The following is a 143,386-nucleotide window of genomic DNA, read 5'->3' on the forward strand; positions in this document are numbered from 1 at the left end:
ATCCAACGCGAGGGGTTAGTTTGTAAGCTCGGACTATCTGGACTGGGAGCTGGGGGGCGGGGGTACTCACCTAGGAAACAGCCTACAGTCCATGGTCCAGTTTGTCTGATGGCAAAAGCCAAGATAGTGATTGAAGGTGGCTTTGGGTTCCCTGGGCAGCCTCTGGCGCCAATGCCTGGGGGGCTGTGTTGGCGCCTTGCACCCGGGGCATTCACTAATGGACTGTGGCTGATCCCAGGTCTGATTGGCAGCCGGCCCTGAGGTCCTCAGGGAGATCCTGGAAACTGTGGTCTCCAATCTGGAGACACTGTCCCTTCTCGGAGGCCCCTGTGGGGGATGGGGCGGGGTACTCAATTTGGTCCTAGAAGGGAGTGTTTCTGAGCCCCTGGGTGAGACAAGAGGGGATATGAATTGAATCTCCCTGTCCCCCAAGTGCCTGAATGGAATGCAAACCGAACTTCCAGACAGCAAAATACAGCAAGCTGTCAAGATGCCAGCTCTTAGTCCTCCTCCTCCTCCTGCCTCCCTGCCCTGCTCCCCTGCATTCACTGGCACAATATCCCCTCCCATGCCTGCTGGTAGTCATACCTTGGGATATGGTGACTCCAAAGACAAGCTAGAACCACCTACAGAGGGGAAGAATGAACTCAACTAGAGGACTCCAAGAACTAAAGGCTTTCATATGTCTGAGAAAGATATTCTGGGCCTGGCAGAACATCCCAAACAGAGATGCGGAGGAACGAATACACATGCGGGGAGAGGCTGGAAAGTGAGGCAGGCGGGCAGACCTTGAGAGCAATGCAAGAGTCCCAGCCCTCACCTGGTCGGCAACAGGGGCCTGTTGAAGGTTTTGGAGGAGGGTAGAAAAGAAGTACTTGGGTCCCTGGGGTCCACCCAGAGTCACGACCCACTCTTAAACACTCAAGGCAAGGTGAAAGAGAACCGCAAAGCTGACATGGGTGACCTTGTTCTAGGACATTCAGGAGGCAGTCGCTTTGTGCAAGGGACCCAAATGTTCCTTGCAGTGCCCAAATTTTACTCGTTTACTAAAAGAGTGAGGAAAAAAAAGGCGCGTTAGGAAACTGCTGTAAATCCCGTGCAAATCACCATGGTAACCTGATTAGCAGCTAAATTAAGTCCATGATTAAGAAGAAATAAATAAAAATAACTCTCCTCCTTAGCTGGGGCTACCCACCGGGCCACTGGCGGCTGAGCAGATGCTGAGGCCTGGGGTAGCTTCCTGAAGAAAAGTTGGAGTCCAGAGACTTTAACTTGCTCAACTTGGCACTGGGAAGGGAAGGGTCAACCTTAGCATTGCCTAGGGGTGATGAGGCCCCTGGTGGTCAGGCCCTGGACTGCAGGCTGTGCTTCCACAGGCCAAGACTGTGGTTTTCTCAGCAAGGGTCCCTCACCCTCCAAGGGCGTCCTTTTCTTTTGTCCTGGATCAGCCTTCCCTCTGTGAGCACCCACACTCTGGATCTAAACTTTTTTTTTTGGCTCTAGAAAGGCCAAGTCCAACATTTGACAGAGATGTAATAGGTAAACTGTGCATCAGGGGCTATGGGAGGGCTTCCTGGAGGAGGGAGCGCTTAAGAAAAAGACAGACATGCGGATGTTAGAAAGTGGTTAATTCTGGTGAACATTTTGGGCCTCTTGCTTGGAGCAGACCAGCAGGCCAGCCTGCAAATAGGTGGACACAGACCCTAAGGAGACCAGAGAAGCTTTCACTGGAGACTAAGTAACAGGTGAGGTAGGCGTACAGAGGGAAAAGAGCCTCCCATATTCCCTTTATGGACCTTTTCCTACCCAAAGCCATGTTGAGCAATGGTTAGAGTCCAAGGGCCTTCAAACCTACTCTGCCACTTGGTAGTTTCGGCCTCTAGCAAGTCAGTCAGTTGATGGTAACTTTAGCTCCATGTCTATGAAATGGTGGCAGCCGTGTTAAGAATGCCTATCTAGATGGTTACTGAGGAGAATCGAATGAGATAAGAGATTCCAACTGCATCTTAGCCCTTGTTCTTAGAGAGTCCCCTCCTCCAGCCAGATGCTCACTGAAGGACAATCTGAAGATGGAAGATGGGATGGCCAGGAAGGGTCTGGCTGAGGTTTCCTTCCCGAGTAATGGCTGTAATGGTGTCAAGTTATGTGACACCCTGGCGTGTGTGTGTGTGTGTGTGTGTGTGTGTGTGTGTGTGTTTGGCCCTTGGCTGTACTTCTGGTTGCTTGCAGGCCATAGTTCAGCACCTGAGCTGGCTCACTTCCATAAGATAGGGACTCTCAGCAGCCCCAATGAGCTTGTTAGAACTCTTCCAGGCCAGGCTGCAGCTTCAGCTCCTTCTTTGCCAACCTCTCTCCTTCTTGCTCCTTTCACCAGTGACTATAGCCTCCCTTCTGGTCCTCCTGATCCCTCTACCCTCATCCTCCTTTCCTCCCAGTGAGCCCCCAGTAAATCTTTTGCTTGCTTCTTTGAGAAGATCTAGGCTGACACAAAAGGTCTGTGAGGGAGACCCCTGCAAATGGATGGTCAAAGAGGAGAAATGAAACCCAGTAGTAGCCGTGGATACTGATGGGGGGTTACAGGAAATGCTGGTCTTTACTCGTGTCCTGTCCTCAAGTGTGGGTCTGTGTGTGTTCCAGTATGTGCATGCATCACAGACCCTCTGAGCATGCATCAATCGCTGCTTCTTAAGTTTCCTTCTCCTTGCACTAGCAGAGTGCTAGTTCCTAATGCAAGAACAAGAAGTCCTTCCTTCAGCCTTACACTTAATCTCACAGAAGTCCTTGGGTCCAGGAGAAGTTCCATCAAAGTCACACAAAACCGAGGACTGTTAGAACCCACATTGATTTTGTTTTTGCCTCCTAGTGTTTTGAGTTGCACCGAGCTGGTTTGTTGAGCTCTGGGTCTTTCTGTTTATGCCACTGAGATGTCTCTGTCCATCTTCCCAGACTCCTCAGCTTGGCCCATGTCTTTGTGGAGCTCTCTATGTAGGGTTGAGAGGCTGAGTCTAGGGGGAGTCTGCTCTGCGGGGGTCCTTGGGTTCTGGCCTCCTCCACTCCATCTCCTGTCCTCAGCTCCTTCTTTTCCCTTCCCCCCCTTCCCCACCCCCCTGCTTGTTGAGATCAGGGAAGCTGAAAGCCCAACCCTTACATCAAAAGGGAGCTTGAAAAATACTTGGAGCAAAATCTGCTAACTGTGCATCCTCGCTCTGTGCCGGGACCGATATTAAATCAGGAAATGGCACTGAACAGCCGCTCCAAACGCAGAAACAAGGGTTGTCAACACAGAAACCAAAAGCAATCTCTAACAGGCAGGGGTGAAAGGATCTGGCACAAGGCCTGGATGGGGGCTGAGACCCAGGAGGGGATTCCTAGGCTGGGTTTGTAGGTACTGTCTCTCCAGCATTTAGAAGGGAAGCAACTTCCCAGTTCTGGCACTGAGAGATCGAAGAGAATGAAGTATGCTGTTTAAATACTGTTTAGGCCCTCTTTTGTCTTTCCATAATTAACTATTAAGCACCTACTGTGTGCTTCACATCATAAAGATGCCTGCCTGTGTGGAGATGATTTGCTGGCTTCTGGGACAGAACTGCAGTTCTTTGACACATGGAGAGCTGGCTCTTGCAGAGGTCTGTGGCTCTGTCTCCAGCTTCCTTGGAACAGCTTTCCCCAAGTGCCCAGAAGACAGGGCCCTTGCTCCGACAACTATTCCTGTCAAGTATTCTTGCTTTTGTGTTTTATAAATTTCTACTCAGCCTCCAAAGCCTCAGGCAAGCATCTCCCCGTCTCTGGAGCCCTCTCTGCCTGCCACTACCATGCTTCTTTCCTCCAACCATCATTTGCTGGAGCCCTGATAGCACCAGTGAATGCACCGTCACCATCACCAGGACACCTTCCCAGCTGCACCGGCAAGGTCTGCAATTTCCTGGATGGAGGAGCCCTCATCTCCCAGCAATGCTTACAGAAGTGACATAAAAATGAAAAACCTTGATAAAAATCCATTGCTGATGGATTACCATCCTAGCTTCAGATGGGAAATTAAATAGGTGCAATCTTGTTGGAGGCTAATTTGACAATATTAACATTGATAATACGCCTATCTTTCAATCTGGCTACCCTTTTCTTGCTTTGAAGAGAAATGCTTTGCACGTGTGTTAAAAGGAACATGTACAAAAGCTGTGAGTTGCAGCATCGTTTGCAGCAGAAAAGCTTAGAAATGCCTTAAATGCCCATCAATATGGGACTTGCTTTTTTAAAAAAAGAAAGAAAGAAAAATGGCAGGACACCCAATGGGCAGAATGCTGCACGTACATTAAAAAGAAAGATGCAGATGTGAGTGTATTGACATGGAGGTCACTGGCTCAAGTAAGCTGGCTGAAACTGGAGACACGAATGCTACGAACTCTGTGGCTGCAGATTTTACTTCAGGAAACGGGTCTGTGCGTTTACCTTGTACATTTCATCTTAAAGTGAAGAAATGGAAAAAAGAGCTAGAGTGGCCACTGCAGTTCCTTCCTGACCCCAGGTTAGCTTCGCCACAGCACAGCCTCGGCACCACTCTATCAGCCTTTTGCAACTGAAGGATGCTGTTCACTTCCTCAGCAGCTAGAAACCAGCTCTCCAGCAGGAAGAGAACCCAGGCAAAGGAGGGCAAGTAGGAAGGCCGGTGGATTAGGGGAACCAAATCATCCCCATTCCTTGGGTTAGTCCTTGGATGTTCGGAGGAAGGATTGAGGCTTGATTCAGGAGTGAATGCTAAGAAGGGAAAGGAAGGTACTGGGGCATGCAGGAGAGGTCTGAGGGCTCAGAGACATCTCTCTGAGTTTGCCTACTTTGTTACATCATTCATTCACTCATTCATTCACCTGCTCATTCATTTATTCTATAACTGCGATTGGATCTCTCCTGCTTTAGGCATTATGCTGGTTGCTGGGAACACAGAAGATCAAGGTCCTTCTATGTTGTTTCTCCAAGTGTGTTTCAATAATCTGTGTGGTTCAACAATCTGTGTTTATAGTGCATTTTCTCAAGTGAATAATCATTTGCTCTCTGACGCTATTGTATGTGTCAGAGAATGCTAATGGCCTCTTCTGGCCCCCCACACACAGATGCAACCTAAGTCCTCCTAAGGACGTGGGAAGATTCACATCCTACCTTTTCAGACTCCTTCAGAGGCAAGCAACCAAGTCATTCTGGGTAGAGGGTAGTGTCATGCACAAAGCCCCTGTGGTAGAAAACAGCTTAGTCTGTGGAGGAACTTAAAGGAACTGGCATGCCTGAAGCATTATGGGGGGGGGAGTACAACTGGAGTCAGGCTAGGAGAAAACACATTCAGTTCCTTCAGGGGTAGAGAGGTAGAGCCAGAGCGCTCAGTCCCACAGACTAACTGCCTCTATTGCTCCATGGAAAAGCAAAACTCAACAGTCCATAGCCAAAGCCCGTGTTGTCTTTTAAGCCATGGATCAGAGTGACTTGGATGAGGGGAGGTACCAGATGGAGAGCTAGAGAGTTCTTGGGGTGGAGGGAAACAGCTCCTCTGGTCAGGCTATGAGAGGTGAAAGCCAGGATGTGGTTTCAGACTCTAATGGTGGCTTTGGGTCATGCCATAATCAGGTGTGGTGAGGAGGGAGTGGCGCTGGTTATCCTTCTCTCAGCTGTGGCTTTCAGCAGTTTCAGCTCCTCACAAGACCACAAGCCACATCCCACCTCTTTTCTCCCCCCTCTTTCTCTGTCCCCTCTCTTCCTCTTCCTCTCTTCCCTCTTTCCTCCTATCTTCCGAACCTCTCCCTTCTTATTTTTCATCTCCCCCACCGCCAGTTATTTAAGACAGATTCTAACTCTGAGCACAGGCAAGACCATCATAGTCAGGGCTGAGACTCAGAGCCAACATCAGTGGTCGGTCGAAGGCCAAGGGTAAGGGTCAGGATGGAAAGACTGCAAACCTTTCATCTTTGCTTTGGTTTCTTGCCAGTCCCACACAAACAGGGAAGGGCAGAAACCCAGGGATGCTTGTGACATCCACAAAAAGACAAACACTTCTCTTAGAATCAAGAAGAGGCTCAGCAGCGACAAGAACAGTCAATAGTCTGGAAGGGAGTTGGAAATCCCAATCCAAACAGCAGCTGGAGAAGACCTGTACAGACAGACACCTGGGTCCCCGGGTCACTGCCCACTCAAGGTAGAGGAACCCTTCCTCCAGTGCACAGGATTCTGAAGTCAGAAGTCCTGGTTTATTACCTCTGTGCAAATTGAAATGAATCACTTAACCTCTGAGAGGCTCCCTCTATCTTTGGGTGAGCTGATGATGATCCTGGGCTCCTTTATGTGTGGGATGAGCCAGGAATGTGAAACTCTTAGACAATTGCCTACCAATCTATGCAAAGTAGGAATAATATAGCTGCTGCTACCAGAATCCAATGGCAGAGTGAAGAATAAAAGGCCTTTCAAATTCCTGTGTGGTTGGAAGTGCATGTTATAGAGAAACAGCCCATCTCTTCCAAGCCGCACTGCCCAGTGGTTACGGAATGTGTGCACCTGGGGCGCATCCTAAAATCTTCTCTCCGACTAAAACAAAGCAAAAAGAAGCGGACATTTCTGCGGTAGTACATATCCCTGCTCCTCTGCTGTGCTGGAGAGGTCCTCCATCCTCAATGGGCAGATGGTAGAACTATCGTTGCTACCAGGGCCAGAGGTACAAGGCTCTACAATAGCACAAAACCTTTTGGGAAGTGCTGTTTTGGGTTCTGATGGCGGTTATGCGAGGCGGGGCTGAGTGGAAGTGATGGCAAATGTCGGAAGAGGAAGGGCAGACTGCCCTCAACACCCCTTTAGAAGCCACAGACTTCCGGAGATTTTCAGGGAACGCTGGCAATAGGGCATCTTCCCTTGGGGTGTTGGGAAGGTAGCACGGACCTCAGCGCTATTTGTAAGAGAAATGTAGGTGACACGCTGTCTAAAGGCAGGCTTTTGTAGTTTTTGTTTCCAAACGCTAGGCCCTCCCCAGTAGAACTCAGGCCCTGGGACCCTGGGGTCCAAGGGCTTCTACTTGACGACCTCGGATAGCAGGACCCTGCTATCTAGGAGGCTGCGAAGCTGCGAGTCCCTAACCTCTACAAGCAGAGAGCTGCGGTTCCCCACCCAGCACAAACACACACACACACACACACACACACACACACACACACACACACACACACACACACACACACACACAAACGCACGCACGCACACTCCTCCCGTGTGCCATAAATCTAACTCCTACTCTTGCAGATCCGCCTCCTCCCGCAACTAAGCACCTGCAGCCCTCCGGGAAGCCTGGATGAACCCGGCACCTCAGCGCAGGTGCCAGGCGCCGCCCTAGTCTGAAAGCGCAGGCAGAAAGGCGCGCCACTGGGTATCTCTAAGGTTACCCTGACGGGCATGGCAGAGGTGCCACTAGGGCAGCGCCGAGAAAACTTCAAGCTCCGCCTCTTGTTCTTTAAGGTCCTGGAGAGTAACTTATGATCCTAGAGCGGGAGGGCCTCGAGGCCGGGTGTCTAGGACCCTTCAGGGTCCACCCATCCCTGTTAAAGAGTCCCAAGATGATGCAGCCGGGCTCGCTTGCTTCGGAATTGGAAAAAAATCTCAAATATGAGTTTAGGCGGCAGACAGGAACTATTCGGTACAGGGGCTCTGGCTGCTGGCGATCCCGACTTTCCTTGGTGCCTGGCCTCCTGCCTCCTTCGCCTGGCTTCTCGGCTCTCCTCTTCTTTCAGCATCCCACCAAACTCAGAGGGAGCGTTGGGGCTCCCAGTCAAGAGGCGTCGCGGCAGCGTCGCGATCTCCCTCGTCTTTCAGGGTCGGGGAGCAGTCCTTTGTCCCGTCCTGCTGTAACACCCAGGACCGGGAGAAACCCGCACATGAAAACCGAGACTGCAGTGGCAGTCTGGAGAGGGAAAAGGTCATCAGCCCAGGAGTTCCAAGACTCTGCAGCAGCGCGCACGGGAATTAGAGTGGGGGAGGCTGGGCCGCCAAATGGGATAGGCTGTGGGCAAAGGCCTTTAGTTGGGGCAACCTTCCCTCATTCTCGGGGCCTCCAGGAGTAGTTCTCTCTCTCTCTCTCTCTCTCTCTCTCTCTCTCTCTCTCTCTCTCTCTCTGAAAGGAGGGGCTACCCCAGGAAACGGGTTGGGGGAGGGGAACTGAGCACAGGACCGAGCGCAGGACACGCTGACATAGCTAGGAAAGAGAGTGGCTCTAACAGAGATAGTCACGGGGACAAAGAGAAGCAAAACTGCCAGGACAAAGGCTGAGTCCTTCCGACCCTGAGAGGGCAGCGCAACTTCTGGGGTTTCACAACTCACTGGTCTGGGGCCACCTTCTTAAGAAGTGGGTTCCAGCCCTCTGTGGCGAGCGAGACGCGGGGGAGCGAGCGCAGCTCTGCTGTCCTCCCTGATGCTCCCGGGAGGGGAGGGCGCGTACTCGGGGAAGCGCTAGGTCTCAGGTGACTCGGAGTGGGGCAGGAGGGGGAGCGAACGCTGGACTCCCCCCTCCGACCCCCCGTGGGTGCTCAGTGAGTCCTGCTGCGGTGAGGCTGGAACCCTGGTTTGCAGAAACCCGGGACTCTCAACCCGAAACGGCCCCAAAAAAGCACATCGCTCAGCCCAAGTCCGAGCGTGCGCTCTCCTCGGGCCACCGCAGCTGGGACGCTTGCAAGGCGAGTGGGTGTCCCCTGCGCCCGTCCCCATCTGCGGGAGGTTCAGCCCAACTGCCCAGACTCCCTGCCTCGGGCTGCCGAACCATTTCTGCCCAGAGCGCGCTTCTCCAGGCGTTTGGGGAGATTTTCCTCAGCAGTTCCCGAAGCTCAGCCTCCTGGGTGAAGTTTTAGTTAAAACACACCCATTTTGTTAAAAATGGGCTCCCGAGACCACGCTGTGCCCCATCTTCCTTAAGGACTCGGGAGGAAAAGGGGGGTTTTCTTATTTATCGGAGGCAAATCTTTTTCTTCTAACTGTTAGGGAGAGAGAAAAACAAAACTCCGGTCTTGTTGTCCCGGCTGCCGGCCCCTGGACACCCGTGCGCGACGTCCTGGCCGGCCGGCAGCCGGGACAAACTCACCCAGCGAGCTTTCGGCGCCTTAGCTCTCCGCATCCTGAGCCGGGAGGCTCAAAGCGACGCGGGAGGCGGGTCGGATCTCCGGATCCAACGAATTCCACGTCTATTCGCTCGTAGTTTCGGGGTCGGGGTCTGAGGAAAGCCCCACGTTTCCTGCCCCTCTGGCCCGAGGCAGGGAGGGTCTGTCTGCGCTCTACGGCCCTCTCTGAAAGCCCGGTGCGCCGCGTTCCGCCACCCCGTCTGCGCCCCGGAGAGTGTTCTCACCCGCCAGCCCTGGACCCTCTCCACTCTGCCTTTTCATTTTAGGACACCGATCTCCCCAGCTCAGGACCTTCCCTGGAGGGGAGTAGGCCACAAGCACCCCTCCAAGGCTCGCATGTGAGATTTCAGGGAGGGCAACCAGGGGAGGGCTCGCGGTTGAGTCCGAAGATGGGATCGGAGGACCTGGTGCCTAATTCCAGAGGGGTCTGTCCTGGGTTCCAGGGCGCACACAGCCCGCCTTCAGGACTGACTTGGTCAGGTCTGCTAGTAGGACTTGCAGGGGTCCGAGGCGCCGTCCAAGCCTTCCCGCACCGAACCAAGCAGTCCGGGGCGCCTTTGCGCACCGCGGCCGCTTGGGGTCGCACTTTAGGCCTGTTTGAATCTCCGTGCGGCCGTCAGAAGCTTGGATCAGCTTAATCCTTACAAAACGCTCAGACAAAAACAGGGCCCGGTTCCCCAGCAGCCCAGAGCCACTCCGTGCACGGACCCGTGCTGGTCTCGGCTCCGAGCCTCGGAGTTGTCAGGTTTTCCTACGGCTGGCCAGTGAAAAGGCAGTCAGAGCCTTTGGGCCGACTCTTTTGCTGTTGTTTACGTTCTTTGGAAGTATTTCGGGGGTCAGAGGGTGAATGCAGCGGGGCTCTGCCTCCGAGCTCGGGCACCGAGCCGGCCAGGAGAGGAACGGTGTCTCTTGCCCCGAGGAACCTTCCCAGAGGTTAAGAGTTGGGTCTGGACAGAACTCTTAGAGCTCCAAGCCGGTCCTCCCCCCGCCCCCCACCGCAGACACCAGCGCAGACCTCCAGAAACACAGGCTCGCGCCGCGCACCTTAGCTCGGCCCGCGCAGCCGAGGACACACGGAGCGTCGCCCGCTGGGCGGGGGCCGCTTGGGAACAAAGGGCCGGGGAGGCGTCCTCCCGCCGCCGCTCGCTCGCTCGCGCTAAGCCCTACTTGCGGGCGACAGGGGCCGAGGGTGGGAGTGTAAAGAGTATCTGGGGGGGGGGGGCGAGCGCGGGCGGAGGGATGGGAAGGGCGGCTTGGCCCAGAAATGGGGAGCGCCCCCGAAGCCGAGCTTGCGGGAGGAAGGGGAGTGGGGGAGGGACCTCGACCCGGAGGGGGTGGGGGAGGGTTGGGCCCAGGCCGGCCGTCCCGCTGGGCTCCGGCCCTCCTCCAGGCCTCAGCGGCTTCGGGGCTCCTCCGGTCTCCAGTCAGCTGACGCGGGGGGCGGGGGAGCTGTCAGGCACGCCCCGCCCAGCGTCGCCGGGCCGCGGGGGCCGGGCAGCCATTGGCCGACGCGCCGGGCCGCCGGGGCCCCCGCGCTCCGGTGACATCAGGAAGCGATAAAAAGGCGGCGGCGGCGCCAGCTCCTGCACAGCTGCACCGCCGGGCTGCGAGCGGCTGCGAGCGGGAAAGCCCTAGGGCCGGAGAGCCGGAGGAGGAGAGCGAGCGGCGGGCGCTCTGGCCCGCGCCTCCCCTCGGCCCCGGCGCGCACCCCGTCGGCCTCTCCGCCCCGCCCCGGCTCGACCCTGACTCGGTCCCGGAGCGGCCGCAGCCCGGAGCTCCGGGGCAGCTCAGGCAGCCTCGGGAGGACTCTCCGGCGCGCCGCCGCCGCGTCCCCAGACAAAGGCTTGGCCGGCGGCCCCGGCCCGCTGCGCCCTCGGCTCCCCGCCTCCCTCCCCGGCTTGCCGCTCTTCGCCCCCGCGCTTGGCTCGGCGCGTCCCGGCCGGCCGCAAAGTTTCCTCCTCCCTCCCCCCCTCCGGCGGCAGCGGCGGCCGAGCCTCGCTTCCTAGCGATGGCCGCGGAGCTGAGCATGGGGCCAGAGCTGCCCACCAGCCCGCTGGCCATGGAGTACGTCAACGACTTCGACCTTCTCAAGTTCGACGTGAAGAAGGAGCCGCTGGGGCGCGCGGAGCGTCCCGGCCGGCCCTGCACTCGCCTGCAGCCGGCCGGCTCGGTGTCGTCCACCCCGCTCAGCACGCCGTGCAGCTCGGTGCCTTCGTCGCCCAGCTTCAGCCCGACCGAGCAGAAGACCCACCTCGAGGACCTGTACTGGATGGCGAGCAACTACCAGCAGATGAACCCCGAGGCCCTCAACCTGACCCCCGAGGACGCGGTGGAGGCGCTCATCGGTTCGCACCCGGTGCCCCAGCCGCTGCAGAGCTTCGACGGCTTCCGCGGCGCGCACCACCACCACCACCACCACCACCCTCACCCGCACCACGGCTACCCGGGGGCCGGGGTGGCTCACGACGAGCTGGGCCCGCACGCTCACCCGCACCATCACCACCATCACCAGGCGTCGCCGCCGCCCTCCAGCGCTGCCAGCCCGGCGCAACAGCTGCCCACCAGCCACCCGGGGCCCGGACCGCACGCGGCGGCCGCGGCGACGGCCGCGGGGGGCAGCGGGAGTGTGGAGGACCGCTTCTCCGACGACCAGCTGGTGTCCATGTCGGTGCGCGAGCTGAACCGCCACCTGCGGGGCTTCACCAAGGACGAGGTGATCCGCCTGAAGCAGAAGCGGCGGACCCTGAAGAACCGGGGCTACGCCCAGTCGTGCAGGTATAAACGCGTCCAGCAGAAACATCACCTGGAGAACGAGAAGACGCAGCTCATTCAGCAGGTGGAGCAGCTTAAGCAGGAGGTGTCCCGGCTGGCCCGCGAGAGAGACGCCTACAAGGTCAAGTGCGAGAAACTCGCCAACTCCGGCTTCAGGGAGGCGGGCTCCACCAGCGACAGCCCCTCCTCTCCCGAGTTCTTTCTGTGAGTCGTGGCGGGTCCGGGCCCCCGCCCTTGCCCTGGCCTAGACTCCCTTGTCCCGTGTCCCTAGCCCTGGACTCCCTGTCCCTGTCACGGCCCTGGCCTTGACCTCTTTGACTCGAGCGAGAGGGAGGAAGGACGCGCGGGCGACGGGCGGGGAGCGCGGGTCGGGAGGGAAGCTCGGCTCAGAAGAGGGCAGCGCGGGCCGGCGCAGCCCCCCTAGACTTGGGCAGAGTCAGAGAGACCCGGGCGGGCGGGAGGTCCCGGAGCGATTTCTCTTCAGGTTGGAAGGCCGCGAGGCATATTCCAAGGAGTCGCCGAGGCCCTCTGGACACTTCTGGCTCCGAGAACTTGGAGTGCCAGGGCCGTCGCTTTGCAGCCCACAGCTCAGTTCGCCCCAGGAAGAGCAGAGCAGAGGAGAGGGACTCTGGAGTCCCCGTGGGGCGCGAGGCAAGGCTGAGCTGAGGAAGGAAAAACAGACAGATCTGTCTGTCCAGAGTCCGGAGAACACTGGCTCTCAGCCCGGAGACGCGGGCCTCAGTTAGGACATTGGGCGCGCGAAGGAAAAAAAAAAAAGTCTCATCAGTTTTATTGCCTGCTCGATTATATAGAAAAATACGAAAATCTGCATTAAAAATATTAATCCTGCATGCTGGACATGTATGGTAATAATTTCTATTTTGTACCATTTTCTTGTTTAACTTTAGCATGTTGTTGACCATGGATCATAACCCCCTTGTTTCTTTGGGTGAGAAGGGATGCGGTTCCAAAACTCCTGCGGCTGCGAGCGAGCGAGCGAGTTTCAGTCGCCGGCCGGCTTGTAAATTACCCGCCTGGCCAAGCCGCGTTGAGAACGTAGCAGCAAGCTGAGTCTTTGTTTGGGTTTTTATTATTACGGCATTTCTGTTTGTAAGTAAACATAAAAAGAAAGATAGAGAGAACCCAACTCTGTCCTGGGGAATCCTTGGGAAATTGTATATTCGGTCCCTCTTTTCCTTCCCGCTTTAGTTTTCAGTTTTGTTGGCGTTGAGGGAAAGATTGTAAGGGAGAGACAGCTGCGGAGACCCACACCATGCAGGAGCGAGTTCTCTATCACAGCCTGGTCTTCTGGCCAAAATGACACCCCCTCCCCACGACCTCCTCTCCCCAAGGAGAAAAGAAAGCAGATCGGCTCCCGGGCTTTGCATCCCAAAGAGTCAACCCGGGGCTGGTTTGGAATCCCCCAGGAAGGCGCTAATTACAAGCCTCCTCCCCAGGAGCTTAGGGTGAAAAGATTTTCCCCGCCTCTCGCTACTGGTCCAGGATGACCTGAGCTCCCACTGAATCAAACGCCATTCTCGGAACGTACCAGAAACCCACACATTGGCAAGCAATGCTGCAACTTTCAAGCGCGTTCTTTAGACCGATGCATTATGCGTTTCTCTGCTGTCGGGAGAGCAGGGAGAGTTAGCCGTGGTGTCCCACTCCCTTCGGCTGTACAGTAGTTATTGGGAGGTCTGGGTGTTTTTCTTCATTGTGACTTTCATTTCTGCGGGTCAGTAAAAGGATTCAAGTTGCACTGACAAAAAAAAAATACCAAAATGAAAGCGTACATTTAAAAGTTCCCATCTGAATTTGCTGGCGCTGCTGGCTGGATGCTCTTTTTGTTTGTTTGTTTGTTTTTTTGAGTTTGTATTAGTTGATAAATTTACAGTAATAACAAGATTGTATGAACCGCATGGTGCTTGCAGTTTTAAATATTGTGGATATTCGTCCTGCATTGGAAAATGAGCTTTGGTTTTTACTGATTCAACTGTGTTGAAATCAAACTTGCCGCAACGCAACAGAAATTGTTTTTAATTTCATGTAAAATAAGGGATCAATTTCAACCCCTGCTTATGATATGAAAATATTAAAATCTAGTCTTATTGTAGTTTTCATTCAGACTGGTTTCTGTTTTTTGGTTATTAAAGTGGTTTCCTATTTTGCTTATTAAAACCAGGGAAATGGTGTTTATTTAGAGGGCTCCGTGTTTGCATGACTTCAACTCTCTCGTTTCTTCCAGAGTTGTACATCAAGTTTGGGACAGTGTCTGGCAATGGACCCCAAACCCAGGGTGGGCAGATCACCCTCCAGCGTCTGACTGAGTGTGCTGTGAGTGAGCCTCAAATGTATTCTCTGCTTCTCGCCCTAGGTTCAAAGCCCAGTCAGGAGTCCATCTGCGTACTGAGAGGGTGCATAAAGGGACCCACACTGGTGCTTTCGGGCTTGGTGATCAGTACTGGGCTGCTAGTCTGCCTGCTGCTGGTGTAGAAAATGGCAGAGGCCAGGAAGCCAAGAGTTGCAACCTGGATAGAGGAAGCCAGGTGTTTTTTGTACCTCGGGGCCAGCTAAACTCCAGCTTTTGCCTTCTTGCCTGGGTGTTTGGCTTAGAGCTAGGCTGCTGGCTCTGAACTGAGGGTTGCCTTGCTGTCCCCAAGGTGGATGGAAGCAGGTGACACCTGACGCTAGATCTTAAGATGCAGGACCCTCTTGGTAGGAAGCCCCTCCCTAGATACTTCTTTCCAGGTTAGTATGTTGAGGGTGCAAAAGGTCATCAGCCCTGAAGAAGGACACTGCCTAGGGGAGCTTGGATTTCAGCATCTCCTCAGATTGGAGGCTGGGTGACTTAGCCTAGCAGCCCTAACAGTGGCCTGCAGATTCTGACGTGGAAGTGGCCCTAGCCTAGACCCTTTCCCTGGTCCTTTGAAGGTCAGTACCTCGTGACCCCACACTCCTGGCACCCTCCTTGGAATCCTGCTTGTGATTTAGATTGTCTCTAGACTACCCTCTCTCTGGCAGTGGAATAGAACCCCCAGACCTTCGACTTGCGTTTTTGGCAATGACTAGCTTTCAGTGGAGACTCTGTGAAGCCTTCCAGCTTCCATGCTGCACAGTCTATTTTGTCTTCAGGTTCTTGGTGCTGGAGTTGCTAAGGTGGAATTTCAGGATCCAGGTGGGGAGGAGTTACAGATCCAAACAGCAGAGCCCAGTGGGGAAGCTGAGTAGTCAGAAAAGGAAGGGGAAAGTGAAACTTAGAGGGAACAGATTTTGCCCTGAATTCCCGGAGACACAGCTTGTGATTGGCATCTGAGGAAGAAGTTTGGGAACCCCAAAACAAAACAAACAAAAACAACAAAGCAAAATAACAGTAACCACAATACATTTCAACGGTGCATTGGTGGTGTGATTTCAGCTGCAAGTGAGTTCCCGAACCCAGTCCATTTCCCTACTGGAAACACTGGTGGCCGGGGAGGCTTTGGCTTCCATTTGGGAAGAGGCAGGTGGGTGTAATCCAATTGTAATTTCATTGGCAAGTGCCACCACAGGTACAGATGTGTCTCCTTTAGGGACTGAGGCCTCTGTCAGAGTTAGAGGGTGTATCTGAAGAGACTGGACACTGTGCAGGCCCCTGCAGTAATAAAAGGTGATCAGGGACTTTTGGTGACAGAGATCTTCAATCTGCTGGTCTCATTCTGTCTAGAACCATGCCAAACGGATTAGTGTGGTCCACTTCTGGTATTGCTGGTTTAGGAAAGTTTGCAAATTCTGAAGAATTGTCTTTGCTTGGGGGTACAGAGACACTTAGACATCCCTCCCCCCCCCCCCAGGTCACTATTACTGTGCATCCAGAAAGGACAAGGAATGTCGCCAGTTTAGAGTGACCATTTGAGTTCTGGAGAGGACAGTCTCAAGAAACAGCCCTGGTGACTCTCGGACACACCAAGACAGGGGTCCCCGCACCCCACACTCACACTCACACACCCCCCGTTGAACACTGACTCGCCCCGGGCCACATACAGAGAAAAGCTGGGGAGAGAAAGCAGCTAGCTAGCTCTTTGGTGAAGGCCGGGGCTTGTGCAGTCAGGCTACAGTTCTTCTAGCAGGAAAACCCTCTACCTGCAGCCGACTCTTCAGACCCAGCAGGATGCCACCAGCCCGGGAAAGGGGAGCTGGATACGCTGAAGGACCTCTGCCGGGGCTTCCCGGCAACCTTCATCCTTCTTTTAGGTTTCCATTTCTCCCTACTGCTCGAGCTCCGAATCCTCCACTCCCCCTGGGAAGAAAAACACTCCCTGCTCCTAAATCTAACAGGCTTCCACTGATCCCACGGAGACAAGTTGGTGCCTGCACACAGACAGAAACGCACAGACACCAACACTGGGAAGCACTCAGTGGGCGCTTGTGGGCTCTGAGAATTGGGCTCCATCCCAGGTCACCTTCTTCTCTGGGAGCAACCGAGGCCCTAGAGCTAACTGGGCTTGGACTGCTTTGGCGCTGGATCTCACCGGCCGCTGCTGTCAGTTCGGCAGGGAAGGTGGTCAGGTGCCGGAAGTTCAAGCGACTTTCTCTCTCTCTCTCTCTCTCTCTCTCTCTCTCTCTCTCTCTCTCTCTCTCTCTCTCTGTGTGTGTGTGTGTGTGTGTGTGTGTCACTTCTTCCTCTTTTTCCTCTCCCCTCCTTCTTTCTCTCCCTCCTCTGTCCCCACTTTCCATTTCTTTAGCTTTCCCTTCCTAATCTTCTCTCTTGTTTACTCTCTTGCCCTTTATTCCAGGACAGCGGGAAGCCTACCCAGAGGTGTCAGGCCTTGAGAGTGGGGGGTGGGGTGGGGGTGGGTAAAAAGGCAGGTCTGTAGCCTGGATATCACCGTAGTAGTTCTTCACCTGCTTAGGGTCTGGACTTCGCTCTGCCCACCGTCCAGTTTCATTCCAGTCCAGTGTCCCTCACAGGGGCTGGCTGGAGACTGCAGGCTGTCACACGGGCTGGCCAGGGGCTGTTCAAGTCTTCGTGAAAGTGAGCTCTGGGGAGGCCGAAGCTGGTCACAGATGCAGGTTCCTCTTGCAGTCACAGTATGTCTTCCTCACTTGTCTTTGGGCATTTCTGTGGCAGGTCAGCCCCCTGCCCTTGCCATTCAGAGGTTCCCATTTTCCTTTTATGCTGTTTGGGGACCTTCTGTACCAAAACTCAAAGTGGAAGCTGTCAAGATCCAACCCCCCAACCCTCCCCCCCCCATGTACAACACTAGGCTGACTGCTCGGCTTTCTCTGTGACCTGAGGCCCCTGTTTCTGCCTAGAAGCCAAAGCTTCTGTCGCTCTCCCACACCCAGTCCACAGTTCACCCTCAGTGTAGAAGGAGCCTGGAACCTCTAGGTTAGAGTTTGGAGGTCCCCTTGTATGCTTTCAGATGCAAACTTCCATTGTTTTCTGGGCCCCTTGACTTCCCCAAAGGAAAGCAATGAACTGGGGCTTCTTGAATAATGGCTATATTCACCCCACAACCCCTGCAGTTTGAAGGCCTGGCTTCCCAGCACAAAGGCAGTGGCTCCGGTTAGATTTATAATGTAAGGGACTTTTCTCCCCTGACCAAAATAGAGTACTTCCATCGCATATCCCCGTAGGCAGCATTTCTCCCTCAGAGAGGCTCGGGTTCCATTGGCATAGCTGCTCTGGGCTGTTATCCAGCCCAGCACCCTCGGAAGACAATTCCCTAGAGTGAAGGGAAGGTCCTGTGGCTTGGGGTATACCTGAGTGCCAGGAGCAGCTGCCACCATGGGGCTTGCCCGTGAAAGTTGGGGCTCTCCTGGTTCAGAAGATGGGGGCCTTCCTTTTGTGAGAAAGCTACTGATGGAATTTCCTCTTTCCCACAGTTCCTGGCTAGGAAACACTTCTTTTTGGGGGCTATACATTCACCCAGACTCCCCCCCAAGTTTCTCAGTATCCTATATACATTCTCCCATCCATCTGAATACCTTCATCTGTCCTTACAAATATCCATGCTTCCCAGCTTTGAATTTCTTTTCTCCCATTGTCCTACGCAAGCTGTCTTAACTGGTACATTTTAGATACTATCCGAGCTAACTGTTCTCACTTGGAAGAAATTAAATATGTGAGAAAAGTTGCAGCTCCAACACGAAAAACCACCTAAATTAATAATAAGGATTTGTTCCGAAGCAGCATTCCGTTGTAGCAGCCCTCTTGGCATTCTTTGTGAGTGAAGTTACTTTTAAGTAAAACGGCAGTGATTCATTACATATTCTGTTTTATTTTATTTTTCTTTATCAAAAAAGGGGGGGGATGCTGTCTTTGGGCTGGAGGGGGCAGCTGTAGAGGCAGTGTGTGTGTGTGTGTGTGTGTGTGTGTGTGTGGGAGGCCTGGAACTTTCTGGGAGAAGCAAACTATATTTGGCATGAGAAAGCTGATAAAGTCTGTACATCTGTATTGTGCTTTCATTTTGGAGCGCTGTGCGTTTTACCAGGGCTGAGGCTTTTCCCTCTCTGAAGGGACAGGGATGGGTACATGATGGGGAGGGACTGATGTACAGACTGCCTGAGGGGCGGGCATTGTGTTTTGCTTTAGGGTTCCATCAGACACCGAAAATGAGGCCACACTCTCAAGACCCCTTGTTTCTTCTGATCAGTTACCCTCCCTGCCCTGACTCTGCAAGTTATGGTTCTGCCACCCAGCTCTACCCAGAAGGGACCTGGGAACATGCTGCCCTGGAGTGAGCTCTGCCTGCTTAGAGTGAGCAGAGCAGGGCCCTATTTTTCAACATGGAGCAGCCTCTTCTGGGGCCCCTGCCTTCCTTTGTTTTCTGGGAATTGGAAGAACCTGGTACATGGATTTCTTTCAATGGATGCAGGCCAGGCCAGGCAGGTCACAGAGATGTGGCCCAGCCATTGGGTTAGTCTCCAGGCATTTCACTTGACTTGGCAGTATAAGCTGCTGTTATTTAAGGGTTAGGGGTGCAGGGGACACGGCCCTGTACTTATCTCTTGCTCAGGGTCATCAGATGTGAGTCTAGAACAGAAATCCCTATCTGCCTAGTGCTCGAATTTAATTTTGGTCACGAAACCTTAGAAATTCTTCTATAAATTCCTCATCAAAGACATTCAACCTCGTGTAGGTGAGGGGGTCAGAAATCCCCTCTTTTGGGGGGTGTCAGTTTCCTCTCTAAATCTCTTTACACAAGGTGGTCATTGATTTCTGCTGCTGGACACTTCATTTTCTCCAGTCGCAAGGTTTTCTGCCCAGGTGAAGATGTGAACCATTGACACAGCACGGCGATGTGAAGTCAGCGGAAACTGCAGCTGTCACTCGTTCTGCTCTCTGGTGGAGGAGAACGATGGTGCGCGGGCTGGGAGTGAAGAAGTGGGCATCCTTGTCTTGGAACACCGGTGCTATTTATGATTAACAAGCACTTCACTCACTCTTCGTCTGCCTCTGACTGAAGTTTGCAATAAATGGATCCTAAGGACGGAGCAAGTGTTCCTAGCAGAAGCAGCCTCTAGGTGAGGCAATTTGGATGCAATCATCCACACTTTTAACAAAGGCTGTTTTGGGTGTGATGCTGACGTTCTGGATCTAACACAGATATGTTTCTGCTGTAAGGGCAGGTCCACTAATGAATGCACATGTACACACTCATATTTTCATATGCAGAGACAGAATTTGCATGTATGCATCTGCTATCTATGTTGTCACGTTCACTTACATATACAGCTCATTGCACATGTACCCAAATGCATGTATCCATGCTACATGCATCCATGTTTGAATGCTCTTGTGCATGCATCTATAGTGTTTGCGGTGCTTATAATTATGCCCACAGCTGTAGGCCTCCATACTCACATCAAAGCATGATTGATTACACATGCACACAGGCGCTTGCAAAATGGATAGGGCTCTTGTACATTCTCCTGTGCTCCCGCCCATGTGCCTTCATGTTCACCCACACACAGGCGTCGTGTAACGAGGGAAACACAGCACCAGTAGGGTTAACGGAGGCCCCAGACTCCCATAAATATTTATAGGAAGCACTCAAGCTCTCAAAGTGGGAGACGAAACCTCTCCTCCGGAGCCCCTGTAAATCACACGGGCTGCTGCGTGTTACCTGTCAGATCGGGGCTGTGTTCTGCGAAGGCGCCACATCCTTGCCGGAGCTGCTGTTATTCAAGGGTCAGGGGTGAAGGGGATAAGGCCATGTGGTCATCTCTGGCCTTGCTCAGAGTCACCGGAAGGGAAGAGAGTCTAGGACAGAAATCCATGCTTACTTAGTGCCGAAGTTTAATTTTTGTCACCAAACCTTACAAATTCTTCTATAAATTTTTCAAAGGCATCCAACCCCGTGCAGGTTAGAGGGTCAGAAACACCCCTCTTTTGGGAGTCATTTTCCTGTCTAAGTCTCTTTGCACAAAGTGGTCATCACAGTGCCTTACCAGGCATCCAGCAAACATGCCGGGGTCACTCCTCCCTTCTGGGACACTTCTTCAGGGGTCAAGTGAAGCAGCTCAGTGCTGCTGCTGCTGCTGCTGCTGTCCCTGAGTGCAAGGCTGAAGAACAGGGAGGTATTCTGTGACTATGTGAGACTCTTGCTGCCTAGTGGAGGGAGAGCATCTCAGGCTGGGTGAGTAAGAAGCCGGGTTTGATGCAGTAGGGGTGGGAGGATGGGGGAGTGGGGAGGGTTAGAGGATGTTGCTTCAGATTCAAGAGCTGTTCTCTTCCACCAGCTTTGCGTCCCAAAAGACCCTACTGGATCTCAGGGTCCCAAGCTGCTGTGACCGTGACACAATGCAAATTTTGTGTTTTTGTTTCCTGAAACTGATCATTTGCCTGCTGGACACTATGCTAAGATTAGATAAAGCACTGATTGGAAAGGATCAAGTGTCCCTGCCTATCAGTTTTCAATCTGATAGGAGATAGAGGTGCCCTTCAGGTAACACACGGAATGCCCAAGGGCCAGCAGAAGACAAGTGCCATGCAGGAAAGCAGCCCAGCCCCTGAAGACATTCACACCACAACGAAGGAGCAGAGGAAGGACAGTCAAGGAGGGCTTCCTGGTGCATGAATGCAGAGCTGAAGTCGGAACAGAAGCTATTCAAGTCAAGCGGATAGGACAACACTTTGGATGAACACCATCCCGTGGGTGTTTCTACGGGAACAGAAGTTTTCTATGTTTGTGCCATCTAATAAGGTAGTTACAGAGGAGGTGACTGAGACTTGAATGTGGCTGAGGCAACCGAGGAGCTGAACCTTGTGTGTGTGTGTGTGTGTGTGTGTGTGTGTGTGTAGCGTATGTGTATAAGCATGTGTTTATGTGTGCTGTGCAATTATGTGAATGTGCATATGTGCCATGGTCCAGAGGTCTATGTCAGCTCTCTTCCACAATTGTTCTCCGTCTTGTCATTTAATGCAGAGTCTCTCGGTGAACATGGAGCTCTTTAGTTAGCCTAGACTGGCTGCCCTGGGACGCCATCTGTCTGTCTTCCACTTCCCAGCCCAGGGATCACAGAGGTGTGCCTCACTGTCTGGATTTCTATTCTGCCACGGAGGACCAAACCCAGGTCCTGACACTTTTTTGTTGTTGTTTGAGATAGGGTTTCTCTATGTAGCCTTAGTTGTCCTGTACTTGCTTTGTTAGACAAGGCTGGCCTTGAACTCACAGAGATCTGCCTGCCTCTGCCTCACTGAGTGCTGGGATCAAAGGCCTGTGCCACGTGCAGCTCCTGATACTTTTCTAACAACCGCTTTATCACGTGAGTCTTCCCCAACTTCCCTGTCTATATGTCTGTCTGTCTATCTATTTTCATTATAGTAATTTTTCTCTTATCCATCCATGTTCTTTTTCTGTGTTTTCTGGAATTCTGAAAAAAAATACAAGGCATTAAAATTTCTTAAATAATGTATTTGTGTATCATTCTTCAAAATCTTCTGCACCATCAGAGATTGCATTTTGGGACATTCTTTCTTCTGTGTGGAGAAAGGAGGGGATGACACCTGATATTTGTGGCCACAAGGGTGATCATAGGAGATTTTTTTTTTTTTTGCTTTGTTTTGTTTTAGACAGGGTTTCACTGTGTAGCCTTGGCTGTCTTCAAACCCAGAGATCCTCCCCTCTGGCCTGTGCCTCCGGAGTGATTAAAGGCATTCACCAACACCACCTGGCTATTGAAGGAGCTTTGAACCACATCTTGGGTATCTTCTCACCTTCCCCCTCCAATTTATCTTTTCTCTAATTTAGCTCTAGCCTCTTGGGGAAAAAAAAATCCTCAAACAAACTCTTCCTCATTTCTTTCTGAGCTGAGAAGAAAGCCTCCTCTACTCTAATTCCTCTGACAATTCTTCACAAAAAAGAATAGCATGCCTAGATTCCAGATTTGCACTGGTATTTCTCCTAAAAGAGGGCGGAAGCCGAAGCAGCAAACCTGCTGTTATAAGCAGTTGCTGGGCTGAAGGAGCAGCTCTGGGGTCCACACTCTCTGTAAACACCAGAGAAGAGTCCACAGTGTCCTTGGGAGGAAAGAAGCCTTCCTCAGTCCCAACAGTCAAGGAGATACTCTCAGAAAGCAGAACCCAGGTGCAGGGCTTGGGGCATATGTGCAGAAGGACATTTCCTGTGGAAATCAGTGAGGACAGGTGGATGTGGGTGCCTATGGAAGCCTGAGCACTGCGGCCATGCAGCTCAGAGTTCTGTAAGAATTGGTCCTTTCTCTTTCCCGGGAAGGGATCAGTTGTAATGCTGCATGTCTACTTCACAGCTGGATGAATAGAGTTAGGGAATCTTATCTGAGATTGTCTCTCTAGGACCTGCTAATGCCATCCAACCAGGTAAAGGTATACAGATCCTTGTTCCGCAGATCTTCAGAACAATCCAGTTTCTCTGGGACAAATCTCCTCTCCATCCTGGAAGGCCCTTGTTCTGTTGGTCAGTCCTCAATAGTTTTATAACTCATCTTGAAGGCCTGACCCATGTCCTCTCAAAAACTTATCCCCTGTGTCCATCACTTGCTTGCTCACAACCTCAGCAAGTGATTGGTCTGATCTTGCTCCAGAAGGGACCAGCGCTCCAAATTTTACTCCCTTACTGCATACTGTGCTTTTGTCACTCTGAGATGCTGTGTGCAGATTCTAATGACATTTGGAGATAGTCAAGGGACAGAGATACTTCTAGCACCCCACTACTTGAACTGTCAGGTAGCTCATGAAGGGCACCCATTTCTGCCTTCCTTTTGGCCTGTCCAAAACCTCTGTCTCCTTCAAGGTCTATAGTTTCCTATAGTAAAAAGTCACATGCCATTTGGATTGCAGGTACCACACATGTCAATGTTTTCCTTTGGCTTCAGGTCTCTAAGAAGGCGGGCCTGCTGTGTCTCAGGGGTCACTCTCTCCTCTCTGCAGCATAAGGATGGAGAGGTCACTAGAGTTCCAGCTTTCAAAAAGTAAGGTAGTTCTCCCTGGTGGCCTCCTTCAGCCTTGCCTTCTATCCCATCTCCAGTCCTTTGTGACTATGTTGACTGACAGAAACTCTCTGCCAAGGATCCAGAGCTGCCACACTCTGCTGGGACTCAGGTAGGAGACCTTCTCCCTTCATCTGGTTTCTGCAGAATTACCTTAGCCAAAAAGTAGTAACTCTGGGTCAAGGCTGATACAATTATTGATAAATAGTTTATTCCGTGGGTTATGGGTACATGTATCAAAGGATGGTGTAGGTAGCAAAGACATTGATAACTGTTAATGGGACCTAGAAAAGGATTGTGGGGAACCAACCCATTCCATAAGACTCATCCAGTTTTAGTCTTTGGAAGATGCAGACTGTGAGCTCAAAGATCTGGATCTAACAAGTGCCTTCTACATGCCTGGTTCTGTGAAATGGTTTATAACTCTCCAGTCACTCACATACCCTCCCAGTAACCCTAAGAGCTGGGAAGATTCTATCCCCTTGCTCTGGATGAGGAAATAGAATCACAGAGATATTAAGCAATTTCCCCAAAGATGAACAGCTAGTCAGTGGTAGTGATGGTGTTCAAACCTCGACAGACTGAGTCTGGAGCCTGTGTCTTCAACTACAATTCCTTTGAAGGCCAAGGGTTGGGTGATGGGTGACTTTGTAACCAGCCAGAAAATGTTTCAAACTTATAATCAATGAGGCCTGACTTTGAGAAGAGCGCCCCCTTCAGGCCACTGTGCATCCTCTTCTTAAATTGCATGTACTTTGGGAACACTTTATAAATATTTATTGACATTAGTAATTAGCCATGCTCTGAAACCATCTACAGCTCCCATTGCTTTTAGAATTTTGTATGTTCTGGCCTTCAAGACCCTCCACTCTTCACTCCTCAGCTGATCCTCTGGTTGGAATGACCCCAACCCCTGTCTGAGTTCTTTTGGCTTCTATACTTTCTCCTGATTACCCCCCCCAACATTATCGTCCCTAACATTCACATTTCTTGGTTTTTAAGGTACCGTTCCAAGCAAGCAGTCTAGGAGGAGGAGGAGGACATCTTCCCTTTCTTCTAGTCCTGGGGCATCACAGGACCTTGGCATTACACATCTGGTGGAAACAGGTAAGGCGCACCGCCAGCTTTAATCCGGCCCCTCTTCTTGCTGGCTGTGGGGACCTGCAAGGGTCATGCCACCTCTTTGAACTTCAATTGACTCTTAGGCAAATGGGGAACATCTTGCCCATATCTGGTTTCTGGAGGGATCTTTTGAGCCACTGCTTGTTAGAACTATCTGGCATGGGTACATGTAAGTGCAGAGGTGGGAGGGATTGCTAGTGTAGAGTCCATCGGTAGTGGCTGCTGTGGTCATGGCTGGCACAGCCATGTAAACTCTTGCATCATCTGATCCCTTTTCTGCTCTCTCACAATGTGCAGAGCCAGCCCCGCTAGAGGAGCGGGAGTACAGGAAATGCTGTGAGAAGCAGCCGCAGAGACTGTCAAGCAGGTCTAACTGGTTTTCCTCTGGCCAGGATCTTGGGTTCAAATAGTTCTAAATTTGATGGTGAGGGAAGGCCTGGAAGGCAAAACCCGCATACCCCAGCAGGAGGGCTAGAGAACTGAGCGCAGACAGAACCAAGAGTTCCAGCCCCGAGTGTAAATATGCTCACCCACATGGATAGCTGCTGTCCAGATGTTCAGACCAGGAACCATGGCTAAGAGCGTGCCATAATTTTCTCAAGAGGGACACCCTCTCGGCCTTGATGCAAACTTGCCTTTTGCCTTGGGAATCCTGTTTTAGAGAGAATATCAGTCCTTAGATCTTGGGCGGATGTCCCTAACTTGATGACAACGTAGTTTGTTTTCGGTGTTTGTGTTTATGTGGGTTGCCGTGTCTATGGGTATCTTGGTGCACATGTGTGCATGTGTATCGACTCACAGAGACTGTGCACACGAACTCATGGAGATTGTGCACATTTGTGCAGAGCCACACAAAACAGTGCTCTTCAGTGGTGAAGGTAGCAGGCTGGGAGGTGGGTTGTGAGGGATTAGGGTTCCTGGTAACCTTCTCTGTTCTCAGAAAACAAGAGGGATGTGGGCAGGCTAGTTTTATGTCCATTTAACACAAGCCAGAGTCACTAAAGAAGAGGCAACTTCAATGGAGAAAATGCTTCCATAAGGTCAGGCAGTAGGCTAGCCTATAGGGCATTTTCTTAACTGGCATTTGATGTGCGGGGGGGGGGGGTGTCTAACCCATTGTGGGCAGGGCCAATCCTGGGCAGGTGGTCCTGGGTTCTATAATGAAGCAGGCTGATCAAGCTATGGGAAACAAGCCAGTAAGCCATACTCTTCCAAGCGTCTGCCTCAGTTCCTGCCTCCAGGTTTCTGCCCATTTTGAGCTCCTGCCCTGGCTTCCCACAATGGACTGTGAATCTGGGTATGAAAGCCAAATAAACTCTTTCCACCCCATGTTGCTTTTGGTTGCCGTGTTTCCTCACAGCAATGGAAATCCTAACTGGGTCAGGTGGCAGGATAGTGGGGTGTTGCTGTTACAGACCAGACCATATGTTTTGGGGAGGACTATGGAAAAACTTTGGAATTTTGGGTGAGAATATCCATTGAGTATCCAAAGCTTGTTGAGCTGTTCTGTGGGAGATAAGAATGTTGAGAGCGGTGCAGACAACAGAGGCCTGGCTTGTAAAGTTTCTGAGGGAAGACTGAGAGTCCCTTAATTACTCCATCAGGGCCAGCTGACATTTTGAGTTGAGATTCTGTGGTTCTGGTTAGCTGGGGATGAAGAATCAGCTGTGAGATATTTGTTTTATTGGGTCAGTTGATGCTGGTCAGCTGAGAAAGTATCGGTGGTTAAAAAAAAGAGCAACAGCCCTGAGGTGCAGTCTTCTGGGAGCTGCTTCCTCAGAGCCATCCCGTGCAAGTTGTGTTCCAGAGGCCACTGGGGTGGTACCTCGGGCTGGCGGTGGAACATGGTGCCGTAAGAGTCACCCTGGTGGTGCTGTTTTTGAAGGCATGGAGAGCAGCCAAGGCTTGGCACTATGTGGCAGGGTTGAAGAGGGGCTAGAAGAGGCTATTGGTGAAAGTGCCGCCCAATTGCAGCAAGAGGCCCCAGCCTTTTGGAGATGCTAGTACCATGGGATATCTGCTAAGGACAACAGCAGATGTGGAGTGGAGGTGGCCTGAGCCTAGGAGACAAGTTGTGTGTGCTGCAGAGGGCAGAGCCAGATAAATGACCCAAGCTTCGGAGGAGCCCAGAAGGTGGTGAGTGAGTCCCACATGCTGGACACTGAGTTATTTACACTGTTGCAGTTTGGCTTTGCTTTATTCAGATTGTCACTGTGTCCTGACCTGACTGTTTCCCTCTTGAAGTAAGAAAGTATTCAACTTCATTTTGATTCTTACAGGAGCTCACAGTTGAAAGATTTTGAACTTTTAGAAGAGATTTTAGGTCTTTAAAGAGACTGGATATTTTAAAGAGCTGTATTTTTTAAAATGTGTTTAAATTTGTAAAGACTGTGGGACTTTTAAAATTATTTATGTTTTAATGTGAGATCTTGGGGATAAATAGGAAAGAGTCTAGTGAGGTGGTACATGCCTGTAATCCCAGCACTCAGGGAGGGAGAGTTTGAGGCCAGCCTGGTCTACAAAGTGAGTCCAGGACAGCCAGGGTTACCCAGAGAAATCCTGTCTCAAAAAACTAAAAAAAAAAAAAAAAAAAAAAAAAAAAAAAGGTTGTGGCTTAATAATGATGTTTTGTGTGTCAGGTTGACAAGGGGTCAGTTGTGCTGACTAATTATACCCACTTGACACAAGAGTTACTGGAGAAAAGAGTGCCTCACTTGAGAAAATGCCTTTATAATATCAGGCTGTAGGCCAGCCTGTAGTGCAATTTCTGAATTGGTGATTGATATAAGAGGGTAGAACCCAGGGCCACCCACACCCATTGTGGGTAGGTGGGGCCTCCCCTGTGCAGGTGGTCCTGGGTTCTATAAGAACGCAGGCTGCTCAAGCCTGTAAGCCGTACTCCTCCGTGGCCTCTGCATCAGTTCTTGCCTCTGGGTTCCTGCCCAGTTTGAGTTCCTGCCTTGGCTTTTCTCAGTGAACTGTGACTCCGGATCTGTGAGCCAAATAAACTCTTTCCTTCCCATGTTGCTTTGGTTGTGGTGTCTCCTCGACAGCAATAGAAATCCTATCTAGGACAGCAAGCATATGGTCTATTCACCAGCAGCCCAGTGTGCAGTATACGTGTGAATTAATGAGAATGTGTGAAGGTTCAGGGAAGGCAGCAGCTTTTCTTAGACATGATCTAAGACACAGAGAACGGGAGGAGAGGTGCACAGGGGAGTAATGAGCCTGAGTGAGCCTTCACAGTGTTTCCAGCACAGTGAGCAGGCCAGCCAAGTGTCCAGGGGTACAGGGGGACCACTAGGCTAGAGAGAGGAACCCCGCATGGTTGTCAGGGGCCTTGAATTCAGTGTAGAGTTTAGCATAACCCTGTGCTAATGGAATCTGCTGTCACACTCCTGCTGTGTGACCCAGCACATCACGAGGCTGCTTGGACCGAGTTGATCAGCCATTGACTTCCTGAGAGATTTGGGTTTGGATTCTACAGAGAAGGCAAGAGTGTGGTGGGATGGAGAGCTGGGGGAACTTCACTTAGATGTGGCCAAGTGAGGAGCCACGAGGCGTGGCGTGTGGAAGATGCCGTAGAGGTTTAGGTTGGCTGGATAAAGCCAGACAGAATAGGATGAGTCAGATCATCCCATGAATAAGAACAAGAGACAACAACAACAAAATCCCCCAAGTGTAAAGCAGGAAGAAGGAAATAAAAGGAAAAGCAAGGTCTGGAAGGAAGGCTGATCTGAAAGTAAGTAATACGATGACATGAAGTCTGTATTAAGATGAGCCAGGAATTGACTGTGAGCCCCCTAACAGCCAATGGGAAGAGGGGCAACAAGATCAACTTTTAAGTTAAGAAAGGTAAGCCTACTGTTGTCAGGAGGTTTGGGGACAGATTTTTAAAAAAAAAAATTTGGGAGGATCAATTTTAAGTCAGAGGAGTGAGGGGAGTCAGGAGACTGGATCCAACTTCACATGTGACCTTGGGAGGTTTAACCTGTCTGAGTTTTAATTTACTCTACTGTGAGGAGGGTGCACTTGCCCTCTAGGGCCTGGCTGGTGACCTGACGGAGTCTGTGGATGGGCTGGGTACATGGTGGCTGACCTGTAAGGCTGGTGAGCCTGCTCCGCTCTTGTCCTCCCAAAGCTGCCTGCCTGTAATTATTATTATGTTTTCATTTGCCTTCTTCTGCCTTGGGCCAGCCTCTCCTACTGCCCCTGAGACCAGGGCACAACTGGGCTGCTGGCAAGATGCCTAGTGAACTCAGCAGGGCCATCGCTCCCTGCTGCGCCTATGTCTGCAGGTGACCTGCTCTGCCCCCCAGCTTCTGACAGTGTGGCCTTCTCAGCTCCTAGGCCTCAATGGCTGAGAACTGTGTTCCCTGGCCCAGTCTAGCCTCAGCACATGCTCCCTTAGCACACCCTGTGCCTTTCCACCCCGCAAATCCTAGAAACAGAGAAATAATTGTCTGTGCAATCTGTTGTTTTAAGTTCTATCTCGTGGTTAGAACATGTGTCACCAAAGCACAGAGTACTGTGCCTGCTCCTGTGATGCTGACCTAGAGGCCCAAGTGAATCAGGGACAGGCATTCAGGGATGAATGAATGGGATGAGTGAATGAACTGAATGAAGGTTTGTTTGGGGCTGGGGAGACAGTTCATCGGGTAGATGCTTTCTATCCAAGCATGAGGGTCCCAAGTTCTGATCTCAAGCATCCATGTAAAGGGCCAGGACTGGCAGCAGGTGCCTGTAACCCTAGTGCTGGAGAATGGAGGCAGGTGAATCCTGTGGAGCTTGCTGACCAACCCGTCTAGCTGAAATGGCCAGCACCAGGTTCAGTGAGAGACCCTGTGTGGCAGGGGGGAGGAGAGGAGTGGAGCATAATTGAAGAGGACATTTCAGTACCAGTCTCTGCCTTCCGCACACGTATTCACGTGGTGGATTTTACCCTTTGCCACCACACACCTGATTGCACATCCTTGAGGACACACCCAGATTTGTGTGAAGTCAGAATTCATCTCCGTCTTGTAGTTAAGGAAAGCCAAGGGTTATGCTGTTGTTTTTGAGACGGTCTCTGGTAGTCCCTGCTGGCCAGGAGTTGGCCAGGTAGCCATGAACCTTGAGCTCCGGACTCTTCTTCTTCTTCTAATTCCCTCTCATGTGGATTACAGGCATGCATGGCTCTGCCTGGTGTTATGTGGTGCTTGGGATCAAACCCAGAGCTTCCTCCATGCTAGGCAGGCCCTACCATCTGCCCTAAATCCCCCACCTGGAACTTAATTCAAATAAAAAAAATCATATATGTGTACCTACAATCATCTCTCCCTTTTCTCCTCCTTCAAAACTCCTCCTGCACTGGTCCTCCCACTCTGTATCAAATTCATGGCCTCTTTTTCTTAAATTTTTATTTTATCTTTTTTTTTCTTTAAACCTTTTTTTCTAAGTCAGTCTTTAGCCATAAAATAACTTCCTTAGCAAGTTGGCACCTAAGGTTCTAGAAGGCGTCAGGCACCCCAGCTCTCACCATCATCATTGGGCCCATATTCATTCTCCCCATACTCATCCATGGGGACGTGTTCATTTTCTTCCATGATCTTCCTAAGTATAAATGCCACTTGTTATATAATTTGTAGAGAACAGTGTAAAATGCAAACACGAATAACTTTTTACTACAAAATTAATGAGATCTGGGTGTGGCAATTTGAATTTGTAATCCTGGTAGCTGTGAGGCTGAGGAGGAACATAGAGAGTTCAAGGCCACCTTGGGCTAAATAGTGACTTTGAGGCCAAACTGATCTAGATAATAAGACACAGTTATAAAAAAAAAATAAGGTGTATTAAATTCACACACACACACACACACACACACACAAACAAACCCTTTCTGAATTAAATCAAGACTTTCAAGATGGCAGCAGCACACATTAAATCTGGCACTGCATTTTAAACCACACGGCATTGTGAGGCAGCAGAGGCACACGTAGACCTGGAGGACTGGGGCTTCCTTTTGCCTCTCGGTTTACTTACTATCTGGTTCTCATTAGCATGTCATTTAAATATCGAATGAATGAATGAAAGTAGATATGCCAGTAGAAGTTGTATAGCTTTCCTGAGTTATCTAGTTTTCTTATCTTCAAAGTGGGAATATCTTGCTTGCTTGCCAGGCAGTGAGGACCCTCCAAGCCTGGGGCCACTAGATAAACTATGGGGACATGGCCTGGAACTAGTCAGGTCCACATGGCCAGAGGCCAGAGGCCAGCTTTGTGTAGGGCACAGTGAGGCTGGCCTGATAAGGTAGGTGGATTCTGCTCTCTGCAGGCAGCCAGAATGCCTCTGGTGACATATGTCTTCCTGGCTAGAGCCAGGGACTTGGGAGAGTCTGTACCTCTTTTTTTCAAGCCATGTCAAGCACCAACATGGCTCTCTCTGGCATTATGGTAGAAAGTCCACATGCTTTATCACGTCCATCTTCATTTTGTAGCAGGAGTGCCAAAGCCAGGGTCAGAGAGTGAAAACGCTAGGTTGGAGGTTGGTCAGTTGGACAGGGTGGAGTCAGCGTGGATCCTGGCTCAGCCATGGCCTGCATCTGTCTGCTGCCAGCTGAGAATGACAGACTGTGAGGGGAGGGTGTTCACAGACTCCCATGTGTGGTGGCAGAGGACACCGCACACTCCGGCTTTAGATGCCACAGACTATCTCAGGCCAGAATGACCTCTGTCCAGCAGGCCTACATCCGTGAGGCTGTAGCTGTCCAGTGCTGGTATGGCAAGCTCAGGGCACTGAAACTGGGAGACCAACGCTGCCCATTTTCCTGAGAAACATTCTTATACAAATATTTGATTTGCCTTTGACTTTTGTGACAAAAAAAAATAATGGCTTTTTAAAAAACTTTAAATACACTAAAGCCTTCATGAGCTTGCTTTTTAAAATTCAGGAATTGTGCATCATAAACAGAAAAACGGAAGAAATCGGGACCCTTGACACTCTTCTCCCACAAAACCTTTATGGATCACCCTAATTCGCACACCATGTGCCCCAACACAGACAACACGAGCAGACTGCAAACACAGTGTGTCTCATGAGCTTTCCTCCACATTCTTTCACTTTCCTTTTGAAGAATAGAGGTCAAAGGCCAACTGCCTACTTTGAGTCCTGGGATTTGGCTTTTGCAGGGAGTTTAGACTGTAGAGTTTGATAAGGCCTAAAGTCACTGTGGAATCATACAGCCAGTAAACTTCTCATTTTTTGCTTTGAAAGCATCTGTGTTTTGAAACTTGTGGTCAGAAGGACATGCACGCTCGCGCGTGCGTGTGCATACACACACACACACACAATTAAGATGGTTAAAACTTTTTATCTGGTGTTGTGAAATTTATTTTATGCTTTTGCTTTACCATGGTTTTGAACACCTTGTCTGCGCATCCTCGGACCTCCACTTCTTAACGGCTGCTAGGTGTTCTGGGCCTCTGTGATAGTCCAACAGCAGATGTGCCATTCGGACACTTCAAAGAAAAGCTTTATTTCTCCTTCTTTGAAGTCTCATTGTAGCTTGTGATGTCCAGGCTCCTAGAACTGTGGAGTCTGTAGGCGCTGGTTGTGGCCTTCAGGATAACTTGGAGGAGACTCTGAGCTGTACAAAGAGCCCAGGGCTACATTTTTCCAACCTTAAAGCACTCTTAACACCCACCGGCTTTCCCTCTGCCGCTCATATACTCTTTCTAACACACAGACACACACACCCCCCAGAACTCTAGAGTCCCCAATAGCAGGAGAGTCTTCCTTGCCACACATCCCACCTATTGTTGTGAATGTAAACCTGACCTCCGGGTTGTAGCTCGGGCATGCTGAGGCATTCCTCAGCATGCCCAGTGCTGCCACAGGAGCCTTACATGTTGGTACCTCTGGCTCTCTGATCCCTTCATGGAAAAGGAAAATTTGAGGCTCAGACAAGAGCATCATCCCTGCAGTCACACAGAGAACTAGAAGCGGGAGTCTGAGCTCTATCTCCACTGCCCTTATAGGTCTGTTTGGGTGGCTCTCCAAATACAGCCAGTTGTGGGATCTAGAACCCTTTGCTAGGATTCTCTGGGTTATGAAGATTGTTGGCTCGGCCATCACCAGCTTTACCAGCATCCACAGTCCCTGCAAAACACTTGCTGGTGCAGTGTAACAGCACCAACCATAAAACCAAGAGGGCCTTTATTCATCATCCCTAGGGAAGAATAATGGCCTCTGAAAGATGTCCATGTCTTAATCTTTAGAACCTAGAAATATGTTTTCTTATTGTGGCTAAAAAAAGAACAACTTTGCAGTTACCATCAAAGTTAATGGCCTTGAGGTGGGGCATGTGTCATCACAATGGATCATTCTTTTTTTTTTCCTTTCTTATATTTATTTGTTTATTTCAGTTTATTTTCCTTAGATCCCAAGGGGATCAGCTCCTCCTCCTCCCAGTCCCCTCCTCCCCCTCCCTCCCCCAACAGATCTTATAACTGAAAAGCTTTTCCAGCTGTGGTCAGGCCAAGTGTGATTAGAAAAGCCACGTTTGGAAGCTCAAGACTGCTAACTTTGCAGGTAGAAAGAGGTGTTCAAAGCCAAGGAGATATCCCTCCCAAGCTGGGAGAGTCAAGGAGACTGCAGAATAAGAGCTCAGCATGGGTGATGCCTTGAGATGAGCTGTAGAGATTCCTGTGGACGTCTAACACACAACTGTGCCTGAAAGTATAACGTAGACTGTGGTTTCTCCAGAAGGCTCCGATCATCCACCCACAGGTCCTTCCCCAATCATTGTACACACATGTACATGCACATACAATTTTGCTGCTGCTTGACTCAGGTAAATACTGACAAGGTGAGGCACAATCCTGAGGAGGAATAAGAATAAGAATAAAAATGATCATGTTAGTTCTATTAATGCTAGTTTACTGATACTTAGTGATAGCAACACCCTTGGGCACTCTTGGGTGCTGTTGGACACTCTGCTAAGTGCATCACAGTCAGAGGTCTGTTCCGTCATCATAACGATGCTAGGAGACAGGTTAGTCTCCCTGTACCCATGTTCCAATACCCATTTTATAGGTGAGGAAACTAAGACTTACAGAGGTTGAATGACTTGCCCAGGGTCTCACAGCTAAGAAGCAGAGCTAGGAGTGGACCCAGGCTGTCTGGATGGCGTTAATCATTTCGGATACACACACACCTCACTCGCTAAATCCTCCTCCTTCAGATTCCCCTTCCTCTTCCCTCCCCCCTATTATTACTGCCTAAGGGATATATATATATATAAAAAAAAGACCCATGCATGGAGCTCCCTAGGGATTTTCATTGTTGGGTTTTGTCAAAACTTTTGATAATGAACGCATCATGAAAAAACAAACAAACAAACAACTTGCTGATTTTTTTTTTTTTTCATTGAATTTGACATCTCCTTTTATGAAACTTCCCCTATTCCAGCCAGGTGACTGGTTGGACGTGATGTGTTATTAATTGTGTATGGTGAGTCAACGTGTTAGGTTTGGTATAAGGTGTCAGGCTCGTCAGCTCACAGAAGAGGGGACAACCCGGCTTGACATGCACACGGGCTGCATCGGGGCCTTGCAGGGGGTCCTGCTCCTAGGGTGTCCCGCTTGATTGGGCAGGCCGGTGACTGCAGAACATTCCCTGTTTTCTGGGAGCCAGTTGCTGGTGTTTCATACCCATGTCCCTACTTGCCTAAGGGGGAAGGTTGGGCCAGGCCTCAGGAACCCGTTGGGCTGGTTTGGAAGCTTATTACCAGGCTCTCAGGGCAGGATGGAGACCTAGGGAAGGGGGAGGAGAGTTGTGGGGAGGGGGATGAAAGAGATGGAGGAAGGCTCAGTAGGGATGGGGATGAAGGGGGTGAAACAGGGGGATAGCATCGGAGGAGGACCTGGAATAGCAGGGGTCCGTGCTCACCCCAGACTCATCTATCTCATTCCACTCTTCCTTGGCCCCCCCTCACTTCCTCCCCCCGCCCCATTTCCTAGGGCCAGAACTTAATCTGACTAGAGGGTTTGAAAGAGAAAGAGACAATCTTTGAGGAGCTCTCTTAGCTTTGAGAGACTCTTTCCTGGCTTTTGTGAGGGGGGTTGGAGTTCCTATCAAAGTGCCTTGAAAAAGAGGTGATAAGCCAGGTGTGGTGCCACATACTTTTAATCCCAGCACTGGGGAGGCGGAGGCAGAGGCAGGTGGCTCTCTGTGGGTTTGAGGCCAGCCTGGTCTACAGAGTACGTTCCAGGACAGCCCAGGGCTGTTATACAGAGAAAGCTTGTTTGGGGGGGCAGGGGAGGAAGAAGTGGGGAGGGGGAGGTTATAATAGATGGGAGGTGTGCCAGTAGTATGCTTCATGGGCATCCTGAGTGTATGTCCACACAGCTAGACCGTTTGGCAGATCATGGACATCTTTTTTCCTCTGCATATGCTCTTTGAGATTAGTGGTCAAAATAGCTAAGACACAGGTCACTTTCTGTTGTTAGGCTCTACTATCTGACCCACTCCCCAACCCCCAAATGCCTTCTGACCCACATAATATTCTCCCCCCCCACTCCTTTTTAATTCCCATAGCTACATGGAGGCTAGTCCTGTGCTGTGGATGGGGACTCGAGGAGACCTTTGAGCTTGTATCCCTGGTTCTCTTAGACCATCTCTGAGTGGTAGTTGAAGGCTGGGCAGGTGGGACCAGCAGAGAAGCTATCCAGTACCCCAAGCCTGACACGCCTCATCTCAGCCAACTGTCTGTAGAGCAGACCTGGTGGCCCCAGGCTGCTTGGTTGAAAAAGTCAAGGCTCAGTGTGAGCAGGTGACTTGTCCAAAGGTCACATGTTCATATGTCAGACCTAGGGGCAGTGGTGGAACTGAGACCCGGGTCAGTCTGATTCAAAACTCCATAGCCATCTGCTGGAACACTTCTCCTCTGGAAGGTATTCCAGGTCAGGGAAAACTAAGGAGGGTGAGAAGGTGTGGGTCTCCACAGCTGCGGCCTGGCATGCTGTGGCGACCCAAGTGTGCATTTGGATGAATGCATGCTCCCGATAGTGCTTCCTAAAGGTCTGATAAAGACACCGTAGGAGCTCAGCCAATGGGCAAAAGAGAAGCTGAAAGATTCCCTCTGCAAAAATACAGAGCGGCCTGCTGCATGAAGCATGGGTCTTTGTGTAAGGCTGGGTTCAAATCCTGATGTAGTGACTTGATTCTGTTTGCCTGGGGGCAAGTCTCTTGACCACATATGGCTACTTTGTGAACCATAAAAAAAAATAGATACGTTCACGGAGAAGCTATAAGCACTGAGTAAGTGCAGTACTTTTGTCCAGAGCTGGGCACGTGGTAAGGGTTGGCAAAGTCTGGGTTTTCTTTCGTAGACTGAATTCAGGGATAGTACGGAGTTTTTTAGGAAGCCCCAGGAAAGAGAACTCTCAGGCCAGGGCTTAGCAGTTCTGGGAGTTTGGGCTGGGCAGTCTTCCCCCTCCCCCAGTGCCCATTGTCCTTGCCCTAAGCTTTGGAGTGATGGGAGGAGGGGTGGGGAGGAAAAGAGAGGTTCCAAAGGTCATCAATGGGGCCTGACTCTCCCAGGAAGCAAGGGAGGCTGCTGGGCTAACAGCTCCAGGGCAAGGACAGAGAGCTACTGCAGCTTCTGTGTATACCACCAGGGCCCAGCAAACTGGTCCTGGGTAAGCTGCATGTTTCTCATGTTCTTTGGTAGACATGAGGTTGGTCTGGGTTGACTCTCAAGGCAGCTGGGCTTTCCCTCCTTCTGCCCATGAAGCTGCCCAGTTGAAAAGATCCAAGGGCCTCAGAAGTAGTGCCATGGCCTCAGAGGTGACCTGGTGAGGTACTGGCAGATGCTGTGGTGTCCTTCCCACTCACTGGGCAAAGTGTGACTTTGGTTAGTTAGGAACTGATTGCCTTAGACACAGAGACACACTATGGCTGACATCCCTAGCAGGCCCAGGCCATGGGAAATGGAGTCCTGGATACTGGTAGAGGCCTGTGAAGACGCCTTAATGCCTTTGAAACCAGAAGTAAGAAACTGGAAGAAACAAGAAGCTGTTGTGTCAATAGGCACTGGGTAGAAGTTTAACCATTTTATGGAAAGGGCCTCACAGATACCAAAGTTCCTCAGGCCCATGAAAACCATGCATAGCCCAGTCTTTATACTTCCCTCCCTCAAGAGTTGAGATCTTGGTAGCCAGAGGACTTAGATGCTGGGTTCACATGGACTTGGGTTTGAGCCCCGGTTCTATTACTCACTAGTTTTGTGATCCTGGCTAAGAGGCATCAACTCCTTGAGCACCAGTCAGTAAAATGGATGAACGAAAAGCCTTCACAAGGGACCTCTGAACACATGAAAAGAATCTGATGTATCAAAGTCATTAAGGAGTTCAACAAAAGAAAGATGTCGGTGTGGTGTTTAAAACAACTCATTCCCTAGACTCCTCTGAGCACTTGCTTTGGGCCAGGCTTTCTGTTAGGTATCTCATCACTTGGCCTCTGCCTATTCCCAGGTCTTACTCACAAATCTTGGTCCTCAACCCCCGTGCCTGAATCCTCATCACTCTACGCCCTACTCCTAGCTTACAGAGACCAAGGCTCCCTTCCTTTGCCGCTGCATCCTTAACTACCACTGGATCTTCAGACTCTGCTTTCCAGCTGTCCAGCCAGCTGAACCTAGACCCAGAAGAGCCCAGCTGTCATGGTCTCACCACTGGCTTCCTGAAGATAATCTTCAATTTGCCTGCAGCCCGATGCCTCAGTGGGTTCCACTTGAACCTAAGACCCACGGTCCCTCCTCACCTGCAGAGCCATGTCCAAACTCAGCCTGGAGCTGGCTACTTTTACATTCCCCAGCAATCTGTAGAAACTTGAGCCAGCTACTTCCCACTCTGAAATGTTGACAAGTGCTCCTAATAAAATAAAGAGCTTGTTTTCTATCTTTTTTCCTGCCAAAGGCATCAGGGATGATTGATTGATTGGTTGATTTAGAGAAATTAAAACACGTCACATATTTTATAAGCAACTTAACCACCCGTGCAGGAGCCCGAATACTTGACATAAAAATGCTGGCTTTAAATGTGGAAATAAATATTTTTCAATACTCAAATCAGTACTAGATATGAAAAAAAAATGAATAAGGAGCAAAACCCATTTCTTTTCTCTTAACTGGCATCAGTGCACACTTCTGTAGCTCCAGATCCTTCAGGGTTGTAGCTATGGTTTAAGACTGGATAAGGATAGAAGGATAAAAGCATAACCATGAGACACTCAAAGATACTCCATGAGGGGCTACAGTGATCGTAGCCTGTGATATGACACCAGATCTTGCTCACTTTTCCTCACTGTCTTATCCAATGAGCTCCACATTCTTCACCTCCAAAATACAACTCCTAATTCTTCCCTCTTCCTGGAGTAGCGTTCCTCTGGGTCATCTTGAATGCTTGCTCTAGGAGGGTAGAACTCCTTTACTGGTGGGTCCCTGATGTCTCACGTTCAGCGGGTGCTTATTAAACATCTGGAAAGTGTGAGTGATCAGCTTGGGAAGCTCCTACTTAAGTTTCCCTCCACCAAATATTCGTTGCTTCCCCCCTCACACCCCCCTCCCCATCTTTGTGCTCAGTCAGGCCTGATACTACAGTCTCTGCCTCCTTGCTTCTGTGTGTTGACTTGATCTGCCTTACAAAAGTTATTGTGTGTGTGTATGTGTGTATGTATGTACGTGTGTTTGAATGTGCTTATGTGTGTTGTGCATGTGAGTACAGGTGCCCTTGGAGGCCAGAAGAGGGTGCTGGATCCCCTAGAAGTGGATTTATAGACAACTGTGAGCTGCAATGTGAGTGCTGGGAATCGAACCTGGGTCCTCTGGAGAAACAACCAGTGCTCTTGGCCATTTCTTCGCTCCTCTTTGGTCCACTTCTTACATATCTGCAAAACAAGGGGCATTTAGACTTTGGAGTCATCAGATCTGGGATGCAATATTTTTTTGATCGATCGATCATTCATTCACTCATTCATTCATAAATTCATATATTCATTAATTCACATATTTAACAGAGAGTTACTGGGTACGTGGCTCTTATGTGGCAATCCCTAGGAATTAAAATGAGCGTAAAGGCCAAGTGGCACCTGCTTCACGTGGAATTTCTCACAGGCGTGCCCACTGCCTTGTGTTTTGGATTCCTTAGCTGTGATTCCCTCGGGTTCTGATTAAGTCGGAAGGTACTGGGAGGTACCTGGTGCTTGCTGGGTGCTCAGTGGACTTTGCCCAGGCCCCAGCTTCTTCTGTGAACCATGACCTTTGTCTGGGACTGGGATGGGTTTTCTGTTTTTGTTCCCTTCCCTTGGACATAAGGGAGACGGCAGTCAGTGTCAGCTGGTACTGAGGGTGGCAGAGGGTATTTTTGTGCCTGTTTTCTTTTGGCTCTTTCTGAGCCACATGCAAACACACACACACACACACACCACATGTACACATGCATGCACGCATGCACATAGATATAGCGTGGTCAGATGTGGCCTAGCTTGATTGCACAGGCTGTTCCAATACCCAGGTCTCCCTTTCCTTCTGTGTAGGCCAGCAATAGGACAGCTGTCAGAACAACTCCCCCCCTCCCCAGGTCTAGAAGAATACAGAGTAGCCCTAGGGTAGAATGCTCAGTATCTGACCCAAGGTGGCTGAGGCCCAGACATGCCACACTTTACCCAGTTTGGTGTGGCAGTCTGAAGACATGAGATGGGGGCAGGACTCCAGGACAAAAATGACATAGTGAGGCCCAGGTCTAAGATTCACTAAGAGACGGGGTATGGGGGTATTTGGGGGTAATCCAAATAATTCATGGTAATGAATCTGGGCAAAGGATGTTGGCCCAGAAGTGAGGAAGGGAACAATGTCAGAGAAGAGAAGGCATGGGGAGCTCCAGGAAGGAGAGGGGACCCACAGGTCACAGCTCTGGGGAGGAGGGAAGAAAAGTCCACAGGTCTCAGACTGGGACTGAGCGCAGGAGGAAGCTGCATGCGGGAATGGTCCACTGCTGTCTTTTACCCCAGCCTGTCCTCCTGCTCCGCTGCCCTGGGGCTTTTCTCTAGTTGCACAGGCCACCTGTTGGGCCCTAGAAAAGCCCTCAGGTCTCCTGATTGGGTCTCTCCCTGGCTCTTCTCTTTTGCTGGCAGTTCTTTGCCCCTGCCATCGTCTGTGTTAGAAGCACACTGACTCCCAGAGTCTTAGGTCCAGCCTGCTCCTGTACTGGATACAACGTGTTGCCCCTGAGGTTCATGTTTGCACTTTCAACTTAAAATGTTTGCTCTGACGTCTGTCTGTCTGTCCCTAGCACTAGGGCAGGCACAGGTATAGCAACATAGTTCTACCGAGGAACGAAGGAAAGGCTGCCAGCGGTTGAGGCCTTTACCAAGCCTGGCATTTTACTCAGCTGAAAAATCCCGGACCAGATGAGAACTTCGCAGTGGTCCACATGAGCTTCTGACTTTGGGATCAATGTGCGTTTCCATGGCCAAGTCCAGAGCGTTGGGAAATGAGGGTGTGTTTCGTAAGAGGGTGTCCCGGTGACGTGGGCACTGCGGTGCAACAAGCCTCCCACAGCTTGCTGTTGTCAGTCCCTCTCAGTCTGCTCACAGGCTCTGAGGGCAGGGGGCAGTGAAGGATGCGGGGACAGCTCCTTTCTGCTCTGTAATGTTTGGGGACCCAGCTGGTGGGGCAGCAATGCTGGGAATGGAGACCCTCTTTAAGATGCTTATTTGTTCTTGTGTCTGGGGTCCGGGCTGGGTTGGCTCAAGGCTGATCTTCCTGGATTGCCATCTGAAGTGGCAATCAAGTCTCAAGTCTCCTGGTTTCAGGGTGGCAGGGAAGTGGAGTTTCTCAGTGGCAGCTTATGCTCTATTTTGTAAAGTACAGGTTGTATGACATGCAGGTCAGTTCTGTATTCTGGGGATCAGAGGTGGCCCAGCTTTAGGGGCAGGCCCACAAACTCTAAAGCTCATGGAAGCTCTGTCAGGTGATTTATCGCACCAGCACTGCCATGGGTGATTTATACCTGGTAGATTTCTGGGATCGGGGCTGACCCACGACCATGCAATGAATGTATATATATATATATATAAAACCCATTTCCCATTCAGCTTTTCATATTGGGAAAGAACATTCTAATCAGCTGTACAGAAGAGGGAAGAGGCTTGGCACTTCATAGGCATGGGTTCAAATCCTAGTTTTCTGACTGTGTCCACAGGATCTTGGGCAAGTCGCGCAAGTCACTTGAATCTTCCACGTTGGCATCCTGCTACTGTAGTGAGGTTTAGGGAGGTCCTGGAGGAAGGCCTGTGGGCTGGTGATTGTGGGCTCCCCCTTGGCACTCATTCATGCTCTGGCATGTCGAGAGAGTCACAATAATCCATGCCTCTCAAATTGTCTTCCTGGATTTAGGCCAGCCATGACCAGAAAGGATTCAATTGTGAAGTGAGGACGTGGAGTCACAGAGAGAGCTCTACAGTCAGTCCTTGGGGCTTCTGCATCCAGTGGGTGAGGGAGGTGGGGGGAGGCAGCTGGGTGTAGAATATGCTTCTGGAGCAGAGCTTGGGGGGGGCACAGAGCTCCCAATGTCAGTGTCTAGTGTGCCTTTGGTGTTCTTAGTTTTGCATACAGATGCAGTTAAAATCTGATATAGTCCCAACTTCAGAAGGACTAAGATAAGAAGAGTCATCATGTGAACCAGGCAGAAGCAAGCGTGTAGCTGTCTCCTAATATGACCTAATGCTTATTCAATACTGTGTTAAGTACTTATAATTTTCAAGTATAAGCTCACTTAATCACACCAATGTTTTTACAATGCATGTCTTTGCATTTGACTCCACTTCACTGACTGGCACCCAAACTCAGAGAAGCAAAGTGAGCTGACCAGGGCCTCACGGTGTGTTACTGATGTAGCCACCAACTGTTTGCACTAAAGCAAAGCGTTCCCAAGGGGGTAAGGAGGCATGCCATGTTCTGTGTGGCTGGAACATAATAATGGGAGTACTTATTTCCTTCAGACATCAGCCTCCTTCCAGGAGAGGGAAGGAACAGAACTTGAAGACACAGGATCTCAAAGCCATATCTTCGGGGAGGACACTGCCCTGGCATGGTAGAGAGAAAGCTGATGATAGGACCAAGAGCATTCTTCATGCTTGCTGAGTATCAACCCATAATCGTATTAGTCAGTTAGAGCTGTTCAAGAGCCATCAGGTCCCTTTAAACGTGGGCACATTCTCTTACTGGTGGGGCTGAGACCACAGTGGGCCATGAGTGCACTTGCAGGAAGGCTTGCAGAAACTAGGCCCTTTAGCACAAAACCTGGCATCCATCAAAGGGCTCATACCAGCTAACATTCAAGCTTCAGTGGTAGGGCTCTCAGTCAAAATTATTTTCTTGGTTCGGTTGCTCTTTGCATGCTAAGGAGGTAAGGGTTATTGTATTAATGACCACGCTGCTTTTACTCCTGTTTTCATTTGAAATCTGTAAGAATGCCAATCAACATGCATATCTTATAGGATTATCACAGCTGAATAAACTGTAGCACAGAGAAGTTGAGCAACTGGCCCAAGGCTATACGGTAGTGGAGGGAGCTGAGATTCAAACCCAGACCTCTGGATTGAATCTGGTTGTGATTCTGCTGTGATTCACCTAAGGCTTTCCCAGGGAAAGAGGGACCTTGGGATGTCTGGCTAACACTTTGGACATAAAAGGTGTTTGCACTTCTCTCCCCACAGTTTTACTTCTTCTATCTTTTCCCAGCTGGAAGTAAGAGGACAGGATTCCTGGACTGCTGCTGGGCTTGGGTTGCTGCCTGGAGCAGGACATCACTTTGATTAACCACATGCTCCTTCGCGCCAAGCATCAGGCGAGGCCCTGGGAATACAGCTAAACAAGGCAGGACAGATGCAGGGAGAGGCCATGGCAGTACTGCGTGCTGGGCTGTGATAGACAGACGGAATGTGGGCGACCTCTTTGTCTTCCCTGGATCTCATATATTCTCTCACTTCCAACTGCCTAAGTCTACACTGTCAATGCTGATGACAGGCTAAAGATTGATGTTCCCCAGGAATGGCCCCCAGCTAGTGAATGACAGCCTGGTGGATTTATACCGAGGGGACTGAGGTACATGCTCTGCCTCAAATCACAGGAGAGCAGGAGACCTCTGGCTGCCCGTAGTGGGGACTTTGCTGATACACTGAATTTGGGCTTTCTCTGTGAAATCTGCCTCGGGGGAGGGAGATGGAAGGGCAGACTGGGGGTCTGTCTTAGATAAGGTTTTCGTGATAAAATACCACGATCAAAAGCAACACCTGGAGGAAAGGGCTTATCTGAGCTTATAGTTCCACATCACAGTCCATTACAGAGGGCAGTCAGGGCAGGACCTCAAACAGGGCAGGGACCTGGAGCTGATGCAGAGGCCATGGGGGAGTGCTGCCTACTAGCTTGCTTCTCCTGGCTCACTCAGGCTTTATATATACCCCAGGACCACCTGCTCACAATGGGCTGGCCTTCCCACCTCAATCATCAATCAAGAAAATGCCCTACATACTTGCCTACAGTACGTCCTATGGAAACATTTTCTCAATGCAGTTTCCTTCTTCCCAGATGACCCTACCTTGTGTCAAGTTGACATAAAACTAGCCATACAGGGTCTGGGAGTCAGATATGGGGACCTCAAAAGAGTCTAAAGTAAGTCCCCAGAGTGGGTCCTCAGGGTGGGTGGGAGTCAGCCAGTGAAAGGGGGGACAAGGGTAGAGAGAGGAGAAGAGACGGATGTTCAGGGGGTGGGTTAGTCCAGAGGTACATGAGTGCCCAGTGCTTGTGCGTATGGTGGGGTGCGGTGGGATTGTAAAGCTGAGGCTCACTGTAGGAGCTACAGAGAATGGTTCGTGCTCCAGCCTGGCTTCTTGGGCAGAAATGGAAGAATCGAGGGTAGGAAAGTTTGAGAAGGATTTAAAAGCCAAGTCGGTGTCTGCAGGGTTCAGCTGGGCATGCTTCTCCTGGGGAGGAAGAAAGAGAATGTGCTGGGCCGATTCCCCTTCAAGGAACTTCTTCTTGCTGCTAGACTCCCCCCTTGGGAACCCATAAAGTTGGGCACTGTGGGTAATTATAGGCTGAAAGAGGCCCAAGGCGGGCAGACTGAGGATGGGGGGGGGCGGTGATGGTGGGGGGGTATGTGAACAGGAGCCATCATGCTGCCTGGCTGCAAGTGAGGGGGATGGGAACAGTAGACACCCAAGGCCCCCATAAAGTGTCTCAGGGCAGGTCCTTTTACAGGCATCCAAGGATGGACCATGACATCGCCACAAACCCATCAGCGACGCCCCAGTCCTTTATTCTTCTTCAGAGCTTGTTTCTGTGGTTGCTGAGGTGGATTCTTGGCGAAGTGGATGCCTTCTTTTGGAGTTCTTGGACTCCGTGGGTTCGGCAGTTTTTGCACAGTGAACTGACAGCAGTACCTCCCGGGCATTTCCAAAAGGCTGCCTGGGGTCCTTCCAGCCACATCCATTATCATCAGTGAATGGACTTTTCACATACACCCCACTTGAGAAAATCAACTCACATAGCTTGAAAACCTCACACACACACACACACACACACACACACACACACACACACAAACAAGAGACTGGAGCTGGAGAGGTGTGGATTTGACTTCTCTTCCTACTATCTGTATCTCTCCTGGACAAGTTCCTTTTGCTCAGGAGCCTCAGTTTTCCCATCTCTGCAATGGGCCGCCCATACCCACTTTGCAGGTTAGTTGGAAGCACCAGACTTAATGGATAGGTATTAACACTTGACAAATGTGAAGCCAGGGTATTTTGTCTAAGCCATTCTTCCTTACGTTGGATTTAAAGACATACAAAGACACACAAAGCCTTCCCAGGGCTACTTCCCACACTCCATTTATGGGATAGATGATCTTAAAGAAGACGGAAACAAGGTCCAGACAGACGGAGGGTCTTGTGAAAGCAGCTCTGGCTAATTAAGCTCTGTTTGTAGTTCTTTGGCGAAGCACACTCATTTGTTAACTCTAATTAAAAGAAACTATAAAACCAATATAGAACCCAACTGAATGTTTGGAAAACAGGGGGTTGGGGATCAACCCTTCCTCTATGGCTGACAGCCTAGCAGTGCAGTGAGGGCCCGGTCCCTACATGCTAGCCTTGACCATAAACTGCACAACTCCCTCTTCCCCAGCCCAGGTGAGCCATTATCACTCTAATAGTTTCCCGTGACTTCATCAAACTGATGCTGAGTTTTACTTTAGTTTTCCCCCAGATTTAGTAAGATTCATACGGGACACCTCTTTGTGCCCACAGAACATGTCTCTCTCTCTCTCTCTCTCTTGTCTTACTTCCTTCAGATACTCACAGGAGCAGACAGAGTTGGGGGGAGGGGTCTCAGGGCAGGAACAATTTTGTGGTCCGTAATACCTATTTTCCAGTTTACTTTCTATAAAGGCCCCTTCTTCACGTTGCCGCCAGCAGCGCTCATCGGTCTAGAACTCCCCACGCAGCCTTCCCCGCACTGAGCATCGATGCTTGTTGCTTAGCGTGTTTGCTATTCCCTTTTATGCTCCATCTTAACTCCCTTTCCTTTACACACCACGTATCTATAGCTTGTGCCTTCCTGTGAGCTCACACTCCCCTTTCAATAGTAGTTGATATTTTTGGTGGCAGTGAATAAGGCAGGTCTTTTGTTACAAAGATGCAAAAAATACCAGTTGCTGCGTGTTTGTAAAAGGCAAGCGCACTGTCTGCCCCGCCAGACAGCAATAATTGTCATAAAGCACAGCTGCCTCCGAAGTCGAAATAAACAAATGATTACAGCACACAATGGAAGCCCAGACTGACCCTGATGAATGAAGCTGCTAATGCGGCTTCCTGGGGTGGATGTCGGCCAAGGGCTTCCCCGGTGACTTAACAGTAGGTCCGGGTGACAGCTGGAAATATGGGGCCAAGGGATGAGGCAGGGGCTGGGGCAGGGTGTACTGGGGTGCAGGTGGGGAGTGCCAGCTCTAGCACTGATCCCGAAGGCCTCAGGGAAAGGGCTTGGCATGGGTTCAGGCAAGAACACAGAGGTGGGGATGGGTGGTGAGTAGCTTTTCACCCCCCACAGAAAGAGACCCACGGTACCTCTGGCGGATCTGACACAGTGTCCAAGTGTTGGAAACAGCCAGACCCAGGTTCCCAGCTTGGCTTAAGCTGCTGTGGTTTGTGGAAGCTGTCCTTGTGGGCTAAAGGTTAGCCAGGAGCCCGGGCATGTTCTGTCCCCTTTGCTTTGACCTCACTGGCCTCTCCAGGCTGGGATCCTTGTGCCTTTAGTTTGCCCTCCACTCCTCCCTGCTTATGCTCACAAGGCCTCTTAGATGGATTTTTTACCTCTTACCTCTCAGGCTGACCTTGAGGCCAGCTGCTTCTAGGTTGCTCTGTTTTCTGACCCCACAGCTCCTGGAACCCTTGGGTCTGTGTCCTGGGTGAGTAACAAGGAGGCTCTGCTGGTGCCCTCTCTCCTTGTGACACTGAAGGCATCTCTCACTAGAGAATAAAGCCCCTTGCTCAGACTTAAAAGGGGAAGCCACAGTGTTTCCTCATGCTTGTAGCACTGTGCTACCTCCCTCCCGCTTCCTCCTGGAAGCCTTCCTTGACCTTTCTAGTTGCCAAAGGAATCCCTCCTTTGCTTTTCTCTGTGTTACTTTTATTACTGTTCTGACAGCACTTGCTTGGTGCTTGGTCTGTTTTCAGGGTAACTCCCTTCCTAGGTACCCACCTCTATGGCTACATCCACATCTCCCTCACCGCACCCTCTCACCCTCTCGTGTGATAACCTTATTCCTCCCACCCGCCTCGATACTTCGAGGACTCTCAAGGAACATTTGCTGAGTGAGTGAGGGAGTGATGAAACGTCGCCTCCAACATCCACAGAAGGTTCTCTTGTTTGGCACAACCTTCCTGTCAAGGCCAGAGAGGCAGAATGTCATCATACACATTTGAGTAATGACACTGGCTGACCGTAAGCCTTGGGGTACCAACCCTGGTGGTCAGTGCTTTAGAAGCAGTGGCTGCATGCTATCTTCCCAGCCACACAAGGAGATTGGTGCCCGCCATCACCCCCATCTCCCCAGGACAAGTTTGAGGTTTGTTGAGGACAAGTGACTTGCCAAGGTTAAATTATGAGGCAGGAACAGAGCTGGAATCTGACCCCAGTTCTGTGTACTGCCAAAGTTCCTGCCTGGCCACACTGCCCCTGCTCAGGGTATCACATCTCCTGTTTTGCCCTCTGGACCTTGAGCTCTAAGGAGAAGGAACAGTGTCTTATGTGTCCTGGCATCTCCAGGGCCAAGCACAGGGCTGGGCCCAGGTAGGCGTCAATAAACGCTGATGAAAGAGACGGCCGGATGGACAGAGTGCCGGTGTCTGCCCCAGCTCTGTTGCAAGTGGGGAGTTTCTGCCATCCTGCAGCACACTGGGAGATGGGGGAGGGTGGGGTTTAACTCGGGGCTGATCTTGTACCCAAGTTGTTCTGGTCATAAAATACAAGGTGTGTCCTCATGGGGACACAGTGAGCAATGTGCCCGCCTGCCAGTGCATCAGATATGTCTTGCCAAACACCGGCAAAATGAAATGTCCTGGGAAGGCAAACAGCCTCCTCCCTCCTGGGCCAGAGAGCAGGATCACCACGCTCCATCTGCACACAAGTTCCTCTAGTGTCGCTGCTGATGGCCTTGAGAGATAACGTGTCTTGCGTGTGTCCCTGTGAGTGGGTGTAGGTGTTGTAGGGTCCCTAGCGTGTAGCTCTATTGGCTCATTCTCTGTCCAGGGGAACAGGATCTTAGGAGGAGTGAGATCCCCCAGCTCAGGGCTGCATGCAGTGTTTGGACCCCACCTAACATCAAGGTCTGTGATCTGGCATTGGTCCTTGTGCTCCAAGCTCAGGGTGCAAGACCATCGGACTGATGGAGTGGAGCTATTGACCTGTACCCAAGGTCCAAAGGCAAAGTGTAGAGGCACTCATTTTCACACATTTGCCACCCAGCTTTCCAGCATGACGTTTGGCTTTGCTTCCAATGCCACCTCCAATGGGTTCAGAGATTCAGTCACATTCAGGGGCAGTGTCTGCTTGGGTTGGCCTTTGCTCTGTGGAGCGGTTCATTCAAGCTGTCGATATCCCGAATGGTCTGTGGCATGGGGTTAGTGGCAGCAACATTTGGCTTGATACTCTTGACTTGTAATCACTGTGCCTGGGGCAGGTCACTTCACCTGGCTGAATGTCTGCCTCTTCTCCTACAGAGTGTTCTGGTGCCTCCCAGGTCGGGGGAGGCCCGTGGCGTTGCTCAGGGCTAGCACACTGCTGGACTCCCTCAGGGGAGGGTGGAGATACCACTAGATCTGCCATCTGTTCTGTCCTCTGATGCTTTGATATCCTAGCTATCCTGCATCCTTTTGACCCTCCACCATTGGCCTCCCCAGCCTCTGGTCCAGGAACCCTTTCCACACTACAAGGTCTCTCTCTCTCTTTTTTCCTCGTTAGATGCTCAGGAACTCATTTGTTGCACGCTCACTGCTCAATTTGGCACCTACCTGGGGCACAGCACCCCTATGGACAGCTGCTTCCTTTCTGAGCCTTCACCAGGCCTATAGTTTCTTTTTTCCTCTATCGTTTCTTCCCTGAAAGGGTGCATGCAGCATGTATTTTTGCAGTGGCAGCGTGGTGTATATGTGATCATGTATGTGGTATAGTGTGTGGCGCGTATGGGGTATGTGTGTTATATGGGTATAGAATGGTGGTATATGTGATCTGTGCATGGTATATATGATATGTATGTGTGTGATGGTATATATGATGTGTGTGCGTGTGTGTGTGTGTGTGTGTAATATGTGTGGCTGTAATGGTGGTGTGTTTGTGTACACACTGAGTCTGGCATTTCCGGACTATGCAGTGTATGTGGTGTTTATGTTGTATATATGTTGTAAAGTGGTATGTATAGTATGCATATTATATGTATATAGCATGGGTGGTGTTTGTGTTGTATGTGGTATATGTGGCATGTGCTTATAGTGGTGGGTTTATGCTATATGGTGAGTAGGAGGTATTCATCTGATGCATGTGGTACGTGTAGCATCACGTAAATCACGTATGGTACACGTGGCATGTATAATATATGTGGTATATGTGTTGCATGTGTATGGTTTATAGTATGTAACTAGTATGTGTCTTGTACATGGTGTGTGTAATATGTGGTATGGGTGTTTGGCATGTGTGCTGTATGTAGTGTGTGTGGTGTATAGCATGTGTCTGGTATGTGCAGCATATGTGGCATGTGCGTTTAATATGTATATTTGTGGTGTGTATGTACCGACTCTGTGAAGGAAAGTATGAGTAAGTGTGACACGTCTGCTATACGCAGTGAGAGGGCCAGGTGTCTGCGGCTGACATCTGAGCATGTGTCTGAGTGAGCTGTGTGCTGTGTGAGCGTAGCGGAGTGGAGGTCACGGCATGTGAAATGTTTTGTCTCTGATAATGCTGCGTTTGAATGTTTGTGCGGTGTGTGAGGGGATGCCTGTGTTGCCTCTGTCGTGAGACTGTGTGGTGTAGGGTATGGAGAACTTGTAGGAGCACATTCGTAGGAAGGCCAGCGTCAAGAAGTTGTGTACAAATGTGTGCAGGTACTCTGTGAGTGTACAAAGAGGACCTTAGTGTCTATGGTGCTGAGTGTGCAAGTGCTACTCCCCAGTACCCATGGTAGTGACACAGGATGCAGGAGCATCCTGGTTGATTGGTGGCATCGGCCCATGTCTGTGTCAGTCTGTGAGTAAGCCATGATGGACTGTGGTGGTCAAGCAGCATCATTTTGTGCTGCTGGGGCCTCACTTGGCTGTTTAGAACCTGTCCATGGCAGGGGTAGATCTCCTTTTGTAGTGCCTTGACCAGGTGCCTGCCCATTCTCTGTCCCACACGGTGGGTAGCAGATACTTTCCATTATGTCTGAGCAAGAGTTATGCTCAGGGCCTGGGAATGGTGGCCAGAGGGCGAGGGCTGGGCTGGAGCAGGCAGGGAAGGGAACCACCCAACCCCAGGCTGCTCAGTTGCTCTGGATAGGAACTCCACTGTTCTGAGCCAGCTCTCTCCACTTCTCTCTGCTTCTTCCCAGGTGAGGTTTGGAGACATTAAGCAGATGACAGTGGTCTTTCTTCTCAGTCATATTCTTAAATCCATGGATGTCTTTGTCTTTATCACCAGCGTCTTGATGAATTTTCTTTGTCAAGAGAAAACACATTTATTGAATGAATTAATGACAGGCGAGAATGTCCATGGTTGCTTGGAGGAAGGAAAGAGCATTTGACGTGCGGCCACACTGAGGAGAGTGGGCACAGTCATGAGTGTGAAGTGTACAAAGCCAGAGACAGATAGCCTCTCCCCTCTAGCTATGACTGCCCTGGAGCTGAGGCTCCCAGGATGGTCATAACCTCTACGGTTAACTCTTCCGGCTGTTAGGGAGATGGGGTGCGGTGACTGAGTGCTGGTCTAGGGTTTCTGTTTTCCTGGGAGGGGCACCTCTCCTTTTGGGGGATTTGTACCAGCAGCTAAGCAGATAATTGCTTGTCAGGTTGATTGAAAGCTTTTCAAAATGTCTTCCATGGAACACCCTCCCATCCCCCCAACAAGCAGATTATCTGAGGTGGAAATGTTTCTCCCTCAGCTTTTTTTTTTTTTTCTCCTTTCTCAGAGTAGTAATTACTGCCCAAGTAGCCCTCCATGGCGTTTCCTGTCGTTTGGAGGCTGAGGCCAGCCGCTGTTTCCTCTGCTGGTTAAATGACAAGCCGGCCAATTAGGGAAACACCCCACCCCCAGCTTGGCCCTGAGCCCCAAGGGCTCCTGGTGGCCTCCATGGGAGCTGAACGGCTGGGGAAGCCTGGCTTCTCCAGCAAGGATGATGGGTAAGAAAGGGACTGGCTGGCTGACCATCAGTAGCCCCTGGCTCTCTTCCAAGTCCCAAGACTTCACCGACCCCACAGCCCCTTTGCTTCTGAGGGAGTTTGGCCCACCCTCAGCTATGGCCACACTACAGAGCAGCGTCAGGTTAGCTGAATGACCAGTTGGGAGACAAAGCAAGGATCTTGAGCTGCTAATTGATAAAGTGACAGGCTGAGTGTGTTCACAGCACAGCGCCTTTCGCTTTTCCACGGTTCCAAAATGCTCTTTTATCACAAGGGCTACAAACTTGGTACCATCACTCAACACATTCACCCCACCCTCTCGTGTACAGCCTCCCCTACCTTGTGGGTTTTAAGTTCTCCGAGCCCTCCCGGCCCTTCCTTTCTTCCCCCTCTGCTTCCTTCCCCCACCTCTTCCACTATCTCTACCTCGGTTGGGTCGGTCTTCAGATCTTCCTTCCCCTAAGCATCCTCCCAGCCACAGAAGCCAAACCTGAGCCGGGTTCAGTCTAAAGTGAAGGACAAGCTGGGGTTTATGAATTGAGAAAGCTTGGCCCCGAGTGAATGGAGCTTAACCGCTCATTAACTGTACCTAAGTTTACTCACTCTTGCCAAAAGGTTAATAACACCAGAATCTTCCTAAGAGTGGGATGAGAGAATGCACAGGAAGGAACACAAGGCTCAGGTTCACCTGTGCTGAACAACACAAGCTTGGAGAAGAGGGGATGAAACCGACTTCATGCAGGGAGGCAGGCCTTGGAGAGAGGAGGGAATTTGTGAGATGGCTGGGGCAGGAACGGCGTGTTTGGGAGTTTCTGGGGACCCAGTGTGGCTGGAATGAATTCAGTGGTGAGGTGTGGAAGGGTGGCAGTGGGCTGGATGCTGGGACCACAGTATTGTGGTTCAGAGCATTGCCCCCGGATCTGATAGTCCAGGTTCCAACTCCAGCAAACACCAACCACCGTATGACCTTAGACACGTGACTCCCTTCGTTTTCTCTCATGTAACAAGGTCCCCCTGGCTCCTGCTTTGGGGAACAGAATACTCGAGTTAGCAAATAAGAGAACTGCTCTGTGGGAGAGTGCGACAAACTTCTTCGCTACTGTTGTCCCACGTGAGCAGGCTCTGCACGCGGCTGCACGTGTGTGGACTTGCCTATGTGGCCAGCAGTTGTTCATGCGGTGTGCTTGTGTACGTATGCAGGTGTGTGATGGAGCCAGGGCAGGCACAGGGAATCTATTGAGGCTTTGGGGAGAGGTTGATGTATTCTGGTCAAAGCAGCCCTTTGCTGAGGCGGGGTACCATCCCTCTCCCCAAACAGTGGGAAGCAGCATTAATAAGCAATAACCTGTGTCATTTCCCCATGGAGACACCTCGAGAGAAGCCCCTCCTCCATTCTCTTATTTGTACGACATCAGTAGAAAACCTACTCATGTCCGGTCAATGAGCTTCTAAATTCCTATCATTGTCATGTTCATGTCTCTACCGGGAAGGCAGATGGCTAAGCAAGAGTTAAAGGGGCAGTGGGTGGCTGGCCCCAGTGAGCAGGTCAGGCCTCCTAGAAGCTTTGGGAGCAGAGGGAAGCAGAGCAGGGAAGTCGTCAGTGGCCTTCAGATAAGAGGACATTCGACCTTGGCTGTGACCAAGGTCCTCCTCTGGAGGCCCCCAGCGTGCCAGCACAGCCCCAGGGGAGGGCAAGGAAGTCTCCTTGACTGCAGCAGCCCTGCTCAGCCAGGGCTGGACACAGAGCCTCTCGTTATCTGTTCATGCCACACGCAGGCAAGGCATTCTGGGCACACAAGACTTGGCCGGCCTGCAGGAAGCTGGAAGAGCTTCTGTCCCTCTGGGGTCAGAGGTGACTGGAATTTGGCAGTCAGGGACATGGGAACTTCCTGTGACCCTCCCAGAGCTGAGACTGGCAGCAGGAACCAGACAGAGCTAGTGGTCAAGATCTGACAGAAAGATGATTTGCATGACCACTTCCTCCTAAGAGGCATGTGCTGAGACTGGTTTTGCAGCACACGTGTGTAAAATGTGCGTGCGTTCATGCCCGTGCCTGTACACATCTGTTCGCAGGGCTATGTTAAAGTGTGAGGAAGCAAGAATTTAGGGGTCTGTGACTTGCTAGATGGATGTATACGTGATCAAGCTTACCTGCCTGGGTGAAATGTTCTTGGCACATATACGGAACAGGGATGTGTGTGTGTGTACGGCCATGTGTGCTGTGCTCATGTATGTAAACACTCATTTGGGTGGGGTTTATGTGAGCCTGTGTGCTGATTACTTGTATTAATGTATAGGAAGGAGTTTGGAACATGTGTATGAATTCATAGGGGATACAATTTCAGTGTGTGTATTTGTTATGCCCCCCCCCAAAAAAATCTATTTTAGAATGGAGCAGGATGAAGCCACTGAGGGAAAGGATAAAAAGCCACGACAATGGAAACACCTGACCCTTGGAGTCTTCAGAGAGGGTTTTTTTTTTTTTTTTTTTTTTTTTTTTTTCCTAGCTAACAAATGTAGCTAACAGATACACAACTGCCGTACATGCTGGTAGCTGTGATTCCCAGCTCAGGCAGGGCTGTTAATCAGAAGTAGGCACCTTGAAGGGTGGCAGCGGGGTGGGGTGGGGGGCATCTCCAGGTGAGAGAGATGGGCAGAGCTTCCCCTTTGCTTGGAAGGGACCCAGGCCTGACAGCAGGCTGAGGCCCACTGCAGCCCAGACCATTGAGCCCTGGCAGAGTGTGTGTGTGTGTGTGTGTGTGTGTGTGTGTGTGTATGGGTGGCTGCTTACCCAGGATCCAGCCAGCGTCATTTCTGGTGGGGAAGACTGGCCCAGCCTTGAATGGGAGCTGGAAATCCACACTTTCAGAGCTGGCATGAGCCACAGACATGGATCTCTCAGCTAGGAGGACTTGGAGCAGACTCTTCCACCTTCATATAGTTTAAGAAAGAGCCTGGGCTGAAGAGGTGGCCCCGCACAAGCAAAGCCCTGACTTCATCCTAGGGCTGAGAAAAAGAGTTTGTTATTTATCTTCTTTTGAGGGCGGGCATTAGAATGCTATTTGTTCAATATGTTTCTAACAATAGACCAGGAGCGCGGCCTATCGAGTGCTTGTATAAAGTTTTATTGGTACACTGCCTTAAACACACCCATGTGTTTATGCATTTTCTGTGGCTTCTTTCATGCTACAGTGGTGGAGCTGAGTGGTTGTGACACAGACTCTAAGGCTCTTAGGTCCCCAAATATTTCCCCCTGGTGCTTTGCAGCAAAACTTTGCTGACCTGGAACTATAAGGTCATTTCGCTAGTGTGAGGATGATAAGTGTGATTAAAACAGTAAATGTTTAACAATTAGTGAATGAATGAATGAATGGATGAATGAATGACTTAGTTAATTGTAGAAGATGATTCGGTTGGAATTCCAGGCAGAGGGACTAGTATATGCTAAGTATGGGGCCAGGAATCGGTACCAGATGCAAATGGAAGACGGAGTATAAAACACACACATACACACACACACACACACACACACACACACACACACAAACACACACAGGAGATTGATGGCACAGCAGAGGCCTTGTTTATGGACAAAAGGCTTCTCAGTAGAGATGAAATTGAGCCTTAAGATTCACTAGGTATGGAAAAAGAAAAGATGGAGAATTGCGCTCCAGGTTGAGGGATCAGCATAGGTAGATATTGGAAGGCCTGAGAGAAGGAGGTCTGGGTACTGGGCACAGCCAACCACTCTGAGCCTTGCTATATACTTGATGGGGCCAGTGGGCGGACAAGAAGGTGAAATGCTTGATCAGCTTCTGTGGGGCCTGGCAGGGATGTTATCAAGGAGTTAGGCCTTCATCCTGGGAGTGCTAGGGAGTTGCAAGGGGTGTCAATGGAAGATCCAGGGAGATCCAAGAATACTCGGAATGCAGCATTCTGGGCAGGCTGCTGAACGTAGTTCTACCTCCCAGGGCTAGGCTAAGGTGACCTGAGAGCAAACTCCAAGATGCGGAGCCTGATGAGCCAGCTATATGGAAGAAATACAGGGCAGGCAGTTAAATCTGAACTTTGGATAAAAAAGAAAAACAAATCATGTTCAACATTAAATAAAGTCCAAACTAGCAAGGTGGATACTTAAAAGATGATCTTTTATTTTTCTGAAACCTATGTCTTACTGCCTACCTAGTGTTTTCATTGGATAAATCTAGCAATCCATTTGTTGAGGAATGCTGGCTGCATCTGGCTTTTGGTTGCTGACTTCAAGACCCCAAATGTATGCCTGTGAAGCAAGAACGACAAGATGGATATGGCTGCATAGCGGCAGTGTGAGGACCATGGGACCCAACCCTTTTGGTTGATAGGAAAAGAAATGAAAGCCCAGAGAATGGAAGGGTCTAGCTCTGGGCAACTAGCCGGGCACAGTCCTGGAATTGTGCTTTTTGCCGTGGCCATCCTGACAGGGAGTTCTGGAGTTCAGGGAGGGATAGGGTGGTCCTGGGACAGCAGGCCCTAGGGAGTCTCCGGAGCTCCTGAGCAGGTTCTGGAACTTTCCGAAGCAGCCAGCTCCCAGCAGGGAATGCAGTGTCCCTCACCATACGCCTGGCTCCTTCCTTCTGTGCCTCAGTTCACCCAGCCACAAAGCGGGGCTAATTACACCCACCTCACAGCTGAGTTGTGAGGGTTAATTAATGTTTGTAAAGGCTTTGTGATCCTTGGATGAAAGGTGTTTCTTACATATAAAGGGTCATTATTTTTATTATTATTATACAAGTGCCAAGAATTATTACCTTAATTAGCTTTTCTAGATATCCGAAGCAATTAGACAGCTCACTTGCTGAATGCCACTCTAGAAACCCGAGTCATAGAAACTCGTGCAATTGTTTGTCAGCTTGTTTTCTGGCTGTGGGCTGGCACAGGCCACAAGAAGGGGCTGAGATTTGTAGGAGAAAAATGATTTTGGCCCTAGTAAACATCCACTCTATGTCAAATATTTGCAGACATTTAAAGTCTTTTGAAAACAGATTTTTTTTTAAAGTGGATTTTTTTTTCAGTGTGTGTGTGTGTGTGTGTCTGCATGTGTGTGTGTGTGTGATGTGGGGGTGGTGGAAGTTGTAGAGTGTTAGCCTTGTAGAACGAGCAACTTGGGCTAGGGTAGAAATCTGTCCTGTGTTCCTTATATTCAGAGAAGACCAGGCTTTAGGCCCTGTGCACATGCGATAGGGTCTACCGTGGGTCAGGCCTACACTCAGAGGCCTGCGTTGTTCCTACAACCCCATGCAGTAGACAGGAACGTATTTATAAAAGAGGACACCGTAACCCAGAGACGTGAGATGACAGCTAGGAAGGACAAGCAGAGAATACAGACACACGTCCAGATCTGAGAACACTCCTTGTCTGAATCTGGGCCTCAAGCAGTCCAGAGATTCATTGTTTCAGAGGTGAGATGGTACCACAGAGCTAACTGGCTCATGCTGTGCATGGGGCTGCTGAATTATGGTCAGTCTTTGGTCCAGTATAGCTTTGCCTCTGGAGGCTCTTTGGAAGTGTCTTAGAATCTTAGGAAGTAAGTAGAGGAGGAAGCTCTGTCCTGGACGTGACTATTAAGGTAGGTAGGACAGGCCAGGGCAGAACCAGCGGGGCGAGGCTTCCTCTGTGCTGTCCAGTTAGCTGGGAGGGTGCAGAGCTGGCTGTAATTAACTCCACCAGCGTCCTTAAAAGAGGTGAGAGGACCTTTCCCCCACTTCCCTTTCTACTCTGTCCAGCTTCCTTTGTGGCTGCATGGACCCTCCCAAAGCTGTGACCAAGCCAGGGAGCACCAGATTGAGTTCCATTTCCAGTGTGTTCTGAATTGAGCTTATATATCAATCTACACACAACCCCTTTTCTGTGTGTAGAACCTTCCTTGGGGCTGGTTGAGGACAGTGTTAAAGTCAATGAGTGCATTAAGAGGCGGCTGGGATGTTAAGGACTGAGTGGATAAAGGGTAAGGGTTGTTAACAGTGTAAGGAGAGGTTCTCTAATGGATGGATAGATGAGGCAGTGGAGGTGGGTAGATGTTCATAGATTAGACATGGATGCATGACTGTATGCATGCACAGATTGGAGGGAGGGCATAGACCACCAAGGAGAAGTGTTGGTATATGGCTTTTAATGGTTAATCGAAATGGTAGAATGTTCACAGAGAAGTTGGAAATTTTGGCAAATGGGTGGCAAATCTGGGGAAGGATAGAGGGGCTGGCAGGTGAGGCGTTGGAGGAAAGGAAGAGATTAGAAAAATGAGGAAGTTGGTGGATGGATGGAGACTTTTGGGAGATAATTGAAACATGGTCCATGGAGAGTAAGGATGTCAGGCGGAGAGGAGGTTGTGTGATACAGGCACTGGTTGATGGATAAAGGGGGTTGATGGAAAAGTGGAGGGAATGGTGGCTGAAGATTCTGAGAAAGCTGAATTACTTGATTATGAGGGTGGGAAAAATCTGGCCTATGAGAGAGGTTGAAATGGAGTTGGCAGCTGGGGATAGGAGCTGGTAGACAGAGGAGACATGGGCTAAGTCATGGACGTTTGATGGATAGATGCTTTGATGGATGAGTGGAGGTAGTGAGCAGATGTTGACAGGCAGGTCAATGGAGGAGGCATCAGAAAGGATAAAGTATTGGCAGGTGCAGAGAGCAGTTGGCAAGAGTTGAAGAGATGCAGAGAGGTAGGTGGAAGGCGGCTAGTGGGAGGGTAGCAAGCTTGCCTGAATGATGGAGAAGTTGGCACTTGTGGCCTGGCCATCAGCTTGGACAGGTAATAGAACATGCCCCATGGGTTGCTGTGACCAGCCTCTCCTCACATCTTCCCTCCCCCTCCAGAGTCAGGCTTTCCCCAGGCTCATAAATCCCCAGTCCGGCAGGCTTTCTATAATTATCCTAGAACAGTAGCTCAAGAGGTGGGGCAGGCAGGCCCTGAAGAAAGAAGCTGACTCAGAGGCAGACGTCTATCCTTAAGTGGTGTGTCAAATGTGGCCAGTGGCCAGCAAGCCAGGGCCAGGACCCAAGGCTCCTCCTTTCCTTTCAAGGCTGTCTTGATCCCCATTTTGGAGGCCCTCAAAGAGCATGAAGCTCTTCTGTCCCTTCTCTTCTGTTTCTCTTTTTGTCTAACTTTTCTTTTCTTTTCTTTTCTTTTCTTTTCATTTCTTTTCTTTTCTTTTCATTTCTCTTCTCTTTCTCTCACTCTTTCTTTCTTTCTTTCTTTCTTTCTTTCTTTCTTTCTTTCTTTCTTTCTTTCTTTCTTTCTTCCTCTTCCTCCCTACCTTTCTTTCCTTCCTTCTTTCTTCCTTCCTTTTCTTTCTTTCTCTTTCTTTCTTTCTTTCTTTCTTTCTTTCTTTCTTTCTTTCTTTCTTTCTTTCTCTTTCTTTCTTTCTTTCTCTTCCTTCCTCCCTCCATCCTCTTCCTCCCTACCTTTCTTTCTTTCCTTCCTTCCTTCCTTCCTTCCTTCCTTCCTTCCTTCCTTCCTTTCTCTTTCTTTCTTTCTTTCTTTCTTTCTTTCTTTCTTTCTTTCTTTCTCTTCCTTCCTTCCTCCCTCCACCCTCTTCCTCCCTACCTTTCTTTCCTTCCTTCCTTCCTTTCTTTCTCCTTCCTTCCTTCCTTCCTTCCTTCCTTCCTTCCTTCCTTCCTTCCTTCCTTCCTTCCTTCCTTTCTTTCTTTCTTTCTTTCTTTCTTTCTTTCTTTCTTTCTTTTTGCCTTGCTCATTTTTCTCTTGCTCTCGTCTCTGGGTTACTTTTCTTTTGCTGTCCCCATTTCCTCAATTCCTTTTCTCTACTGTTTTCTTCAGTCTAGTCAGTTTTCTTTTCTGCCTCTTTCCCTCTGCTCTTTGCCTCTCTCTGCCCCTTGCAGCAGGAGTCTGTCCCCCATCCTCCTGCAATAGAAGACAAACTCTGCCACTGTGTGCCTTCATGCAGAAACAGCCTGGTTATGGTGGGAATTTCCTTTGGGGCTTTGAGTTAAGGCCAGAAACTTCCAAGGAAACTTTCCCCTTCTCTTATAGATTAACAAATGGAAACCCATTGAGACCTTTTAGCACGGTGGTTCCCAGCCTTCCTATTGCTGCGACCCTTTAATACAGTTCTTCATGTTGTGATGACGGCCCCAAATAAATTACTTTGTTGCTACTTCATACTTGTAATTTTTCTACTTTTATGAATTGTAGTGTAAATATCTGACATGCAGGATACCTGATATGTGATCCTTAAAAGGGTCGTGACCCACAGGTTGAGAACTGCCGCTCTAGCACAGTCTGGAGGGACAAAAGTAAAAGTATCACCACCCTCTCTCTGTAGATTACAGGCACTGGTAGAGAATGCCTTTTTTTTCTGAAGCAGTGAGGGAACTGGGGTGGAGAGGTGGATATTAGGAGCAGGGGCCTGACATGGACACAGGCATTAACCTGTTTTTGTGTAAATCGTCTCATGGAGCCCAGTTTTCTTTTTAAAACATCACAATAGGTAAGAGAATTTTGGAGTCTGAGAAGTCCCCACATCGCATTCCAGCCCCAGCACTGTCTGCCTACTAGTTGGGGTACACATGGCTTAGCCCTTCTAATCCCTACTCTGCTCATCTGTAGAGGAGGCCCTTACAGAAGGGCTTCCTGAGGGGTAGCTGGGGAAATTAAGAAGACTGGATCAAAGTCCTTGTGGCCATCAAGAACTGACTCAGAGCAGATGCAAACCACTCAAAATAATGTCAAACTTATTGGGAGGGTTTGGTTCTATGCAATGTGGGGGCTGTTCTTATAATCTATAGGTGACTGTCGCTTTCATGTTTGGGGCTGAAGTCAGAGTTTTTGGGAAGGAAGTATTTGGGAACTTTTTGGGAAGGAAGCAAGGATTTGGGAAGGAAAGAGAGCCAGCATCTAGAGAGTGAGGACGGTGGGAATCTGGGGTGGTACATGCAAGGTGAAGAGGTCTGCGTTGGCCTCTTATCTGCTTAGCCTCCATCCTTGGAGATGCCAGTAACCTGCTGGGGAACGATGCCCGTTTCTAAGTCATTCTATGGGACTGACCCGGGGTTGAGGAAGTTGGAAGCTGGGGGGAAAGTGGAGGAGCTTGCGGGACTGGGGCTGCCATAGTAAAGCCAGGGGCCATAGCACACTAATCCATGTGTGTGTCTATGTCCCTGTGTGTGTGTATCTCCATGTCACGTGGACATGTGTACATGAGTGCATGCTTCCCCATCCCTGAGTGTAAAGGAAGTCCAGCTGTGCTTTGACAGGCGTGTCTCTTGGAATCTAAGCTGACTCAGAACAGTCTTTGCTGAACTAAGTTGTCTGACTACAAAAACCATTACAAAACCCTCAATGGGCAGGCTATTTGGGCCTTTGCTATATTTTCTCCTGTATGCTCTTTGTATTTTTTGAAGGACATTACAAATATATGTATATTGTTTCTAAAAAAATTTTTAAAGCACTTCATTTGCTTTAGTTAACAAACATATGTATTTATTTCAATGAGCGTGCTGTTTTGATGGATGTACACATCCTGGCATGGCTAAATTGGGGTAATTAACATACGCGTTACTTCATATACTTCATTACTTTCTTTTGTGGCGAGAACCCTTAAAATCTAACCTCCTACCAATTTTCAAGAGTGAATATGTTGCTATTAATTATAGTCATATGTGAGCTTTTTTGAACTTAACTTTTCTCCTTTAAATGGCCCAATGTAAATTCTGGACCGAAATTAGCCTGCTTTTTTTCTTATGTGCTTTAAAGCTTTAGGGTAAATGTCCTGTTGCTAAGTAAATACTCTAGTGTGTCTTTGAACTTCACCAAGTGACTCTAATGCAAGGGTGATCACAGGAGCTGCTTGTCCATGTTGACCATGACTAGGCACAATGAGGGTTACACAGGACTTGAATGAAATGGGTACTTAAATCCCAGGGGCACAGAGGATCAAGGTTATATGACTAGTAAGGGGTGGCTTCTCCATCTGGCCCAAGTACTGTAGTTCTGCTCTATTGTGTGTGTGTGTGTGTGAGAGAGAGAGAGAGAGAAAGAGATAGATAGATAGATAGATAGATAGATAGAGAGAGAGAGAGATATACATGCTAAGAGACAGTCTTGGTTATCATTCTTCAGGAGCCTTTGATCTTGTTTTTGTGAGACAGGAACATTAGGTGAGGCTGGCTAGCTAGCATGACCCAAGGATGTGACTGATTTCACTTCTCTCTAGTGCTGAAATTATAAATTTGTACCCGTTCTTTTAGTTCTTTTATCTATCTATCTATCTATCTATCTATCTATCTATCTATCTATCTATCTATTTATTTATATTGGTCCTGGGATTAAATTCAGAGCGTCATGTTTGCAGAGCAAATACTTAACTGACTGAGTGATAAAATTTTACCTGCGTCATGAGAAGAAGGGGGTCTAAGGAAGAGTGGGGTTAAGCACCTTCTTCATAGACTCTGTGCCCCTTCTTCTAGCCTGTCTATAGCATGCTCTGGAGACAGCACATTTTACCTCTAGGAGTGACTAGGGCTGGGGCTGGGCTAACCCACTTCCCAGTGGCAAGCTTGTGTTGTGGATGGAGAGCGGGGGAGGACACATCTTGTGTAGCAGTTGGTTCAACACTAAAAAAAACCTCCATGTTTGATTTGTGTGTCTAGCAAGAGCTTCCCACGGGGCCGGAACTTTTAATTTAAGGACTGAACTTTTTTTCTGTGTGAGATGTGTCCATGTTCACGAGTGGACGTGATTTATCATCTTCTGGCCAAGGAGTTTAAGTGGGAAATAGAGCAGCGGTTCTCAACCCGTGGGTTGAGACCCTGTTGGGGAGAATCACAGGTCAGATCTTGTGCATATCAGATATTTACATGACGATTCATAGCAATATTACAGTTACGAAGTGGCAATGAAATAATTTTGTGGCTGGGGGTCACCACAACAGGAGGAACTGCATTAAAGGGTCACAGCACTAGGAAGGTTGAGAACCACTGAAGTAAACTTCCTGACTCGCCAGCTCCTCTGCTGAGGGGAGTCAACAGTCGGTGTGACCTTGAAGCCTCATGCCATCTGCGGCAGGGCCAGCACTACCTTGGGCTTAGGGGTGGAGTGTGGTAGACTCATCCACCGTCATTAGCCAGCAGGCTTCGGGTTAGTACAGGAAGCCATCAGAGTTGTGTCTGGCAATACTCTAGCCCCAAAGAACTCAAGCAGTGGTGCTTGCAACAAGGCCAGCAGTAAGTCTCCCCTTGTGACCTGCTGGAAGTGCAGATTCTCAGGGACCATTCTACAAGACTGAGTCTGAAAACTCTGACCAAGCCCCAGCCGTTGGGCTCTGACAGACTCCCAGGGGATCCCAAGTTGTAGCTCCAGTTAGAAACCCCTATGCCAGCCTACCCACCATCTCATTCCTAGCTCTTGAATGGACACCCAGTCTCAGGGCCTCTCGTCTGGCTTCTTACCCTCCCCCAAGACCACTCTCACCTTCAGCACCACCTTTGCCTCCTAGGCACCTTCTGCAGAGGACAGCGGTAATACTCACTTTAACTTTTTTTTTTTTTAATTAAAAAATTAATTTAGGGGCTGGAGAGCTGGCTGAGTACTTAGGAGCACAGGCTGCTCTTTCAGAGGACCTGGGCTCCATTCTCACTACCCCCACGGCAGCTCACAGCTGTCTGTAGCTCCATTCCAGAATACCCAACCCCCTCTTTTGGCTTCCTTTGGGAACCAAGCACACACCTATGTTGCACAGACATCAAGCACCCATATACAAACAAGCAAACAAATAGAATTTAATTTGGTTTGATTTATGTGTATGAATGGTTTGCTTACATGCATGTCTGTGCACCACTTGTATGCCTGGTACCCACGGAGGCCAGAAGAGGGTATCAGATTCCCTGGAACTGGAGCTCCAGGTGGTTGGTGAGTCATCATGTGAGCGCCGGGAATCGAACCTGCGTCCTCTGGAAGAACAGGTGGTGCTCTTAACCACCGAGCTATCTCTCCAGTCCCAACCATTCTAATTCTTGACACAAAGGTAGCATGAGATGGTTCACTGACTTTGCCTTCACTTTTTCTTTCTCTTGACAGCTGCAGAGAAGTGTTGACAGTAGGCTGACTGGTAAGATCCCCAAGAAGCTATAAAATGTGGTTTGGACCAACAGCCCTATGTGTGGGGTTTTTTGCCGTCACTGATTTTAAATGCGTAAGTAGAGACTCAAAGGGCAGAATGGATGGGGAGGAAGTCTAGGATTCAGGCCCGTTTCCTTCTCCTGTCATTGTCTACATTGTGCCTGTACTCTTCTCACCTCCAACTCCATGTCTCCAGGCGCTTGGTCTTTTGTAGACGGAACACTAAGTTGATTGAAGCCTTGTTTTCCCTTGATAGAACCACACCAGGCTTCCAGGCCATCCAGAGAAATTTTGCTTGTCATTTTCTTAAATATACTGAACGTAGACAGACAAATGTTTGATTTGTGTCTGTGCGTATGGAGTCCAGACGTCCTGTAGAGAGCGAGTGAATGAACTAACAGCACCGTGTGGCTCACTGAAACACTTCCTTGTGACGTTGCGTGTCTAGAAATGGCTTGGATGTCTTCCGAGGCAGGAAACTTGCTGCAAAGGAGCTGGCACCCCGCTGCAATTCCTGCAATTGTTTGCTGCGGGTCGACAAATGGCTATGGCGCTTGTGGGCTGTGAGTGACGTGGTGTGAGTTAGGGCCGTGGATCTCAGACTCGAGCGTGTGTTAGAATCCCTGATAAGACTTGTTAGAACACAGGTTTCTGTGAGCCACCCCTAGAGTTTCCGATTTAGCCTGTGTAACTGGGCCAAACATCTGTCCTTGTGACAGTTACCTGCCTGCTTCTGATATGGCTGCCCTACCCACTCCAGAAAACACTGGATTTCGGTATTATCAATACTGTACCAGATAAGCCCCTGTCTGTCTGCAACCTAAGTCTGTGAAAGTATTCTCGCTCATTAAGAGTGGAATGCCTGAACACGCTGTATGATAACAATGATTGGGAAGAATCAGACGTGAATGGATTGATTCCGAGTGTCCATAGAGAAAGGTAATCTGTCAAACAATTTATACAGCACGATCCCATTTTTGTTAAAACAAACCCAAAATCGAAACCACATTTCCTCAGACCCCGAATTCTGTATCAGTTGAGTGGAATAAAGGCATCGTTGGAAGTTAAGGGAGAAAAGCTCGCTAGGGGCACCCCTGCGTGGCTGAAGAAAATGAGAGCAATTTTAAAACGCAAAAAGCAACGGAAACTACTCCAGCAGTCCTTAAAGGGACAGTTTGGAGCCTGCGTTGTTTCTCTTCTACAGGAAGTGGAACACAGGTTTTTTTCTATGTACAGGCGAAACAATGTTGGAGTTTGGTAGTTTTCATGAATGAATGAATGGATGGATGGATGACCATGTATATAACTATATCTCTTGTTTCTTGGGATCTGGGACAGGCCAGATAAGCAAAACGTGTAGGAGGTTCCAACTGGTGATGCATGGAGAGTCCTGCCACTCCATGCTATCCCATGATGCTCCTGGCTGGGGTAGTATATTCAAGCTTGCCTTTGTGGGTCCAGGATAGGTAGGGCCCAGTGGTTCATTCCTAAAACTGGATGGTCGGCGATGTCAATCCTGATGGGTAAGAAAGTGTCTCTCTCAGGGGCAGAGGTAAGACCCAAAGAAACCAGGCCAGGACTCAAACGTCACTCTCACAGGTAGCAGGTGGCAACAATGGTTCTAGCATGGATGCTGGAGACATGGTGCCTTCGGGTTGGAGGTATGGGCAGTCAACTTCAAACAGGCAAGATGGACTTTAGACTCCACTTAATTGTACTTTTGGGCTGTCTCAAGTAGCTGCTAGGTGCCAGGGCCTTGGGCTATGTGTTGGGGTCTTTGCTAAGGCAACATAGTGCCGGGAGTCAGGAACCCTGAGTTACATTTAACAACCATACCTGACACCTGTGGGGATGGAATTTCCCAAGGAAAGAAATCCACGATGCTGGGATAGGAAGCCCCTTCATAGGAAACTAATTCAAGAACAATTTGATTTAACATCCAGAACAGGCGATTGAGAGCACTGAATTGAAAATTCTGATCTTATTTCTATTAAGTATGACCATAGGAAGGCTTCCTGTTTAGTTGAAATATTGAATCATTTTCTCTTTATAACCATTCTATGAAATAGATATTGCTAGCATCTGTGTTGCTAGTGGGGAAACCGAGGCTCAGATTATTCTATGGTTAGTAAGTATTGTCCAATCTCTGTGCTGGTATTTTCTTTGCTGGCATTTTCATACCTTCCTTTATAATGGCTTCAAAATCAATTCATAGTCTACCTATCAACAGATTTTATATTAGTCAATTTCCAGCCAAGGAATAGGATATTTTAAAGGGAGGGAATTTAATACGGAAAATGAGTTAAGTTGGATTTTAGCAAGAGGAGGCAGCCACTGCCATCTTTCATCCATTACTTCTCCCATCCCTGGAGTCTAAGCTGCTCCCAGAAATCTAAACCATGATGATTTATACTGTGGGAAAACACCATGCAAGAGACAGAATCACTGCTAGAGATGCCATAGGGGACCAAAAGGAGGAGGAAGCTGGGTTTTCTCCCTGTAATGTTTCTCATTGATTAACACTACTCTTCTCTCTTCTCTCTCTTTTCCCTCCTTCCCTCCCATTCTTCATTCCTCCCCCTTCCTCCCTCCCTCCTCTCTCTTTCACTCCTTCCCTCCATCCCTTCCTCTCTTCTTCTCCCCCTCCCTTCCTTTCAACAGTGTATCACTTGGGTTTAAATGAGAAATATGCCCCATTAGCTCACATATTTGAACACTTGGTTCTTAGTTGGGTGTGCTGTTTGGGGAGGTTATGGAAACTTCAGAAGGTTCAGTTTTGTTGGAGGAAGTAGCCACTGGAAGAAGGCTTTGGGATTTCATAGTTTTACCTGACTTCTTATTCTCCAGCTCTTCTTAGTGTTTGAAGTTGATCATGTGATCTTGCAGCTTCCTGCTTCAGGTGTTGGCTGCTATACCACCCCTCCCACTATGGTCCCTCTCTCACTCGAACCGTAGGCTAAAATAAACTCTTCCATAAGTTGCTTTTGGTCATGATGCTTTACCACAGCAGTAGGAAATAACAAACACAGCAGCCTATGCTGGGTTAGAATAGACTAGTCTGACCTTGAACTCATGGCAATCCTCCTACCTCTGAACTGTTGGGAATACAGGTGTGTGTCACCATGCTCAGTGCCTGTTTGTTTCTCATGGTGGTAGCTTTCCCTTTACCATTCTCTTTTCCGTCTTCCCTTCTTTCTTTTTCCATACATATCTTCCAATACATTTCAATCATTTACTATGTTTTTTTTTTTTTTTGTATTCTGTTATGTGAAAAGTAGGAATTTAATGGTGAATAAAATAGATTTTTTGTTTGTTTGTTTTTGAGACAGGGTTTTTCTGGGTAGCCTTGGCTATGCTGGACTCACTTTGCAGACCAGGCTGTCTTTGAACTCAGGGTTCTGACCACCTCTACCTCCCTGAGTGAAATAAAATAGTTTTAATAAGCACACACAGTTCTGAACCTTAAGAGGCACACTCGTGAATAACTGATGGCTCAAACGAAAAGCCATGAAGTATATCTATAGAAAAGATCTATCACATAATGGTAGCGAAAACTTTAATATAAAGATTCCTGTATGTGCCTAAAGTGGTATGGGTAGCCTTAGACATATACAGTGAAATGAAGATGATAGGAAAAGAAAACTAAAGACTCAGAACAGTTCAGTAGCTCAGGAAAGGAATCATCAGATAAGTGAAATGTAGCAACAAGTGTGAGTGTGTTAAGGACAATCAGTCACCTGAGAGCACAGGCTCCGAAAGCGCCAGGTGAGAAAAGGGGGCGTGTCTAGGGGCCGACACACACAGGCTGTGGAATGGTAGTTGAATCATTTTAGTCTGACCTCTTTGGAGCCGTTTTATAAAAGTGTACTTTTATGAAAAACATAATTTAGCAAAACTGACATGAGAACCCCACCCCCTACATTTATAAGTATTATCTTGACACTTCAGATCAAATTTACAATTATGGATAAGGAGCCGGAGGCCCCGAGACAAACCAAGCTGCTTGCGTTGTGCGGCTGGGGAGGGGTGGAGGCCAAGCCAGTGTGCCTGAGTGAGGATTCCTCCTCCCATGTGGGGCGGGAGCTGTTGAGGGCTCTGCTAGGAAATTCCCCAGAGACGGCTGCTATTGGGTTGCTCAATTAGCAGCACGTTCAATGCACCTTTAGGAGAGGCATTTGGCACCTGAATTTCCCCTGAACATTTCACCATCACCATCTCCAATTACCGCACACGCGGGCAGCCTGGAGCTGCCGGGAGATCTTCCAATACCGCCCAGCGGAGAGAAGCCAGGTGAGCAGCCTCTGCCGGGGGCCCTTTGACTCAGCAGACTCCCAACACAGGACTACCCAGTGGATGCCTCTGTCTGTGCATGCAGCCCAGGCCTCTGAGACTCCAAGAAGCACACATTTCACAGAGATGAGATGAGGCTTGGGACATGAATTGTGATGGGAAGGATGGGGTTGGTTCCTTGGCTTGGATAAGTTTTTCTCTCAAAGCCTGTGTGTTAAATGGCTTGGTCACTCCGAGGTATAGCCTTTAGGAGATAACTTTGTCAGAGGCCTAAAACAGGGTCAAGCAACCATGGACCAGAACTTCCTAAGCTATAAATCAAAATGGACCTTTCCGCTTTATAAACTTACTATGCTAGGTGTTATAGCAACAGAAAGATGACTAAAAATCACAACTGGCAACTCAGTGACTAATCTTAACCCAAACAACCTCATGAAGGGACATCTATCACCGGTGTTGTGTTTGCATCTCTATGACCTTTCTTTTGGGACTGTTACCCCTCTTTTCTCCCCTTTTGGGATCATAATGGGGTCGCCAAAGACAGAATCCTATTGTACATGGCTAGAGGACACCAATGGCTAGGGGACACAAGCCAATGAGAGCCCTTGCTTCATTTGTGATACATCGAACCTTCCTTTCTTTTGGGTTGGCCAAATAGGACCCAAGTAAGCCTGGGGTTTTGGGAGGCTTGCTCATCTCCCTCGGCATCATGACAGCTAAGGAAAGGGGCGGGGGAGGGAGGGCACAGGGAGGCAGGGAAGACAGCTGGCAATCCTACTTGAGCTTCGGAGTCCAGCTGCGCCAGGCACCCTCCCCTTTTCCCCTCAGGGAGAGCACGCCTATTTCATCCCTTTGTTCTTAGCTGTGCTTTGAGTTGGGCTTTTGTCTCCTGAGTCCTGACTAACTCCACTGCCACCTCCACCATTCGTGTTGGCTTCCCTCTCTCCTTGTCCCTTGGGAGTGACTCATCTCCCCAACACCTTATAGCCCTCCAAGTCCTCCTCTTCAACACATCCTGCTTGCCGCTTCACAACGTTTAGCTTGTCTCTGGGTATTTTAATGACTGGCATAATGGAGAAGAACCATGAAAGAGACCCCACCGAGGTGAGGATTCAATAAAACCTATGTGCTTGGAGAAGAGACAGGGCCACACTAATAACCACAGCCAACTTTGAGTCAGGAACCATTCTTGGTGCTTGAAGCACATGAGGTCATCCTGTTCTCACCACAGCGTCTATTGTGGCTCCCATTTTACAGATGGGAAGACTGAGGTCATGGAGCTTAAATAAATTGCCTAGGGTCACAGAGTTAGTAAGTGATGAAACCAAGTTATGGACTAAGAATTTTACTTTGCTGTCCCTGATATGAACCAGCTTACTGACTTGAATCAATCAGTGACTTCAGTAATGTCGAAGTATTGCTTGGTGAATTTTGGTCTCTTTCCCAAGTTACCTTCAGTATTCTTTATATGGTTTCTTCAACATAAAAAGACTAACATTAAAAAAAATTAAGTTTGTGTTTTGATGCGGAACACTGTGAATTAATAGAAGAAACTGAAAAAAAGAAATCCTCAACAACCATTTATGTAAGAATTCTGCCCCTATGACAGAGCAGAGCTGCTCTCTGCAAGAGGGAGAGCTTTATGTCATAGCTCGCCTCATTTTGAAAGTGCAAAGCTAGATGTCTATTTTTAGGGTGTCAAGTACTTTCTTGAGGACCCCCTGTACCTCCTCCTCTGGGCAGCTTTACTGTATGGCGTCTGATGTGTCTGTTAGTCTGGAGTCACCACAGGCTTCAAGACATCGAAGCTCACACGCTCTTATTCTTTCCTGAATCCTCATCTGCATCCCCACTCTTCTGTTCTGAAATGGCAGCCCCAGAGACTTTAGAGATCTGGATAAAATATAACGTAACCCAGAAGACACCCAGTTAAGGTTTATCGTCATGTGGTCTGCAGCAGCCTCTGTGGGTAGTCTGATAATTGCTAGTCATCTCCCTGTGGAAATCGCTTCCAAGAACATAGGTAGCACCTACTGTGCCGACTCGTGTGACAAGGGATGTTGTGACACAAAGGCTCCAGGCCAGAGGCCGTGTCACGACATGAACGTGCCCTGTGGTGCCCACATCATGGCGAAGAAACCAAGGTTTGAAATGGACAAAGACAAGTCCCCCCTTCCCCTCCCTCCCTCCCTCTCTTCCTCCCTTCCTCTCTCCCTCTCTTCCTCTCCCTCCCTCTTTCTTTTGCATTTTCAACCCTGAATGCAGATATCTTTGTCCAAAGAGTGATAAAGCGTAGACCCTGCTAGACCACAATAAGTTAAAAAACAAAAACAACCAATCCGTTTACTTTCATTTCAATCTCTGTTTATTCCTGATTACAGAAAGACTGCCCGTGTTTTGGATAGAAACCGGGAGAAGCCCACAAAACAAGTATACATTTTTAGTATTTAGAAATAAGCACTGGTGTCATTTAAGTGTCACTTTTTTCCCCACTGTACATGTATTTAAGTAACTCAAGGTCATGCTGCATAGCTACCTATGTTGTTTCATTTCTACTTAACATTTCATGACCAGCATTTCTTTTCTTAAGCTTTGAGGTATCTCAGGATAGCAGTACTCCCGAGGGAGACAGTTTCCTGTTTCTACCAGTGCACCATGTGTCTTTAACCAGTCCGCTCTTAACAGCACACTGAGCTGTTTCTAGAACCTTCACTGTTACAGACACTGTTACAGTGAACACATACCTTTGTCTACATATTTATTTATGTCTCTTCCTAGCATAAATTATGGGATGTGGAATTAATTGATTGGAGGATAAATGCATACTTTTGAAGAGTTTTGCATACTTGCTATGAAATTCGGGGGGGCTGGTAGGATGGCTCAGTGGGTAAGAGTGTTTGCTGCTAAATCTCCTGCCCTGAGTTCAATCCCAGGACCCATGTGGTGAAAAATCTCACTCCTATAGGTTGTCTTCTGGCTTCCACATACATGCTGTGGCACACAAAAGCACACACACACACACACACACACAGATACACAGACATGCACACATACACATAGAGACATGCATGCACACACTCATACATGCCCACATGCATGAGCACACACATACAATAAAGAAATGTAATAAAATAAGAATACAATACAAAATAAATTCAGGACCTCGAGATGCCCAGCACGAGTGACTAAGCTTTTTCTTTTTCATCCTTTCAAGAACTACATATTGTGGTTGTCAGTCTGCTTGGTGACAGCGAAGTTGCATGTGGCGGGGCACCCCTGTAATTCCAGCACTTGGGAGGCTGATTCAAAAGGGTCAGGAGTTTGAGGCCATGTGTAAGACCAAGTCAGTCACAGAAGAGGGAGGGGCCCATTAGCCCTCACTCCTACCCGAGGAGCCATTGCCACAACTGTCGGGACTGCCGCAGTAACTGCCATGGGGGAGAGAATCGGCTTTTTAAGGTCCACTGGTAGGTGGACCATACCCCGGTGGATAGGCCTATGCTTGCGAGTACATGGCAGCACAATTTGGAATTGGTGGACTATAAAAAATTAAGAAGACACAAAGTTGAGGGAGCTAGAGGGTGAGGGATGGATCTGGGAGGCCTCCTGGAAAAGGATGGTGCATATGATCAAGATATTATATACATTTATAAAAGTAATATAAATTACTTTTCAGGTTCAGCCTGCTATCTGGATAGTTTGAAGGGTCCCCAAATATTTCTGGGTTCTGATCCTTCACCAACCCTGCAGTCCATAGACTATTTTCCCCCCTTTTAATCACATTGCACCTTGTGTGTTAACTTCCTAGAGCTGGCGTGTTGAATTCACATGCCCAGCACCATCTACCCCGCCTCAGAGGAACTCAAAGAATATTTGTGGGAAGACCGAACAATCCCTCCATTAAAGCAATGAAATTTCAGGCTGAGAGAGGAGACCAAGCGTCTCGAATGTGTAGGTCTTCCATCTGGCTCTTGGACTTCACTCTACACCTGTGAGCACTGGATTCAGAATGTTCATTCCCACGTCTGGTCCTCAGCCTGGCCGCACACCTCTCTCGACTGCCTTGCGAGTCCAGAAGCAAAGACAAGAAGCTACACGCCTTCATCCACCTTGCCTTCACAAAAGCTTGTGCCTGATGTCTCTTGGGTGACAGACTGCCAAATGCATCTGTTGCCCAGGGCTAAGATGGTCACCCCTGTCCTTTTCCCCATTCCTGGAAAATGGGTGGTGTGGTTTCCTGTGGTCCTGCGGGGCTGCCCTGAGCAGTGAGTGGCTTTTTCATGACACCCACATCCTCCCCTCCCTGGGTTTCTTGTACTGACTTGCTGAGCCCCACCATTGTTCTGGGAGCAGAGAGCTCACCTTTGAGAGTCCGTTCGGCACCTGGGAGAAACAGACGCACTAGCAAGAAGTCATCCACAAGCAAAGAAGTTGCTCCAGCACCTTCCTAGGATGAAACCATAAATATGCTATGGTTTAGAGGTTGGGAGGAGCTTCCACAAATCAAACAGACTTGGTTTTTATCCTGTACCACCAGGTGCCACTTGTATCACTGTGGATGCCGCCCTCAGCCCCCGAGCCTCTGTGTGTGCTATGGCAGCAACAATGTCACTTAATCAGATTTTACAGTATAGCTCTGATTTAGTTCACAGCCGCACGGTGCTTCTATATTGCACAGTGATTAGCATACTGCCTGGCACTCGGAGAGTTCTCAGCCAATGACGGGAAATGAATCAAGCATGCCAGTCCAGGCTGGATCCCACGAGACCGTTCCATCGCTGTTTAAGTTCTTAAGTTGTAAATGACAGAAACCTGCTTGTACGGGCTTAAGCTGTCACAGTCTGGAAGACTGATTACAAGTGCTTAGGGCTGTTTCACAGGCTGCAGCAGGACTTCAGGGAAAGGACAGAAAGCAGTGTGGGAGTTCTGGGACCCCAGGAGCACTCTCTGCTTTCTCTCCCTCATCTCTACTTCAGCGTATGCATCTCTACCCTTCCTCTTGCAGGTCAGCATCCGGGGGACCTCACGTTCCTCAAGCTTGCTACAGTTCTAAGGGCCACATTGAAGGGAACTGGGATATTCCTCCTTCCTGGGAGAGATGTGATTGGCTTGGTTCGAGGTAGGAGTTGACTTCTGAGCCAGCCAGCTGAGACTGAATGGATAGAGTCAGAGAGCAAAATTATGGCTGACCCTTGGGATTTGGGCCACCAGGAAGTGAGTGGTGTTAGCCATTGTTGACAAATGGTTATAGACCTAAGAACTTTTCCTTCTATCATGTCATATAACAGATGACACTAATAAGGAGAAGATTTTATTATGTGCCATCAGAGAGAAAATACGAGAATCAGCTTCAGGAATGAGAAACAAACTTTTTTTTTTTTTTTTTTTTTTTTTTTTTAAAGAAGAGAACCATAAAAGGGTGGATTTTTTTTTTTTAAACAAGCTGCATTTATTTGGAAGACACAGAGGTAGTGAGGTAGGAGAAGTAGAGAAACTCAGCTCAGTGAGTGAGATGACCACATTGCGTTTGATAAGGTAAACCGAGAGGCCAGTAGAGTTGGCAAAGAGCAAGAAAGTGTTCGGGCTGTACACAGGAGAAAAGCAGAAGGGGGCATGGAAACACGAGCCTCAGAGTTTGAGAGCTAAGACCCTATAGAAGGTGTTTTAAGTTCTGGGTTATTCAGTGAGCCATCCAACACGAACCATGGATACTGCTCAGCCCTGGCATTCCTTCATTCGTTGGTTCAGCCAGTTGGCATCTCTCTTTGATTGGGCCAGGGCTGCGGTAGTAAACTTGCTTCTACAGACCTGCATTAGTTTTTCCTTTTGGTGTGATTTTGCAAGAGAAAAATGAATGTTCTTAGAGTACCACTTAGCCTCAATTTTCCTACAAGGAAGGATCACTGTAAGGGAAGAACAAGGATCTGAAGAAGGTAAAGTCATTTTCGTGGTGATTTTTGGAGAGCAGACATGAATGGGCTCCAATCAACTTTGGGTCATACTTGCCTTGATTCCCCTCCCCGGTATTGTGGGTGTCTGCCAGGCAATTGCCCTTCCCTAGAAGAAGCAGGAAAGGAGTTGAAAGGGGCAGCAGTATTTGAACCCCTCTACTTGCTTTGCCCAATCAATTCAGTCAGTACTCTGGGGTTGAGAACAGACTAAACCAAGTGGGTGCTTCCAGTTTTTTTTTCTTTTGATGGTACACAATGTATATTCCAATAGTTGCAGAATCCCCAGATTTTGATAGTTATGACTGCAAATGTGCATCTTCCAGAAATAGTGGTATTTGTTTCTGTGGTTGGTATATTAGCATTACCAGAGCAGACATAATTCTCAATTAGTGGCTGCCAACCATCTCTTTTGGGGAGTTCAATACAAGCAGTCAATTTGCTTATCCACAATTCCCACTCTTTCTCATTGACTATTTTCACCTAAAATGCTATAAATATTTATTTATTTTTAGTTTATGTGCCTAAATGTTTGCTTCCATGTGTATGTGCACGCTTGTCCCTTGTATCCGTGGAGGCCAGATGAATATGTCAGATCCCCTGGAACCGCCGTTACAGATGGCCATGAACCATCTCGGGGGTGCTGGGACCTGAAACTTCCTCTGTAAGAAGAGCATGTGCTCTTAATCATCTCTCCAGCCAGATAATTTTTTAAAATCATGTTTATTTAACTATTTAAGCCTTAAAAATATATACACTTCATTGCAAAGAGCTTGCAAAAAAAAAAAAAACAAAAAACAAAAAAAACCAAAAAACAAAACCAAAAAACACTACCAAAAAAATTGACCAGGCCAAAAGTCTATAATACTCAGCAAACTCCCATATAGTTAGAATGTGCACTTAGAATTGAAGTTTTAAAGCTTCACGAGCAGTGTGATGCAGCCATGATCATTCAGGCCTTTACAGCCATTGAAGCAGGACAGTCTCCCCAAGCATGGTTGGATACCATGAAAAGCTAAAATGTTACGCTCAGGATGCGAGGCTAAGCACTGCACTCAGGGTCAGCAGCTTTCGACCCAGAGAAGAGCATGTCTGATTGCATGCGGGTTGATGCCCCAGGTCCCGCCTCTGAGAAAAAGGTATCGGACGGGTCTGATGCTCTTTGGGTGGATGACACCTAAATGAACATCGGTACAAAGTCCCAATTTATTTCTAATATCAGAGATCAGACCTCTACTCTTGCCTGATGCGTCTAAAACAAAAAGGGGGAACTGTAGAGAGCTGCGGAATGCTATGCCTTAAAGATGGAGCTGGTTTCCGCCTTCCACCTTCCCGATGGTGAGTGCTCTCTGTCACGAACAATTCCACATTTGGCTAAGGCTGAGGATCTGGCTTGCTTCCAGGTATGTGGACCTATCTGCATTGCCCACATGGCACGCCTGGGTTGGCTACCCAGAGGCTATTTAAGCTGTGGGGTGGCTTTCCCCAGGGTCCGAGGATTGTTCAAGGTTCCTGAATAAACTGCATTGAAAAAAAAAAGAATTGGTGAGCTACAGCCTAATTCCTGGGACTGATGACTTTTCTTTTAAAGTCAGTTCTGGTCCTAACATGGAGACAAAATGGAGTTTGTGTCATCCTCTCAAAAAATAAGAGGGTCACCATGTTCATGTAACTTTTCTTATATTAAATTGTTACAATTGCTTGGGGGAAAAAAAAACAAAAAAACAATCAAATGTAGTAAAAACCAAATCAGAAACCAAAAAAAAACAAAAAAAAAAACAAAAAAAAACAAACAACAACAAAAAATTTTACTTTCAATATAGTTTATGTATTTACCCACCACCCAAGTAAAAAAAAAAATCCAGGACAGAATTAGAACTAGGAAAGCAATGAACTTTTATATACCCCTTCATAAATAAAGAGACACGGCCCTTGCACATGCCAGAGCATACGTGTGAATGTCCGTAGAGTTGCTTCTCTCCGTCTACCATCTATGCCCTAGGGGTCAAAGTCAGGTCATCAGACTTGGTAGCAAGTCCCTTGAGCTGCTGAGCCATCATGCTGGCCCTCATTGGGTGTCTTCTAATCACCTAGCTTTACTCTGAGCACCAGGGACACCAGTGATCAAGAGTGGCAAAGCTTACGTGTTATAGGAATGTGTGGTATTTACTGAATAAATGAATGAACCTTTGACGAACTGAGATCACTGAAGCATTTTTAGCTGCTAAGACTTGTCAAGGTTGGATCTCAGCGTATTTGTGCTGGTTTTTTTTTTTTTTTGCACTTGACACAAACTCGTGTCATGGGGGAATGGGAATAGGAACCTAATTGAGAAAATGCTCCTGTCACATTGGTTTATAGGCAACTCAGTGGGGTAGTCTCTAAACGAATGGTTGATGTGGGAGGTGCCAGCCCACAGGGGGCAGTGCCACCACTGGGCAGGTGGTTCTGGGTGGTATAATAAAGGCAGCTGACCATGAGCCTGGCGAGCAAGCCAGTAAACAGTGTTCCTCCATGGCCTCTGCTTTAGTTCCTGATTCCAGCTTTCTGCCTCAAGTTCTTGCCCTGATTTCCCTTCATGACAGTTGTGACCTGAGAAACATAAGCCGAGTAAACTCCTTCTTCCCCAAGTTGCGTCTCGTCGTGGTGTTTGCCACAGTAAGAGAAGCCTCCACCTGCTCAAATGGTCTCATCAGTAAGTTCACAGATACACACATAATATGTGTAGCTTTTAAGGGTGAGTTTCCTTCTTTCATAGGAAGCCCACATTCAGTATTTAATTTGTTTCTGTTTAGGACTAGCGAGCCAGAAGTGAGTGAGTAGAGTCGGATGACTGTGATAACCAGTGACATGATAATCAGGATTTAAGGAAGACTTTGGGGTTCAGACATCACTACTGCTGAATATTTCTCATCCATGAAGGGAATCCCTCATGTATGAATAGAGTTTGCATTGAAGACACATTGACAATTTATTTTAGAAACAATCACAGAGTAAAGAGATAGTCTGTAGAACGGAAAAATATGCTTGCCAACTATACATTACTAGACAAGGTGATTAATATCTAGGAGTAGAAAGCACTTCAGAAACTGAACATCAAAACTTTAAGGGGATCCAATCAGTAAGTGGGCTAGGGAATTGAATAGATAGCTCTCAGAGGAAGAAACACAAATGACCAATAAATAGAGAAAAATGCTCAACATCTTTAGCCATCACAAAAATTCTAATAAAAACTGCTTTGAGACTCAATATCATACTTCATGATGGTAGTCATCGAGAAAACGAATGACAAGCAACACGAGTAAGGATGTGGGGAATGAGGGACTTTTAAGCTTTGATGATGAGGATGTAACTGGTACAGGCACTGTGCAAGTTACTGTGGAGCTTCTTCCAAAAACAAAACCAGAACCGTTCTATGGCCCAGCTGCTCCATTCCTGCGTGTGTACCCGAAAGACTCTTAAGCCAGCAAAACAGATGCTTGCTCGTCCTTACTGCACCATTCAAAGTAGACACGGAGCAAGTCATAGCCACTCACGGATGAATAATGAGTATGTGGCGTGTACATACAATAGGATCTATATAGCCGTGAAGAAAAATGGAAGCATGGCCTCTACAGGATGGTGGATGGAGCTGGAAATGATTGTAAAGGGAAAAGGGCAGATACAGAAAGTCAAACGCTGAATGTTCTCTCTCAGATATAAAAATGATTCTTAAAATTTACATATGCCTCTATTTGTACGTGTGTGTAGATCTTGGGTGGGGGCAAATCTTAAATGAAGGGGAAAAGAAAAGTCAGTAGAATGAGGGTAAAGAAACAGCTGAGGTGGAGCACGGGGCAGGGCAATTGGAGAGGAGTGAATCTAAAATAGATTGTGATATGAAAATGCTGTGATAAGAACCCACTATTCTGTACATGAATGCAAAACATTAATAATAAGAAAAAAATAACTGTGTCAGAGGAGTCTACCTAGGGAAGAAAGGAAACTTTGACCTGGTCAATGCTAGTGATCATGAATTCTGATGTTCAGCTGAAGGGATTTAGAATCATCAAGGTGAGACGCCACAGGCCTTTCTATGAGGAGGGATGACACACCCAGGAAGCAGATGTCATCATCCCATGGGCTGGGGGGGTGTCACAGAAGGAATAAAACTGGAATGAAGATGGAGCTAGTCAAGTACCAGCCTTCCTCACCTCTGTCTGCTTCCTGAGTGGCGACAGAGTGCCAGCAGTCCCCCTAGGATCCCCCTCCATATGTCCTGCCACAGGATTGCCTCCTTTTAAACCATGAGCCCACACGAACCCTCCTTTTCTTAAGTCGCCTTTATGAGATACTTTGCTTCAGCAATGAGAAAAAAATAACTAATACAAGCTGAATGCTTACTGTGTGCTGGCCATTTCCATGGGGCCAAAAAAAAAAAAAAAAAAGGGAAAACAAAACTCCTCAAGATGGGCAGATGGGCTGGTAAACCATAAAACAAGTGTTAGCGGTGGGATCTGTGAAGTACTTGTTCTTGTTCTGAAAGCCTTTCAACTTTTTAGAGACCTGGGATTGTTTTATTATAAAGGATCGGAAAGAGATTAAAATCAATTCTGATTATATACACCCACATATATACATATATATTTTATTTTTTTTTAAAGATTGTATTTTGAAAATATATCAGTTTATCAATCTATATATTCAACAGTCCGGAATTTCTGTGTTCAAGGTGGTTCTGAATTTTATTACTCGGGGCAAGCGGTAGAATATTGCTATAATTGAAGAATATTGTTATAATGTATTTACATGTGTAATAGTGAAGACAAGAGGACATTATGCAGTGATTAATGGAATGGAAGATTCTTGAATTTTATGGTAAAACACCCATGAGAGTAACAGAACAGGAAAAAAAAAAAAACCTTAACTATTTGGAAGTAGATGGATTTTTTTCCAGTGGATGTTGGAATGAAATAAATTTAGAATTCTATCTCACATCATCTCCCAGATTAAATTATAAATGCATTAAAGAGTTAATTTTTAAACATACAAGCACTTCTTGCCTTATGGAGTTATGATACATAGAAATTTTACTTAACACAACATGATGAAAAGTTAAGATTGCCTGTATTAAAAACCCAGAATAATGTATGATAAATATTTAACTGATTTCAGATGATGGGAGACATTCTAAGAACAGTAGAAAAAAAAAAAAAGCCTAAAGGATAAGAATAATATACCCGGCACTGAAAAATGTCAGAGCTGGAAGAATTATAATAAATACGACAGAAGGGTTGCTATCCTAATAGACACAATGATTTTTTAAATCAGTGATAAAAATAAAGCAAAGAGAAATGGCTTAGGGACTCATATATACAGCCTGTTGAAATACGAGGGCAGTAAGTTCATAAATGTCATTCGTCATTATTGAAATATTTATACCATAAACAAAAGGTATTACTTTGTTTTATGTTTAAAAAAGATTAAAAAAAAAAACCCTGCCAACCAAATCTTTGCTGTGATAGTTTTGTTAAATTCCAGTTTTTGGGGGGATTGGGGGATGGCTCAGTGAGTAAAGTGCTTGCTGCCCGAGAGTAGGACCTGAGTTCAGATCTCCAACATTGGCTTAGAAACCAGATGTGGTGGTGCATGCCTGACATGCTAGTGCTGGGGAGATGGAGACAGGCAGACATGGGCCTCGCTGGCCAGTCCATCTAGATGAAACAGTGATGTCTAGGTTCTGTGGGAGACCCTTCTCAAAAGATTTGGAAAGCAATAGAGGATATATCTCTTTTGGTGAAAGGCTTATTTTTGAACCTCTGATGATTTTTAATTGAGCAACAGAGGAAGACAGCTGATGTTGACCTCTAGCTTCCATATACAAGGAATCAACACACACACATGCACACACCAGTGGAATGAGTGTATTGATGTCTGCTGCTGATATGCCTAGGATCGGCTGTGTCTCACAGTATCTCTGCATTAAATGTTTTGAGGAGCTTTCAGGCCATGTCCCATGATGACTGTATCACTTCACATCCCCACCTGCACGGTGCAGTGTTCCACTTTCCCTGACGCTCCAGCACAGACCCTTTGCTGCCTCCTGACTTGTTGATAGCTAGACTATCCTTGTGATGGGAAGAGGCATCTCTGTGGTTTGGGTTTGCATTTTTTCTGATGACTAATGCTGTTACGGATCTCTTCATGTGTTTATTGGCCACTTGTCTATCTCTCTTGGAGAAAGGCTTATTCTGACCCTCTGCTGATTTTAATCATGTTATAGTCTATTTGTTGTCAGGCTATAAGACACATTTACAAGTTCTAGTATAAGTCCCTTATCAGAGACATCATCCGAAGATACTTTTTCCTGTTTTCTGATTGTTTTTGGCCTCCCCCTCCCTCCCTTTTTTAAGAGACAGGTTTTCTCTCTGTAGTCTTGGCTGTCCTGACTCACTTTGTAGACCAGGTGGCCTCGAACTCACAGACATCCGCTTGCCTCTGCTTTCTCTGAGGGCTGGGATTATAGGCATGCACCACCATTGCCTGGTTTTACACTTTCTTGATAGTGTCTTTTTAAGCATACAAGTTTCTAATTTTGATGAGGTAAATTTATCTATACTTTTCTTTTGTCATTGGGTTTTAAAATGTGAATTCTGAAATTATAAGATGCCATTAGCAGGTATCAGGCAATGAAGACTTATCTATAGTTTTTCATTTTTGTAGTTTTAATCCTTCTATGCAAGCATTAGACCTTGTTTTAATTAAGGGTCTCCCTATATTCTTTCCCATGTGGCTATACAGTGATTCTAGCATTTTGTTCAGAAGACGATTTTGATCACAATGAACAGCCTTGCCTCTCTTGCCACACATTGGTTGGCCACAGGTACATGGGTTTAATTTTCCACGCTCAGCTCCATCTGGCTGGTACAATGTCTATTCTTCTAATACACACCGTCTCGATCACTCTTATTTTGTAGCTGGTATCTCCATCCAGAAGTACGAATCTAACTCCTCCTAAGGTCCGCTTTGATTTATTCTTGGACCTTTGCGGTTACGCGTGAGTTTTAAAAGCAGTTCTGATAGAGATTGTGTTGAATTTGTAAATTGTATTGCCGTCTCAACAATATTGTTTCCCCATGTGCAAACATTTCCTTCAATGTCTTCTTTCACTTCTTTTAACATAGTTTTCCAGAGTGTAAGTCTTGTTGTACTTCTTCTGTTTGATTTATTCCTAAAGAGTTACAATTGCCTTCATGTTTTGGATTCTTCCGTAGAAGTGTGCAGAAGTGGGCTTTTGTGTATTGATCTTGTATCCCACTGCCTTGTTAACTGATTTGTTCTAAGTCATACTTTATTTGTAGTGGATTCCCGGCTGCTTTCTGTGTTTCATGCCATGTAACAACAGAGATAGTTTTGCTTCTTTCTCAGATGAAAACCTTCGTTTTTTACTTCCTTGCCTAGGACCTCCAGTGCGTTGAGAGGAAATGGGAGCCATCCTTGTGGTGTTGGTCTTGGAGTGGGTACTAGTTCTCCCTGTTGAGTGTTACATTAGCTTTGAGATGTTATATTGAGGCACATTCTTCTTTCTTTTTCTTTTTTTTTAAACATGAAGGTAGTTGAATTCTGTGAAGTTTTTTTTTTTCCTATATCTTTTGAGGTGACCATTGTGGTTTTATATCTTGTATTTTATTACATTTGTTTTTAGGCTATAGATTTTTACGTTAATTCACATCCAGGTATGATTAGCATAATTTTGTATGTGTTAAGATACATTTGGAGATGATCTTGAACTCACCATGGAGTCTGAGTATACAGGCTGCGGTGTGGCTCTTTCCGAGGAAGAACCCCCATCTTGGTCTCTAACTGCTCTTCCCTGGTTCCCTTTTCAGTGCCCACACAGTTCTCTACATCAGTCAAGTCCAAACTTACACCTCCAGTCAGGTAGACGTGTTTCAGGTTAATTAGGGGCCTCAGTCAATTTAGTTCATGGGCTGTAATTACAAGCACCTAAGACCTGCAATTTCTGTTTTAATTAAAATAAACAGTGCGGAGGGGCTGACATCACATTAGAGCAACTGGTGTGCAGGGATTGGTAATTACTCTAAAACAGGGCTTCTTGCTGTGGCGCGGTCTGTTGGGATCCATGGTAGAACACTGGGCATGGCTGTCCTGGCGAATGCTAATTACCTCACAGCTCAAACCAGACAGGTTGGTTGGTTGGTGGTGATGACATTCGAACATGCTCCTTTCAAGTTAGAACTGAGCTATGACCCGTGGGGCATGGGTGTATTTACAAATGGTGATGTCCCTCTCAATGTATTTAACTGTGACAAGCTTTCACGCACAAATGCAATGGCAGAAAACAATTCTTATTTTAACTGCTGGTTTTAGGGTTCCTCTTGGGGAGGGTGTTACCCATACTTAGGAAAATAATAGTTCATTTGGATAAAAGCACCATACATGTTGACTGGTCATCCTTAGCAGAGTGTGGGGTTGGGGTGGAGCACGGTAAAGGAAGTGGAGGTGAAAGAAGAGGAGAGCAGAATGGGAGAGTCAAACCTGAGACAAAGGTGCCATCAACACGTGATGTGACGAGCTGGCCAAGGCGGCTAGAGGAAGTGTTAAAACAGCGTATTTAATGTATGGTTGAAAACTGTTTGCTTTGTTTGAGCTCAACAACCTCCACACCCCTGGTGTGGCACACTGTCAGTTGTTAACATATACCCATGTTCCCTGATCAGTTTTTCTTGTATGTGGGCTGCTGATCCAGGCAGGGTTTAATTCCATGTTTGAGTAGGCAGGTAGGATATCACACAGAAATGAAAAACTGAGTATTAGGAGCAAGGGACCCAAATGTGGCCCCAGATTTTATGTCTCTGGGACCTTTTAGACATCTGGAGCCCAGAGGAGGCTCACCATAGGACAGGAGAGATAGCCCATATTTGTTTAGGAAAATAAATCTTGCTATGGCATTCAGCAGCTTGGAACCTTCCACCAGCTTCCCATTACTTCTCAGGTAAAGTATATGCTAATTTAGATAATGTGATTGGCTGAAATAAAACCTCCAGAGATATCTGGTCCTAATTCCCCAAACCTGCAACTATTACTTGGGTTTCTCTTTTGAAAAAAAAAAAAAAAAGTCTTTGTAGTTATGGCTAAAAATTTTGAGATGGGAGACTATTCTGGATTATCTGGTCAGCACTAAATATCATCACATGTCATTGTGGAGGGAGATGTTACCACACAGGAAGAGAACAGGCAGAAGGGGAGAAGCCATGTGGCATGCAGGCAGAAATCAGTGATGCCCCAAAGGGCAGGGGATAGCACCACCTGCCTCTAAGTGCAAGGAGGTAGAGAATTGGGCTTCTTGTAGGATCCGTGGAGGGGTATGGTTCAGCCAACACCACGTTGTTGGCCTAGTGAAGCTGGCCATGAGATTTTTGTTTCTGGATTCGAGATCTTAAGTGTCTGCACTTTGAGAAACTAACACAGACAACATCACTAGATCTTCAGGGCTGGCCACGGCTTTCTCTCCGGTTCTGCTGCTCACTGTTCAGTGGACCTTCATCTCCCATCCAGTGCCTGGCATGCTTCCACTCTCTTCCAGTCTAGAAATGCAGCCAGCTAGTTTCCAGACAAAGAAACTGAACATACAGGGCAGCCATGGCTCCTTGAGCTGGGCTAAGCTCGTCCCCCAGGAAGTATTCTCCTTGGCACTATTTCAGGCTGGGGCACTTCCCTCAGGCAGAGCTGCCCTGGCTAAGGCAGGGCAAGGCAGGTTTGGTCACAGGTCCCATCTGTGACCTTGCCAGCCTTCTTGGACACAATGAAATAAGTAGGTTTTTCTGTAGACTGTAGCTTCTTTTCACTGCACATGTGCTGTCTGAGCTTGCATATTTAACCTTTATAAATCTCAGTTCCATAGTCCATAAAGTGGAGCCATGAAAGGGACTTTCAAAAACTGTCTATGTTTTTGGCATGTACTATTGTAGCTCTCCTTCCGTGTAAGCCTTTCCCTTGATTCCCCACACTGTTGGAGCTTTTCTTTTCTTGGGAGCTGCATCTGGCTCCTTCACACATTTACATTCCTCAGAGGACTGTCCAAGGGGGTCATTTTAGACCTATTGTAGGCCATTGGTCAGGATGAGGGGTTGAGAATGCACTCAAGCTTGGATGTAGCCATGTGACTTCATGCATGTCATGATGGATGGCTCCATAGCTGGGAGATGGCTTCATATTGCAACAAGTAGGGTTTCTTAGGATGGTGGCAGATGGGTGAGTCCTGGATGCCTTACCTGGACCACAGTGCCAATCTGGGCCTCTCAAGGAGGAAACAACAATGAGTTCTACTAAACATGTTCATGTGCAAATGCCCTGGGGTTCTCACATTCCTACACACAGAGACATACTTTTATTTAATATTGCTGCTGCGTCCATATTGTATGTTCCTCTTTCTGTAGTTGAATGGTTAGAAGAAAACAACCAAGAATCAGAGGCTCAGGGATGTGAAATTCCCTCCTCAGAGCCACACAGCTCTCATGTGGCAAACTTAAGCCTCAAGTCCAAGACTGACATGTCTCTACCAAATTAGGCTGCCTTTCTACACACACGTGCACACACATACCCATATACACATGCACACACATGTACATACACATGAACACACATACACAAACACACAACTCTTTCTTTTACTAATTAGTGTAAATAAGTACCATAGTGAGATTCCAATTTCATTATGCTTGAGATGCCAGTAAAAACCTATTTCTGTCCCATTTTAATTATGCAATGTGGAGTGACCACTTCACTTCATTGGTCCGTGGTTTCCTCATGTGTCCCATGGAGAAGATAGAGCCTTATTTCATAGGTCTGTAGTGAGCTAAAAACAATTGGGGCTCAGTGTGCATTATTGCCACACAGATGCTCAATATGTACTTGTTCTTTTTCTAAAGAACGCCTTACGCATCTCTGGAAGCACCCAAAGATGCTCCCAGCTGGGAGGTTGCAGAGATGCTGCTTCAATGTGATTTAGGAGGAAAAGCAAAAATCTGTTCAAGTTCTGGAAGAACGACTAAGCCCAAGACAGAGGCCACTCTGGCTTTATAGTGTCCTCCAGACTCGGCTCTTTGGTGACATTTTCTTCCTCGCCGCTCCAACCCATACATCTGTGCCCGGCTCGCTCTCTTTGATGAGTATCTGGGCAGGCCAAGCCTCTTGGCACACTGTAGGGCATCCTGCCAGGAACAGAAAGGCTAGTTCTTGATCCTCTCATCCCAGAGAACAGCACAAGCTGCTACAAGCTCACCCAAGACAGGAGACAGTAGCACCCCAGTTGCTTCTGTGGTTTGTCTGGCCAAACACCTTTCCTGACTGGGCTGGGCTGTCTGTTCTCTGGGTCCGCCTCTGGAGGAGGACCCAGAATTTGCCATGTTGAATATCTTGTTCCCCTGAGTCCACCCTGTGTCTTACTCTTTCTACTCTAGATTCAAGCCCCTTTTACATGCCTGATCTAAGAGAGATTTCTGATAACCTCACCTCATTGTGTCATTATATAGATTAAGTGAGAGAATGCATGAAACAGCCCCATTTTGGCACATGATTGGTGCCCCATAAATGTAGCAGTAATTATTGTCATTGTTATTACTGTCATCGTCATCATCATTAATCATCATTATTGGCTCCCCAAGGCGGGCTGGGATTAGAATAAGTCACTAGCTGTGTGACATCAAGCAAGTAACATCTCTATGCCTCAGTTTCCTGTTCTGACCACTACTGGTTACTCTTTCTGAGGTCTCCTCCCTCCAACCTAAAAGTCTCTGAAAAGCTTCCTAAACATGTGCTGAACAACTGTCAGGGCTGCCTTCAGTGTGGGAAGTAGACAAGTGAGCCTCAGTGTCTTCATCAAATGAACTGAGCAACTTTTTAAAAAGTTGCCATGCTTGGTGCCATGTCCACATCACCACAGCCCAGGATTCTGTGATGTGCAGAGTGACGAAGTTGGGCCAAACATTGTGGGAACAAAATGAACTCTTGGTCCTCTTGTGTTTTCGTTCACAAAGCTCAGTCTTCAGAGTAGATCTTTGTCTTTGAAGTTCTGAGTTTTCACCTCAGTATCTTTTTTTTTTTTTATCAGCTATTCTTCACCAAGTCATTTTATGTGTTTATTTTTAATTTTTGAATAGGCTTTTCCTACACAGCCAAAGCTGGCCTTTGTTTCTGGGTTCTCCTTCCACCATCTCCAGAGTGAGGGGATTTTAGGTGTTTGCTATCATGCCTGGCTCTCTCAAGACACCTTAATTTTTTTTTTTTTACATCCATGTATCTATGTGTCTATCTATCTAGTCATAGTCTGGCCATCTTTTGGTGTGTGTGTGGTGGCACTTGTGGTATGTGGATGGAGGTCTGTGACAACATGTCTCCTACCATATGGATTGTGGACTGGAACTCAGGTCATCAGGCTTGGAGGATAGCAATTTATGCACTGAGCTGGCGTTTTCCAAAATTCCAGCTTTGTTACCTATTATTTTTCCTATGGAGCGTCTTCTGCTTCCAAAGAATGATTTTTTCCCCTTTCTAAAAATTTTGAGATTATAATTCAATTACAACATTTCTCCTCTTCTCCTCCAAACCCTCCCATATATCTCTTCCCACTTTCCATTAAATTCATGTCCTCTTTTTTTTTTTTTTAAAAAAAAAACTAATTGTTGTTACATACACACACACGCACACACACACCACACACGCACATTCACACTCACACTCTATGGATCTCTATTCCTAAATGTAACCTGCTCATTCTGTACACTACTTCCTGTCTGCATGTTGTCAGGGCTGATCGATTGTCACTGGAAAGCCAGTTGATATGCTCTTTGGGAAAGGCCACCTCTCTCATTCCCAGCCTTTTTTTCAGTTTCCCAGAGTCCTCTGTGTGGAAACGAGGCCCTGTGGGCTTCTCTCCGTCCAGTCTGGCACCTTGGTGTCATCCTGGTCCAGCTGACGGCAAAGCATTCTCACTGTTAGGCCATCATCTGGAACCTTGCTTTTTCTCACAGTCTTTGGCTCTAAGTATCTAACTACTGAGGCTCCTTTTTTGGATGTGCCAGAGGAAATTCCATTTCTATGTTCTCCACCCTGACTCATCATTTTCTGTCTTCCATGACTCAGCCCTAGCTTCACCATCCACCAAGGTGTATCATCCTGTAGTCCTTCATCTCATATTACATTCCCACCTTCTTTCCTGCCCTCCCTTTCTCCCTCTCTCGCTCCCTCCTTCTTTCCCCTTTTGTCAAGTATCTTCAGCATTTGCTGAGTGTCTGCGGCACGTTGGCCATTGTACTGGTTTTCAGACCACTGGGTTGTCAAATTTTCTCATCATAACCCCTAAATGTCTAAGAATTGCACTACCCAGTTCCTCAGTTCCAAATGATCCAGTATTTACCTAGGGAAAAAAAAAGACACTTAGCAAAATATACTGCATATGCCCCAGAGTTAATGGATGAGATGGAGAAACTGGCCTGAGGCCAGGCTTCTAAGAACACTCTGAACCACCTGTGTATCTGATTTCTTGGTGAAGCTGCAGCAGCTGCTGCGAAGCTGTCCCCAAATACCGATGCCAGAAACCAGCTACTGCAGAGCACCGCCGAGACCAGTTCCATCACGGCAGCACTGCGTTGGCAATTTGACCCAGAAGCCATGCTCTCTGGTAGCTGGAGGTCTTGGTAACCTCCTGCCCACCAACACCAACTGAGAGGCAAGACAGGTAGTTCTTCACGACAGGCACTTTCAGCACATTGGTGTGGGGGCCTAGGGAGCATTTGACCTTTCATGTCCGCAACAGAGACTAGATCTCATTATACCATAAAGACCACTAAAAAGGTGATAGGGAGCTACACACACACACACACAAAACTGATTGCTTTCTAGTAAAGGATTCTAACATGCAGCCTTCATCATTACCTCCTCATCTCACCCTGCTCTGTGTCTAGGCCGATCCTCATCCTGGCTGCTGGATGCCTCATCTAAAGCATGCCTCTGACATTAGCTGTTCAGAGTCTGTCTGTGGCACTCACTGGCTTCAGTACTTCAGCCACCTAATGTGCCCTTAGCCAGCCTCTGTAGGTTTTTTTTTTTGTTTGTTTGTTTGTTTTTTAGTTTCTTGTCCAGCTACCATACTTTATCCCCATCCCAATTCTCAAAATAAAAAACAAAACAAAACAAAACAAAAAAAACAAAACCCAGCCATTGGATGGTAATTTCCTAATGACCTTTTGAGAAGGACGTGATATCACTTTTTCGTGGACCTAACATGGAGTCTGAGCAGAGACAAGGTATTGTTTGTTGACTGCAGGCATACACAAGGTAGAGCTTAGCTTGGGGACAACTGAAGTGATGGATTTTTAAATATTCCTTTCACTGGACTAAAAAGCTCGCCAGTAGGACTTGTGTCTCTGGGTTGAAGTGCTTTGTCTGTGGTTCCTTTAAATGGTATCTGTTGAGAAGTGCCTCCCATGTCTGAGACTTGGGGTTTGCCTCTTTGATTCCATCACTCTCTGCCTTTCTTCCAGTTCTTGTTTTTTTATGATTTATTTTAATTTAAAATTATGTTTTCGTATGTATGTGTCTATGAATGGTTATGTGCACTGAGTGACAAAGACTAGACTAAAAGAGAGTGCCAGATTTTTGGAGTTTGCAGTACTCCTTATGGGTGCTGGGGACCAACTTGTGTCCTCTGCAAAAAATAGCAGGAATTCATAGTGGCTGAGGCATCTCTCCAGCCCCTCTTTTCTATTTAATTTCCAGACCCAGTCCTTGGCCCCACCCTCCACTCTGCCTTACTCTCTCCGGCTGGTGTAGTTGCACTTGACAGAGCCAGGAGGACAGCCAGACAGGGAGAACCAACAGGTGAGGACAAGGATTAAGGCAGAGCTCCTCACCCAGTGAGCGTGGGCCACCCATCTTCTGCAGAACATGGTAAATAATTGTCTCAGGACCAAAGTCATGATTACAGGGTGTGAGCTCACGCTGTGGAACTGCCGAGTCAGAGGAGGGATATTTCCCAAGAAAACCACTCCTATGGATCAGAAGCAGAGAATTGGAGGTTTGAGGCATCCGTGTACAAACTTTCCATCCTAACAGGGTGGATGATCGACAGGGATAGGGACAGCTGTAATCTAGCCAGGCTCTCTAGACTTCACTTCTCCAACCGGCTCTACCCAATCGTAGATCCATGATGAATGGTGTGGAAAGTATATGGAAACCTTCGCTCCATTCTGGATGGAGGGGGCTTTCTACAGCACCTCGGGGGTCCAAGCTAGGTGTGTGCTCTGCAGTGTTCATACAGTTTGTGTGACAGTCTGTGTGCGCACTTCCCTCCAATGTGTGGCTGCTTTCCTCAACCAAACTTCTGCCTCAGTGTCCCTGTCTAGCTCTTTGATGGTCTGGGACTGTGTTGAAATCTTCCTTATCCAGTAGGGATCTCGGCACTTCCTGAAGCCCAGGCTTTGCCATCTTTCAAGTTAGAGGCACCTCGCACGCCGGATACCTTGACACTTCCAAGTGAGATTTAAGTACCACCTCTGCAAATAGCAGCGCGAGAAGCTTATCAACACTAGCTATTTATTAAGTGAGAATTGCCAGAGTGTGCAGAGGGCTTGCTCTGTGCCCTGGGGACAGATGCTCATCAGGTGGAGGTTACCCGAGTTTGAATCCAGGATTGCTTATCAGCAGTGAAGCTTTGGCCACATTATCCCGCATCCTCCCAGGAGCCTGCTTTCTCCTCTTTGAAATCCAGATGTTAGTGGACATCTATCAGTGGGCTGCTGAGAGGATTAGATGAGGTGATACAGACACAGGGCTCAGCACAGTTACTGGATCTTAAGTGATAGCAGTAAAACCAATAGCTTTTATTGTTTTCTTGTGTCACTTCATTAACAATTAAAGTTGAAGTGTTATACCTAACTGTACTCATGTTAGCAGACCAATCTGATAGCTATACCCATCAACCAATTAGCTACCACTATCGTCATTGAAACATTTCACCTCTGCAAGCTGCTGGCCTGTCTTTATAACACAGGCCATTTATAGTTCTTATTTCTGGTCTCAAGGAGTTACTGCTCTGCTTTCACTCTAGATGAAATCTCTCCTCTTTGCTTTTCTTTTTTTTTTCTTGTGGGCAATGGATTGTGCCAGAGCTGTCTCTGTTGACCAGTTGGTAAAGATTTCAGTTGTTTTTAGTTTTAGTGCCCTATAAGGTTGCTGTGAACATTCACATAACCCTCTGGAAGGGCATCTTTCATTTTTTTCCCTGATAAGTATCTAGAATTGAGATTTCCTGTATTAAATTTCTCTCTCTCTCTCTCTCTCTCTCTCTCTCTCTCTATATATATATATATATATGTAATATATGTATCTACTATACATATTTATATTTTTATATGTGAGTTCCACAGATTATACTTACGTTTACAGGAAACCACCAGCCTATTTCCCAGAGTGGTTATAGTATTTTATACTCTACCAGCGAGATATGAATGCTTAAATTGTTCTCTTGTCTCTCTTTCAACACATGCCTTTTAATTTTAGCCATCCTAGCTGGCATGCCATGTTATTTTACTTTGTTTCTAGCTTGAATTCCTGGTGAAGAATAATCTATCATGTGCCTGCGGACTATTTCTGTATCTTCTCTTGAGAAATGTTTTGCTCTTTTAAAAAATGTCAAACTGTTTCCTTACCATTGAGTTGTAAGAGCGCTTTAATATCATGGGTACAAATATTATTTCAGACATCGGGGTTGTGGATGTTTTTTCAAGAGTGTATCTTGTTTAAAATACAGTGTTTTATTTGTGTGTGTGTGTGTGGCGACCAGCGGATAACTTCTGAGGAGTCAGTTCTCTCCTTCCACTGTGGTTAAACTTGGGTCAGCAAGCTTATGTGGCAAGTGATTTTTCTTGTTGAATCATGTCTAAGGCCCTATGGGTTTGTTTGTTTGTTTGTTTTTGAATGATAATGGTCCTTTTCAAAGAGAAAACATCTCTAGTTCCAGGGACATCTAAGATATAATTTTAAGATATAATGGATCATGTTTGAGCACTGTGCAAGAATGTTTATGCACTTCAGTATTGCAAAGATCTGGTTCTTCCAGATCCATGGAGTCACCTTTTAAACTTAGACCTGTGATCATTTTTTTTGTATTAATATAAGTGTGACACATATAAATATATTTCTCTTTTTATTGTGGAAGATGGTGCTGCTGTGCGACTGATCTGTTGCATAAGCTTGTGTTTCAGTAGTTGGTGAGGACTTGCATTGTTTTCAGTTTGGGGTTTCTATGGACTTGTTCTGCGCATTCATATGTGTCTTTGGAAGGATATCTTTCACAGTTCTTTAGAACTATGACAACAGTTGAAATTCTCCTTCCTATTAATTTATTTTTTGCCTATGTCATCCAAATATCCTACTGTCATTTATGGAAAAGGCCATCATGCTTATCTGGCTACTTTGGTCTATTTGTCTAAAATCAGATGGTCATAAATATGAGTGAGCCTTTTTCTTGACTTATTTCTCTGTACCATTGATTTATATAGCTACCCCATATTATTGTGATGTCATCTCAGCCTCCATAACTTTATCTTAAGTCAAAAATTCAGGTAAGTTCCCAAGGCAATCTGCTATAGATATCCTAGGTCTTCTGTATGTTTATACATATTTACAAACATTTTAGAATTAGATTGTCTTTTAAATACACTTCCGGATTTTTTTTTTAAATTGGGATTATATTGAAACTACAAGTCAGTTAAGGGTAAATTATTTTTTTCTGTCATCCTTTGATCACATTTTTATTAAAATTTCATCTAAGCATTTCATTGTTAAAAATATCTTATTCATAAGAAATGAGATTTGTAGCAGGAGAGGTAGCTTACCATGGATGGAGTGCTTGAATATCAAGGGGAGAGGCTCTGAGTCTATATTCCCGACTCTGAAAACAACAAAAAACAGGCATAGGTGAGAAGGATAGTGGCACTGGCAAGATGGCTCCCTGGTAAAGGTGTCTCCTACCAAACCAAATGGCCTCTGGGACCCACATAGTTGAAGGAGAAAATGAACTCCTACAAGCTGCCTTCTGACCTCCACCAGTGTGCTGCAGCCAGCATATATCCCTTCACTCAAATAAGTAAGTAAGTGTAATAAAGGTTTTTTTTTTTTAAGGAGAGAGAGAGAGAAAGAGAGAGAGAAAGAGAGAGAGAAAGAGGGAGTTGCAATGAGATTTTCAATTTCCATTTCTAGTAGTACGTTGCTAGTGTATGGTGTGCAGAAGTGTAGTGATATCTGCATTTTAACCTTGTGTTGGGTCTGTCTGCAGTTTGGCAGACTCTGTAGAACCTTCCATTTCTTCACCTATGACATGGGAACAGTGCGAGGGCACTTAAATCAGAGGGTGCTGTGATGACAAAATAAAGGACATCTAAAAGATTTATCCTGCTTCCTGGCATGTGTTGAGCGAGCTCAGTAAATGAGTAGTGCCGTCCTTACCACAGACAAAAGGCCTTGATCCTGTTGGAAGAGTGGGCGGCATTAGTCTCCACAGAGAGTAACCAGAGAGGCATAGGAGGGACGAGTAAGATGGGCATGGGGGGCTGCTTTGTGTCTTGAGTGAGGGTTGTGCAGGTGTGTCCTTCTTGTGAGAAACAGGGAGCTGTGCACTTGTGATATCTGCTTCTTCTTTTTCTTGTTTTAATGTTTGTGACACTCCAATAAACAGCAAGCCACAGACGAATTAAATCATCATCCTTTGAGGCTGTCACCTCACTGGCCCTGGTACGCTCTTTATGTGAGCCATTTTGTTTAACCCTGTGAACTAGCCGCTTCTAGGTTCTCCATTTTCTAGAAGATGATGCAGATACTCTAGGAGATAGATGGAGCCACTGTCTGAGTTCACAGAGTAAGTGAGCTGTGATGGCCACTGTCACTCTAATTCTTGTGCCCTTAATCAACTTTACACAGTCTGGTGTTTGACTGGGAAGCCTGTGAAATTCTCAGGTTTGCATATCTGGTGCATACTGAGGCATTTCACCTTCCCCAGGTAGGATGAGGCTGGTCTGGAATGAATAAGTTTGTCTGTGAGAGGAAGGAGCTCAGAGAAGGGCCAGAGAGGGCATGAGAAGACCGAGCTGGGCCAGCTGTGTCTCCTCTCTGCCATCATTTCTCATTGCCATTCTCCTTGCTCAGAGTGGAGCGTGCCCCACATAAACATCGTATAATTACCTGATCTGGCCTGGTGAGCAGGGCATGGACATGGGGACGTTTATTTTTCATTAAAAGAGCCCGATGAGCTTGTAGGAGGTAAAGCTGGGGAGGCTGGGGGAGTAGGCTCTCTCTCTCTCTCTCTCTCACACACACACACACACACACACACACACACACACACACAAATGCTGACCACTTCAGCCTTAACTGCCCCAAACACATGTCTCCAGTTACTTTGGTCACACCTCTGAGCCTTGCTGTCTTCATCTAACAGTGATATTCTCACCAACCTTCCTAGGGTTCTAGGGATGGCTGCCTGAGGCAATAGGAGAAAGGATGAGTGGAAGTGGAGACGGATGTGTAAATCCTCTGACACTTACCGTGTGGATACACTCGCCCCGACCCTGGTTCAGGATCTGGAAAGGAAGCGTGTATTTCCCACCCTTTAGAGTTGTTCTTTGAGGCCAGATTTATTGAATTCCAGGAACAGTGCGAGCCTGAGAGCATCCTGTTGTTTATTGGAGCGGTTTGCCTTTCTCCAGTACCTTGTCTACAAGACACACATCTCTTATCACAGTGGTTCTCGCTCTTCCTAATGCTGTGACCCTTTAATCCAGTTCTTGACATTGTGTGACTCCCCACCGCCAACCATAAAATTATTTCGTTACTACTTTATAACTGTAATTTTGCTACTGTTATGAATCATAACATATCTGACATGAGACCCCCAAAGGGGTTGCAACCTACAGATTGGGAATCACTGCCTTAGGCTATGCCCCTAGGCTCTCAAGGGCAGCACTTCCTCCTAGGAGTCTCCCTTGCACACCTGAAAAATAAAACCTATACCACATCTTCATGTCCCTACAGTATGTTAGGAAAGATAGCTAAGGGACGCTCGGGACCACTAAGTGGCAGGGAGCTTCTCTGACTGACGTGGTTGTTAAGTTTCTTCTCACCCATTCCCTGTCATCTGGCCTGTCTGAGAGGTAATCATCATTGTGCTAGAAGCCGCGCAGGGTAAAGAAGAGGGAGGAGAAGGCTGTCTGCTGTCAGCTGGGACCTTTCTATTACTTCCTTGTGTAATGAAAGCTGGGGCAGCCCTGAGTGTCTGGGCTTGTGGTTTCACAGGACACTTTGACCTGGCAGCTCTGATGAAGCTGCATGTCTAAGCTTATAATTGTGAGAACAGAGTGCCAGGTGGAGGCCAGTCCCAGATTCAACCTCTAATTTTCTGATCTTTTCTTTGGCAACAGAGGTGGAAGGGCTGAAGCTGGCTAGGTTTGCATGTGGACCTCCTCCTTCTCCTTCCAGTTCTGGTGCTTGGGACTGGACCCTGGGCTTTATGCATGCCAGGGAAAGACTTTACCACAAACTATACCCCTCTCTCTGCCATGCTCTTCTCAACTTTCCTGTTAGGCAACAGAGCCTTGAGCACTCTCGAGCAGAGAGTAAAGTTGTTAGACATGAGCATCACACAGATATTTCTCTGGCATTATGAAGGGGAAAGGCCTGCAAGCAAGGCAAGATCAGAGGCAGAAACAGGGACTTCAGAGGCAGGGACATCAGGGGCAGGGACATCAGGGGGCATGGATGTCAGGGGCAGGGGTAACATTGGCATGGATGTTGGGCAGGAATGTCATGGAGGGATGTCAGTGGCAGGGACGTCAGGGAAAGAACAATGATGCTTCCCCATGGCCAATTGTTTTCAGAGAAGAGAATTCTAACAACCTAATTTCTACAAAAGAAAATACATGTAAAAAGTGTAAAATCTTTCTGGATCCCATCATCAAAATCATTGAACAACCTTAAAGAATTTTATCAGAACAAACACAGATCCTAGTAGCCCCAGGGAGGAAGGTGAACATGGCAGAACTAGCCTGCGAATCCAACGAACAGTGATGGCATCAGTCTTTTCTCTAACATCTCACACTTTTCCAGGATCTGTCTCATCCCAGGAACTTCTGAATGAGCCAGACCAGTGGCAGCCTCATTATTTTAATAAACTCGGCTTGAGGTGTCCAGTTGCAATGGTAAGAAAATTATAAAAATGTTCTGCAACTTAACATATTATAATTAAATCCAAAAATATAAGTCACTCCAATGTGGCCAACTGGTTTACCCCTTGACCTTGTACAAAATTTTCCCAGTGGGTTGGTCTCAGTTGCTCTGAAAAAATAAATCTAAGACCCTTCTACTTTGGGTCTTAGGGGCTCAAAAAATAAATCTGAGCCCCTAGATTTTTCCCTATTAATTAACAAGTGCCTGGGCGATGTTCTACTGAATGTGAATGGCCTGTTCTTGAAGTCAGCTTTCTGTAGACCCAAAGGCTGTGTTCATTTTGTTCACTCAAGAGGGTTCCCTTGTTGGGGTTCGAGGGAAATTTGATAGTTTTCAAATTCAGTGAGAATGAATGCTGGCCTTTTAGTCATCGTTGGAGAAGAAAAGAGGGAGTCTGGGTGTGTGTGAATAGTTGACTACGAAAACTTGGCCAAGGAACTGGGTGGGTGTGGTTTTCACTATGTAGAACATAGACTTCATCCCTGTGTATCTCTTGGTTTTTATTCTGTAACTTATCACTAAGTTTCAGTTTCCCAAATTTTCCTTTGAGTTTCCTTCTCCTTCCAGAATCTGCTCAGTGGGCTACCTAGCCCTGTCTATGGCCAGGTTTACTCTTGACTTTTAAAGTACTCCCTATCTTCCGGGAACTCCTAAGTTCGGCAGCTCCTTCAGCTTAGCAAGTCCCAGCCTGAACTGATCCTCTTTCCTGCCAAACTTGCTGCTCCGTCTCTGTTCCTGGATTCAGGAATGACAGTATTATCTACCCTGTCACCATGGGTAAGCTGGGAATTATGTTAGGCTCCTCCCTGACTCTCACCCCTACCTATTTCAACCACAATAGCCTGTTTGACCCCTAAAACATGCCTAGTGCCTATCATGTTCTTACCAGTAACTCCATGTCCAGTTTTCCTTATCTTCTACTGGATAATTAACAATAGCCTCCACTTACGTGTTTCTCATCTACTGATTTCCTCTTCCACTTTGAATTTCTCTCTGTTGCTATAATTACTTTAAAACATTCTCTCTCTCTCTCCCTCTCTCTCTCTCTCTCTCTCTCTCTCTCTCTCTCTCTCTCTCTCTATCTCTCTATGTGTGTGTGTGTACAGGTGCCTGCAGAGGCCAGATATGTTGGGTACCCCTAAGCTGGGACTATAGGGAGTTATTGACCCCCCAGTGTGGGTTGTGGGAATTGAACCCAGATCTTCTACAGAATTATACCCTAACACACACTCTTACCTGCTGAATGATCTCTCCAGTCCCTACAAGTGACTAAATCAAACCCCAAATCCAGACATGAAGTTATCTCACTAGATCAGATATCTTATAAAGGTCAAATTCTCTAGCTTGCATGTGCAACCAATGAAATCAGCCTCTTATTCTGGCTTTCCATAAATATGGGCAATTTTTTTTAAGCGATAGGACACTACTTGATGTTTCTTAGACGTGCCTTCTGGAGACAGTGATGTGTCTCTCACTCATTCTTCCTGTGGCTTGGTCTGTCCAAACACATAACACTTTTCTGCTTGACTCTGATGACCCAAGAGCCCCATTGACTTTACTTTTCTGGCCCTTCCTTTGTGCAGGCCTTGTTACTGGCACTGAGTAGCCACTTCACTACTGGTTCCTCACTTAAGCATCAGATATCCTCAGTATCTTTCAGTGATGGCTAGGGCTATTCCTAGGGCTGTTGAATTGGCCAGTGGGCCCTTTCCATGGGTATTCTTATCTTTGATAGACACATTATACACTGTCCTTGGTTGATCCATGGGCACAAGAGGTTGACATTCTTGTATGAATGGAGCCCCTCTTTGTGGTTATCATGATCCCCTCACCTGTGCCTCTCAATCAAAAGATGATAATATGGTTAACAGTGAAAGAAATCACATTCTAGAATTGTAATGGTTATGGCAGAAATGGTTCTAGAATTGTAATGGTTATGGCAGAAATGGTTCTAGACATGACTGGAAGATCAGCTTTTCTGCATGTTGTTTATACTGTCCCAAATGATAATTTGACATAACTAGAAAAAAGAATCATCATTCCCATATAGTACTCATTTTTGTAAGGCTTTTATTTGTGATCTTCATCCACGATGCTCAGAGAGAACTGTTGAGTGACTGGGAGCTGGCATTTATGGATGACAGGTAATCCAGCCCCACAAGAATGATGCGCTGGCATTAAAAAGAGATCCACACAGTTTCCAAGTGAGCAGGTTCCAAAATGCCTCCGAGTATGAGAATCGACCCATGTGATTGTAGAGGCTTGGAGGGCTGTCTGCAAGCTAGAGGCCTGGGGGGGGGGGGGGCTGGTGCAAAGCCAGCCGGAGACCTAAGGCCTGAGGATCAGGGAGCCCCTGGTGTGAACCCCAGTCTAAGCACAAGAGGAGCCCATGGGAATCAAGTAGGCAGGTGAATTTTTCTTTCCTTCACCCCTTTTCTCTATTCATTCTCTTAAAAGAATTGGGTGATGAGCACTTCCAGTGGGAGGACCGTCTAGGAATCCCACAGGATGGTTCCTGGACATGATACGAAGAGACTATGCCAGTGTACCAGAAAGACATTGACAGCCGTGGTCTGGTTGCTTGCTGACCCACTGATAGATCACCCTGCCTCACATGGTCTCATGGACCTCGTACTACGTTTTAAAATTAAATAGATCACCTGACAGGATTCCATCCACACCATCTTCTCAGGTCCACCACATCCTGACGGGAACAACTGCACTCAAGAGGAGACAGTTATAGCTGTTTCGCAATTCATCTTAGACCTCCAAAGACAGTATTACTCAGGCTGCAGAGCCTATATTGTATTGTATGTTTGTTGGACTACATTAGAAAAAAAAAAAAAAGAACACCTTCCAAATTTGGTGTCTATCTGTCTGTTTTTAAAGAATGAGAAAGCCAGAGTTCAAACAGACAAAGCTCTATGTTCTACAAAGGAAAAAAAATGCATAAAAGAAATTTAATAAAAACATTCCCACAAAGGTACTGCTACAAAACAATCCAGTTTTACAGCTCTGTGAGAGCAGGGTTATCCCAATTCTAAAGATGAAACTCATGCTGCTGGCGAGAGATGTAGGTAAGACTCAAGGTCCTGTGACTTTGGCCCCCACATCTGGGTTCCTTACCGTGTTTAATCTTGATGTCAGTGAAACATGACAGTATCTATGATGAGCACATGTTAAAACAAAGGAAGCGTATTCACTTAAATACGTGAGGGTTTGATCCATGTTAAGGAAGAACTGTGTGAGAGAGACCAAACTCACGAGGGGAGGCTGCTTCTGAAAACCCAGTGAAAATAAAAATGTGTGCATGTGTGCGTGTATGTGTGCATGTGTGTGTTTGTTTGTATATGTGTGTGTACAATATGTGCTGGCGCATATGAATGCGGAGGCCAGAGGTTTTGTTCATCAGGAACTGTCTACTTTTTTTTTTTTTTGGAGACAGGATCTCTCATTGGCCTGGGACTCTCTAAGCATGCAAGGCTTGCTGGGCAGTGAGCCCCAGGAGTCTATTTGCCTCTGTGTCCCCAGTTCTGGGATTAGAAGTGTGTCCACTACTGTGGTCAGCTTCCTCGACTCCCTTGAGCTCTGAGGATCAAGTTCAGGTGCTCACGCTTGGATAGCAATCACTTCGCTGACTGAGTCATCTCTCTAGTGCCCCAAAATGATAGTTTTATTGTGCCGTTTGGAGATAAACAGTGGGGAAGGCTGGAGAGTCCTCAGTAGATGGCTGGATGGTATAATGTTGACAGTTATTGTAGAGAACACCAAGTTGCCCAATTCATCAAGGGGAAGGCCTTTAATCTGGAAAGATCGAAACTGAAGATAGGGTACAGTAGAAAGGCAGAAGACACGCCTCAATGATCGTAATTAATTCAAGTCCTTATCCCACATGAGTTATAGCCCAGGGTCCTGAAGGGACTTGCACAAGTCTTTGCAGAATCTGTCAGCTTTATTTGATGCTAGACTGGGAGGGAGATGGACGCCAAAGAACTGGGGATAGGCACGTCTTATCTTGATTTTCAAGCCATGGGTTCTAGAAATTATGGGCTCAAGGCCAGTCTCTGGCAGTGAACTAGAAATAGTTGTTTAAATAATGTAGGGTTATGTGAATTTAGAATGAAGGGGATTAGTGTAGAGGCATGATAGCTCTACTAAGGATGAGTAAGTACAAAGTTTGCTCACCCCTCTTTAAAAAGTAACCCCTTAGACTAGTATATGGTATTTGCCAGTATTCAGTAGCTCCCTACCATTTTGGCTGATTTGGGGGAATTTATATCTTTGCATCTCTTAGAAAACTATGCCTCTTTATTTCACTGTAAAATTGAAAATAGTACAGTTTTCCAGCCTCCCTTGCAAACAGGACATTGGCAGGCATTCCAAGCATGGCCAATCAAAGGCAGCCAAGCCACTCATGGCTTGAGGTGAGTTTACATATTGCAAATAGGTACAGATCATAGGTGAAAAAACCACCTCTAATGAGTTTCCAGGGATGGTGGTGACTCTGATATACCAGAGTCTTCTATTGATGGCTGTCAAGCTGGAATAAACAGAATGATTGTCCTTCAAAGATACTCACAGCCTAGAAAGTGTGAACATGTCACATTAGGACACACAGCAGAGAAGAACAATGGTGGCAGAAGGAGTTAGGTTGCTAACTAGCCATTTTTATGCTGGGGGAAGCTGGAGCAGATAGGCAGACAGGGGAGGCAGAAGGCAGGAGTAAGAGGAGGGAATATGATGGTGGAATCAGGGTCCAAGAGAAGTTATGTTACTAATTTTGAAGGTGAAAAAGGTGCCATGAGCTGAGGAATCTGCATGGCGTCTAGGAGTTGGATGAAGCCAGGAGATACATTCTCCACAAGATTCTCTAGGAGCCAGTACTGCTGACACCTTGGTTTCAGCTTCATGAAATCTGTGTGGAGAGCTACAGCTATAACCAGAGTAGACCAGTGTCTAACAATTGCCAGAGCCTGGATTCACCCTCAGCATTGGTTTGGATTGAAAAACAAAACAAAACAAAACAAAAAACAAACAACAACAACAACAACAACAACAAAACCCCAGGTACTAAACAGTTGAAATGACTCTAGTGTTTGAGGTTTCATTTCTCCCAATATGGATAGCCATTCTGAGCTCTGGCTTTAAGGTACAGGACTCCCTCTCCTCATCAGGGCCTCCTGCTTTCTGCTATCTGGAGAGTGTCTTTAGATACAGACTCCTCTAACCACATTTGATATATGGCCTCTTATACAGCTCCCTGCTAGCTCTCCCCTCCCCTCGCCTGTATGATAATTAGGTACTGGGTTCCCGTTCATACGATGGGAGCATGCTGTGTAAAACAAATCAAGCATCCCTATAGTGCCTACTTCCAACCACTTCTGTACAGCTATCCTTGGAGACCCCCACCCACTCCCCATGGGGTATATAGCCTTTGTTCTCTGGAACTGAAGTTGAACTAGCTCCCTAAAGTAGTTCCCAGGGTGTGTGATCCCTGTACAGTGCTCACCGGCCATTATAGACACACTTCTCGGCTGGTGGGAGACAGACCCCTAGGCAGGAGGAGAACCACTCTGAACAAAATGAACTCAACAGTATTTTCGTGGACTTTCTGTTTTATTTGCCTTTGTTTTGGCATCTTTTTTTTTTTTTTTTTTTTTGCTTGTTGGTTTGATTTTAGTTCTTTTGTGTTTCTTGTATTTTGTTTTTCTTTCTTTCTTTCTTTCTTTCTTTCTTTCTTTCTTTCTTTCTTTCTTTTTGAGGGAGAAAAAGGGAACATAAAGTTCAGTGGGGAAGAAGGAAGAAGGTGAGAAGAGTCTGGGAAGAACTGGAAGTAGAGGAAAATATCAAAATATATTATATGAATTTTTCAATAAAATATGTATTGAATGCTTGATCTACAGAACTGTAAAATAATGCATCCATATCTCTGAAGCCACTAAGCCTGTTAAAGTAACATCAGGAAATGGATACATGGTCCATGTACTTAGTGGGACGTTTCAGTCATTACATGGATTAATAGTTTTCAAACCATACTAGAGAGAGACCTGAGAGGCTTGGGGGGTATCTCAGTACTCATCAAAAAGAGAAAGAAGGAATCTCTCATGTCACAACTAGAACAATAAGACTTTCATCCGTCTTATGGTGCAAGATCTGAAGAAAAATGTGTGAAAAACATTTTCAAAAACAAAAAGATATTATTCGTTATAATAGGAAATAATACATATTGAGTTTCTGTGTATGCTGGAGACTGTGCCCAGCTGTTTATTTAGTCCTCCCAGTAGCACCAAGTAGGGAAAACTGAGGCTAAGAGACTTTAAGTGACCCAAGGCCCCCCCCCACACCACCAGAGAAGGTATTTTGACTTAGGCTGTCTGGTCCTAGAGTGTGTACCCTTGGACAAGGGAATCAAAGTTTTGATTGAAAGGAAAAGAGATAGGATTCATAAAGCAAACATATTTGTGAGCATTTAAAGACATTTGTAGAAGAGGCAAAACCCTGCATTTAGGTTCAAACCCACAAGTGTATAAAAATATAGGTATTCCCAGGGAATTGATCAGGTTACTAGCTGGCTTGTCGAAGAGAGGCATTTCCACTGAATGGAAGATTACCATGTCCTGGATGTGTTGTAAGGCTAAGTTTCTAAGTGCCCTGGGACAAGAAAGTTCTTCATTTGACAGAATATTGCTCCATGACATTGGAACGCTCTGTAACTGGAACAGTCAAGAAGAGACCTTGTTTTGGTGCAGGGAACTTGACTTAAGACTCCTTGAAGATGTAAGCTTCTTCTTTTTAAAGCATTCACATGCACGTGTGTGCACCTTTAAATGTGTGCACATGTGTAGAATCCATAGGAAAATGTCCAGGGTCATTCTAAGGAATACTGCCACACCTCCTTTGGCTCAGGGTAGCTCCTTGGCCCAAAGCTAGCCACCAAAGCCAGGAATTCTTTTGTTATCAGCTCCCCAGTGCTGGGATTCTAAGCACACACCACCATATATATATATATATATATATATATATATATATATATATATATATATATATATGTTTGGATTCTAGGGATTAATTTCAGGTCCTCATACTTGTGAGGCAAACAGTTTGCCAGCTGATCCATCTCCCAGTCCTAGATCTACAAGTCTAAGATGTAAGGCTTATTGAACACAATGCCAACTGCTTCCAAGCATTAGCGGTTAACTTTGAGCAACCAACCCCAACTTTCCTGGAATCACTTGGCAGAGGAAGTCCTTGATTGATAGATTTTGTTTCCTTATGGGAAGGATTTAGTTTTAAGGCTCAGAGAAATGGGATCCACCGCAACTTTTTAAGCAACAATCTTGTAAGAACAGATTTTGAGTATTTCAGAGGCGACTACGTTGGACCTGGCAGGGCTGGCAGTGGTTCAAGGAGACAAGTGCGAGGGATATTGATAGGCTGGAGCAGCAGACGGAGGCAGAAAACTTGCCTGGGAGAAGAGGGTGGAATCCAGGACAACACCCAACTGAGGGCTGAGAGGGTGGAGCAGTCCGCAAGGGGAGGTGCTGGTGCCTGCAGGCTGCAGGAACAGCAGTGCACAAGAAGGTCCGTAGGGAAGCTCGTCTGGGGAGTTGCGCTGTGGGAAGTGGGTCATAGGCTTGGATGACTCCACAGGTGGCTTAGTCAGAAGTGGGTCAGGGCTGGAGGTCAGACATCAAGACAGGCGGAGCCCTGTAATCCCTCCCCACCTGTGACTTAGAGACCAGATGAGGACAGGTGTAAGCCTGGTCATGGCATGAGTATTGTGTTCTAGGGATAGGAAAGAGGAAGGGAAAGGGCAAAGGAGGAAGACATGGAGGGAAGGAGGGAAGAAGAGAGGAAGGAGAAAGAAAAGGAGAGAAAGAGGAAGGAGAAGGAAAAAAATCAAACTTATTTATGAATTCTACCAGGCAATCCAACACAGCTACCATCTAATTCTAGCTCCTTGACGATTCCATATCCACCAGATACCAGCCAAAATGACCAATTCTGGGAGATCATTTCTCTTTCCAGTCACTGTCTCCCACCTCCTGCCCTATCTTGTCTTTTTTGGTCTATCTCACTAATACCGTAGTATATAAAGGAACTTGTCTGAGCCTCAGTTTTATTATCTGGATAATGAGGTAAATAGAAATGATCATTAGTGTACAGACAGGTAATGCATATGAAGTCCTTTGTTCAAATTAAGCGCTCAATAGCAGTTCTTGTCAAAGGAGTCAATACTAAGCCAAACAATGGTGAGTCAGAGACTTTGGTGAGACCAGAAGGTACTGGCCAGACTTTGTGGGGAAGAAGGAAGGAAAAAGAGAGAAGAGTAAAAAAATAGAATGAGTGTAGAAGTGCAGGAAATGAGAGTCAATAGGGGATAGGATGATAGTTTGGGATCTGACAATGCCAGAGAATGCAAGGTAGCCCGAGCCCACGTCACTTAGATACTTATGTTCATGTTTTTAGTCAGGCTCTGAGTTCTCACCATATGGTAATGGAAGAATGCTGGGCTCAGGGTAGAGTAATTTCTTATGTGTACATTTATGCGCATGGCAGTCACTTGTAGAGTCTGGTGAAACGAATTCTATTTCCAGTTGTTTTTGTTTTAGTATGGTGCGATTTTGTATGGCCTGCTTTCTTTTCCCTTCTTTACATATAAAATAAGTAGATGGGACACTCACCAATGATACCAATAGTAAATTATTATCTCTTATTTTCATGTCTTATTACATTGGATGGACACTATTTTTCTAGTGCCCTTGAATCTTTTCAACACTGATTTCTATTCTTTCTAAGCTCCAAATTGAATTAACTTTAGGAACTCTTCCAATTTACTGCCAACTTCCAATTCTGTTTCTTATGACATTCCCAGGGGACAGAGAGCACCTTTTTAGTATGGCACAGGAGATACCTGTCTAGATGTTGTTAACCAAGCTACCAGTTGAACTGTAACTTCAGATAGCTTTGGGAATAGTTCTGATGGTGCGGAGATAGCTGGGGTTAGAGTTAAAACTTAGAGACAAAACTTTGGACACTAAACTGAAAAGATTTGGTTAGGACCAGATACCTCTAAGCAGGATGGCTTTTAGTGGCCAATGCTAACATCAATTAAACATACATTATTTTCATTGCATTGTGCCAAACCACTCAACAGCAAGCAGGAGACTTGTGAAAATGCTTTTAAATCCTTATTTGTCATAACCAGGGGAGTCCTGCCCATAGAAAGTAGAGGTCAGACTTCCTACTAAATATTCTACAATTCGCAGGATGGCCCACAGAACAACTTTTTTTTTTCTGGATTGAACTACCAATAGTATTGAGACTGAGAAACTGGGTTAAACTGTGTATTCCCCCATTTACTCATCAAGCCAATCCTATTAAGCATGCATTACTACAACCAAACCCATTTCATAGGCAGGAGACTGAAGATTAGACATACACAATGCAGTTTGGTCAAGATTACCAGGCTATGAGATGACAGAATTCAAATTTGAGTCAAAATTTTGTCAACTCTAAAAGCCTGCATACTTGCTCATCTTGTTGGAGGCTGAAATGTGAGCTGAGCTCATGGGCCAGGATGAAGAGCATAGCCAAGGAATTGCATCTCAGAGAAATCTGAGGGCCCCAGAGTTCCCAATACCCTAGTAACTGCTAAATCTTGCTACCATAGCAAGTGAACAGGAAAGCATAGGTCCCACTTACTGAGGACAGGGCCTCCAGAGGTCACTGTATTGACTTGGGGGCTGGTCATGACTGTTATTCTCACCTGAGCTAAGGTGAGCAAGCAGGGCCCCGTCCCAGTGACTTTAGCATCATGACCCCCAACTTCACCCTTCAAAGTGAGGAGCAAGCCGTGTCTCAATAACGAGTGAATGAAAATCAAGTGGCAGAGTAAATGCATCTTTCATGAGACCAAAGCTTGGAATATAGTACAAGAGTTGGGTATGGGCCAGATGGGAAGGCAGGGCTGGGCTGATAGGTGATGCAACTGAAGAGATGAGATGGACAAGACCCAGGAGGGGCTGGTGGGGCGGCAGCTGGAGCTCTGCATCTCCCAACATTAGCCTCAGAGGCTGCAGGGAGGGTCAGGCTGGGAATGCGTTGGCAGCTGGCCTCTAAGCTCAGTGGCCTCCAGACCCAGGGCCAGCAGAGCTGGAATCCCCTTCCTTGGGACTTTTCCTGGGTGGGCGATCAAGGCTGTGGGTGGACTCAGGAATCCAGTTTATTGTTTTTGACGTGGGAAAAGTTCTCCACAACTTAGTTTCCTATTCCAGGTCCTTTCATAGACTAGATTTATTCAGAAAAATTGGCCACACGGAATTCAGAAAATGAACGAAGTAGCAAGACTCTGGGATCTTTACTGTTTTTACTCCTTTTATGGAGGAAAAAGGAGGATGGGGTAAAAGCAGAAAGGAAAGGGAAGTGAAATCCATTGATGGTCTATTTTGAGCTGAGAGACTTGGTCAAAATATGGAGGTGACAGAAAGACAGCATGCCTCCCAGCATGGTGTCAGAAAGACAGGTCACCAGTGACTCGACATGTGTCCAGACTTCCTTAAACATCAGTTTATTCATTTGTAGCATAAGGAAATTTATGTATACTTTCTAGATTAGTGATATAATTTAATGAGAAACTGTTCAAATGCTTCAGTTAGCAGCTGGCACAAAGTAAGTGCTCACTAAGTGTCTGCGAGGTGGCACCATTGCTCATGGACTGTTACTCCAGCTACATGTGAGGAAGTTGAGGTGTGGAAGGGTCATTGGGAAGCAACTTTGCTCTCAGTTCCTCTGGCAAGCCTCTGCTGACTTCCAGGCCAGGTCAGGTGCCCTCCTCTCTGTGTTGCTGTGGCCCCTGTACTTCCCTCTCACTGTAACATAGTGTGAGTGCCCGCTCAGAGTCTCAGCATACACCATGTTATACCAGGCTCTGGACCCTGAGAACTAAATGTGGTCTTCTTAGCACCAAGCAGACTCCCCAGCATATCAGCGCATAAAAGAATGTTAACTGTGTCACTGCAAGGGTATCATTCAGGACTATTTGATCCAGGTGTCTGAATGGGGTTATTTCTTTTATTAAGTGTGTGTGTGTGTGTTACACTCATTTGTCTGTTTGTCATCCAGTCTGTCTGCCTGTCTCTATCTCTCTGTGAGTGTGCGCTCTCTCTCTGTGTGAGTGCACGCCCACCCACGAGAGTGTATGCGCACACACATGTATACATGCTCCTGTTTTCTGTTTCCTTTCTTGGAGAAGTGGCCTCTCTTACTGCTCCTTGATGTCCTCCTTTCCCATTTCTGAGGAATCCAGAGCACTATCTAAGATTCCCAAAGAGAAAAGGTGAATGTGTCTAGAAGGGAGTAGGAGTAATTTATATGCTTCCATGGTGCAGAAATAAGTAAATGACAGTAGGACCTTGCAAGTTACAGAGAAACAATGGCAGGCCTCCGTATAGGGTTCTTAATCTTTCAACAACTGTTCCTTCTACTTTTCATTCCTAGCTCATCCAGTTCTCCCAACTCTCTTGAGAGTTGCTAAATAAGGGACCTTAGCCAACACCCATATATGAGCTGAGCCTCATCCATTGATTCATTGATTCGTTGACTCATCTCTCCATTCAATGCTTTGAGCTGCTCTCAACAAGGTCCTGGTCTTGCATGATTGCACAAAAGGAGACTTGTCTCTTCTCTCTGGGGGCTATAATCTGGAAAAAAGTATTCATACCAGCAAATTCACAATTGGCAGTTGGTGTAAATGTTTGGAAAGAAAAAAGCTTTTGGAGGGCTTTATCTTGATTGGATGATCAGAAATCATGTTCCTGCACAAGTGAAACTGATGTAGGTCTCTGAACAGGAGGTGGGTAGTGGCTCTTAGAGAGAGAATATTCCAGACAGGGACCAGTAGACAATTAGGACTCAAGGAAAGCTATCAAGGAAGAGCACAGATATTGGAGGCCTACTGGATGCTGTGGGGGATGGATAGACAGGTAGCGGTAGACTGTATGGGACCTGGGGTAGGCTCTGGATTTGGTTTCTGTTCTAAGAAAGGGCCAGAATCAGTGTAAGCTCTGATACATAAATGGTTTATTCTGAAAGCATCATTTTAGTTGCTATGGAGAAAAACAAGTATGACTGGGCAGATGCGGGGAAGACCAGTGATAAGACATGTGGATGTTGGGGGAATGATACTGATGGTTTGGAATCAACGAGGTGGCGGAGACAGCCAGAACGTTTGCCACATGCCACCCCATATTCAAGGAGTATGGAGCCCCAGATTCCATATTTTGATATAAGAAACTTCAAAGACATGTTTCAAAGGACTAAAAATACATAAGGAAAACCAATTAAATTTTTGAAACTTAAAAATTTTTATTTTGCTTTATAAAACATGCACATAAGGTGTTTAGTAGCTGCAACAATCTACATTGCTGATCTCTTGTCACTTAAAAACCCTGGAATGTTCCCAGTCTCCCTTGGCCTCTTGGCTTATTCTTCCCACCAATCACCAGAACCTTCAGAAACCTCTAGTCTGAATAACTATCATGTTGTTGCCCTTTTCTATAAGCCCACTTCTGGGCCTAAATCTGGAGACTGATCATTGCTCCTGGAATTATTATGTAAACCTCCTAATCTACCTCCTACCTGTTGCTAGGGAGCACATATTGGATCATGCCCTTCCTTGCACTGTAGCCTTATTTAGCACCTATTACTGCCACTTCCTACCTATCAGAGTCTTTCCACGGTCACCTCTCAGTATCCGCCTGCCACATCACTATTTGGTGCTTTAAATGTGTTCTAAGTACAGTTATAAGTGCTGTGTGTCTCCTTTAAAAAGCATGACACCATTTCACGATTTTGAAAATTTGGAGAAACTTTTGGGACTGTGACCTTAAATGTGGTGGTCTGCTAAACATCAGTTAAACTCAATTACGTGTCCAGAGGACATTGCATGTGGATTTCTTAAGGGATATCACAAATCGTTCACCCATCAATGACTTAATTGGTAAAAATCAAACAAACTAAAAACAATGATAGTAAAAGATAAGGGAAATCAAATGTATAGATTGTTTAATATGAAGAGATCATCTAGACACTTTTCTTAGCATTGCAAAACAGTTGAGGTAGCAGCTAGGATGAAAATGGCAGAATTAGAGTCCCTCTGAGTATAGGGTATTTGCTACCCACTGAAACCCACAGGAGAAAGACCTGAAAGCCAATTGTGATTGCCTTCGCCGTGGCCCTCAGACCTCCTCCCATGAGCACCAGCAACAGCCTCCTCACCGCACTTCTTGTTTCTCTTCAACTTCTAACAATTTGCTTTCTACCCAACAATGAAAGCAATCTTCCTACAGACCACATCAGGGCAGGTCGTTCACTCTGTTGGCTTCTATCTACTTAGAACAAAGTCTTCCAATCCTCTACAGAGTCCCACTTGATTCAGCTCACGTGTGCTCACGACAGGCTTGATGCCCTACCACGGATCCCCAGCTAGAAGGCACAGAGGGGAGACACTGACCTCAGGTGGGTATGCCACTCATACTGAGGCTGTTCCTTTTCTCCTGAAGCTGCCGGGGTAGATGCAATGTGCACACTGCTGTGCTGTGAGGGGAGGGCTGCCTGGAGACCCCACCCTGGTAAAGCAGAGCACGCCTCTCTATCCTGACAACTTACAAGGGCAAGTTTACGCATGAGGGCAGAAGAGGGTCTGGAGTCACTCGCTGCATCCCTCTACATAGAGTAGACCCTGAACTTGCTAGTGTCCATCAGGGCAGGACTCCTCTCCAGAGGCCAACCTCAAAGGATTCAGAAAGAAACTAACCATGGGAGGGGAAGGAGACAGGAATAGAGAACTGACTTGATCTCTTTCAGGAACCTTGTTGATTCTTTGTCGAGAACTCTTTGTTAAAGAAAAAAAAAAAATCCATTTTTCATACATTCAAAATTCCAAGCTGCTGAAAATTCCCTCCTGTGATGAGAAGCATTCACAACAAAACTTGAGCCCTGATTTGTCTTTCCCCGAAATCAAAGGCAGCATTCTGAAGAGACTGCGCTTGCCACACAAAGGTGGCAGATGTTTGCCAAGATTATAGCTGCACCAGCATTCTGCATATTCAGTCTTGTGAGCATTTCGGTTTTTGAAAAGAGAAACCGTTCTCTGTCATTTCTGGATGGCTGGGAAGCTTCTGGTACCAGCAGTGTAGATCCACGGCTCAGGAAGGGTGTGAATGAGTGTGGGTGGGCTCACGCTGCCCTCCAAACTTTGGATATTCTATAGGGCATTTTCTGAGTAAGGCTGGGATGTTCTTTCCAACAGGGTTCATGCAGACCAAGCTTGTGCCTTCCCACTGGGCTGCACCCAACAAGTTTCCAAGCAACACTGGGCTGAAATATCGCGTGAGTGGGACACTCACGGAGCCTTCTTTAGTGCCCGTGGGTACCAAGTGTGGTATTAGGTCCTCTAGGTGGGGATGTAGGATGTTTTCTGTCCCATGAAATTGGTTGTCTTGGCTCCACATGTTGAGAGAGTTGATTGAAAGTTGAGCTGATTTTTAAGTTTCTAGACATTTTGCTTTTCACATCCTCTTAGTCTCCCTTTGCTGGCTCAGATTCTCCTTTCCTCACCCTTGCGATGTGGTCAGTAGCACAACCCTACACATTAGTTTCCAAATATCCAACTCCAAGCACTTTCCTTAAAAATTCAACTCCAGGTGCGTTCCTTTTTTCTACCTGCAGGTAGATTCTATCCGTTTTCTTTGCACATGCCTGCATGCGCACGTGTGTGCTACTATGTGACTGTGGAGGCCAGATGTTGATTCTCATCTTCTACCTCCTTTCAGAGTCTCCTTGCTGCTGTGTCCCCGGCCTGTGACCCTCCAGGAGTTCTCCCGGCCCCCCCTCCCACCTTTCCACAGGAACGCTGGGCTTACAGATGTGTGCTACCATGTTAGGCTTTATATACGACCTGGGGATTTGAACTCAAGTCCTTATACGTGTGCAGCACTGGAATGTCTTCACTGTCCCTCTGTCCTTTCTCTTCACCTCCATCCACTGAAAACATCCTTACACATTGTCTCGCCGGCTACACTGTCTCACGGCGATCTTCTCATAGCTCTGAACCCTAACTACACTGGGACCCACCTGTGATCAGCTATAGTTTTACTTTCTCAACAGGCTCTTACGTTTGAAACCATTGGCTTTTTTAACTGAAACGATGGATTCCTTGAACCACAGCCCTCCTACCCTTCAAACCCCTCTGTGTAAGCAATACTTTTTATACTATTTTATTTTGCCTCTTTCTCCCTTCTCCACTCCAATTCCTTCCAACACCGGGTAGGAGAGAAAGGTTAGTGGGGAGAGGGGGCAGAATTCTCTTTAGTTACTTCCTGCTATTTAGGGTAGTCAGGTTCCTTGGGGCAAGTCCAATCTTCGTTTCAGGATATTTCTGATTTCTTCTCTTTAAACTGCATCAACAGCAACCAGGAGCAGCAGCGGGGAAGCGCCAGCCGCGCTCTTCTTTCTTGGACCACTCTCAACACTTTCTAGGCTCTGGCCTTTATTCCTTCTGAGAGGCCTCGGAATTGAACCATCTTCAGCTGGGAAAGAGCCTCTCTCAGAGCCTGCATGAGGCAAATAGTTTGCTGCTGTGGACCATCTGAATCAGCCCCATATCCCTCACCTGGGACCAAAACAAAAAACATGTTTATATCTAAACCACCTCTGCCTGTCTTTGTTGGCTCATGACTCTTAAAAAATTCTTTTCAAAATAGGACCAGCTCCTCCATCCTTCCAGAGGCGGTGCCTGCCTTAACTCTTCCATGAAGCCTTTTCTGACACCCCCAGTCCATTTGTTTCATTTTCTTTTCCTCCATGCTTCCATAGCATCCTGGACTTGCTCAAGAAAGAACCAGCACTTCAGTGGCTTTATGTATCTTTCTTGTTGTCCATGTCTTCTGGGGATGCAGGGTAGATTTAATGTCATGCTTCCATTTTACCTCTTGATGCTGCTGGAAAGGATGCTGAGCTGGATCCTGGGGTAGCTTGTCATCACCTTTGCTCAGAGGTGTGTCTATCATTGCAGCATCCTCTGCAGTAGAAACCTGAAAAACACATAGTCGGTTGTAGGGAAGGAAGGAGGGAAGATGAGCAAAGTCAGTATGCTGGCTGGTGTGATTTCTAGACTGTTCTACCTGGCCAGTTCAGATGGGTTATTATTGACCTCCTTGCTTGAGAAGAAAAGGGGCTAGTGCTGTCTGTCTGTCACCCAGGGTTCTGTCCTTTGTACTGTGAAGATGACAGAGAAGAAAATTTTCTTTTTTCATAGCCTGCTTTGTTCAAGAACAGACATGGGCCTGACGCACGGTGTGCTGAGAGTGTGGATTGTAGGTGGAGAGAGGGCTAGTATCACTACCCTTCACATACTGGTTGAATGTTTTGGAATGAATTATTCAGCTTTTTCAAGCTCCCTTTCCTGTTGCTTATAGGAGGGGATTGTCAAAACTACCCTTTATAGTCTCTCTAGTGCATGCCAGGTTTAGAATTTATTTTATTTTTTGATTCTGATAAAAACTCGTGACGTGGTATATCTACCAGGTTAAGCAGGTTTGCACTGCTGTATAAGAGATGTTTAGAGATTTTTTTTTTTGCAAAAATGAGACTCTGTATCCATCAAACAACTTCCCATTCTCTCCTCCCCCAGTGCCTGATAACCAACTTTTGTACTCATATGAATGGCCTAAGAATTTGTCTATGGTAGTAACCACATAGTTAATAACCACTCTTATTCCACTGTGACCGGCTTATGACACTTAGCGTGATGTCCTCAAGGCTCATCCATAGAGTGGCCTGTATCAGAAGTTTCTTCCTTTCAAAAGGAAGGAACTTTTATGTACATTTTATGACCCTCTGTTTGTCTGTTGATTGGCACTTAGGTTGCATTTGCTTTTTGGCATATGTGATGTTGCTTTGAAGATCAGTGTGCAAATATTTCCTTGAGTTCTTGAATTCATTTTTATTTTAAAATTAAAATAATTTTTTATTAAAAATAAGGAAATTATTATTTTATTTTAATTTATTTTCTTATACATTAGAAAGAGTTTTGTTTTTAAACATACCCTATATAAACCAGCAGTGGCTTATTATATTTTAATTCTTTTGAGGAACAACCATACTGTTTTTCTTAAGAGTTAAACTTAATTTTACATTTCTACCACTTTTGAACAAGGGTACCTAAAGTTTCATCTGTTCATTGACACTTGTTAATTTTTTTTTTTTTTTTTTTTTTTTTTTTTTTTTTGTGCTTTTATTTGGTTGGGCTGTAGTCACCCAGTTAGGAGTGGAGTTCATTGTAGTTTTGATGTGCGTTTCTCCTGATTACTCATGTTGAGCATGGTTCCATCTTGTCAGCCATTTGTTTATAATCATTGTAGAAATGTCTACAGTTTTTCTGTTTGAAATGCGTGTTCTTCTCAGTTGTAGACCTTCTTCATACATTCTGGCTATTTATGCCTTATCACACAGGTGATTTTTAACTATTTTGTCCCACCCTGTTGGTTGCCTTTCACTTTTGCTAAACATCTTTTTTTGCTCACTATATATGGTGTTTTAGTAACATAAACTGCGTTGAAAAGTTATTTTTTCTTCTGAGACAGGGTTTCTCTGGGTAGCCTTGGCTGTCCTGGACTTGCTTTGTAGGTCAAGCTGGACTCAAACTCACAGAGACCCGCCTGCCTCTGCCTTCCAAGTGCTGGGCTTAAAGGGAGCACCGCCATGCCTGGTGTTAAAAGTTATTTTAATTTAAAGAAGTTGTTAAATTTTTTTTTTTTTTATTAATCTATTCACTTTACATCCTGATCATAGCCCCCTCCCTTGTCTCCCCCTGGCCTCACTTTCCCTCCCTCTTCCTCCCTATCCCAGTCCCCTAGTCCTCAGAAAGGGGAGCCCTCCTCCCTTGCCAACTGACTGCAGGACTGCCTGCATCTTCGTGGCCTGGCAGGGCCGAGGGAAGTGACTGAAGACAACAGAATTCATGTCAGAGACAGCCTCTGTTTCCCACATGGAGACTGTGCTGCCTATCTGCTACATCTGAGCAGGGGCCCTGGGTCTTCTCCATGTGTGGTCCTTGGTTGGTGCATCAGTCTCTGCAGCCCTCCCTGCCCTCCCGGGGCCAGGTTTGTTGGCTCTGTTGGTCTTTATGTGGAGCTCCTGTCCTTTCTGGGTCCTTCTGTCCCTCCACTCTTCCATAAGACTCCCTGGCTCTCCCCAAAGGTTGGCTGTGAGTCTCAGCATCTGCTTTGGTCCTCTGCTGGGTGGAGTTTTTCAGAGGACATCTATGGTAGGCTCCCATCCTGTTCTCTTTCTTCAACCATTTCTGGCGTCTATTCTATTTGCCCTTCTGAATGAGAATGAAGCACCCTCCCTTGGGTCCTCCTTCGAGTTTTTAGATTTTTGACTGGCAGTACATATTTACATACAATTCTTTACACTTATTGGTTTTAGTGTGTTGCTTCAACTGATGAATGCATGTAATGATCACCCGTCTTCTTAAGTTTTGTGCCCTTTGATGCATAGTTTTAAATTTTGATGTAATCCTATTCATTTTTCCCTTATTTTTTAATATACTTTTCATGTCATATCCAGGAACTTATTGCCAAGCCTCATATTATGAAGCTTCTTCCATGTCTTTCTTTCTAGAAGCTCCCATGTATGCATTTTTTTGTGCTGATTTTTACATATGGTTTAGGTATGCCATGGGCCCAACTTTATTTTTTTCCCAACTGTGTATCTAGTTTTCCCAGTGCCAGAGTGGAAGGGCTTCTCCTGTCTTACATCTTGTAGCCATTTTTGTCAAAGATAATTTGATTACACACAGAAGAGTTAATTTTGGTCTTTTTACTTGCCTCCATGCAGTATCAGAAATCAAGAAGTGTTAGGCACCCAAACTTTGTTTTTTAATGATGGTTTTTGACTATTCAGTGTCACTTAAGTTTCCATATGAATGTTATCATTATTGCTGTGTGTATGACACGGGGAGGAGGCAGCACATGACAGTGAGTGTGTGGAGGACAACTTTCAGGGGTCCGTTGTCTCCTTTCATTGTGTTATTCAGGGATCGAGCTCAGGTTGTTGGGTAAGCACCTGTGCCTGATGAGCCATCTCACTCTTCGATGGCTTTTTTTTGTCTGAACGTGCAAAAATGGCATTGGGATTTTCAGTAGGAGTGATTGGATCTGGAGGTGGCCTTGGGAGCCACTGACATTCAACCCTGTTAGTTCTTCTATTCATTTGTGTCTCCTTTAATTTGTTTCTTCAGTGTTTTGTGGTCTTTGGTATTAATACAAGCTTCTTGCTTCCTTGGCTTATTCCTGAGCATTTTGTTCTTTTTAAGTGGAATCATTTTCATAATTACTTTTAAGATCATTCATTATAAGTCTATGGAAATGTGGCTGCTTTTGCATGTTGATTTTATGTGCAGCAACTTTGTTGAATTTGTTTATTAGGCAATTTAAATGTTTTACTTGTGCTATCTCATCTCATCTTCACTGCCACCCAGTGAAGGAGGCACCATTGCCCTTCTCAAAGATGAGGAAAGTGAGCCTCAGAGGACTTGGGTAACATGCCCAAGGCCACCTGCTTGGAAAGACTCCCAGTCTGGACTGAATGTCAGCAGGCTTACCTACATCCAGCCTGGCTGTGACACACATTCATCATTTTCTGATAAGGAGTTTTGTAAGGCTCATGAGGTAAGCTTGAGAGATGCACGGCAGAAGGGTGAATGCTTAATTAAGAATGGTTTTGCTTTTAATATATATTTGAAGAAAATGTCAATGAGCATGCAAGATAAAAAACATACAATGTTCCTAGTAAAAGGGAAACATTAAAAGGACTTTCATTTAAAGTATACTCTAGCAACATTTTAATTCAATTAGGGATTATTATCTACTTTTTTTATGTGTAGTGCCAAGGTTTGAACTTTGGGGCTCATTCTTCTTAGGTAAGTGTTGTGTCCCTGAGCTACCTCCATAGCTCCTATTTTACTATTTCACTTTATTTTGAGACAGGTTCTTGCTAAGCCACCAAGGATGGCTAAGGAGGGACAACAAGAGACCCTCTTTAAAGAGATTATCTTTGTATGGAATTAAATGAGCTGCCTATAGACATTTTCCTTGTCTTTCTAAGTGGAAGAGCCCTCTGCAGGGTTCTGAAAGTTGGGATTTACGAATACTGACAACTTCTTGGTAAGGCATTCTCAGAGACCTCAGGAATCAAAAGAGGCAAACTAGGGAAGAGGAAGAAATGACATTAAGAATATGAGAATGTGGGTTCCCTATTAAGGGGAATAGGGATAGTCATTGGCCTAATCTCAGTTGCCTGATCTTTGATCACTGACCCCTGGCGTGCAGGCCTCGGAGAAAGAGGATCCAGACAGTCCTGATGAGATCTGATAGGCTAGGATCAGATAGTAGGAAGGAGGACCTCCCCTATCAGTGGGCTAGGGGAGGGAAATAGGGAGGAAGAGGGAAGAAGAGTGGGACTGTGAGGAGATGAGGGAGGGGACTACAGTAGGAATACAAAGTGAATAAAAAAATAATAATAATGATAATGATAATAAGAAAGAATATGAGAATAGGGAGTCCTGCAGCAGAGAGAGTATAGGTCTTTACCAAGGAAACTTGGACCTGAGCCTCAGAAATCAGCTGGAGACGTTATGATCTGCAAAACCACACCTTCGAGCACCGTGCCCTCTGCTTTCCATAGCGAACCGTTTGCAACTCCATGGGACCTAGAAATACCTTGCACATGCTCCTAAATAGAGGCCATTTCACTTAATTTAGGAGAGCAGGATCAGCTGAGACAAAGTGATAGCACAGACTCCACATTTCCTGAGTGCTGCTGTGGGTTCTTGCTGGGTTCTCACAGATACAAGCATTGCCCTAGGCCACAGTCAGACAAGACAGACTAGAAGAGTCCAGTAGACGTGAGCTGTGTGTTCCTTCCCTGCTGGGTTTTTCTGTGGTGTCTCCAGCGTGCCTCTTTCTTGGCAGTGCCGATCTCTCTTGATGGTTCCTGCAAGGCTGTACTAGAGAGCAGGGGCCTAGCCTTCCTGGGTCAAGCCTGGCCCCAGACTCTTCCACTTGGTGCTTTTTTTAAGGAAGTTTCTCAGATCCTTGGTTAGAAACCAAGAGTGAAGGAGTGTTCCTCTTTCGAGATAACCATCTCTGTTAGTCCAGAGACTCAGGCAATGGGAAAGACTGTGACAAAAGGGGCTTGACATACCATGCTCATGTTCTGTTCTTGCTTTTTTTTTTTAATAGAAGAGATTGCTTTCCCATGGTTAGGGGAGAAGTCAGACTTTCCTGTTCCTCTTGGGCCAGGCATGAAGCAATTTTCAGCTCTGATGTTGACACCAGGTCAAAGCCTCAGATGGTCTCTCTGGGCAAGGCTCCTTGGACTTCTGAGAGCTGACCTTTCTCACAGGAGCCTGACCAATGGACCAGTGGCAGGAGGACATAGTCATAGCCTTAGTGGAGGGGGAGCAACTGAGAGGTTAGCGTCAAGGGCTGAGACTTTGGAGTTATCTGCGTGGGTTTGACCATCAGCCGCACTTCTTTGAGGGTGGGAAGCACCAGATAAGGTACTTAACCCTTGAGTCTTGATTTTCACCAGGGAAGTAGGGATTAGGGATAGAAAAGGCTAAGAAAACCTATGTGGAGTGTTGAGGATAAGGCACAGAGCATGGCAAAAACCCCACAGGCATTACTCCTTCTTGAGGTTATTAAAGGTTGTAGCCTAATCTTTTTGGTTTTTCAGTGGTAGGGAGTGCTAGGCAAGTGCTCTACCATTGAGCTCTGCTCTCTTTCCCTTTTTTATTCTGAGACAAGGGTCTTGCTAAGTTACCCAGGCTGCAGGCTAGCCTCAGCTCATCGGGTAGTACAGCTTACAGAAGGCACGGGCAGAGCCTGGTGACAGAGAGAGTGGTAGTGGTTTACAGTGTGGCTGAAGTCAGCAGGATGCTAGGACCAGGGACCAGGCTCTAACCGGCAAAAACTGACCCTTTGTATGCTACTTCTGCCAGCTCAGCCATGTCACATAAAGGCTCCTCATCTGCCTAGATGGTGCCACCAGCTCTGGAAACAAGCATTCAAGCCACTAGCCTGCAGGGAACATTTCAGATTCCAGTCCTAACAGGAGGTTTGGTGAAATAACGTAGGCAGGTACGTGTCAGCAGCACGGTAGACCTGCAATAACCGGTCTCATTATTCCTCAGTATGGAGCTAAGCTATTCAGTAGAAGAAGGTCTGAGCCCTTGTGGGTCTGAGCACCAGAAAATATGAGAGAGTGGTCAGTCCTCTGGCCTTCTATGTGTTTAGAGAATCAAAAGGAAAATTAAGGTCAGTCTGGTCTTTGTAGCTGGGTCCCTCAATTTTTCGCTGGCTCAGTGCCAAGCTTATTTTAGGCCTCCAATACATGCTTGTCAAATTCGGGAAAGCTATGTTAAAGCCAACGTAGATTTGTATGAGCAGGCCTGGCTCTGTGGGTAGGACCCCATGCTTGGAAAAGCCCCAGGCCATCTTGAAACTTTTAATGGTGTCATTTCCATTTTGCACCATGCCCTACAAATTATGTAAAAAGGGTCTTGTGTACAAGCAAATAAATGACGGCTGAAAGTTAGGAGAGCCGCATTTCCTTCTTGAAATTCTTCAGTGTTTCCCCAGCACCCTCAGAAGAAAGCCCAGGCTCCTTTATGTGACTCACTGGTGCCATCAGAGCCAGCCCAGCCTGCTGATCTTGATGGCTGTGCTGCTCTGTCTTCTAGACCTTCAGCCATCCAAGCCTGTACCTTTAACAGAGGGCCTTCTACTCCCTCTCTAGCTCATGGCTGGCTCTATCTGCATTCCTACCTAAGCTCCCAGTGACTGCTGTCCTGCCACTGTGACTTCCAGCCTATTTTATGCTCTTTACAGTGTTTTCTGACAGAAGTGTGCTTGCTTATATGTTAGCTTGCTTAGTTTTCATCTGCCAAAAGGCCAGAATGGAAGAAGCAGACAGTCTTCTTGCTTGCCTTGTTCCCAGAGCATTGTACAACCCTTGGCATGCAGTAGGTGCTCAGTAAATACTTGTTGACATAAGGATGAGTGGACTTGTCAGTGCTAGGAACTTTATCTCTCAAGACCTTCTCTAGTGCCTCTAGCATGACTGGTCCCACATATCAGGAACCCAGAGCCCTGCAGGTGAGCAAGCTGGGCACCATTCTCATGGTTTCTTAGCAACGGAGCATATATGGGCCCAGACTGCAGGGTCAGGTCCTTGCATTAGGATCCATTCTGCAGCTGGAAAGGTAAAGAGGACTAGAAGATGGTGTGACTCCAGAGAGCAGCAAAAAAGAGAAGAGCTCCATAGGAGTGGAAGCAGTGCATTGATTAGCAGCCATGTGTCTCAGTGCTCCACTTTATGGTAAAGCAAATGAGTGAGAAAGAAGGAGAGACTCGTTCTGTATCAAAAACCAAAACCAATTTGAACTAATGATGTAAAATGAAAAAAAAATGATACAGCAAGAATCAGAGCTAAATATAAGTATGGTATTAAGTATATTAATGCTTTAATATATATAAAGTACTCAGGACATGAAGATAGGGCTATATAAACACACAGTAAGGAAGAATATTCCAACACTCTTTCACCATTTCAGGAAATTTACAAGTCCCTGATCCTTTCATTTACTCTTCCCAGCCTCTTGGTGAGGGAGTGATGATTTGTCCCCATTTTAGAGATGATGAAATGAAGGCCCTAGCTAGAGATTGGGAAAGCTGGAATGTGGCTCCAGTCTGACTGTCTTGGGCTGGGTTCTTGGCTCCTGTCCTTGGTGGCAGTCAGGGGCAGAGATGGCCTGGCATCACTGGGCTCTTGCTGTGAGTGCTAGCTCCAGGCCTGGGTTGAGTGGGAAAGGGAGGTTGATTCATATTGACTCTGCTGGGAAGGTGCCTTACTCACGGCTCCTTCACGCTGGAAGCCTTCTCTTCATTTCCTCCCCTCAGGCTTTGTGCTGGATGCTGCAGACAGGCAGGCAAAGCGAGGTGTTCGCTTGGTGTTAGGGCAATGAGGTCCTTGGCTGATGAGCTCCTTTTCTCCTGGGTGCTGGACATCCCTACCTGGATGGGTGTAGCTTGCCTGGGGATCATAAGTGGCTGAGATCCTAGACACACAAGAAAATACAGAAAATTCTGGCATCCAGGTGGCCTGTTTGGGTCTCCCACCAAGTCCCCCATAAAGACGGTCATGACAGAGAACAATGTGGCATTTGGCTGTGTCTGAGAGCCCAGGAACCAGTGGGTCACTTCAGCTGCAGAGAGACTACAGATGCTGTCTCTGCCTCCCCAAGAACCTTCTCCAACGATTTCAGCTGCCCTGCCACTGCCCATCTCCACTGACTTGAAACCTCCCAGCCGGGGTTGCTCCTGGCAACTCCTCCCCACACCCTTTGGGTTGCACCCAAACAAGCCTCTTGGGATTTAAGGTGGGTTGATCAAGGTGAGTGTTTCCTTTTCAGTTCTCAGCAGGGATGCCCAACCCCATGACACCCATTGAACTCACTCACCTATTCATGTACGCTTTTCTTTTGTGGGTAGGTGCATTCATCTAGCAAATATTCAATGAATTCCTATTGTGGGCTAGGTGTTGTGCTGGGCTGTTAGGATATGGCTATAAATAAATCAGTCACATCTTCCACCCCTAGTGTGGCCACACGAGAGAGGCCAGCATAAAGAAAGCAAGGAGGGAAAACAATTGTACGTTTAAAAAGGGGTAAATAGTGATAGGCAATCAGGGCTGACTCACATTGCCTCATGATTTGAAGGATTTTGTGAGGCTCTTATCCAATCAATACAGGCATTATGAAAAATTTAAGTTGTATGTATTTACCATTAAATGCATTCTATTCAAATAAAAAATTAAATGAAATGTATCATTGTTCATTTTGCAACTACGTTTGTGTTGGAGGTTATCTGTACCATGGAAATAACCTAACAGTAGGTGGCCTTGCTTCTTTCTCTAACTCTATACATTGTGGCTTCAGATTGTGAGCTTCGTTTTGACCCTGATGGGAATGTTATTCTGTGAGAACTGACAAACACAATAAACCAGGGCTTTTATTTTCCTCTGAGAAGCAGCTGTTACATTTACCAGCTCCCGGATGGGATATGAGGGAGGATACAGAAAGTTTGCCTTCAGGTAGAGTAGTCACAGAGAACTCTCTAAGTGTGTGCTGGGGATGCGTTTGCCAAGGCCATGATGAGAAAGCAATAGAGCAATAGAGAAAGTCATAGAGCCATGACTGTGGAGTTCCCAGGCGAAAAGATGAACAGGAGCCAAACCTCTGTCTGAATGGAAAGGGAACAACATGGCTGCTTGTGGGTACCTGGGCTGATGGCATGAATGAAGGGATGGGCTGAAGCTGGGAAAGCAGGTAGAAGGCAGATCATGCAGTGACATTTGGGCCATATGAAGGGATTTGCTCAGAATTAAGTTACAGTTGGAAGCCACAGACGATGTGGTTGGTCCCTTAAGGACTTGCCATTGGTTCCTGCGGCAGCAAGCAGTAGTGTCCATCTGTGGAGGATCACACTACGTGACTCTCACAGCCGTGCGCTCCACACCTGCTCTCACTGTGCCTGTAGCTTTCTCTAAAACTGCATGGGAGATGGGAAGCAGGAGATTAATTCCTAGAGAAGCCTTCAACCATGAAGCCATAGAACTAGTGAAAAGTTTCAGCCTCCTGTTTCACTCCCCAGTGTGGGCTGCTTTTTGGGAAACAGTTGGTGGAGCAGGGGGCCCTTTCCCTTTCAAGACAGTCATTCCTTGCTCCCTGCCTGAGGAACTGCCTGCTCTTCCTCCCTCTCCCCTGGGGGCTTGGCTCCCTTCCTCATCATCAGCCCCTCCTGCTCTTCCCTTCTGAAGCTCCTCAGAACATTCTGACTCATCCTCTGACTCAGGTGGAGTCTATTTCTGTTCTCACGTACCGCTCCCAGGTGGGCTGCGGATCACGGCTGTCACCTCTGTTCAGGCGTAAGAGAGTGGTGTGTGTGTGTGTGTGTGTGTGTGTGTGTGTGTGTGTGTGTGTGTGAATGTGTGCTGTGTATGCCTGGGCATGCGTGCATATACCCATGCATATATATGTGTATGTATGTGTAAGCATTCTTCCCCCAGGCATCCAGTAAGGGCAATTCTCCCTCCCCATTTCCATCCTGTATGATACCCCCAGACCTTCAGGAGCAGACGTGTGTCCCCCAAGGTCATTGGTGAGCTAGGCTGTGGGGAAACTCTACTCTGATCACCCCAAGATGACTGTTTAATCCAAGGTAATCTTTTGGGGAAAAAAAGTCCAACCTGACAGATCTTATTCTGCAAACCTGCACTCTGGAATCCCCACACTGTAAAGCCGGAAGAAACCAAGGGACCAGGGCCAAACTCTCCATTTCATACCTTGGGTTGGAGAGAGATTCAAATTTCTTAATAACCAGACTCAAAATCATCCAGCAAGGAAGCAGCCATATTGGATTTAGATGATTGTTTCATGTTCCCAGCCAAAATGCTACCAGTCTTCTCTAGCTCCTCTCTCTTTGCCCTGTCTCCAGCAGGACCCACAGAGCCTGCACCATCAAGCATGGTGCCCACCAGCCCCCTGAGGCTACTGAGTCCTGGAACTGTGGTTGCTGGGATGTGCTCTGAGCATGAAACACACTGTATTTCAAAGATTTAGTTCAATTCAATGTAAAGTATTTTTTTGTTTGTTTGTTTTGTTTTTAGAGACAGGGTTTCTCTGCATCCGCCTGGCTGTCCTGGAACTCACCCTGTAGACCTCGTTGGCCTTAGACTCAGAGATCTGGCTCTCTCTGCTTTCCTGAGTGCTGGGATTAAAGGTGTGCGCCACTACCATTCAGCTGTAAAGTAAATTGTTAACAACTACTTAAAATTTATTATATGTGCTGGTCAGTTGTTAGTTAGTTAGTTTGGTTGCTTTTTTTTTTTTTTTTTGTCAATATGGCACAAACCAGAATTACCTAGGAAGAGGAAACTCAAGGGAGGGGGTGACACCCATCAGATTGGCTTGTGAGTATGTCTGTGGAGACATTTTTTTTTTAATTAATGATTAACGTAGGAAATCCCAGCCCACTGTGGATGGTGCCAGTTCTGAGCATGTGGTCCTGAGGTTTACAAGAAAACAGACCAGTAAGTAGCCAGGGTTCCTGCCTCTGTTCTTCCTTGAGTGCCAGTGCTGACTGCCCTCAGTGATGGACTGTGACATGGAAGTGTGAGCCAAACTAACCCTTTCCTCCCCACATCGCTTTTGATCAGGGATTTTTTTTTAATCACAGCATCAAACAGTCACTATATATTTAACTGATTTATCAAATGCATTTATATTTTAGATATATTGCATTGAAGAAAATATATTTAAAAACTAAATCTGCCCATTTCTTTTTATTATTTCTCATAGTATGGCTACTAGAAAAATTTAAATCATGTGAGAGACCCTGAGTTTTGAGAATTTTTCTCTGGCAGAGAGTAAGCTATGCCTACTCCCTCCTTCTAAAGACCCAGAGACAAACCAAAGTGTGATTCCATCAAAGTGCCTTCAAGGCAATCAGTGAGTTTATTGAGCTTACTTACAGAGCATGGGTGATTCAAAGCATCTCTACACAGATGCTGGCTTTCCCAGAGATACATTGACCACAGGTACATTCATAGAAACCCCTTCTCCTGGTGTTCTCTAGCCCATATAGTTAAGGCCCTCACTAGGACTCTGAGGTGTGGCTGGATAGCCAGGTTTAGGGTCAAGGACCCTCGTCACTCCATCCCAACCAACAAGCCACTCTGAGATGGTTTTTTGCAAACAGGCACAACAGCATTCATGAATATGGTGGCTGTTTGTGTCAGAGGACAGGCCTGTTTTCCCTCCTGCCTCTCCTCTCAGCTTCCTCTTCTTTCTTTTCTCCAGCCCCTCCTTTTCCATCTTCCCTTCTTTCTCTTCTTTGCTGTCTTCCTCTCCTATCTCTTTTTCTTCATCTCCACTTTCATCTCTCCCTCTTCTTTCCTTCCTATCATCCTCTTTTTTCTTTTTTCTTATTGCTGGTGTAAAGGATTGAAACTAAATGCCAGGCATCCATCTACCATGGAGATACACCCTCGGCTCCCACTTGCTTTTGCAAGTAAAGTTTTCCTGAAACCTAAACTCACTCAATTGTATGTTGTGCATGGGTGATCCTGCTCTGCAGTGGCAGTGTTGTGCTGGAAACTCAAAAATCCTCACTGTCTAAAATTCGCATTTCCTTGTTCTTTGCAGGCAGCTTTTGCTGACCTTCTGCCAGACCATCAGTTACACTGAACTCTAGGATAAAATGGCCTTCCCCTAGAATGCATGCTTAATATTCTTAATCTTAATGAATGACTTGATAATGGTTTAGAAGTTAGTTGGAGACCTAGGCAGAGGGACCAATGTATGTCAAATCATGTGGTCAAAGGAACAGCAGTCATTGCTCTGCAATGGCCCTAGACACTTACGTCATCTTCTTTCTTGATGCCTGGCCTCCTTAGGGTCTTCTCCAGGCCTCTTCCATTCTGCCTCTATGAATGGTACAAAGTGTTGGCCACCACTGGTAGCTTCAATAGCCTGGCTGCTGTTGCTTGGAGGAAGACACAGGCAAGCACAGCCTCCTTTTTTTTCTGGCTCCACCTCACAAAGCCTGCATAGCTCTTAGGCAGTTCCCTGCCCTGAGCTTTCCCTGCCAGCACAGTGGGGCCCACCTTCATGGTGCCGCCAGCTCTGTTCATCACACCTCTCCCTGCATGGCATGTTTTCTGCAAGTCAAATGTCCAACTTTTAGGCTTTGCTCCAAAGGCTCTTTCCTTAAGACACACCATGGAGCTCTGCCAGTTTAAGAGTTTCTTTGAAATAACTGTTCCTGTAAGATAAGTGATAGGAAGTAGTCAAGTCCCCACAATGCATTGCCTCTTTCTTCACTATAGTGCTAAGGGTTTAAAGCTGACTCCCACCTCCAAGGGGGGAAAATCTCTCTCTCTCTCTCTCTCTCTCTTTTTTAGACAGAATCTCACTATGTAGCCTTGGTTGCCATAATCATCACTATGGACATCATCCCAAGCTTTCTGGTGTGTTGTCTTTTTAACATTTTCACAGCAGCGTCACACCCATTTTATAGATGGGGAAGCTGAGACTCAGAGGTGTGCTATGGAAATTGTAAATGGTTCAGAACTTCACATTCAAGGCAATGAGATGCTGTAGTATAAAGTCTTCATGGAGTTCTTCTTAAGGTGACACATCCTATCCTTTAACGTCTGGGTCTTCTGGGTCTATTCTTGGTCCTAGAATTTTCTTGCCTAGACTTATTGAGGCCTCAGTGTATCCACAGCAAGGTGAGTCAAGACCACTCCAGAGGCCTGTCAGTAGCTGCTCATCAAGCCCTCCTCTCTGAAGGTCCAGGCCACTGAGTTCCGTAAAAGTCAGCGTTTCTCAATCCGTGGGTCCTGACCTTTCTGGGGGTCGAATGACCCTTTCACAGGGGTTGCATATCAGATATCCTGCTCATCAGATACTTACATTCCGACTCTTGACAATAGCAAAATTACAGTTATGAAGTAGCCATGAAAATACTTGGATGGTTGGGGGACACTACAGAGTAAGAAAATATATTAAAGGGTCGTAGTGTTAGGAAAGTTGAGAGCTACTGGCATAAGTGAACTCTGCTTATATTTAGGTCTCATCATAAATGGTTTTTCTTCAGGAAAGTTCTCCCTGATTACCCAGGCTGGGGTGGATTTCCGGCTCTATAGAAGGAAGGTCTTCACCTTCCATTACAACACAGTAAAGAAAAACGAGTCCTGTATGGTTTGTTTCCCTTGCTGAACCATTAACCTCACAAGAGTAGAAACTTTGTTTAGTGTATTTTCCAAGCTTTTCTCAGATCCTTGGTGACTAAACATCTGAGTAAAACTTCACTTGGTCTCTTTATCTGGAGGATAACAAGGAAGAAGAAAGCCATGTGGGCTTTTGTCCTTCAACCTTCCTCTCCCTGTGTGACTTACTATGGATGACAGTGGTGTGTGTTAAACAAGTGGGGCCAAGAGAATCCCCTGTTCTTGCATAGGGCGGAGTCATATTTCTGTTCTCATGCAGGGCAGCTCAAAGCACCTGGAACTCCAGCTCTGGGGCAGTCTAACGCTTCGGGCCTTTCTGAGCACCTGTAGCCATGTGCACAACACCCCTCCTCCCCACATATATGCGTGCGTGCACACACACATACACACACACACACACACACACACACACACACACACACACACACACAAAGATCAATTTTGCTGGGCACACCTTTAAGCCTATCACTTGGAACGCATAGGCAGGCAGATCTCTGTGTGAGTTCCAGGCTAGCCAGGAAGACACAGTGAGAATCTGTCTTAAAAACAAACAAGAACATAAGGCCAAGAGAGGTTGATGGTCAGAGGGTATTATGGTTTGACCCAGGTGAGGATCATGGGATGACAGAAAGCACTTTCCTGGGGCTGCAAAGATGGCTCAGAAAGTAAGAGCACTTGCTTCATAAGCATGAAGACCTGAGTTCAAATCCCTGACACTCATGTAAAAAAAAACAACAAAAAACAAAAACTGCTGAGTGTGTGTGGTGTGCAGAATCAGAAGGATTGTTTGAAATATGCTGGCTGCCAGTGTAGCTCCAGATTTAGTGAAGAGACCCTGCCTGAGGAAAACAAGGTGCTAGAGTGATAGAGCAGGTCACCTGACATCATTCTCTTATCTCCACAGATGCACACACACACACACACACACACACACACACACACACACACACACGCTACACGCTCCTTCTTCCGCATCTGTCTTATGGAGCCTGTAGCTGCTGCTGACAGCTGAGAGACAGGTCCTCTGTCTGAGTACAAGCAGACAGGCTTGTGGTCTGGACAGGGAGTGGCACAGACTCCCCACCCTGACCCCACCCCAGGGAGGGAGGGAAATGAGCCAATCAGTCATAGGCAGGACAGCTCTTTGGAGTCTGATTGCTAATCAGAGCCCAAGGGCTCCCCCAGGCTCTTTCCCCTACTACCTCCATGGGTGTAGCTTGAGAATTTCAGTTTCTATCTGCTTCAAGGAAGGCAGTGGCAGGTAAGGCCTGCAGCGATTAGATGCTTTATATCTGTCCTGCCGTCCTCTACACATCTTAGGGCTTGGGTGTTGGTGGGTGGGTGGGTCCACCTGTTGGAGGACCCCTGGGAATCTGCCCCAAGGGCATGCCTGGGTACACAGTGAGCAACTCCCTCTGCATTGCCTGGGCCTGTCAGGTTTTAAAAACTGAAAGTCCCACTTCCCAGAAACTCCCTTAAACAGTCCCAGGCAAGCTGGGATGGCTGGTCCCTTTACCTGGCTTGCACCTGAGTGATTAGATTCAGCAGTAAATGTAGCGTCTTTTGGCTGCTGGCCACCTCATCAGCATTTCGGCATGGGGCTGCTGCCTCTCCCACTTTCTTCTTTCTTGCGTGTGCATGTGTGTGTATGACAAACGCATACGTTCGTGCACACATGTGCGCTGGAGATTGATATCACCTGTCTTCTTTGATTGCTCTCTGTTTTATCTACGTAGGCAGAATCGCTTGCTGAAGGAGGAGATCACTGATTTGGCTGGTCTAGATGGCCAGCTTGCCCTGGAGGATTCCATAGCTCTGCCTTCTGAGGGCTGGGATTGCAGGTAGACCAGCATCACGCCTGTCTGGCTTCTGTGTGGATGCCAGAGATCCAGGCCCTGAGCTGCAGGCTCTCACAGCAAATACTTGCTCTATCCACTGCAACATTTCTCCTGCCTCTGCAGCTTCTTTTGGTGGTGTGGGGTGGTGATAGGCAGCAGCCATCTCAGGCTGGTGAGTTTGGCCTGACCACAGGGGAGTGGCAGTTAACCCTTTTCATGCCCAGTGTGAAAGCTGCTGGAGATTCTGTGAAGATCCATGAGGTGGGAACCTGATGATCTGATCTCCTTTTACCGTGGGGATGCTGTGTTGAGTTAGCCTGGACCTGGAGGTGTGTCCACATACAGTGTCATATACATCCGTGCCAGGCCAGGGGGTATAGTGGAGACAGAATGTAAGGCATGCTTGTAATTTAAGATTCCCTCACAGTTAGGTTAACAGGTTGGTAGAATGCTTGCCATGTAAGCGTGGGAACCTGGGTTTAGATCCCTAGACCCACATAGAAAGCCAGGCACAGGTTGTAGGGATGGGCTCAGCCACATCCACATCAAGCCTGAGGACCTGAGTTTAGACCCCGCAGAACCACGTAAAAGCAGCAGCGTAAGCACTCAGAGCCCCTCCATGAAATGGCAGGCCCCCAGGCCAGCTAGCAAGTGCACGCAGCAGAGACCAACAAAGAGTTCCTGTCCCAAACAAGGCAGAAGGAGAGAGGTGACACCAGAAGTTGTCTTTTAATGTCTGGGACATGTTTACACTGAGACACACAGGCACAAACACACTCAAACACAAGCACATACACTCAGGGACATACACACACAGGCACACACACACAGACACACAGACACAGACACACAGAGAGAGACAGAGAGAGCGCCAGGTACAGTTGTGCATCCCTATGATCTCAGTGTTGGGGAGGTGGAGACAGGAGCTCTCTGGACAGCTAATCCATGAGCTGAAGTGTTGCGTTCCAGGTTCAATGGCTTGTGGAGCTGCATTGGACAGAGAGGGAGACAGGTCTGTACCTAGACAGGCTTCTAGGATCTCAGCAAGTCTGTTCCAAAGGGATGTTTGGAGTTCTAGCAGGTGAAGATGCATCTGTGGATTCCAAGATCAGGTGCAGGCATGGTGTGATCCAAAGCTATCTGAAAATGGTGTCATTTGGGGAAAGGGCAGTTGTGTCACAGTCTGCTCTGCAGCCTGATCCCTAAGAAGAAAGGCCACAAACATGTGTGGGCTCTCTCTTTCACTGAGAAAAAGGTTCTAGCTGTATTCTCTTCTGGCTGGAATCCCAGTGGAGCAATCCTCAAGCTCTCTTGGAGCTTGACACCCCTCTCTCCACCCTGGAGGGGCAGTTTGTGGACTACATTCTGGGCCTGATCTAATCATAGAATCTGGTGAGCCCTTATTTTTTTTTAAATTAATTTTTTAGGGTAGTAATGGGTTTCATTATGAAATTTTAATTCATACATGTCATCGTGTTCTCATTCATTCCCCTTCCCTCTACCGTCCCTGGTGCCCTCTACCTGCTCTGATGTTTTTCTCCTTTCCTCCCTCAGGAAATCCCTCCACCTTCCCTGCTTTTATATCACATGCTCAGTGCTTCTTAAGGGTTCTCTTTGTTGTGGGTGTGGCCGTGTGTCACACCAGGAGGGTCATGAGTTTGAAGACAGCTTAGACTAAGTAGTGAGGCTTTGTCTCAAGAAACAACACAAAGTTGTTTTGGGATGCTTACAAATGTACATAAGGTTTTTATGTTTTGTTTGGTTGAGACAGGGTCTCCTGTAGCCCAGGCTGGCCTCAAACTCCTACATAGCTAAAGATGACCTTGAACTCTGATCTCCTTGCCTCCACCCCTGAAGTCCCGAGATGGTACCAAGCCTGTCTTCAGCAGTTCTGGGGATAGAACTCAGGGCCTATGTGCTAGGTAGACACTCAACCATCTAAGCTACAAGCCCAGAGCTCAGAGGAGGTTGAGACAGGGTGATCACAGTTACCGTCCAGCCTTGGGTATATCTTGAAACCTTGGCACAGAACAGAATAGAACAAAATTGACTGGCCAGATAGCTCAGTGGTGGTGCACTAGCCTAGCATGCTAATACTCTCAAGTTTGGGGTTTGCCATCCAGGATCGTGAGGGGTGGGAATCACAAATCTGAGTCCCAAGAAAGTGGTGGGGTATGAGAGGTATTATAGTGACTTTGGAAAATACTGGGAACATTCCTTAAAGAGTTAAACATGTAGCTAGCCTGTGATCTAGGGTTTCTATTTCTTGGTATTTATCCAAGTGAAATGAAAACACATATCTGCAAGAAAATCTTTTACAAAAATATTCATACCCGTTTTAATCACAATAGCCTAAAACTAGAAACAGCTAAAACATTCATTAACAAGAGAATGGATAAAATTCTATGGTCTATTTATACAGTGGGACACATCACTGAAATAAAAATAAACAGGTTGGGGATTCACACAATGTGAGCAAAACTAAAAGTAAATCATGCTGAGCCAAAGAAACCAGATGCAGAAGTTTTCATTGGTTTGTTTCCAGCCACACCATGTCCCGGCACAGGTAAAAGTGAGGAGCTGGGCTGCTTCCTGGTGTGTGTGTGTGTGTGTGTGTGGTGTGTGTGCTAGGCAAGGGTGTAAGGGAACATTCTGGGTGACAGGAAAGTTCTATCTTCCTGCCAAAGATTTGTCTCCTTAAAACCTGTGCATTTCATTGTATGTAAATTTCAAATGGAGAGAAGCCAGCCAAAAGAAGAAATTATTCTCAAGACACTTAAAGGCCCCGGGAAGATTCACTCACTTTTGGTGGTGGCGGGGCCTCATTTTCTCAGGCTAAGGTGATTCCCATACACTCAGGTAGGAGATGAGGTAGGCTGGGAGACTCCTGAGGGTGGGGACAGGGTCTTATTCATCATGGTGCTCCTGAAGGCCTGGGTGGGGACGGGTCCTAAGCAGGTGCTAGGGAATTATTCATTCTATAAACAAATGATGACTCTTGCCTGACTAACCCATGGGTGGTCTTGAACCATGGTCACAGAGCTGGAAAGGGAAAGCCTCTTACTGCGTTTTTACAGTAGGAATAATAAGAGGCTCCTACCCCCGTTCTCTCACTTTCTTTCCTTATTTCTTTTTTATTTGTTTCTTCCTATTTTCCTCCTTATTTTCCCTCTTCCCCTTCCCTCCTTCCTACTTCCCTCCCTTCCTTCCTATTTTCTTTCCTTCATTTGCCTGACTTCCTTTCCTTCTTCCCCCCATTTCTCTCTCTCTCTTTCCCCACCTTACAATAATAACTGTCCAGGTGGTGCCTTCTGATTACTGGGTCTTTAGGACACACTATCTATGGACTTATGAGTTTTTCAGAAATCTATAACCAAGATCAGGTCTGGAAAAGTAAAGAAAACTGCAAAGGGTAAGAAAGAATTTTAATCAGAATGTATGTAGAACATTACCTCTTGTCAAGTTCAATTCAACCATCATTGCACAGGAGTCGGATGCAGAGTGAGTTGTGGGCATATTTAAATGTGGTTGAAAGATGGTATGCAGAGAGGAGCCTCCCAAAGTGAAAGGGGCAAAGGATTCTTAAGAAAGTGTGAGGAAGCACAGGAAGAGAATAGTATATGGTTATGAGGTCAAGTATTTCCTCATAACCAGTAGCTGTGACTGTATGTAGGTAACTGTATATACCATGATAGGCAGAAAAATGGTGCTTTAAACATACTTATGCACTAATTTTGTGAACCTGACATACTGAAAAATCCTTCTCAGGCACGATTAAGGTTATGGACAGTGACCTTATTCTTACAATAATCCCTGCTGTTGGATGGAGAACAGCAGCATTCAGAAGATCTTTGATGAGAGTGGTGAGAGGGATGCTTGGACGAGGGAGGAAGAGACCACTAGCCAAAGGATGTGGTAACTCTTTTATTTGAAAAGACGTATTTATTTTTATTTAGCGTGCATGGGTTTTTCTTGCATGTGTGCCTTGTGTGTGCAGTACCCAAGGACCACCTGCGACTGGAGGTGCAGATGGTTGTGAGCTGCTGTGTGGGTGCCGGTAACCAAACTCGGGGCCCCTGGAAGAGTAGTATATACTCTTAACTCTTGAGCGATCTCTCCAGATCCTAACTTGGAGCTATGAGAAATCTGTGTTACTTTATCCCCAATCTAAACAGTTCTTTGTGTTCCAGCAGCAGCAGACTAGCACACCCTGGGTGGATCCACACGGTAGCCAGAGGTTTTGAAAAGCTATCTCTGCTGTGCTATACCCTCAGCAGTGTCCTTGGCTTGCATGACTTGCTTATTTGTTGATTTACTTTTTTGTTTATTTGCTAGAGTGTATGTGGTGCATTCACATGTATGCGTTTGTATGGGTGCATGTGTGTGGGAAAGTAACATGCACGTACATGCATGTGAAGGTCAGAGGTCAGAGGCTGTTGGGTGTCCTCCTCTGTGGCTTTCCTTCCTTATTGTTTTGAGACAGTGTCTCTCACTGACCCTGGAACTCTCTGATACAGCAAGACCAGCTGATCAGTGAGCTCCAGGGGTCCTTCTGCCTCTGCCTCGTCAGTGCTGTGATGGTAAGCGAATGCCAGCATGCCTGGCTATTCATGTGCTTGTTGGGGATCTGAATTCAGGGCGTCATGCTCACAGAACAAGCACTTTACCTCCCGAGCCATCTCCCTAGCCCCTGACTTGCTTAATATTCATGACTTCACAAAGTGGGTGCTACCACCACCCCTGTTTTACAATATGAAGCTGAGAGAGCTTAAGGAAATTGCCCGAGACCACAGAGCTGATGAGAGACAGATGACAGGTCTAAATTCATTTTACCTGTCTGTTATGATATACGGAGAGATACTCATATGTAGAGTCAAAGTTGTTTCTCCCTCTGGCTCCGTCTCTCTCTCTCTGTGTATATGTGTGTGTTCATGTGTGGCAGGGTGTATGCAGATGTCAGAGGACAATTTTGGGTATTGGTCTGCACCTTCTGACAGAATATCTTTGTTGATCCTCTGATGCAAGTGCCAATGCCAGGCTAGTGTCTGTGAGCCTGTAGGCTTCTCCAGCCCCCTTCTCTTATTTAGCTGTAGAAGTACTGGGGTTACAGGCACAAGCAGTGACCTCTGGCTTTATGTGAGTTCTGGGGGCCTGGACTCAGTTAGTTCTTCATGCTTGTCTGAGAAGCACTTCATGCACTAAGCTGTCTCCCCAGCCCTAGAGTCAAAATTCTTTGTTTCCTGTCGCAGATCAGAGGTGACCAGGGAAAAAGTCTACCTCTGTGGAGCTTGAACGCAAGAGATGTCTGTGAGAGCCTGGCCTGTGACAGCTCTTTAGGGCGGCATGCTTTAGGACTCCAGACATCTTTCTTCCCCTCATAAATTGTCTAAAGGACACAGGCGTTAGAGCTTAAAGCTGCATCTCTTCTCACATAACCAATTACAGAACTAATTGGGAACTGTTTTTATCTGTTCATTAAGGTAGATATAATTAAAGCAACATTTCGTTAAGCTACTTCCAGTGTGTGCTTTCAAGTAATAATTACTACTTTTATTTCTTTGAGACTCTTTCTAATTTGTCTTGGCTCCGCTACAGGCTCTCTCAAGCTCTCTTGCTCTCCATTAGAAAGACTTCCACTCTTTGGTCCCATGTCCTTGGTCTTTCTAGGTATCGCTCTGTTGTCCTCTTAGTAATCACCCAGAGAGGCTCCGTGGGATTGGCCAGTCTGAATAAAGCCCCTGGTGTCCACTCCCACATGCTGAGGCTTGAACATGAAGCGTCCCTCAAAGGCTCTTGTGTTGGAACACTTGGCTCCCATCAGGAGGCACTGTTTAGGGGAGGTTGCTGAATCTTTCACAGTCAGAATCTTGCTGGGAAGTAATGTATTTCTGGGAGTGGGTCTGAAAACCGATATCCATCTCTGCTGTCTGCCCTGCTCGGCTTCCAGACAATCTCGCCACTTCTTGTTTGTTTCCTGGAAATGACTAGCCACTTCCAACTCCTACTGCCATGGGCTGACCTACCCTCACCAGCAGTGTCTTTCCCACCACGATGAACCGTACCCTCTACACGCCCAGATAAATGTCTCCCAAATAAATTTTTCTGTTAGGGATTCTGTCACAGTGAGGAAAAAAAACGTGAGTGGCACAGCCTGGTTCCTTTCTTTTGTATGTCTCATTGCACTCGCCATCAGCAATGAGAGTCCCACTGAGGTCAGGGCCTCTTGCCTGAGCCTCTTCCTCAAGTTTTCTGAGTGCCCCAAACGATGCTTGACACATGGACATCCACGGACTGATAAATGGGACAACTGGGCTTTGGTTCATACCAACCCTGTTGGGTTACACACGTGTTCCAATGTGATTTCTGTTTCCTTTCACCCTCACTTTCTACTTGCTTCTCTTATTCAGGATCTGTGCACCAGCATATAGGTAACACCTAGGCATGTGCACCCATGTCTGCGAAGGCACAGGCACCCAGAGAATGAGTGACATCTTCAATATCAATTTTTTCTTTAAGCTACTTCCTCTAGGTCCTTTATAAGCCAGCTTCTGCAACGATCTATTGCGGGGGGGGGGGGGCGCCATGCTGCCTCTGAACAAAGGTGCAATGCCCGCTTCTCAGAGTTCCTGTAGTGCACCCAGACTGTGCCACTGACCACTACCTGGAAGGACACTTTCTCAGCCTGGAAGCTCACAGTCTGGAGCTCCATTCCTGCTCCTCTTCCTCCCCTGGGCTTGGGCCAAGCCCTTTTTTTTCCCCTCTCTGTCTTGTTTCTTCTATTGTATCCTACACGGATGAATTTCAGATTGGAGGTTCCCTCTGTCCAGGCTTGAGTGCTGCTGCACCGTCAGCACAAGGGCATGAGCACGAGGCTCAGTCCTAAAGGAGGGGTCTTGTCTGTGGCCCACGGCTTTCTGGAGTAACCTCAGGTGGCTCATTACATAAGCTGTGAAATCTGTGAGGTGGAGCTGAGGACCTTTGACCTTAGAATCTGGGCTTTTGGAGTCAGAATTAGCCAGTGGTGGTTTGCTCTGCTGTCTCTGTTCCCAGCCTGTCTCTGCTGCTCCTCTGTCCTACCGGTTCATGTCCTCTTTCAACTTTTGCCCTGTACCCTGCCCCTTCTACGCTCTGCTCCACCTACTGCCTGGACCAATAGGGGAGCAGAAGGAGTCTGTGTGAGGGAGGGGAAGGGGTGGAAAAGCCTTTACACCTCAGGGCAGCATTGCAGCAATCCAGAGCTCCAAGCAGCAGCTTCTCAAACTCCACAGGGGAGCATTTGGTTTCCTGTCTCCTTGAGATGCTAGGATTGCCAGAGTCTCTATGTCAGCTGACCTTCTAGCTTGCCTCCTTGTTTTTACCTCATTTCTTCCAGACTCTTGTATCCACTGTCCCCAGTGCAACCTCAGCAGCAGCTCTGTGTCTCTATTCCCCTACCAACAGAATTTGGAGTCTACAGTCCGTGGTTCAGTACTTGGGTTTTTGGCCTTGAACCTGTGACTTACCTCTTCAAACTTCCGTTTTCTCATCTCTAAAATGGGCTTTCTAATTCTTCCTCCAAAAGTTGAAAGGAGAACAAAGTAAGGCATGGCCCTTGCCCACATATATTTTCTGAGTCCTAGTGGCCTGATGGGCACTGAGCTGGATGCTGGGGGCCAGTAATGATTAAGACCGAGTCTAGGGGCTGGGGGATAGACCAGTTGGCAAAGTGCCTGCTGACTAAGCATAAGGATCTGAGCTTGTGCTTCAGCATCCACACAGACAGCTGGCAGTGGCAGCCTGAGTTTATAATCCCGGAGTTGAGAAGGGGAGGCAGGGGGACCCCTGGCGCTGCTGGCTAGCTAGTCTAGCCAACGTAGAGAGCTCCGTCTTTAATGAGAGGTCCTGATAAAAGAAAGTGGGCTCAGTTGAGGAAAACAGTGGATATTGACTTCCGGCCTCCACAAGCACAGGCACCACCCACATGCTTACCCCCTCACCCCCAACAGATACCCACAGAGTTTGGTTAGGAGAGCCCCAAACTCAAGTGGAGACACTTTTGTAAAACACACCAAGATCCCGCCTAACAAATGCACAGAGCTAGGGAAGCCACCAGCACTGAAAGGTGCTAGAAAGCAAACAGATAGGGACAGCAGCAATGACTACAGGCACCAGGGTGGGGTGAGAATTCCCTGAGTGGGGGGCAGACAGCAAAGGGCTACTTTTGATGGCACCACACAGAGCTCTGGAGGATGAATCTATCTGACCTCAGTTTGCAATGACGAAGCCTGTCACCAGTCCCCACACTGAGCAACAGCAAGGAATCTTCTGGATGCCGTGGACGCAAGCCATGCCAGCTCCTTACAAGCCCTAGAATCCATCGAATCTCGGTTTGTGACCTGAACTAGAGCCCTGAGTCCAGGGCCCTCCAGCCAGAGGAGGGATAAAAAACACACAGCGTGTTCTCCCTCTTCAAGCATTTAAAAAGCAGTAATAAATAGATGAGAGCCTGGGAGGTGTGATTGATTTGTTTTATGAATCACAGAAGAGGCCGTAACTCACGGGAGATTAAGGTTGAAGTAAGTTGTACGGCTCTTGCATTACACGTAGAGATTAATGACTTATCACATAAGGCCCCGCGTTAACCTGGCTCACCCACAGGGAGTTTAATAGCAGGGCCATACAGGCTGGCGTATAATAGGTGAACAAATGCTGCCTGCTCGTGTGTGCCCACGATTCTCACTGAAGGGGCCTATTTGGAGTTATAAGGGCTTGGGAACTGGAGTGGCTTTCACTTGGGAGAGGGAGCTGACGTTTTTTTCCTAAGTTGGAGAGGACTTTCCAACATAGGATTTCCAGGAGGGAGTGGGGGGCACGCTGAAGGTCAATGATGTTTTTGGTATGAACGCAGCACTTCCTGAATGTGCCAGGTCCTTCAAGAATGGCTTTTACAGAGTCTCTCTAAACTCTCACAGCAACTGTTTGAGGCATGGATTAGTGAACCCATTTTACAGTTGAGAAACCTCACTAGAGGCTTCACAGAGTTCTGGAAGGGAACAGGTGCTGCTGGGCTTGGGTTTGACTCCTGGGTACATGGTTCCTTCTTCATAGTACTTACCGCCCTGGAGCTCTAGACGAGGCAATAGCTGTTAGTGGAGGATGTGGATCCTTCTCAGAGGTGTTCTGTAGGCTTATGGACCTTAGGAGGTGCTCACTTAGAGGTCATCCAGGATACTGAGGTGTAAGGAGGGCAGGGAGAAGAAAAAGCCAGCATGAGGATTGCAGACAAGGCTCCTGTATGCACCCATGGAGTTATTACCCTGGGAGCTCATTGGAGTTGGTTAGGAAGAATAGATTCAGGCTGGGGAAGAGGTTAGAATCTACAATTAGCCGTGGTGCAAAGTTTCAGGCTGAGACTGCTTGGATGACGTGACAACGCAAGGCACAGGATATAGTCAGGGGAATTCAGGCTAAGGACTCTAGTGACAGACCCGGTTCTGTCTCCCTGGTGTGTGTCCTGACCAGGGTGGCAGCTGACCCTGAATGGAAGCCGGAGTTACTTGTGTCACTGGTAGACTTGGCACCCAGTGGGGCCACAAGAAGCCCTTGACATTCCTTGCCTCTGCCCTATCTTTAAATCCCAGAGTCTGCTTCTGTCCCCATGACCCACATGTTGCCTGAATTATTAGAGTCTGGGGTCACAGTCCTTGCTGCTGGCGCATGTCCAGGTGGAACTCCAAAGTTTATGTCCACCTGCCTTCTGGCCTTTGCATTCTCACAGAGAAGAGCTGAGTGTTTTATGACTCTCCACCTTTAGCACAGTCCTTCAGGCTGCTTGGAAATCTGCCTTCTACTGGAATCAACCCAGATTAATACCCAGAAGCTAGAATCACTGAATCCTAACAGGAAAGATAGGACCCCCGCCCCCCGCCCCTTTAAAGTTTGATGAATTGGCCTTAGGAGCATGTAGGATTTTGTCACCTTTTCACAGCGAGAGCCATACGTTTTACAATCATTGCATGACCGCTACACACTGAGCCACTTTCCACGTGAGGCAATCCTTCCATCAAAAATGCTCATCCCTCCGGGTGTGGTGGCACATGCCTGTGATTCCAGCACTCAGGGAGACAGAGGCAGGAGGATCTCTGTGAGTTCGAGGCCAGCTGGGTCTGCAAGGCAAGTCCAGCACAGCTAAGACTACACAGAGAAACCCTGTCTCAAAACAAACCAAAAAAACCAACCCCCCTCCAAAAACAACTTAAAATGCTCATCCCTCACCTCATACCTTTGTGTTCTCTTCTCTTCCTTTCTCACCTTATTTCTGTACAACACTGACAAGGCTCCTCTCCCCTTCTCTCCCCCCACACCTTTTGTTGACACGAGGAGTCTTGCTCCGTAATTTAGGCTTGCCTCAAACTTGTAATCCTTCTGTCCAAACTCCTGGTGTAGCACTGGTGTACACTGCTATACCCTGTTTGTAGCCTCTGTCTTCATTTGACCTGCTTCTCTTTCTCTCTCCTTTTAGTGACAATAAACAAAAAGGGCAAAGGCTTTTTTCCTGATGCTTTTACTGATCTATCTCTGGCCCTAAATAGCATCTGACAGAGAGTAAGTAGGTGCTTGGTAGCAGCAGTGGGGCTGCTCAGTGGGTTTATACGAGCCCTCAGAGATCCGAGGCTCCTCCTTCCCTAGAGCTCCTGATCTGTCCTAGTCTGACTCATGGACTCTGATCCCTGGGCAACTCACCAGGGGCTCATTGGCCCCTGACTTGGCTGCTCAACTTTGCCCCCTGGATTCTGTCTTGGCCTCTGGCCCAGACTTTCCAGGAAATCTAAACCCAGCTATCCCTAGTCTTGATTTTGTTACTCCCAACTTATCTCTGAAACCTCATGGGGCTCTTCTCCTCTCTGTGGGGCTCCAGTCAGACTGAACACCCTGTCTTAGTGGATCTGAAGTCAGTCCTGAGGCCGTACAGCAGGTCTTCTCTTGGACCGTCAACAAACACGTAACTGCAAAGTCAGATTATCTGGGCTTCCAATGGCCTTTTCGTCTCCAGGGAAGTGATGGGCTGTGGGTAATGGGATGGGAGCTTGCTAGAACCCAGGTCTCACAGTTAGAAGCCGTGCGATACTGGGTTATGGCAGACTCTTTGTAGTTAAAAGTATCAGTGCCTCTACTTTATTCCCCAGAGCCTTTACTGTTTTTGGGTGCAGGAGTCCCAGTTTCTACAGCACCTGTGTATGGAATCCTAAGTTGAAAGTGAGGACTGGGAACAGGGTTTACATTCCTTGGCTCTATTGCTCTCCAGCTGGGATAACTCTGAGATGTGACTGACACTGCGGAACACAGCCAGATCATCTGATTGTGCATCTTCCCTCGGCTGGGTGCTCTTGCTGGCTGGCCACCACTCTTCACAAACCCATCACTTCTTCCTGGAATGCTTTCAAGAGTACGCATGGCTGTGTTGTTGTTGCTGCTTTGTGTGTATGTGTGAGGTGTGTGTGTGTGTGTGTGTGTGTGTGTGTATCTGACAAACCAGTCTTGATGAACAAGATGCAAAATTCCTGGCCAATAGTCTTAAAGCATACCAAAGTCAAGGAAGGCTAAAAATAAGTGTTAGCCCAAAGGAGTTTAAAGAGACAAGATTATTAAATACACTGCATGGCCTGGGATGATTGAACCAGGGAGAACAAACAGCTTATAAAAAACTTCAATTAATGCAATTGACAAAACAAATATGTGCTTTGTAGGTGGAGTGGAATTGTAACAGCTTCAAATGTACTGATTTTTATAATTATACTGTGACTGTGTTAAAGAACAGGCCCTCCCTGTTCCTGGGTCATGAATATCGAAAATGTTTAGGGGTAAAGATGTGTGCTGTCTCTAAGTTACTTTCTCATTTCTTTGCAATCATCAGTCAGAAGTGAAGAGAGCAAGGATATGATAAAGTCAAACAAGTTGGGCAAAATGTTGCAATTGGGGAGCCCAGATAAACATAGGAAGAAGCTTCTGGTACGGTGGCTGCCATTCCTCTTTCAGAATTATCTAAGAATGAAAGGAACTTCAGTCTTTGTGCCTGCTTGGAGGAACCCAGGCTACGATGCCCCAGAACCTGAGTTTCCTCAGTTGCTAAAAACAGACCATGGTTTTACTCCGCCAGGCTACTGCAAGGATTAAAGCGGCAACCATCTGAACAAGGCTTGGTACAGAGTAGGCTCGCAGTCCTGCATTCTGGAACACAGGGTCCAGGCTGCCCCAGATTGCTAGCATGCCCTGCAGGGCCTCAGAGGAGCACACTGCAGTCTCTGGGTTATCTCTCTCCCAGTCCATGCGCTGAGCTCTCACTCTCTGGCTCTGCTTGTCTTTTTACGGAATCCTTCCCGGTCTGCAGCTGTGGTCAGTGATTTTTGTAGATTAAAAGAAAACCCGGGGGCGGGGGAGAGTTTCCTGGGGAGATCAAAGAGTCAGCCTAACATAAAAGAAATCTTATAAAACTATATATATTAGGAACAAAACAAAACAAAAACCCCCAGCCCGGGAGCATGACCCATATGTCAGAGCCAATAAGTCCAAGTGCCTGCGATCTGCTCTATAGAGTTGCCAACTCAGGCAGGAATCCTGCTCTGTCCACACAGCCAGCCGCATAAAAGGGAGATTTTTATGGAGTTTGGCATAAGGATGAGGCAGGATTCTTACGTCCAAGGCTTTCTAGGAACTGATGTGGTTTCTTTCACCTCTACTTTAGAAAAATAAAGCAGTTTATGGAGTTATAATTGATATTAAAAGTGCACCGATTTAATGTATAGAATTTGATGAGTTTGCACAGAGGTCTGAGCCTGGGATCCTATAACCCAATCAAGGAAATGCACGCACCGACCATCTTCAAAAATTCCTCCTGTGTTGTCATCCCCTCCCCATTTCTTTGTGTGATAGGAGCAATTAAGATGCGATTTTCACCTCTAAAATGTTTACCTGCAGAGTACTTACCATTAGCCACAAAGGCTGCACTGGGCCCCAGTCTGCAAGAGCCAGGTCTGTTATTTTGCATAACTGAAACCTTTAACCTTATTCTCTCACCGCCCCTCCCTCCCCACCCCAGCTTCTGGCAGCCACCATTCTGCTCTCTGTATATTCAAGGCTGACTATTTTAAATATATCATGGAAGTGGAAACAGGCACACGTATCTCTTCTGTGACTCTCTTGTTTCACTCAGCGTAGAGTCCCAATCATACCAATGTTACCTCAAACAGTGGGCCTCTTTCCCCTTTTAAAAATAGAGCGAGGCTCCACTGTATAGATGTTGGCTCTTTGGACTGGATACAAAGATCCTGATTTGTATTTGACTTTGAAGGGCTGACAGTCACTCAGCGGTCCCACCTACTAGATTCTTCAATGTTAGCCTCCAGATACTGTTACCAGCCTCTTTGGTTAGAAAATAACTCTTCACGTCCATTCTTCCTGCACCCCTTATACTGTCTTTCAGATGCTTGGGCTGAACATCTGTGGGAGGGGATAGTGTTTGTTGTCCTTTGATGGTGAGCCTACTGTTTAACCTCCTAATGGCCTATGCCTGGGTCCTTAGACCCAGCTAGACCAGGTTGGGTACTGAGTTGAGTTCTAGTCTTAGTAGATAGGGTGAGATTCTGTCAAGGAAGGAAGGAAGGAAGAAAGGAAAGAAGGAAGGAAAGAAATGTGATCCAAGTAGGTGCTATTAGGCTCACCCTTGAGTGAGGAAAAACTTGTTTGAAGGGACACCCAAGAGTTGTGTGTTTTTGCTGAGGAGATAATTTTTCTTAACCCATGGAAAAATACCAGAGCTAAATAAAAGAGCCCAATAGCACCTACTAAGGCAGACAGCAAATGTGGGGTGATTACAATGAGGGGCACTTTAAGGTCAGCATTGTAATTAACCCTCATCCCATTCGGGTAGAGCCTTTTATTGTGGGATTAATGTCCTTCTAAGAAGACCCAGGAGAGCACTGTTTATCTCTGTCCTTGGTCACATGCAAGCACAACCAGAAGATGACTTCCACTAACCAAGAAGTGTACCTCATCAGACACTGGATCTGCTGGTGCCTTGATCTTAGATTGCTCGGCTGCCAGAGTCAGGAGTCAAGTATGTTTGCTTAAGCCACCAGTCTAGGGTGCTTTGTTACAGCAGTGTAAACTAAGAGAGCCAGCCATCCTAGGAGGAGTTGAGAGGTGTTCACAAGGAGGCAAAGAGATCTCCAAAGCTTTGTAAATCCCATTCGTTCTATTAGTGGCTTCTGAGCTGTTTTCCCATTGTAGTTGTGATCCCAGCCTCTCTGGTTTCTTAGCCTTCTTCCATCTGCCTTGGCACCCTCCTTCTGGGATCTGCACTCAATGGCTTCTTTAGCCTGGGTGTATCCCAAGGGTGGGGACTGTCTCAGGCATCCATGTCATCCTGACCTCCAGCACTGGGTGTGACATACCATTGGTACCCAATGAATATCTGATGACTGAAAATGAGGCAGTGATTGCAGACAAGACATGGTTGCTTCACCCATACAGACAAGGTGATGGGCTGGGGCCTGCTATAATTTCACTGAAGTGCAGATACAGCTAAATGTCACCCAGGCAATGAGGGCATTTAGCATGATCTAGTTAATTTTATTTGTGGTGGCAATTATAATAATGATGATAGCAAAATTCCTCACCCCCAAATATTCTGAATTGGGTTGCCAGAATAGCTGGATATCTGCCAGTTTCCCGTGTTACTTTGGACAAAGTGTTGATCCGTTAGCATGCCAGTTCAAAGAGGGCTTGGGAGTTCAAACCAGTCAGGAGGCAAAGCTCTTCTTTATTTGGATAGTGGATTAGCTGGGGGATTGTAAGAGGAACATGAAACTGAGTTCTTTTATCATCCAGGCATCTGCTGTTTGTGTAGTTTTGCATAACTCTCTAGTCTCAGGGTTCACACCTGTGAAATGGGAATAACTACCTCCTGTATCACATCACTCACAGTTAAGGAATTACAGAGAAGATTCAGAGACAGGAAGCTCAGGCTGATGAGAGAGATGGATAATTCAGCAATCACTTTGCTTCACAGAACCTGTCGCTGGGTAGGCCACAGCTCCAGGGCTGCCTTATAAAGACAGAACGCCCACCCTGCCCATGGGAAGCTCAGTGTGCTCTTGGCTCCTACAGCCCCTGGTCTGTGTAGATCCTGGTACAAGCCCTGGAGCCCTGTTGGCAGCTGATGACGAAATGGCTCTTTGGATGTAGCATCTTGCCACATGTACATTAAGCTACCAGTGCACCTTAGTCACAGGAAATAGAAAATGATAGCTCTTGGGGAGGCAGCAGCTCAGGGGTCGAAGCAGAGGGCACAGGCTTTGGACACTTGATGGAAACATGTCCCTTTCTTGTAAGAATCCAAACTTGTGGGTCCACCAAACCACGTGAGAAAGGAGTACGCTTTCTGACCGTGTTTGAAATGTGGATACACAGAGTCCCAGGGACCAAGGTAAGGGCTAGCAAGGGATTTGTGCACCTGTGCTAGTGGCAGCCAGGATCTCTCCAGCAGGGACCAATCCAATAGGTAACTGTGGCCGAGGGTGGGCAGGGTTGTAGGTGGGGCAGCCCTTCATCCCGCAGAGAAACAGTGGAGAGTGGAGACTTAGACCTGCCTGAGGCACCACACTCTCTAAACCTGGCTACCTGGTCTCTCTGCGCCTGGGTCTACTTGTTATAGGAGGCTTAGCTGCATTCCCTGTAAAGTGGGAGAAAACGAAACAAAACACAGCAAAAAACAAAAACAGTAAGTAGAGGTCATGAGGTTCTTCGGTTACACAGATCACCAAATGATAGCCTTTAATTATTTATAGAATGTTTTGAGATCGTGGGATGAAAGCCGTGCAGTCCACCACAGCTTATTAACTGGTTGTCAGGGACCTTTGTTCAGCTAATAGGGGTAATTACTACATTAATTTGATACAATGGTGAGAGGAGTAGAGGATCTTCCTCCCCGTGCTTCCTCCTCACCCCGCTTCTTAGGCCTCCTCAGCCTCACAGCAGGGTGGAAATGTGTGCTCACCTGTTCCGAGCCCTTGTTTTATGTCCTGTGTGCCGGCATCTGTAACAGTGCATTGTGGGTGAAGGTTTCCCAGGCTTCTCAGGGCAGATGAGGCTGATCTTTGCAGTCCCTGGGTATCAATCATCAGCTCTAATTAGACTGTAAATGTCCTTTTATCCCTCTCCTCTCTAAGCTTGTTGCAGGTCACATGGCTTGTATGTAAATCTCAGCCCCAGGAGCAGTTTGATGGCTGTGGTGACCGTAGGTAGTAACTCAGACTCCCCATAAATGGAAAATAAAAACAACAACCCATTACTGATGATGGTAGGTCTGCAACCTGCACACAGTGCCTCATAAACTTGAGTGATTGCTCCCGTGCTTGGCTGAGGACTGGACCAGTGAGGGGGCACCAGGTGGAGGGGAGGGAGGGGAGATTTGTGACCTGCAATTTCCAGGTTGTGTCTCTGCTCTCTGTCCTAGCCCAGCCTTGCCACAGGTGCCAGAGAACTTCAACCTGTTATGTCCAGGCAAGCAGGAAGTGGCTTATCCCAGGCCTCTGTCTCCACCCACGGGCAGGGCTTCATGCTGCTGCGCTCTGTAAAGCTGGTGTGCATGTTGGAAGTTATTGTGCTATTGGGGTTCTTACACCCTTTGAGCACTGGGCCACCAGTATCGGAAGAATGGTGTGAAGGAGCAGAAATAGCAACACCATGAAGGCGGAGACGTTGTTGATTGCCTTAGCTTTGGTGGCATCTAAGACTTGGCTTATTTTCCATAGTTATTCTCAGCATCTAGTACTGGGTTGTGCACATAGTAGGTATTCAAGGAAGGATTTTGGTTTTGAATAAATAATTGAATTCAGATTCAGATGGAACAAACGAAGTCTTGGTTTGAGGCATGATTTGGATCTTAGGCCTACTCTTGACTTGCTGTGGTTAAATGAGTTCAGACTACCCTGGAAATCATGACCCTTCTGCCTGTTTCCTGAAAACTAGGATTATCAGGATGTTTCACAGTGGCAAGCTTAGAAGATGCTGTTTATTATTTTTCTGTGTGTGTATATGTATGTGTGTGTGAGAGAGAAAGAAAGATGAAAGATAGAGAGCGAAGAGAGAGAGAGAGAGAGAGAGAGAGAGAGAGAGAGAGAGAGAGAGAGAGAGACACGGAGAAAGTAGGCCAGAGAGTGATGTGAGTGATGTTGGTTTTCTTCCTTAATCACGCTCCATCTTTTTTTTTTTTTTTTTTCTTCTCACTGAACCCAGAGCTGTCTAATTCAGCTAGACTGGCTGGCTGGCAAGCCCTATGGACCTTGTTTCTGCCTCCCCCTTAGAATGAGGCACATGCTGGGTTCATCTTTCTCACATGGGTTCTGAGGATCCAAGCCAGAAGCTTCTTTTTCAGGATGAGGACATTAACAACTTAGCACTAGTTCCCAGCTCAGAAGATGCCGAACTTAAAGGAAAATGATTAGGGCGGAGAAGGAGGACGTGCCTTCTAATGGTTTGCTTATGGTGTGAGGGTCTCCCAAAGCTTTGTGAATGGCT

General features: G+C 47.0%; 1 protein-coding gene and 3 long non-coding RNA genes across 4 annotated transcripts in view; 3 read left to right on the forward strand and 1 right to left on the reverse strand.

The window, feature by feature from the left end:
* LOC132653747 (uncharacterized) overlaps nt 1-10,388 on the reverse strand; it is a 15,076-nt gene extending 4,688 nt beyond the window's left edge. The window contains exons 1-2 of the long non-coding RNA XR_009591599.1: nt 5,152-10,388; nt 1-4,752 (exon numbers count right to left, since the gene is read on the reverse strand). The exon at nt 1-4,752 is cut by the window's left edge and continues 4,688 nt beyond it. This is a non-coding gene — a long non-coding RNA (uncharacterized LOC132653747). The remainder of the gene's footprint in view (nt 4,753-5,151) is intronic.
* Nucleotides 10,389-10,698: 310 nt separating this feature from the next.
* Mafb (MAF bZIP transcription factor B) lies at nt 10,699-14,024 on the forward strand. The gene has a single exon (XM_021644364.2). The coding sequence runs from the start codon at nt 11,137-11,139 to the stop codon at nt 12,106-12,108; it is 972 nt and encodes a 323-aa protein (XP_021500039.1). The 5' UTR covers nt 10,699-11,136; the 3' UTR covers nt 12,109-14,024.
* A 7,883-nt stretch (nt 14,025-21,907) lies between these two features.
* On the forward strand, nt 21,908-37,417 carry LOC132653749 (uncharacterized). The gene is made up of 2 exons (XR_009591602.1): nt 21,908-24,458; nt 37,062-37,417. It is a non-coding gene; the product is annotated as an uncharacterized LOC132653749 (long non-coding RNA).
* A 14,578-nt stretch (nt 37,418-51,995) lies between these two features.
* On the forward strand, nt 51,996-115,258 carry LOC132653536 (uncharacterized). The gene is made up of 4 exons (XR_009591266.1): nt 51,996-52,432; nt 54,757-54,763; nt 104,093-104,098; nt 115,248-115,258. It is a non-coding gene; the product is annotated as an uncharacterized LOC132653536 (long non-coding RNA).
* The last annotated feature ends 28,128 nt before the right edge of the window (nt 115,259-143,386 follow it).

The sequence above is a fragment of the Meriones unguiculatus genome, chromosome 4 (genome assembly GCF_030254825.1).
Source record: "Meriones unguiculatus strain TT.TT164.6M chromosome 4, Bangor_MerUng_6.1, whole genome shotgun sequence".
Lineage (NCBI taxonomy): Eukaryota > Metazoa > Chordata > Mammalia > Rodentia > Muridae > Meriones > Meriones unguiculatus.

Bases quoted from the DNA above. Each gene is read 5' to 3' on its own strand.
- Mafb (XM_021644364.2), top strand. From the start codon at position 11,137: ATGGCCGCGGAGCTGAGCATGGGGCCAGAGCTGCCCACCAGCCCGCTG.